The sequence below is a fragment of the Phaenicophaeus curvirostris genome, chromosome 1 (assembly GCF_032191515.1).
Source record: "Phaenicophaeus curvirostris isolate KB17595 chromosome 1, BPBGC_Pcur_1.0, whole genome shotgun sequence".
Lineage (NCBI taxonomy): Eukaryota > Metazoa > Chordata > Aves > Cuculiformes > Cuculidae > Phaenicophaeus > Phaenicophaeus curvirostris.
The window spans coordinates 140658308-140786164 of NC_091392.1; the positions used below are offsets into that span (position 1 = coordinate 140658308).

General features: G+C 39.3%; 1 protein-coding gene across 1 annotated transcript; it reads left to right on the top strand.

The window, feature by feature from the left end:
- The first annotated feature begins 18241 nt into the window (after nt 1-18241).
- TMEM131 (transmembrane protein 131) lies at nt 18242-120154 on the top strand. Its single transcript, XM_069876364.1, has 41 exons — nt 18242-18564; nt 39225-39286; nt 51179-51219; nt 58589-58657; nt 68470-68593; nt 69568-69684; nt 70524-70646; nt 71363-71443; nt 74533-74683; nt 74794-74850; nt 75739-75800; nt 81015-81123; nt 83031-83139; nt 84489-84642; nt 84744-84914; nt 85238-85348; nt 85435-85569; nt 86034-86138; nt 87481-87567; nt 89922-90074; nt 90231-90306; nt 90403-90520; nt 92488-92626; nt 92735-92844; nt 93179-93245; nt 94194-94345; nt 95003-95145; nt 96181-96367; nt 97882-98067; nt 102398-102556; nt 102886-103478; nt 107540-107715; nt 108883-109010; nt 110213-110337; nt 110489-110647; nt 111390-111564; nt 111901-112022; nt 112124-112220; nt 114103-114200; nt 115567-115730; nt 119117-120154. Exons 1-41 carry the CDS (start codon nt 18330-18332, stop codon nt 119411-119413), a joined length of 5727 nt encoding a protein of 1908 aa, XP_069732465.1. The 5' UTR covers nt 18242-18329; the 3' UTR covers nt 119414-120154.
- Nucleotides 120155-127857: the final 7703 nt, after the last annotated feature.

A 127857-nucleotide genomic window follows, 5' to 3' on the forward strand; every position in this document is an offset into this window, starting at 1 on the left:
TGTAGGCAATTTTCTACTGAAGAACGTATTTTCAATTTGATTGCCATGCTGGCCTCCCAGGGCAGATATCATACACCACTTGGTATTTACATTTGGATCTTCACTTTCTCCTTCTGAGATTACTGAAAACTTGACTGTCTACGAAATACTTGATAGTCTTCGAAAATTATTTACAGATGACAGGAAGGGGTCTGGTGGCATCTCATATTTGTCTTGAGTCATTTCCAATTAAAGAATTCAGGAAGTTTGAAAACTTCAGCAGTATCTGCTTAGTCAAAAGAAGCCTATGGCCAAAAGTTGTTCAGCAGTCAAGCATAAAAAGCAGTGGGACAATGGAAATACTGAAAATCATCAGAGGAAGAGAAGCAGAAAGCACAACTTTGCAAACCCCCAGAAAAAGTCAGTCTCCGTATTGTAGCTTGTATCCTTTCCTCAGCTTCAAATAGTTGCATTTAAGTGATTTATTTTAGCATTTTTATAATACAGGTGGTTTTGTTCTTCATTCCTGGCTTCATAGGAATGTAACAGACTGAAGAACTGCAAGACACGTGCACCAGTTCTTCAGCAACAGGAAGCAATCAGCTGTTTATTGGTTTGGTATTGTACTCTGCAGAAATGTCTATTAGATGGAAGAATGAGTAAGAGGGGCAGTCTATGACTTATCCCTTGTTTACCTTGGAAAATAAGTGCTTTTATGGTGGGTCTTGCTTTCCTTCATATAACCTCCTTGTTTCCTCTTTTGTCAGGGACTTCTACTGAAAAGAAAAAGTTCACAGTACACTAGGTAAGCAGAAAGCACTTGGAGTACCAGGTATGACAGGATCAGAGATGGAGGCTGCCAAAGGACCATATCATTTCTCTGCAAAAGTAAAGCACTGGAGTCATGCCGCAGGGACAGGAGACACAGCGTAACAGTCCCAGATGAACAGCAGATGGCTGGTCAGATCTCAGGTATCTTCAGCAACAGGGAAGCAGTAACTCCCATGCCCAGAATGATGGGAAAAAAATAAGAAAATCAGCTGTTGTGGTTTAACCCCAGTTGGCAACTAAGCACCACCCAGCTGCTTGGTCACCCTCTCCCGGTGGGATGGGGGAGAGAATGGGAAGGGTAAAGAAGAGAAAATTTGTGGGTTTAGATAAAGGCAGTTTAAAGGATAAAGCAAAAACTGCGTGCTCCAGCAAAGCAAAACAAGGAATTCACTCCCTACTTCCCATTGGCAGACAGGTGTTCAGCCATCTCCAGGAAAGCATCACTCCAAATGTGTCCCCCTTCCATCTTTTTCCCCCAGCTTTCTACACTGAGCACATTATATGGTATGGCATATTCTTCTGGCCAGCTGAGATCAGCTGTCCCAGCTGTATCCCCTTCCAACTTGTGCAGCCCCCTCACTGGTGGGGTGAGAAGCAGAAAAGACTGTGATGTTGTGTGAGCACTGCTCAGCAGTAATTAAAACATCCCTGTTATCAACACTGATTTCAGCATAAATCCAAAACATAGTCCCATATTAGCTACTATGAAGAAAATTAACTCTGTCCCAGCCAAAACCAGCACATCAGCCTTCCTTTAGAAAGAAGACAGGCACAGATGGAGGGGATCTGGCCATGTGCCCAAGATTTCTGTTCATTAGGCCAGAGGCCCTGCTTACAAAGCAATTTCCCCTCCAGGGAAAGAAAAAAGGCAGAGCCTTCTGCATAGAGACTCTTGGAGCATACTCAGTGTTTAGAGTTATCTGATACCCTGGGAGAAGCAGAAAGAAACCATCAGAGGACTATACAAGAGAACAACTAAGTTATTAGGTGATGGCACATGCTATAATTGCTAAGTCTTATGGAAACAACATTCAGCAGCTGTTATTTTACCAGCATTACTAACTCTAGTTCCTCCCCAGAAATTAATGAATAAAAAAAGGTGTGTTGCCTGCAAATCTGAGAATACAAGCCATGGGCCTCAGAAAGGACTTTTGCCCTAAACGTCTTCATTTTATTACAGCAGTAGATATACGCCATAAATTAAATGAATTAAAATATTCATTTGTTTTGTAACAAACCAAACCAAAACCAAAACCTACCCATCAATATGTTCCTCAGGGTATGAATAAATGTGGACTGATGTCAAGTGAGTCACAGAAATAATAAAGTAATGCTGTTTATCTTTACACATCAGCTGTTGTGCTCTCTGAAAGTCATTCTACATTACAGAGCTTAGAAAGTTAAATGAGATTGTACTGCTACAGTAAGAAATTATTCTAGGCCTTTCTTCTCTGTGAAGAGGTGAAAAAAAAGAGAATGAAAACCCAATATATACTTGTTAAACTTCATAAGAACATCTATTTTAGTTGAAACGAAGTCTTAAACAAATGTTTTATTGTGAAGGTATGTAACCCACCTGTATGACTGCCTTATATTACCTTACTAATCTTTGACCACACAGCAACCATAAACCAAATTGACAGAGGTATGAGTCAATGTTCTTTCACACTGACAATGAGGACAAGATGGTTTGGCAAACTGCCTTAGTTGCCGCTCATTTATTGAGGAAAGCATTTTAGCAGCAAGCCTGGTCATCTATAGGCAGGACTGTGCAGGTCTAGGTCTCAGTTCAAGGGCATAATTCAGGCTCGGAAGAGTCTTGTGAGTCTCTCATCATTGCCTTGACTTGACTCAAGCCTCCATCCATACAAAAACTGTGCATGGCTTTAACTCAACCATTAATTCTCTGGCAGCTTAGTTGCCTATACATTGCAGCCCCCAGTACCTGCTCACTCCTAGATAGATGAGGGAATAAGCAGTTTAAAATTATTAGGCCAGACAATACCTCTTCCAAAAGGCAGTGCAGTACTTTATTAGTAACATGCTGTGCAGCTTTATACTGTAATTGCTGTCTCTGAGCCACAGGGAGGAAAGGAAGGCAATGCTGCTCTCCGTGCTGGGCATGTTACTGCCTTTCCCTGGTAGCCTTTGCTTCCTTGGCAACTGTGGCAGTGGGCTCAAAACAGGATAAACATTTCTTCTAAGAAAAAAATTGTTAGCCTTGAGTAGGAGGGCTTTCCATATCTGTGGGTAAAGGGAAAGCAGGACAGCATCTTCTTGCATCTGGATAGCAAGGCCAAAACTTTTTGCCACAATTTTTAATACGTAGGCTATGCATCTTGCAAACTAGAGTCTTAAAAAAACTTTTCTTGAAATGCAGGAAGGAAAAAAGCAGAAACGTGGCTCCTTGGAAATGTTGAATAAACAGCAAACCAAGAAGTAACAATAGGCCAACCTCTACAGAGATAGGTTTTTTGCATCAAGGAAGATTTTGCTGGGGGTTTCCCTCTACTTCTGATCAGAAGATGGTTTAAATCAGGCAGAACTTTGTTTATTGAATTCAGAATGAGTAATACACAGAGACTGTGTGCCGGGGGAGGCCTTAAGAAATACTTGAATTAAGACATACTTTGAAAAGAGTTTGCACAAAAGCAACTCATAGTTTGTTAGCTGAGAAAGATAATACCACAGTTAGTGCCACGGACAGGCTACTGACAGAATAATATAATAAAATCACAGAGACAGAAATGTAGGGTGTTTTTTAAAGGTATCAGCTGTGAATTCCCTGCCTCAGGGTGAGTCATTTAGACCAGATGCTGCATTTCAAGGAATCATTTCTAGTGAAGTGAGTAAAGAGTTGGAGGAGGCCCAAGTGCAATGCATTCACAGGCATCCCATGGGTCATATGAAAGAAGCTGTTTCTAAGGGGCCCCCGACCAGATGGTACTTGCAGATGATGTAGAGTCAAAGGCCAAAGGAGGTGGAGTTGCCCAAATGGAAGGAAGCCTCATCCAGGAAAGCAGGAGCTGCAGAGGTGTTGACACACAACGACTGGAGCAACATGTGTGAAGAGTTGTCCAGGCACCTGCTGCTCTCTGCAGAAATCAACAGATGAAAAGAATTGTGATTTGGTGAAAATATGATCCACAAAAAATACTTAGGAGGTGAAGGGGAAGAAAATGTCCTGACAGAATAATACTAGGAGCTGTTAATTGCCAGCTGATGCAGACACCAAAAGAAATTAATAACCCATCAAATTTGGTGTCTGTGAAAACTAAGTGGATTATGTTGTATGATCAGTATTTCTATTGTTATTTCTCCAAAAGCTGCCTTCATCTAGGGAACCTCAAGAGGTCCTGAAGCAAGTAAACGGGCTCTGAAGCAGAACTGAAGCTCTCCATGAAAGGTGGCAGGCAGAGATATGGCTCCAGGGATATCTCTGGGCTTCATGTACTTCTAGAATGAGTATGAAATGACAAAGATTAATTGCTCCCCATGACAGCTCTAAACTTGGACATTGCGCAATAGTACGCATTAAGTGAACCTGTTGGAGTATTTGAAACTACAGCTGTGCCATCAGGTTTTCTTTTTGTTAGGATGCTGCCTCAAGCAGCTTCAAATTTGAGCTCTAAGCAAGAATAAAAAATATGATTGACATTACAAGACCCTCAGGACAATAGCCAAACATTTCACAACACGACATGGCAAAGAAGTGTGAAATATCTCACTCTATCTAGAAATTAGGGAAACATTTTAAAAGGCAGAGAATAGAAGCTGATGCTCTAGTACCACCAGTTTTCCCTAAATTTGCAAGAATTCGAGCAATGCTACTGGGTGTAGTATCATTTGATGTACCACAATATGCCCTTGCATCTTTTTCGTCTGGTCACAGTGGGTAACTGTGACGGATTACAGTGGGTAGTGGAAAATGGCCTGGCCTCATCTACATCATCTTGAACTTCCCATACTGCAACTATTAAAGAAAAAAAGAAGACCCTCAATGACTTCCCCAATAACCGAGTCAAAGCTTTGCAACTACAAGAAATGTAAATGTTATGGCCTCAAGCTCTGCCAGGGGAGGTTTAGGCTGGACATTAGGAAAAAAATTTTCACAGAAAGGGTCATTGGGCACTGGAACAGGCTGCCCAGGGAGGTGGTTGAGTCACCTTCCCTGGAGGTGTTTAAGGCACGGGTGGACGAGGTGCTGAGGGGCATGGTTTAGTGTTTGATAGGAATGGTTGGACTCGATGATCCGGTGGGTCTCTTCCAACCTGGTGATTCTATGATTCTATGATTCTAAATCAAAATAGTAGCACAACACCCTCCAGTCAAGAGCAGAACAACTTATTAGTTTTGACTAGGAGTCTGGGTCATCCAATTACATTGACATTGACAAATACAGACAGAACACAAACCACTGTAAGTTCTGCAAAGCACTTTTCATATTCATGCACACGCCAGAGATATTTCAGAGGATGATTAATTATCTAACTCAAGATATGAAGACATCCAAGAACACCCTCAGTAGGGAGATGCAGCCAGGCCAGAAGACCTCTGAAGCTTTTTTAGAAGATTAGTTAAGAGTTTTGAACTCGCTGGGGACATCACTGGCTTCTGCACTGAAGCCTTCAAGAGGCAAATTACATGCAATGGATGGGCCTGGTTGGCAGATCAAGCATTTTTGTCTTATTGATAATCTAGAATGAAGAATAAGGGCTAGTCCCCAGGCTTGAGCAGGCAGTCTCACACTGGAGCCTGCCAGGTCTGACTGGTTTCCTGCAACCAGAGATCACAGCAGTGGTCAAACTGCTAACGCTTTCAAAATAAAAAAAAAATTTTTCTTGCTAAACAAAATAGGGAAAGATTGTACCAGAGAGCACCTGGTGGTGATGCTGTATGGTTGTCTTAGTGGGAAATTGCTGTGTTTATATTATATTACATGTTTTGTGATATAATATGGCAAATGGAAGTTTGGCCAGAGCTTTTACTAAGAGTGCTCCTCTACATCTTGGACTTCCACGTGTGAATGATAAAACAACCTGGCAGAAGACCGTATAGATGGTCATAATGGTCACTATGCCTGTCATAAAGTCTTCAAGGCTAAAAGTATTCCTAAGATATTTGCTTTGTTCCACATCTGGTCCTACCTGACTGAGAAGAGTAATAACAGAAGTTTCACAGTACCCCACACACACTTTTTGAGAAGAACAGTTCTCAAACTATAGGATCTGTGTGTGCAGGGATTATACTTTATGATCTTATCACTATACAAACTTTTTTTTTAAAAAAAGTTCAGACTACAAATTGACACTGTCATATAAATAAAAACCAGCCACCTGAAATAAGGCCTTATCCATCACCACTTGGTCCATGGGGGAAAGCAGCGCATCTGGTCTCCAGTCCTCTAACTGCCTGGCTGAACAGGGCTCAGGAGCACTGAGGAACTACCACTGCCTAGGAGGAAGGGAGTGCCTGGTGTTAGTCACCAGAAACCCGGTCTGAATCAGTTCATGGAGTACTGATTCAGCAAGTTAAATATTGGTGTGAAACAGGACATGCGTCCTCAGCATGATGTACCGAAGCAAGAAAACTGCTAGAAAACACAAGAGGATGCCAGCAACATGGTTCTGGAGCCCACGTGCAATATAGATCCAGTGGGAACCAGGTCTGGGACAGACAATCCAGTTCTCCCTGGGCTTGGATCCAGGCACGTAACACTGGTGTGCTGGGGAGAGGATATCCTATCAGTGGGATAAAAGTTGTATGAGGTGGCCCTGGGAGACCATGGCCACATTCAGCATTTCCTTTTCCCCACCTGTTTTTGGTCAACCTGAGCAGAAGGTACTTAGGCCTCCTGCACCCGAGAACCACTGCCCACAATTACACAAAGCAAATGCGCGTTTGGGGAATGCCACATCAGCAGTCCTCCTAGGGTGCACAGAGGATTAGTGCCAGCCCCCTGTGATGTTTACATAAGAGGATTTGATCTGTGCTTCCTAGTGTGATTCACAGGGCTCTGCCCTGCTGGAGTAGCTAAAAGTTAATTTCTGTGCTTCTGCACTTGGTCTGGATACTCTGTTTTCTACAGCAATAGCATCAGTAACAGTAACATTGCAGCAGGCAATATGGTCCAGTTTTAACACAGATATTTTTAATTGGCATTTTTGCTTTTCCACGTGTTTTTTCTCACTATATTTTCTGAGCTTAAAAACTTAATTTTCAACTGCAAATTCTGCTTTCTTTATTTAGATGAAAACCAGAACAGTAGCATTTAGAAATACAAAGTTGCCAGCACTGTTTAAACACTCTCCTTTAAATACGTAGGTTTGCAAAAACGAAAGCGGTACCCCTGTATTTTGAAGAGCTAAAAATTACTCTGGTTGCAAAGATATGATGCATGAAAAGAAATGAAATGTTAAACTACAAATAGCTCAGTTTTCACTTGTGCTCCAGAAACTTGCACAGCTTTCTAGACAGGTCGTCATGAGGGTACTGACTTATTTATCAATGACCAAATGTAGTAATGAGTTTGAGGATTTCACAGAATATCACTGTAGCGCTAGTTGGTTTTGGGTTTTTTTCAGTTTGTTTTTTTTTTAATCAGGAACAGTAGTTTCAAAAATACACTTTCTCTTTTCTTATAAGTTTATAAGTTTTCTATTGAAAGCCTCGGTGTTCCCTGTTTCTGCTTTTCAGTCAGTGTACTCACTTTGTATCTCAGTTTTCTGACTTCAAAGAGATGACAAGTCTTACAAACCACACAAGGATCTAACAAAGCTTCATTTAACAGTATTTTTAAGTGTTCTATCTTCCCTACAATTTAGGAGGGGCATGCACATAAACCAGACAGGATGGTAAATTACCAAGTCTCGAGTAGGATTGAAAGAGGTCAGTACCTGCAAGTTCTGGGCATGAGCAGCCCTCATTGGACTCAGACTCTTGATTATGATACAGAATGATCTTTGCTTTCTATCTGGCATGATTGGTGCTATGCAACATTTTCACACAGCTTGATTGTTAAAATGCAGGTTATCATGGCAAGTATGTACCTTGGCCGCTAATTTATCTTGGTTTGTTCTTCTTGCAGATTTGTTTGTTTCATTTTTAAGTGTAGTGTGTCTTTCTAGATACTTCCAACATCAGCAGATGTTGCTTAAGGGAGAAGCGTCAGTCCCCAGATCCATCTGTCGTCGTTGTTTGCCCAAACAGTCCTCTGGGGATGTTTCTGTTATTAGTGTTTCCATGAGAGCAGGCTAATGGCTGGCTGCACAATTCCCAGCCAGGAAGTCCCCTTGGCTGCTTTTCATCTAGTCCCTTTCTTCTGACACGCCCAGCTTTGGTGGCCTACAAGGATTCAGGCCTCCTCTTGAAAGAGCTATTGAGTTTAGTTAAGACACTCACACAGTTGCGCTGTGTCAAAGTACAATGAGAAGGAGAGGAATGTTGGCAAGAGAAAATTCTGTATAAGCTACAATCGAGACATTAACAAGACTGTTTATTACCGAATTTTCTATCATAGCAACCAAGATCAGAGGTTTTGTCTTTTATTCCCCTGTGAAAACCTGATCTGGATCAAGTTGAGTCGTAACCAGTTCACAGATTTTATGCAGGACTCCCTTCTATGTGGGTTTTTCAAGCACTTGCGAAAGTACTTCAATCAGCTCAGCCCTTTATGACCGTCTCCTCTTCCATTCACCACCTAAATCATTTCTGCACAAGTAAGTCTGGATTTTGTTGCTTACTGTTTGGAGCCACAAGAAACCCATTCATCTTTGAAAGCCTCATTTCATTTCAAAGTGATTTTAAATATGTCATAGTTTAGAGCTGTTCTGTTTTTAACTTTTTTTTTTTAGTTCAATATATTGTCATTTTTACATTTTACTTGAGCAATCCAAAAGGGATTATATACCATGAAATATGAAATTATATACTAAGAGTGCTGTTGTCACGTAAGCAGTTTGCTTCCACTGTGCAATGACTGCCAATCGGTCATGCATCCGTGTGCTACAGAAGCCACTGTGAGAGCTGACTCCTGCAACTAACCAAAAGGGTCCAAGCAGAGTGGCGCACGTAGTGGCTTGTGGTTTGAGCTAGTTGGATGTAAGCCACTCCGGTCTGGATATTAGGTAGCTGCGTTAACCAAAAGCTCAGAGTTGTGTTGATAAGTCCTGCAAAGAGTGTGGTTATGGTAAATGTGAGCAGTGTTACATCGCTATGGTTTCAGTTTTCATAGCAGAGCTAGCCTGCATCCTGGTAAGCTCGAAGTGTAGGCATGCAAGCCTCCACACCCACCCATGTAAACACAACCCCTGAGGTATGTATAAGGCTCTTTAATATTCCAAAGAGTGCATCAGTACCGAAGTGCTCTGTCTTCTCAGTGGTCTCAATTCTCCTGCCTGTTCTTTCTGTTAGATGAAATTCCACCTCCATCCAGATGAGCACCCAGATGCCTCTGTGTCAGTTTGGATAGGCAAGGATGAACGCTCCTGTGTTGCTGATGGGAGAGCAGCACCTGGAAGAAGAGCAGCTGGTTCTTATTAACACCAAACTTCTTCAAGAAAATTGACTACTTATTCAGGAGCCTCAGCTCAGGCCCTCCAGCCTATCGCAGCTCTTCATTCAAGGCAGTGCTTCATCTTTTGAATCTGGTGTATAACAAAAGACTGGGATGTCTCACACGCATGCCTCACTCAATTTTGCAAGACGGTAAGACATGTTAGCCCAGATGGGATAAGCCAGCATTGGGAACTGCAGATAATTCCAGAACCACTGACTATATCTCATTTTCAGGACTGCTCAGCCCCATGCTGTCACTGAAACCTCTTGCGGGAGCTGCATTACTCCTCTCCCTCTCAGCTGGTGCCACTTCTCTTTTTTCTGCCCTGACAGATCTGATATCTCATGTGAAGAGTGAAAGACAACACTCATGAGCTCCATTCCTCAGCTCTGCGGAGACCCCACTCCTTTCCCCAGAGTCTAGAGCATAAAAAGGACAGTAGAGAACATTTTAAAAGAAGGTAGAGAGGTAACAAATAAGCATGGAAGCTGAGAAAAGAGTCTTGAATGATCATACTAGTACAGTCTATAGACCCTGAGGCTAACCCTTACCCATAAATATCAGTGTATTGCTTTGTGGTAGCCTTTATTTCCCAGTGTGAGACAAGAGATAATAAGCACCTAGAGACGTGTTAAAGTGATATCAATCAGCCTGCAGCAATAAAATAGTAGGGAAGGTCTTCCCAAACCTACAACACTGCACCATGTGAGTCTACCCTAACTTTTAGTCTTGTCTTTTTTTTTTTATTTTAACATGCAGAACTGAAAGGGATGCTTACCCACAGCAGCAAAAGAGAAGTCAGGCAACAGTGAAGAACCACCATTTTATACAATCCAACCCAAAAACAGAAATGAAAGAGACATTAGAAGACCAGAAAAGAAGAAGTGCACACCCAAGAGCGTATACCCAGAATGCCAGTACTAATGATAACATAGGTTACCTGAAAGGACAGGAAAATCCAGACATCCACCTACTCACTCTTCATATCATGTAGCATATGACTCAGTTAAGAAGGATAAAATATCTAGAGCTGTCTGAAGGGCAAAGAGAAGAAGCTAATCATCAAACCGTTCAAGCTCCTCCAGAAGACAGATTGTAAAGACATGGGGAACAAGACACACTGCAAGTACATAACACAGAAAGAAGTGGATGGAGCTGCTTTCAAAGTTCAAGGGATTTAATCAAATTCTACCATCAGAATTTCATCCTGCAAGTTCATCTCCATGTGTAATTCTCTGTGACTTCGGTCGCCTTCTTTGAGGATCAGCAGCCCAGGCAGCAATCACAATCCACAGCACCTGATGTGTGTCCTCTTTGCATGCTTTATCTATTGCTCTGCTCAGCTTGCAAACTGAAATCAACAGCACCTCACAGAAATGCCCTCCTGTACCATTGGAATGTCTGGGTTCCATACACATTCACAGATAATCAGGACTGAATAAACTCCGGACAAGAATTTCAGACGGATGTGCCTGTGGCTGAGCTTCTGAATGTGCATGGAGACAACTGGATAAATGATAAAGCGCGCTGATCATTTTCAAACTCTTTTCACCCAGGCATGAATACTCTTTGGCACTGGCACATCATTGCAATGTTGATGGATGTGCTCGTGGGAAAAGATACACACAGCTGAGTATACCACTGTTTTGGTAGAATCCCATTTAACTGAAAGAATAGATTTACAATGAAGATTCAGTGCTCAGAAAAGCTGTAGGAACTTAAGAATATAGTCTGTGTTTCTTTGGGCTGAAAAGGATGCTTGGTTTGTCAGCAGTCTGTTCAGGCCTATTTGTTTCTCTTTCTTCCTCTCTTCTCTGTCTTTCTAATGCACCAATTAAGGGTGGTTTTGCACTAAATTCTTCCTCTTCCTGCAGGAATATCAACATACAGAATATACAACACAAAGAGCAGGTATCTAAGATGATTCTGTGGGTACCACACCACTGTACCATGACAGCAGTCTTGGTTTTCTACCAGACTATGATGCAGTGTAGTTGAATCAGTGTGGAGAATGGGGGAAATAAATATCACACACCTAGCTGTCATATCAAAATACTTATCAGCTACATCAGAAACTGAGGCAGTGCTACTATGCTGGCAGTAAAAGGGGGCTTGGGGAATGGGGGGCTTGGGGCCTTGTGCCTTTGAGGAATGAACCTGGGAAGTCTGGAGCATTTAAGCAAGGCATCTAACAAACACATGGTCAAGTGGGAGCAGTTCCCTTCTCCGACAGTACTCATGCACAGAGCTAACCTGGTGTTGAAGCCTTCTGCTCTGTTGGACTTTGCAGCAGGATTTAGCCCTTTGTGCTGTATCTCCCAAGTTCACTATGTCCCAGTGCATGGTACCACATGGGATAGGGCATGAGGACACTGATAGTGCATTAGGTTAAGTAGCAGCAGTCTGTGACTCAGCACTGAGTGTTCGTGTCTCTGTACTACAGTCTCACAACACCCATTTCTAGCCAACCTCCTCTGAGTTCCTTCACCTTTTATATATCAAACCTACATGCCAGGTACAACTAATCAGGTCACTCCAGATCAGACCAAACCACTTTGTCTGGTGCCAGGATCACCGTAGGAAAAAGTGGCACTGATGTAGCAGTAGGGAAGCATGAAGTGGTGGTCAAATGATTGAGGCTAATGCTTATTGAGTGCAACTTTCCAGTATGTATCCACAGCAAAAGCTCACATCATAGTTCACAATACTGATACTACGGCTAGCATTATTGCCAGCAAAATAGTGCATCATTTTTTTTTATTAGAGGAAATTGGTAAACCAAAATCACACACAGTATCATGGCTTTTATCATGGCAAAGCTGAAAGCAGGCTCTCATTGGGCAAGTACGTGCATATCATAGAATCATAGAATCATAGAATAACCAAGTTGGAAGAGACCCACTGGATCATCGAGTCCAACCATGCCTATCAAACACTAAACCATGCCCCTTAGCACCTCGTCCATCCGTGCCTTAAACACCTCCAGGGAAGGTGACTCAACCACCTCCCTGGGTAGCCTGTTCCAGTGCCCAATGACCCTTTCTGTGAAGAATTTTTTCCTAATGTCCAGCCTAAATTTCCCCTGGCGAAGCTTGAGGCCATTCCCTCTTGTCCTGTCCCCTGTCACTTGAGAGAAGAGGCCAGCACCCTCTTCTCTACAACCTCCTTTCAGGTAGTTATAGAGAGCAATAAGGTCTCCCCTCAGCCTCCTCTTCTCCAGGCTAAACAATACCATAAATGATGAGTCTGATCAGAAGGTGATTATCCATTTCTCTGAGAAAATAACTTTTGGTCCAGTACATTTAGTGCATAAAATGTAAAATTCTCAGAGAAATTAAGGATATTTTTTTCTCAATGGGTTACCAAAAATTATATCACATATCTTGGATTTTAGTTTAGATATATGATCATGTGAGTGATTAAGTGACCAGAAAACAAGTAAATAACAATAAGAAAATAAGTAAAACAAATAACAAACATGTAAAATTACCAGTGTTTATCTAGAAATAAAGTCATTAAGTAAAAACTATTCTTCAAAAGAGCGTTCACCAAACATAAACATTGTAGACAATCTTGAATATTAAACGCCCAATATATCGTACCTTCTCTGTTTTCTTCATGCACAAGTTTTGAAATGCCACAAATAAAATGTTGGAAACAAAGCCCTTCAATGGCTTGAAGCTGGCATGCACAATGAAGCGGAGTGGGTGAGGGGAGGGGGGATGGAGAGGAGCCCTGAGCCACTTACCGTCACTACAGGGCTGTTGCCAGCACACAGGTCCAGCTGAGTACCAGAGCTGCAATGTATTGGCAGGTAAAAGACACGCCACCGATCCACAGGGTGGTAAACCCAGTTTTAGGGTGCTCAAAAATGTAGCTAAGTGATGCAAAGCACTCAAGTGATGCAAACTCATTTTGGCAGCTCAAGCTTATTGAAACGTTTCTGAAAGGACAACTTTGCCCTAACAGACTCAATGCCGGTACATGCATCGTTTCTGTGCAATCCATCATAATGTCGAGGCAAATGAGGCAATTTAAGGAACGGCAGCAAGAATTATCTGGAAGAGCAGTTTTATAGAGGAAGGTTAAAAGAGCTTAATACATCTAGTTTTGTTAAAGCCGAGGTAGATGGAGGCATGTCTCCAGCCAGCAAATGCTTAAGTAATGAAAATCTTACGGATGGGGAGGAAATGCTCGGGCTTATCCATATGGGAACAAGTAGGAATAAACGAAAAGAGGGTGAGGAAAGACTGAGTATCAGAAAATCTTGCTGGCAGTGAAGAGCAGAGCTTGTGCAATTTTTTCAGAGGAAGTAGTTGGAAATTTTTCAGTTATGTAAAAAAGAATTTGAAAAATACTAACAAGCAAGCTACCAGGAGTTAGCCCGTACTAGCAGAAAAGTTGATTGGATGATCCAACAGCCTCCCCTCTCCTCATTCCTTTTTTTCCTTCATTTATTTTCAACCAATTGACCACATACAACATTTCGTAAAATCAAAGAGAAAGGAACCTGGGGCACATTCATGACAGAAATCTCAATGTCAGTTTTAGAGACTATACTTCCCACTGTGAGTTCCTATCCTTCCAGCAGAACCTGAGAAAGGGACCCCACAAACATCTCTCATTTGTTCAAGTGCAACATCACCTGGATTTGATCCATGTCCCACAGAAGAGGTAAGTCCCTGCAGGAGTGACAGGGTGGTTCAAACATTTGATTATTGCTTTCGGAGTCCATTAGACAGATAACCTCTAATGAGAACCAGCAGTTGAAGGGGTCATGGCTTCTAACTAACCACTTTGCTACTCTCCCAGAAGTTTCTGCCTCCATAGTAAAGATGGCAGGGCAGGAGCCACACATTTGTATTTTTGCATTTCTGGTTCCTCGCTCAGAAAAAGAATATAAACTATCAACAAAGGTAACTTTCATGACAGTTGGATGCTGACACTTGAGTGTGCTTAGGGTGACTAAGCTACCGTTGCTTACTAAATGCTGTGGTCTTCCACTGAAGGTAGGCAAGAGAGAAGGCAGAGCGACCATTTATTCTGCTTTGGCAACTATGCTAACAAAGCTGACAATGGCTGCAGAATTCAGAGCAAGGCTCCCCGTTTCAAAGTCTCCCTGATATGTCCTCCAGCAGAACAGGGCATTTCTTCATCTGATGAATCACTTGTTGAACTGTAGTGCCCAGGTGCTCATGCAATTTCTGCTTATCAACAGAAGTACATTTCTATAAGAACTGTATTATATGTCTCATCATAGTTAATTATAAGAAAGTTTGGTTGTTTCAATAGGTTCAAGCAATACTGCAGTATCCAAATATTAATATTTATATGCACTGCATGCATTAGCCAAGGACCTTGAAGAGCCTCAAATATTATAACCCAGAGTAATTCAGAAATAAATTAACAGAATCCTTTTTGCTTTATCATTTACAGACACTGAACCATATTGTTTTGGTTTTTTCCTGCACAGAAAACAGCGGGAGTTCTGGACAAAGATGAAAGGGAGAATATATACTGCAAGCCATTTGTTTTCTACACATCTAATAATATCTTTTGAAAGAGACATTCTGTATATAGAACAATTAAAAAATGCTCATATTTTAATGCTCCAAGTTTTAAGATTCATACATACCATAATGGTAGGACTCACAGTTGTTCTCTCATTGATATCATGTCCCCCCTCCTTTTTTTTTTAATAGCACAGTTGGCATTTCCATTTTTACTCCAAGGCAGATTTTGCCATCCTTACATCTTAGTTTCATTAGAGTTCCCATTCATTTAAGTGGGTAGGATGCTCTGCCACATGAATTAGAATGAGAAAGTCTGGCTGCTCAGTTGTGCAACACTGGATTTGAAATATGAGAAATAGGGAATAGCTGGCTTTTCCCAGAAAAGTAATGCGTGTACAGCAGAAGCCTAGTCAAGAAGCTAAAATCAAGATCATACAGGGTTTGCTGTCATAAAGAAGCATCACTAACTGCTGTTTGTCTTTCTAAGATCTTTACTTGGATATGATTGTGCTCTTTGATGTACATACCTATCCCCCACAGAAGTCAACATGTGGGCTTCTGCTCACAGCGGTGATCGGGCTTTATATTTACCGTGGTTCGGGGTTGTTCTGAGAACTGTGAATAGAGCCTCATGCTCCTAAGTCACTGATTCATGTATGTCCCTTTTCAATGCAGTGACAAAAGATTATGAAAGTTCGAAAGATTAGTAATTTTGCAGAAGAGTTAAACTTGATTCCTCAAGCATTTTCTGGAAATGATCACTGCTGCTGGGGAAGGCTTCCGCCTAATGTTTCCAATTTTCCATTTCTCCCTTGAAAATAAAACTAGTTGATGCTGCGGCCATAGTTCAACAAAACAATAGTACCCAGAATTTCAAGGTGTATTATGACTCTTCTGACAATAAAGAACACTGCATGTTACAATTGTGTAAGAGCCTTAATAAATGTTACTATTTTTAGCTAGGCTGTATGTTAGTCAGTCTCTTTGAGACTCTCAGTCTATGACACTATCCCCATCTATAATGCTCTTCTGACAGCTGAAATACAACCATGCGTCCAAGAATTTCAAGCTCAATGCAACATATCGATCATGCAGGGAAATGAATGATTAAGGAACAGAGCATGGGTACATGCAACTTTTTACTCTAAAAAGCTAAACCGGTTCATCAATGAACAGAGACTGTTTGTACTGCAGACTTTTCCCTCTAACACTTTATCCAAGACGGCTTTGGCACTAACAGTCCTGATCTTGGACAGCTGATGTTCAGAACCAGCTGGCTGCAGTTCAAAGAATCACAGAATCATTTAGGTTTGAAAAGACCTCTAAATCATTGAGTCAACCATAAACCTGACACTGCCAAGCTCACCACTAAACCATGTCCCTAAGTGCCACGTCTGCATATCTTTTAAATACCTCCAGGGATGGTGACTCAACCACTTCCCTGGGCAGCCTGTTCCAATGCTTGACAACCCTCTCAGTGAAGTGATATTTCCTAATACCCAGTCTATGCCTCCCCTGGTGCAACTTGAGACCATTTCCTTTTGTCTTATCACTTATTACTTGGGAGAAGAGAGTAACACTCGCTTCAGCCTCCTTTCAGGGAGCTGTAAAGAGCGATAAGGTCTCCCCTCAGCCTCCTCTTCTCCAGGCTAAACCATTTCCTTCAGCTGCTCGTATCTCTTATCAGCAGCCTCACCATGCCACAGACCTAGTAGCACAGATCCTTTTGGCATCAGTGAAACATACTCATTCATCACTCAACGCTGCATCCAGTTGGCAGATACCAACCTCAGACTTATAACAATGGTCTTTCTCCCCCACCGCAAATTTGCTTCATGCATTTGACAAAGGACCTATGCCCACTCATGTTGCTGAAAGGGATGTGTTTCCTCAAGTTTCCTCAACAGCAGCAGAGGCACAGCATCATGCTCTTGCTCTGGCACACGGCCTCGCACTTTGCCTCAGGAGCTCAATGCCTCCCTGTCCTCAGATTTTATTGTTTTGTAGGAACAAGATGCCCAGCGAAGTTGTGGCTGCCCCAACCCTGGAGGTGTTCAAGGCAGGGTTGGATGGGGCCATGGGCAGCCTGATCTAGTGGGACGTCCCTGCCCATGGCTGAGGGGTGGAACTAGATGATCTTTGAAGTCCTTTCCAACCCAGACTATTCTATGATTCTAAACTGGTGAGCGTGCTGGGCAAATAGCACTGGATTGGCCAGACAGCAGGGTGGAAGGGTGGCTTCCCTCGACGAGAGGGCTATGGACATCTCTGCCCCACAGCATCCCAAGGCTCCAGCAGTGGGGGAAGGGACAATTCCCTCACAGAGGACTATAGATATCCATGTCCCACAGCATCCCAGACCCACTGCAGAGGGGGTGGGAGATGGATTCCCTCACCGAGAGGGCTGTGGACAGCCCTGCCCTACAGCATCCCTGGCCTCCAGCACTGGGAAGCATGGGAGAAGGACACAGAGAGCGGAGAGAGCCGTCCCCGCAGGGCTACGCGTCCCCGCAGCATCCCAGAACGGTTCGGGTTGGAAGGGACCTTAAAGACCATCCAGTTCCACGTCCCGCCACGGGCAGGGAGCCCTCCCACCATCCTCAAGGCGGGGAAACCACCGCCGCCGCACGAAGGCACATTGATTTAGACAAAATACACCTGAAACAAAGCGTTCCCCGAACTCTTGAGGAGGGCTAGGCTGGACGCTAGAAGGTTGTTCTCCCAGAGGGCGGTGGAGCGCTGGCACAGGCTCCCCGGGAAGCAGTCACGGCGCCGAGCCTGGCAATATTCAAGAAGCATCGGGACGTCCCATTGCGATGGGTTGGAACTGCATGAGCTTTAAGGTCCCTTCCAACCCAAACCGTTCTACGATCGCCCTCAGACTCATGGGGTGAATGTTGAGCCGCCACGTACAGGGACAGGAGCTGGACTCAATGTCCCTCAGGGTTCCCTCCCAACTCGGGTTATTCTGTGAACTCCCTCCTCCGCCCGGGGGTGGAGGGGTGTGTGTGGAAGACGGAAAGGGCTGCTTGCCCTCACTTAAAATGGCGCCCACGCCCGCCGTCGCCGGGTAACCCCACCCCCCGGGAAGGGGCGGGGCGCCCTGAAGTACGCACCTCTGCGTGCGCGCGGGCGGGCGCGCCCGTACTTAACATGGCGCTCGCGCCTTCCCTCGCCGGGTTAAACCCCTCCCCTCCGGGCAAGAAGGAGAAGGGGCGGGGCGGGCTCGGGGCCGCGCGCCTGCAGGCTGTCCGCGCGCACGGACGCGCCCCCCCCGCCTCCTTCCTTCCCACACCCGCCTCGAGGTCCGTCTCCCGGCCCCTGTGTGACGTGCGCGCGCGCGCGCTCCGGGAGGCGCCTCGGCCCCGCCCCTCCCCGAGCTCCCCAGCGCGCGCGCCGCGGCCCGAGCGGAGAAACGCGGCGCGACCCGCGGCGGCTGCGGCAGCGCGATGGCGGCGCGGCGGGAGGCGGCGGGGGACGGCGGCGCCTGCTCTTGCTCCTGCTCCGCCGCCACCGCTACCAGCACCACCACCGGCAGCAGCGCCGCCGCCGCCACCACCGGCTCCCCCTTCCCTTGCGGCGCCGGCAGCTGGGCGGCGGTGGCGGCTGCCCGGCGGGGCGCGGCGCTGCGCTTCGCGCTGCTGGTGCTGCTCTCTTTCTACACGGCCCGGGCCGAGAAGGAAGGTAAGACACAGATTTCCCTTCCCGCACCAACCCCCCCGCTTCCCTTTTCTTCTTCTTTTTGCTCCTGGGCGGCGTTGTCCGGCGGCGATTGGGGGGGGTGGGGGGTGGGCCCTTCCTCCTTGGGGAGACGCAGGGTCCCGCCGTGCGGCCGCCACGCGCCACTTCCCCCCCCATACACACAGGACACCCCGCAATAGGCACTCACAGGACGCCCCCCCTCCCCCCCAACAGGCACTCACAGGACGCCCCCCCTCCCCCCCAATAGGCACTCACAGGACGCCCCCCCCCAATAGGCACTCACAGGACGGCCCCCCCCCCCCCCAATAGGCACTCACAGGACGGCCCCCCCCCCCCCAATAGGCACTCACAGGACGGCCCCCCCCAATAGACACTCACAGGACGGCCCCCCCTCCCCCCCCAAATAGACACACACGGGACCTTCTCCCCCTCAATAGACACATAGGACCGCCCCCTCACCAATAGACACACGCAGGACTGCACCCCCCCAGTAGACATTCATAGGACCGCCCCCTCCCAATATACACACAGGACCGGCCCCTCCCCAATAGACCCTCACAGGACTGCCCCCCCCAAATAGACACACATAGGACCTTCCCCCCCGCAATAGACACACACAGGACCTTCCCCCCGCAATAGACACACACAGGACCTTCCCCCCGCAATAGACACACACAGGACCTTCCCCCCGCAATAGACACACACAGGACCTTCCCCCCGCAATAGACACACACAGGACCTTCCCCCCGCAATAGACACACACAGGACCTTCCCCCCGCAATAGACACACACAGGACCTTCCCCCCCGCAATAGACACACACAGGACCTTCCCCCCCGCAATAGACACACACAGGACCTTCCCCCCGCAATAGACACACACAGGACCTTCCCCCCGCAATAGACACACACAGGACCTTCCCCCCCCAATAGACACACACAGGACCTTCCCCCCCACAATAGACACATAGGACCTTCCCCCCCAATAGACACACACAGGACCTTCCCCCCCCCCAGTAGACACATAGGACCGCCCCCTCACCAATAGACACACACAGGACACCCCCCCAATAGACACACGGGACCGCCTTCCCACCCCCTCCACACACACAGGATCGCCTTCCCCCTTCCCCAATATATACACAGCATGCCCCCCCCCCCCCCATACACACAGGACCGCCCCCCCTCTCCTCTCGCGTGTGGTTGTGGGGGAGGGGGAATCGCTGGCATCGTGGGGAGCTTGGTGGGGCTTCTCCTTACTGATAGCAGTGCGGTTGGAGCTGCTTCTTTGAAGCAGTGGCTCAGATCCAAGAGGAAAATGAAAGCGAGGAATAAATTGTTTCGTTTGATTTTTTACTTGAAATGAGAAACCGATTAATTTGATAAAATACCTTTTTAGGTCATGCAACTGCATCTTCTCTTTGCTTTCCTTCCTTCCACTCGGCAATTTGAGCTTTCTCTGTATAAATTACAGTTCATTTAAAAAAGAACAAAGATGCATGTTGTGTTGTGCGCGGTTTCCTCCAAGTAAAAATGTAAAAACTAAAATGTAACAAATTTGTAAAAAAAAATAGAAGAAGTAACAATGTAAAGTGATTTTTGTATCAAAATGCTGTGTTTGGTTCAAGGCCCCAGGTGACATTCTGCTTGGTCTGTCTCCTTTAAAAACAAGATACATACACGTGACTACCCCCCCCACTCCCCCTTCAAAAAGGAGAGAGGAAGGGAGAAGGTGGGAAAGAAAAAACAACCAAGCTCAGGCTTTCTCACGTTGAGCTGGTTTCCCTGCAGCAGGGCTTCCAGCAGGAAACAGAGCCAAGCCAAAGAGACGGGCAAAACCTGCCTGGGAAAGGGCAGAAATGCAGGCTCGGAAGTAACAGCGAGACCCTCCTTTGCCTCCTCGCATTTTTAACAGGTGTCTGACAGCTTTGTAGGGTCCGTGATGCGTTCTCCAAACTTCAGTGAAAGTCAGGCAGGGACGTTTTTAACTTCCAGCATATTTGATTTTGGCACGTTGTCTTTCCATTGTGATTTAACAAGGTAAAAAAAAAAAGCCCCAAGCGAAACACCTAAGCATATTTTGTAGCATTGCCGAGAACTGCTTTCAAGCATTTCCAAGGTGCAGACTCACTGTCTGCTTTAAAGTGTGGCTGTGCGGCAGCGTTAAAAGGCAGCAGAGAAATGTAATGTGTTACAGAAGTAGGTGAAACAGATTTACTTCGGCTCTCATGAGAAATTACTTGCAGGTTTCTTGCAAGAATTTACTTACAATTTGAGGTCTGAAAGGATAATATGGAATAAGAACAACAACGAATAAGAAGGGTGTGGAATAGGAGCTTAGTGAGGAGGCTTTAGTTGTGTGTCTAGACCAGACTTGAGGGAAGAAACACATCCTAATAATGCATATATCAAAGTAAATGTAAATATGCCTTTAAATGCATCGTAGTAATGTATGCATCAGAATAAATGTTGATATGCCTTTCACTTTCTAACCAAGAGCTCAATTTGGGTAATTTCCCTAGTAACTTTATGATGATGTTGATATTAAGGTGATAATAAGTAACAATAAATTTTGAGTTACAGCCTCTTGTTCACACGACTCTTTTTCCAGATAATTTAACATTTAGAAAACAATGTGGAGAAGATATAGTATCCTTAGAGTGATGAGAATTTTTAAGTCTTTCAGTTCTGTCTGTTGTGTCTTGAGGCACTAGAAGAGTTCAAATGCTTCAGAAATGCCTATTTTTAACCCTGATTTGAATTGCGTTCCTTTACAGGCGATAGCTTGTATGAGTTTATAAGCTTTATGAGATGATGTATACGGGTATGATGGACTTGAATCATACCCTTGAAATTGTGACATCTGGGGCCATGATCTGGTTTTGCTCATTTGTGGAGGACATACTGTTTTCTTTCTCTACGGAATTCCTTGGCATTCCTAGATAAACAAAGGCAGGTTTAGATTCACAGCATTTGAGCGGATATGATTGAAGTCCTTCAAGAAAATAGAATAGTTCATACTGATACCATTTCCTTCTATTGATACAGTCCGTTACTTTAAATTTATTCCAGCAATACTTCTGTCATTTTCAAAAAGCGAGTTTGATTCTCATACAGAACACGGATTTTTTTTTTTTTTCAGGCTTTTGCGGATCATACATTGAAAAAGTTGTCTTGGAGTCTTCCTTTTGCTGAGTGCAATGCCTCCTTATAGCCCTGAATATAAGAACCCTGGAGTTTTAAAGCAAGACAAATCCAAATAGTGACTTGTAAGATCCAGTCCCACTGATCTTAAACTGCAATCTAAGTACCAGTCTGCAAGGGGCAGGAACTGAGCACAGATGAGGAAGGACCAGCTTGGATGGTGGGCCTTTAAGCCAAGGCAGGAGCTCAAAATAAAATGTTACTTCAGAACAAAGGAGGGGAAGGTGTTGCAGGCTCTATCCTTCAGTGCCTTTGCTCTTACCAGGTTGTGTCAAGTTAAACATAGTAAGATGGACTTCAGAAGAAAATAATAATCCAGAAGTAGGGAAGTAGCTAGGAATGTCATTTCCAACCCCCAGATGTGGACTTACGTGTTTCACTACAGCTGCAGGAAGGAAGCTGTGTGAGGTTGTGCATTCTGGCTCCTGTACTTTTTCTACACTGCTGAGTTGAAGGTGACTGTAGTAAGATACAGTGCAGCGTAAATTCCAAAGAAGTTGCTACAGAAAAAAGTTGATAGAAGCAGGTGCACGGATGAATGATGGGAGTGAGAGAAGCAGAGATCAGAATTTCACAAGTTAAAGTGAAAAAAATGAAGGTAAAAGACACTGTTTTCCTCTTACCTTGCATGTACAAGAGGAGAAACTGGAGGAAAGATGGAGCTGGTGCACGGAAGAGTAATGCTGGCTTTGAGCTTGTGTGGAGATAAAGCAGCAAGCAGATCTTTATGGAGCTGTCATGAGTAGGAAGAAGATGGATGCTGGAGCATTCCAGATTGACATGACAGCATCTAGTCCTCACTCTTAAGCAGTGTGAGGGTAAAAATGTAACATAAACAGCTTTGCCATTTGTCTAACAGCAAAGAAAAACCAAAATCCGTTGTGTATACAAGCTGTAAATCAAACTCATGGGGAACAGTGACGTTGCTGTATACTCTCCCTGTGCTAGCAAAATAGAACTTGTGGAACATATATGAAAGCAGAGAAAGCTGCATGTGGAGCAGCCAAAAAAACTTAAACATCAATTTCAGACTAAACAATGATGTTTGACTTTTTTTTTTTTTTTTTTTTTGTCTAGCTGGGTTGTCAGTGCTCATGCACTGTAGAGGAATGAGTAAGACTGAGAAGGCTGTAAAATTTTTTGTTTGTTTTTTTTTGTTTGTTTTTTTCCTGTTTGGTTTGGTTTTTTTTCACTTTGGAAATTGTCTTGGCTGTGTTAGAGTTAATTTTCTTCCCAGCAGTTGTTGTGTTTTAGATTTAGTATGAGCACAATGTTGGTAATACACTGATGGTTTTAGTTGTTGTTAAGAAATCAAGGACTTTTTCAGTTTTCTGGGCTCTGCTAGCGAGCAGCTGCACAAGAAGCTCAGATATGGCATAGCCAGGCAGCTGACCCAAGCTGGCCGAAGAGATTTTCTATACATACGAGTGGGAAGTTGGTCAGGGACCAGGGTTCACTGCGTATTGGTCTCTGTGGGTGGTGAACAGTTGGGTCGTGCCTCACTTGTTTTGTGTATATTATTGTTATTATTGTTATTCTCTCTTCCTTTGCTGTTCTATTAAACTGTCTTTATCTCAACCCACAAGTTTTCTTTTTTCCAACTCTCCTCCCCATCCCATCGAGGGAAAGGTGGAGGGTTGAGAAACTGGCTACATGGTCCTCCTAGTTGCTGACGAGGGTTAAACCATGACAAAAATCTGTGAACCCATAGCAAAAGAATGACATGGCAGGAAAAAATTCTGCATTCAATCTCAAAGAACCTCTTGCATTTGGGAGAAGCAAAAATAACATAACAGCCTTTTTTTTGCAAATGCGTATGATTTTTAGCCTTTGTGTAGGCTTATCCTTCCCTAGTGTAATTATAGTGGTCTGTATTGTCACATGGACTGAGGACAAGTTTTTGTTTGGGGTTTTGTTTGTTTGTGGGTTTGTTTTTATTTTTGTAGTAGTTGTTTGGGGCAGGGGGGCAGGGATGTCACACAACGTCCTTTTGGATTTCAGGCTGAAGGTAGCCATAGCAGTGCCATAAATTCATGGTCAGTAAAATGTTGTGAAGGCAAATGTCTTAACATCAGCATACCTTTTTTACCTGTAAACTATTTTGTGTTTGTTCTCTCTATATAAGTTTATATTTATTTATGCTTTTAAAAAATTTTTTGGTTTCATACAAAAACCTTTTAAATTTTTTTTTAAATCAGTGTTTATTTGTCCAACTGACTGAAAGCCTGTTGAGACTATTTTGATAGCTCCCTTACCTACTCACTAGCTTACAAGGTTGGTGCAAACAGAGCAAGGTTGATATTTAGGCTAGGTTCAGTCCCTAACGCTAACTTTTGATGTTACATCTTATTGCTGGATCTGGGAAAAATTTCTTTGTTTTTTTTCTGAAGCTTGACATGTTCTTTGCTAAAATCCTAGAAACTAAGGTAGTTACTGAGGGTAAAGGATAAGTAAAAAGACCACAGAAAAGTTGAAGGGAGATGATATTAGAACAGTGCATTGAGATGCTGGAGTTCTGGTTCCGTATCTGTTCTTCAGTCTAATCTCAGACAAGTAGCTTTTCCTTTTCACTTTTTACAAGTATGTAAAATGGCAATTCAGAGTACTTCATATGAATATTGGAAGTAGATTAATGCTGGAAGGTGATGTGGGGAAAAAACTTTTATGATTAAAATAACATAATAAACTTTTCACGTATACTGCTTGTTTGTCATATCCTGCTGTCGGAACTAATATGAAGCATGCTTTCATTTATTTTCATGCTAATGTGTTGACCCCGACTTAAATCAAATGTGATCCAGAAAGAATGACCTCAATCAAACTGAAAACACTCAAGTAGCACATCAAATTCATGAACAGTGTGAGGACAACACAGTGAATAAAAATTGACCATGCTGTCTCACTGTGCCACTGTGTTTTTGAAACTTGAATATGGGAGAGTTGATTAGGTTTGCACTACGTCTTTGCTCTTGTGAATGATAAATTTTAACCATGGGCTTGGATTGAAAGGTCTCATACTTGTCTGCAGAGTCTTTGGACCACTTTAAATGTAAGGAAAGATTATTGTAAGGCAGTGGACAGGAGGAAGTTGGGACCCCGTGTTCTCCATGACTTTCTATGTAATCTCAAAATGGTTGCTATTCTCTCCTTTGCATCTATTTCTCCCTCTTCAGCATCTGGGTTATATTGCACATATGAGGCAGACTGAGGTACCCTTGTCCACTGAAGGACAGCTTGCTGCAATTCAGGCCTTCCACTGTAAACTCTTGAAGGAACTTGTTATGTATTTGCATACTGCCTAAAATGATGAGGCCTCTCCAATATTTACAGAAGTCTATAGGCATTTCTTGATTTAAGGCTTTCAGTTGTGATTTTTGTTATTCATTGCCAGTATTGCAATATGGGTTACTTTGAGTCATTTGGATACATTTGTGCATGTTAAAATTTCAGCTCTTTACAGTAAAACTTGACCACTGGCTGCATGTCATTTTGTTTCAAAACCTACCTAGTTTTGCTCTGCTTGAAGCAATGCATGTTATGATTCCATTGTGTAATTTACTGAGTTAGTAAGTATAAAGAATCCTTGGATTTGTAAATGTGATAAATCACCTGGGAGTTTGACGTGGATGTTGTGGTTCATGCATAACCAGGAGTAAAAGTTGGGCTACAAAAGCACAGGCTAGAACCAGTTCAGTTTGTTCCTGTGTTTGTGGGTTCAACAAGAATAGAAGCTATAATAAAGGTCCGTTTTATTTTTCTTGATAGTAACTGATATCCATTTGAAGAAAATCTGCACTCTTCATGGTAATAAATGTGGGTACTCAGAACTGGACTGCGTTGTACCTTGAGCGACCTGCTCTGACGCGGCAGTTGGGCTGGAGGCCTTTGGGGTCATTTCCAGCCTGTGCTACCCTATAGTTCCAAACAGTGAACGTACCAGGTGCTTATTTATGGAAACAACTGATTTGATCCACTCACCTGTGGTAGTTGCCAAATTTGAGTTTAAACTAGTTATTTTAAAAATACTTACTGGTTTGGTTTTTTTTTTTCTAAAAATGTATGTTAGTATTCCAGCATTTTTAATTATTAATACGAACATAGAGGGTACAGAATTCCTACATAAGGAATATATCAGTGCATTGCTGGAATGGCCTTTATTTAGTGATTGACTTGTTTGGCATTACTAATCTAGCTTGTTAATATGGAAATAGGAACATAGCTTAACTTGGTTTGCTCACTGTCATGCACCTTTCTTATATGGAGGAATAGTTAACAGTCTAGGTACAGCGACAGTATTTCTTGCTGCCAGCTTTCTTTTTTTTATTTTTTTGTAAAGTTTGTAAACTGAAAATGTAGATGCCTGATTTAGGAAACCAAAGGGGCTGGTGACATGAGAGTTAAAGGGGGAGGGTATTTGTCTTTCTAGGCATAAATACAGGCAAATAACAATCCTTTGTCAGATATGGGTTTATTAGAGGCAACTGGTAAAATTTTAATGTGTGATGCAGGAATGTTGGGTATTTCTGTCTGCATGGAATAATTAGTGATTTACTGTACCAAGGTTGTGGTGCAGCATCTGCATTTAACACTTCTAAAATCTGTTTTTATCACTTTAGTAAGAATGTTATTCTACTCTCTGGAGAAAATTGAGGCTTACACTAATTTGTGATTTTTTCCTACTACACTTAGCAGATTTTTCTTCTCACTAAGACTATCATAGAGGCAATTTTGATACCTCTCCTCCTACTGTCCAGCATGCATAGCAGAAGTGAACCATCTGAGAACAACTGGTGTTGTACTCCAGTTATTGAACTTGTTTTAAGGATTCCTGAACAAAATTTAATAGGAGGAGGTGTACAGGAAATGAAACTGTGTATCTAGCAGCTTCTTCTGTCTGTGCACTGTATGAAGTTACATGTTATTTAATAGAACTGTTTAGCTTACTCTAATACAACATGCTTAGGTTTTTGAAGTTATTTGATCAATGTATCCCTGAACTATTCTCCGTAAAGCAATCTGCCTCAACAATGACATCTTAAGGCTTATCTGAGGAATTTTTTATGTTGAACACCTAGATCTATGTTGGACTGCATGGATTTGGTGTAATAGAACATGCACAATCTTTTAAGAGTTACTTAAAATCTCAAGCAAACCTTGGTTATAGTTTTGGGTTTTTAAAAAAAGTTATTTAAGTCAGGAAGTACAGTTAATGGTAGTGTTAAACACATTAAATCACCATTTCAAAGAGTAATGGTAGAATAGGAGGCAAAGTTGTAGACAGGCACAGTATTGATTTAAATAATTTGGACCACTTGTTTCCACTAAACCTTGTATATATACCCATTGTTCATCAGTTTGACTTTTTAGATCCATATATCTGAAGAAGAGTGGGGTCCTTGTAGAGGACGGTTATAGTGAAGAAAAAAACAGCTGGGAAGTTCTCAAAGAGGAAGTTTTGAAAGAGGGAATTTCAGCTTCTTAATCAGAAAGCTTTCTCTGTTCCTTAGAGGCATACTCTTTTGGAAACATCTCAAGGTAGTTTCCTCGGTGTGAAATTGGATAGCTTCAGCATAGTTTGATGTGACTGACTTATGAAGTTTCTTTATTTTTGTAATAGATAAGCTTCAGACTGAAAATGTCTGGCTCAAATTGAAGATGATAGAAGGTACTGGCATTGAAATAGAGTAAAGAAGTTGGCTGTCAGCTATTTTGCCTGACATCTGTTTCCAGTAGGGGATTTTTGAGTCACTCATTTGAGATGTTGATGTATGTTAAGTGAATTTAAAAACTGGTTACCTGAAGCATGTAAATAAATATGAAATCATCTTGCAATACAGAAAAAATCTTAATGAATTAGTGATTCACACCAAAATACTGTACAAGTATTTGCAGATGGAATTTGTAGATAATGACAAAAACTACCCAGGTAACTAGATAAACTACAGGGGGTTTTGTTTTGGTTTATTCCTAGCAGTGGTTCATGCTCTACCTTGGAGGCTAGTTACAAGGAGGTTCTCCTGGCTCTATTCTGGGGCCTGTCCTGCTGAGTATCTTTGTCACTGATCTGCAGTGTACCAAATCTGGGGAGCAGTCAGTACGCTCAAGGGCAGGGCTGCATTCCAGAGACATCTAAACAGGACAGAGCAGTGAGCTGACAGGACCTTCATGAAATCCAGAAAGGACATATGAGAGTCCTTCATGTGGAACAGAATAACCACCTGCAGGGGATACAAGCTGGAAATGCTGTACATGAATCAGCACTGTACCCTGGCAGCGTACAGGAGTGTAGCCACTAGACTGAACAAGGTGATTATTCCTGTTTACTCAGCACTTAACAGACCACACCTAAACTGCTGCATCTAGTTTTGCTCTCTACCATCCCAATGGAAGGCTGCAAAGGTGGTTGATGGGTGGATGGTGTATGAAGAGAGGCTGAGGGACCACTGGCAAGGCCACCCAGGTGGCATAATTGCCATACCAAGTGGAAGCTGCCTACAGGCTCCTCTGTTACAGTGAGCTAACTAAGCTCATCCAGCAGCCAGGGCGTATGCAGCACAGCAGGGCCTGAGAGAGAGCCCATACGCACAGCACAGCCCAGGCATGGGCCGACTCAGGTTGGGTCTTGCATGGATCACTGACTCTTAAATGTACTGTGTCCAGCCAGGATCACTGCTTGACATAGTAAGATCATGTTTCACCATAAGGATGGTCACGTCTTAACAGGCCATAAAACAGATTCCGTAGAGAGGTTGTGGAATCTCTGATCTTGGAGGTTTTCAAGGCCCTGCTAAACAAAAGCCTAAGCTACATTGTCCAAATTCATCATTCACCATGCTTCAGCAGAAGGTTGAGCCAGATGACATGTTAAGGTCCCTTTCACCCTGAATTGCTCTCTGTGTTTTGGGTCTCCCTCATAATATTAAAATCTTGGTTGGAAATGGTGATAACTTTTTGCAGCTGTTGGGAATATTGGTAAGATAGGAGAATTCTGGGTTTCCACGTTAACTCCACAGTGAAATAAGTGCTATGGTAGTAGTGATTTAGATAGAAGAGGAGTTGTAATTTGATCCAGGAAGTTTCACGTGTTGCTGCGTCACTAAAGAACTGTCATCACAGAAGAAAAAGACCCCATTGGCCATTCTTTGTTTCTATAGTCATGCATCACATAGGCTTTATTTTCCCCTGTTTTTCATTCTTTCTCTTGAAAAATCTGTTTCAACAGGAGTATTTGTATTCCATCTTTCATGCAAAGCCTTTCATGTAGCCTTTAGTTTCCCTCTTTGCTAGCTGCTGGTAATAGGACAATAAATTGGACTGTGGCTGACATATTAGCATACAAGATGTATTAAAATAATACTTAACTGTCTGTGCAGCTCATATATCTGAGGAAATACTGAGAGATCTGGATATTGGATGTTGCCAAGTTTGGCTGTTCCTTTGTTGCAGCAGAGGACAGAGAGTACTTGGTCCTCCCTGGAAGGCATTTCTGTCTCTGGATCTGTGTGTAGCTTCAATCTGTGGAGCCAGCAATGAGACATTTAGAGGTACCAGAAGTGACCATTATCTAGTGAGACCCTTGTTCCCAGCCATCCTGCTGCTTAATTCAGTGACAGAAAACATTGAGACTGCTCTTAGTCTCTAAGTAGTTGCTCCTAAAAATAGGATGGTCAGGAAGGTATGTGTGTGGGACTTTCATATTATGGTATAGTGGCTTCTATATTATCGTATACCTCATCAGTTCCTGTAGCTTAGCTAGGTCATGGTGTGCCCAAATAGCTTTGCCTAAACTGTATCTTCTAAAACAGTGAAAAAAAATAATAAATTCCTTGGTTTTGTGGAAGTCTGATTATATCTGATGTTAAAGGAGTGATAATTTTCATTGGCAGAGACTGACTTCACATGTGAAGTTACTCTGCCAATTAGTAATACTGAATATCATTACTTGATTCAGAAAGGACCAAGACAAACTTCTAGTTCATCAGGGAAAATTTGATCAGAGTTCCAGTAGTTGATGAGTCCCATGATTTCTTCCTTTGATTAAATTGAATTTGTCTAGGGAAAAATACATTAGAGTGAGGAACTCAGGAATTCAATTAAAAAAACTATTTAGCATTACTTAGTTGTGCCTTAGAAGTACCTATATTGTGGGGGGGAAGTAGTGTAATGCTGAACAGTCATTTAATCTAGCAAAGGTTTGCATATTTGGGTAGAGACTTGGCGCTGGGCCTGTCAAAGTAGAAACAAGAAATATTTTTGAGTGAAGGTAATTGACTGTTATCTTAGGTAAGTGGCAACTTAGAGGTGTAGGATTGTTGTAATCTTTAAAGTAGATTTAGGTATCTTTCCAAAACATATTCTGTAACTAAGCCTAAGGGTGAAACAGTGATCTGTGTTGTTCAGGGCCTCAACTCGGGTCATGATAGCAATTTCTGAAAGAACCTGATCAGAAGAGATTATATATTTACTTCTGAGGGGTAGCTGCTTCTAAGGTGTTTTGGGTAGCTGAATAGGATTTATGCAGTTAAACATACCTAAACATTTAATTTCCATATGCATACTTGCACCTTTAATTTCTTATTAATGTTTTTGGTATTTTTTACCCCAAACTGAAATTCCCCTGTTTTGTTTGATTTTTTTTTTTTTTTCCTTGCCCTGTATTTTATCTTCTTGCAAAACTTACTGCAGTTGTTGTTCTTCACCTATTTATTTTCTGTCTTTGTCAGACGCGTGTCCAGCTTGTGCCTGCTGGTCTGTGTTTCCATATAGCAATTCAACAGACTACTTTGCTCAACAATTACTAAGTAGCATTGCTGCCACATCATTAGCACCAGGGCTATAACATTAGGCTTATTAGGCTTTTCCTACCTTTTCTTGACCTTCGATCGTTTTATTTATAGTCTTTGTGTGGTAGCTGAGTAAGCATTACCTTTCTGCTGTTTTACTTGTCCTCTAGGCTTAATAGCTGTTTCCATTGGATGCTTAGCGGGTGCCACGTGAGCATAGAGAGGATGGAGATACTGTGCTCCTCTGTCCCAGTGATTATTCTCTCCATTTGTAATTTAGTCTTAAACAAGTTGCAAGTGTTATGCAGCAAAATCTAAGTTAACGTATTTGCCAAGTTTCCTTGTTGTTCTATAAATTCATACTGTTTCACCTTGATAAGTGACTTCAAAAAGGAGGAGGGAGTAGAATTGGGGTGGGGAGGAGAGCAGAACTCTGTCACTCAGTACATCACTGTTTCTGTGCCTAACATTGGTTAAGATACCTGATATAAAGCATCCTCTGTAGCAGGTAGCAAGGTAGGAGTAAGGACTGAAAACTGAGGAGTGTCCAGCATAAGCTGTAGCTCCTATCTGCATTTCACATTGCCAGCAAGATATTTAGATGTTGGGAGGTATTGGTCTGGCACTGTCATCTTCCTGTTCTGTGGGGTTTTTTTTGAAACTCCAAAAATGCCATCCTCCTGCCTCTTTTCTACAGCGTAGAGAATAATTCGTGCTCTTTGTGAAGGTTTATTAAGGTTGTTAGTCAGCCTGGATGTAACTTTTAAGTAGGTCTTTGCACTGTGTCAGCAAAGTCTGTTTTTTGAGTGAGCAGGTTTGTAGGTCCTTTCAGTGGCCAGTTTCAGAAGAGCGCAAGTTTGGAAAGCTTATGTTAATGGTAATAGTTACATTTATTGTCAGTTAATGCGTTGTTCTCCTGGGGCTGCAGGACCTATGCATTGCCTATCACTTCTTGTAAACTGCATATTAAATGTTTTAATATTCTGAAAAGGTTAGATGTCCAGTAAGTCCGTGTTGTCTGTGCACGCATCAATTTGCATTGCTATCTGAGTAGTAAAACTTACTGCCATAATTAGAAATTTTTAATCTAAAATTTGGGAACTGAAGCATGATAGAGATTTAAGAACAATTAGGAGGGGCTGCAGCTTCCCCCTCATTGCAGGACAGGTTATCTTGGTTTTGAGGGCAGTTCCAATTAATTTTATGTCTGTACAAGCTCAATAACAGCAAATTTATAGAGGTTTAACCTAATATACCATGTTGAAATTTAAAAATATTTAAGATCTGCCATTACTATAAAGAATAAAAAGCCATAAATTATATGGCTTAAAGCCAGAAAAAAGGGTGCTGTTATGCTATTTGCAGATGTTGTGTTTCTCTAGCTTTCTTTTTTTTTTCCTCCCTCTCTTTCCATGATTTATGAGAAGTTTCCATTAGTGTCAGAAGTATTGTTCTCTTTGGCTTAAAAATAATGTGTGCTAAAGTCTTTCTCCAGAGAAGTATTTCTCCTTTTTAATAAATAAATAAATAAAAATAATTGTTTTCAGTTCTCATTCATACATGACTCTGAATTCTTCATGGAAAAAAGCCAGAATTGGGTATTATTTTCCAGGAAGTATTTTGGAGCAGCAATTAAATGCCTTTGGAGGAATGAAATTACTGAAATAGTTAAAAGTAAAGCATCATCTTAAAGCAAAAGATTTTAATAGGTATTTTAAATGATCTAGCAACTTCTAAAGTAGTATTTAATTTTTTTTAGGTGAAGTTTTATATTTATTGCTGCCATCTGAGGCAGACCATTTTTGATCAATGGTAGATAACTTTTAAACTCTTACCACAAAAATATCAGATTAAAACAAAAATTGCTCTAGCTGAAGTGGCTGAAAATGCAAATTTCTGTAAGGTGGATATACAGGCTGACTACAGAATAAGCATCTCAGAATAAGGTATTTGAATAATATGGTTCTTTTTCTGTCCATCTAAAAATTATCTTAGAAAAATAACTAAATAAAAGTAGACTGCTAGGTGTAATATGTGTACTTGCAGTGAGCTTTTTTGTTTCTGGGTATGTTTCTATAGTTTTATTGTAAGGCTAGATCTTTTACACAACACATCTAATCAATGCAAACTCTGTAAAAGAAACCTTCAAGCAGTTGCACCATCTTCTGAAGCGTGAAAAAAAACGTTGTGAGCCAGATGTGTTAACTGTGTCTTCAGGACTCAGACCCACTTTCTTCCCCTCTCATAATGAGCGGTTGCTTCATTGTCTGTCTGGGGCCTGCGTTCTGAATTAGAATTGTGCTGCCACTTTCTATTTTGTGACTGCCTTTAAAAACTGAATTGATCACTGAATTCCTAAAAATCTGCATCAGCCTTAACTTAAGGGGAAAAGGGGTGAGTGGATGATTGCGGTGACAGCTCTCCTTACTAGGAAAGTGCTTTGCTGTGTAGAGAAGCTTGTTTTGTATTTTTAGGTCAGAAATGACATATGAGTAAGTTAGCCGAAGGTTATGTGCAGACTTAGTTGATTAACAGTGTATACAATCAAATTTGTGCTGCTTTGTGCAGTAAAATACAAATTATTTGACCTTTTTTTCCCCAAACTGTGGAACAGTGAGTTGTACGCTCAGGTATTGCAGTGCAAGTGATTTACTATCTCTGTTTTTCTTCTATTAACTTGGACAAAGGTTGATGCATGTGAACTTATTTGAGTATGTGTCATATAAAGTCATGAAAATCTTTTTTCATAATCAGTAATACAAAAATCAGTTTTTTAATGAAAATTCTATCTTTCTCATTTAGCCTAGTATATTGCCTTTTTTTGTTTCACATGATGACTAAAGTGCACCATCTAGAAACTCTCTAATATGAAAATAAAAAGGTGGCAAGGTGGCTTTTTGAAGGGTAGTAATTAGTAAGTTTATAAAAAGAAAAAAGATTGAGTATGTTTCTATGCAAAAAGACTTCCAAGTGAGTTATTTTTGCTGTGATCTTTACTGCTTAGTATTTATATACTGTCTCAACTGTGATGGCTATTCCTGAGGACTGCTGGTAAAATTATTAATTTCTTTTTGTTATGGACTACTCAAAGAGGCAAGTGAATTGGTTATGTAAGTGCAGGGGGATTTAGCTGAAACAGACGCCTGCTGGCTGTCGATTCTCTCTTGGAGCCTCTTGCCTGTGGTTCACTGGCTTATAAGAGAATGATCTTTTATGCTTCAAGTGAATAAGTCACCTGTTGGACATAGGCAGAAATTCAGACTGAGACCTATGACCCTCCTGTCTTGGAGAATAGGCCTGTCTTTAGAACAGCCTTTATTGTGTTAAACGCTAAACCGGGACATGTTTCTTGAGGCTCACCAAACTTTTGTATTGTTGCAGCCAATAAAAGTGGTTGCTTGCATTACAGCATAATACTGTTTATCTGTGTGGTATTTAATTTTTTACAATGTAATTTTTATTTCATAATGATAGTAACTTATCACTCTATATCCGCTTGCCTGTATTCCACATGCTGCTCAGTTTTCCACTGTTCACGATCACTGAGGTTGTGTGACTGAGCATAAGCAGTTAATTCATAGTCAAAGTTTTAGAACAAACTTTTCTGGTTTTAGCTGTGTTGTTTAACCAATAGTGATAGAAATGCTTTAATTACAATTACATAGACAGAAGCGAGTGACTTATAGCACATTGCAGTTGGATCATGTGGGTATTGTTACCTTGAAGTGAGCTTAGTGATTAAGGCAAAGGGTTAGAAACTGGACTTTTAAAAAAAGTTACTGTAATTAGGAGAGGTTTATAATAAATAATCTATTTGGGACTGTGTTTAGGAAGTTGGGACACTATTTCCAGAATTTGGAGAAAATTCATAGACTAGACGATGCTGAATTGTATAAATACAGCTCATAAGAAAATTAGAAAATCAGTTAAGGGAGAAAACAGTTCTTACAAGCATGTGAGAGGATAGATATACTGATGATTGGCATAAAAATAAATGAAAGCACTGTGTTATGTAGTAGCAGTTTCAGAATTAAGTAGTATTTCAGAACAGTAGAACAGTGTTTTTGTAAACCTGTATGCCAGAATATACATTCCTTTTGAAATGAAGAACTTGACAGTGGCTAAAGGAAAGGAAAATTCACAAAGCCACCTTAAAAATTCGATCTCAGTCAGAGTAGGCCTCATAACCTGTGAACCGTGGAGAATTTTTTTATCATTGTGCAGGAAGAGTCTTGGCATATTCAGTGGTCTCACATTACATGCAAATTTATTCTGTTCTATGTAATTCAGGCACGTCTAAAGACTGGTGTTGGCTGAAGTGGTTTTGATGTTAAGTTCCAGTTTACTTTGGAAAAGTGTATGATTTTAAAATTTCCTTCTTGTTACTTGATGCTATATAGGTCTGTACGTACTTTAAGCTAGAATATAGAAGGCTTGGACCAGAGACAATTAAAATAGGAATGTGTTTGAGTAAAATTTGGCTGCTAGCTGTATAAATGTGAGAAGAAGCTGCTTAAGCTTTGAGGAATTTAAGTGTATTCAGTATCTCTTTAGGCCACTGTTGTTTCCATTTTATTACTTGAGGTGTTTACCATCAAGCACTCTGATAATGTGGAAAAGGAGGGGGGAAACATATAGAAATCTACTGACAATAATGACCAGATAGTGTTTTTACTGTTCCAGAAGGCCATGGTGGTGTTTTTCCTTTTGCCATTTTTTAAACAGTTTGGAAAAGCTTAGGAAATGCTCTCTGTAGAAAAGGTGGTTTGGAGCAAGTGGAAAGACCTACATTCATAGGTTTGGTTGGTTTTTGTTTTTTGTTTTGGTTTTTTTTTTTTTTTGATTCCTGTTACAGGCTTTTCATAGGAAAACTGGCTTAAGTTGTCTTTCAAAGGCTGTAAATGGAAAACAAGCAGAAAATGAAACTTGCAGTATTTTTAGCATTTGCTGTTGCTTATCTCACTTCTGTTAATAGTGACCTCCTGTCTGAAAAGAGGAAACCAGGGTACAGAAGCTAGAAGCTGAAAATATTTGACCCTGAAATCACTTAATATCCTAATAGCGAGAGTGGCTGAAATTGTGACGGATTCTCATGAGTCTGATAAATTTGCTTCTTGCAGGTGCTTGAAAGGATGAAGGCTTTCTATTGAGAGGGATCCGTGTATACCTCTCAGAAGAAAATATTCTGGCATAGGTGAGGAGGAAAGGAGACTGGTTCTTCTGGACTTCAAATCAATCTGTAGATGTAGATCGTTATCCTTTTCCTTCTTTGGGCTGTGAACATGCTAATAACATTTAAAGTTTGACTAATAATTATTTCAATCAGCCTTCAGGGCTTCAGTTGCCTGTAGGGTCAGGAAGAGATTATTTTCCTAATGTGTGATTTGGCTTCTTGGCTGCTGATTTATGCAGTGGCAGATCACGCTGTGACAGTTGAAATGCTTCCTACCCCAAATGTTACGTTATGCCCCTTGTAGCAGTTGCTAGTCATGTGACAGAGGTGACTGAAATGGCACATTCAGCAGTTCTTAATTTGCTCACTTTACTGTTCCAAAGTATTAGACTGATAATGGAGCGTGATGGCATCAGCATGGACTTTCAGAAGTTTTTCCAGGAGAAATAGTTAGGGACTTAGCAGAAACAGTCATCTTCCTCTATAGCATGGGTAATGGTTCAACTAATAAAGCATGCCCAAGTGATCTCACACTTAATTGCTTGCAGAGTCTTTTGGCATTGTTAATAACCTGTTCTCCATTGGTGACATACATTTTGTATAAAAGAACAGAAAAGACTATGTTTGGACTTGCAGAAGTTCGCGAGCTTACTTGGCTCAGGTAGTACAAGTGCATATGGTGAGGAAGTGCTTCTAATTCTGGACTGGACAAATACCCAGAATGCTTCCTTGTACTCTTGGGACACTGTCTGTCTTTCGCTTCGAAGAAGCCTTTGTCATATCTGTGGTCCATATTGGATAGTTTGAGCTCTTACAGGGATTTGGGTGATTCTTTATGACTCGTCAGTGTAGCTTTTTTAAAATGTAATTGGCTTTGCCTCATTTGAATGAGGTGACTCATTGCCTCATCCTGAATTGAGTCTGAGAAGTCAGTTGCAAAAACAACCTTTCAGGTCGCAAAGCTGAGGTATTTACTTGTCATTTCTTTGCTTTGATGAAATAATGGATAAAGTAGAAACAAAGGCTTAAGAGTTAGTCTAAAACAAAGTAAAAACCACAGAAACTTCATCACAGTCTCAGCTGAGATGTGACTGCTGCGAAATGGCCAGCAGCCAAGTTTTGCAGTACGTCTGACTTCACCTGGCACTGTCATCTGCTCTCTGAAAATATTTCTTAAATGATATAATGATGAATGGCACTTCTATTTAACTGTGTCATCAACTCAAAATGTTCTGTAACATCTGTTGCAGCAAAGATGAAATAACTGAAGAGTAGCTGAGAAAGTGCTAGGGGTTTAAAGATGAGCTGCTTGCATTCAAGCTGCTTGGGTGGAAAGCTTTGGCTAGTTTCTGTGAGCTTCTGTGTGTGTTATCCTTATGGAAGAATTGTTGCTATTTTCAGTTCTTTGTACCTAGAATGTAACATATTTAAAATAAAGGAGAAGAAACTTGGGACAAAACTAAGAATTTGTGATTTGGTGAAATACCCTTCTATGTTTTACTGTTTGTTGATAGATTATGAGTATAGAAACCTTTTTTTCTGATGTTTTTTTGTTTGTACCTGATGTCACAGTCAAGTTCTATGTATTCTTTGTTTCCAAAGCAGAAAGCTAGAAAATGAAATAATGCCAAAAAGCCCAACCTCAGCGGTATGATTCCTTTTGACTGTTATGAAGATGGGCTTGTATTGATCAATTCTTCTATTAAGTTGTGATCGTTAAACTTGCAATAAATCCAATACACAGGAAAACATAATTTCATTCTGGATTTCTTCCTAAGTTAAAAATTGAGATTTTCCCCTCTGTATCAGCTGATCTGTAATTTGAGGTTTTTTTGCACCAAGGATAGGCATGACTTTTCTATGAAATTGTTATTAGCTGTCATACTTTGCTTTTTAAGCTAGTCTGTCAAAGCTTTGTTTTATATATTGTGCTGCGATTCACTTAGAGATTTTGAGTGGTTTTAAAGACAAAAATAAACAGTGACTTGGAAGTCTTACATATGTATCGCCAGATAAATTGACAAGAATACAGTTATTCGTTGTTTCTAGGGTTAAACTTAAAACTGATAGACCTACTCCAGTAATTTTTTAAAAGCCAAAATCTTCATAAGCCATAGAACTTGATCTTGTAATAGCTGTTTGAACACACTTTTTTGCTTTTGCTTTTGTTTTTAAATCTCTTGCCCTATGTTCTGCATAGTTCTTCAGTATAAATGACTGATAAAGCCCTGAATTCTTGGATTAAGGATGACTTGGTTTTTTTGGAAATCATTAAGGTAATAACAAACACACACACAATTTCTAAGATATTCCTGACATGACAGACTAGTACCACTCCTGCCACTGTTTAGTTCAACAGGACATGCAGATAATCTAAGCTCCCTCTTTCCCCTCCGTGGTGATTTTTTTCACGCTTCCCCACTGAGCTGGACTGCTTTCCCCTCTTAACTTCTCCTGTTGACGTTGTTCCTCTTTGTGGAAAGAGGGGTGTGTTAGTATTCTCTCAGGTTCATCTAGCTGAATGGTAAAGGCAGTCATGGATAAAAGGTTATAGGGTAGGGGAGGAATTGTTTATAGAGATTTATTTTTCAGTAGGTTTTTCTGTTTTGAAGTTGTTACTGTACTTTATAATAAAGACCTGCTTGTGTGTGTGAATAGTCTTTTGGAAAGTAAAATTTAGACCTCTTTGAACTTTTCTTTTTAGCTTATTTTCATTCTTGTACACTGTACAGATTATTATATTTTACAGGAAGGTCAATGCCCTCGTTTCTTTGTCCTTAAAAGAAAGTAGTATTCCCTACTTTTTGAGAGGAACTGAAGAAGGATTGTCTGAGCAAACATTTAGAGGAAATAAGCGGAGGAGGAGTGCTTAATTTGAGAATCTTATATGTGACTGAGGCATGAACTTTTCATCAAGTTCAACTGTATGGTGTAAACACTTCTGACTGCTTCAAATTTTGTTATGTTACTGTCAAGATGGAGAGTTGTTGCCACGTTAAGGGTTAGGGCACAGTGTGAACAAGGCTTTCCAGATGTACAGTTAAGATTTTAGTTGTATAAATAAGACTGAAATTCTATTTGCAAGTGTCTGAATCCTTTGTAGGCTTAGATGCTTTAAACTCAATTGTTTAGGCACCCAGTCAGTCCTGTTGGTTGAAGTACTGAGTTAGCTTGGTACAGCCAGTCTTTTTAGGAAACTAAGTAGTCGTTAACTTTGAAGTTAAGTGTTTTTATGCCAAATAAACTAATTGACAAAATATGGTACCTATAAATACAAACACCTTGGAACTGGAGCTCTCTGAGGAAAATTATATCGCAGATTTGTGCTTGGTATTTTATTAGATTCTGCATTTTTATTTTGGTTTGTCATAGATCTATCTACAAAACAAGGTACAGCAAATTTTAGATGTTTAAGTTGCTCTTTTTGATTTAATAACAAAATGTTTTTCTGTGAAGTAACTTAGATTTTTGTTTTTCTTCACAGCTTTCATCCAGTCAGATGGAATAATAGAAATGCTACGCTTTGATGAAGGAGACCTGTTGCAGGTATGTAGTCAGAGGAAATCGCCTAAACTAGCGATGTTTCATCTTTTTTGGTAGCTGCTTTTTGAAACTCATAGGTGAGTTGATTTTTGAAAATAAGCAAGCATCAAACTTAAGTAAAAAAAACTTTTGGACCTTCCAGAGCTATTTTCAACAGCATGCTGTCGTGGGTCCTCAGATTCTGATTCCCTGATCTTTTGCATTGATAAACTTGATGGAGTTTGCCCCAAGTTCTGTCTGGCCTGTTTGTCCAGGGTTTTTGTTTCTCTCAGAAAAACTGGGGGATGCATCAAGACTCATCTTGATGTAGAGCTGAAATTCAGTTGAATAGCACAACTAGAGGAACTGAGAAGTGTTGCAAGGTTCCTAAATGTAAAAGCAGCCCTTGTGACCAAGTCACGACTGAATTTAAGGAATGTTGAAATTACTGCAGTGAGGTAATTGCTGCTGCACATACAGATTTTTCAGGTATAATGTTGCCATTCATGTCAGCTTTCTTTTGACCGAATCAAAGCAGATGAAAAGTAAAGTTTAAAGAATATGCACTGATATTTTGAGATCATGGTAGTAGTTGGGATGAAAAACATATCAACAGGGCTTGCTTCTTTAAAGCTACATAGTTCTGAAGTTCTATTGACTGGAGTTTCATACGCATGCATTTTGTGGATTGTATTTATGTTGAGAATATCTTTTTTTAGAATTCTTTGATATTAGTTCTGGTAGTTGAGAGGGAGGAGAGAAGAAAGAAGAAAACAATTAATTAAGTCATTTTAACGTGTGGCCTTTGACTGTGTTTAACTTCATTAGTTACCAGTGCAGTGCTTGATTTACAATTTCTATCTCGTGTCTAGTCTAAAAGAGCCAGCAAATGTAAAAGCTGCATACTTCTCAGCTCCTGATAATATTATTTGTTTCAGGTAGGTGTTTTGTCAAAAAGTTGACAGCTTTCAAGTGTTTTTTCCTTCCCCCATTATCTAAGCTGATTTTTTTTTGTTTGTTTGGTGTTTTTTTCCTTGTTCATTGCTGAGTCCTTAATGTAAATCGAGAAAAACATTGCAAGTTTTAAGATTGTAACATGCAAGGATAAAATCATTCAAAATTGTCTAAACAGGTGGTAGAAAAGATTGAAGTTAAAAATAAACAAACTAAAAACTTGAAAACCCTCTCCCCACACACAAAACAACCCAAGCAAACAGAAAAGTCCCAGGTTCCTCATTAAATACTAGTTTAGATGTCATGTATTAAATACACTCTCATAAGAGATATCTGTGTAGACTTATTTTTCTACAAATGGAATGGTGGAGGTTTTTGCATATAGTGGTTACAGTCTCAATTATTGCATGCTTTGACTCAGAGTATTTCTTTAACTTGCATGGAGATATCATGTGTCAGTATAAATACTACAGGAAAAAATCATTAGGCTTAATGGTTTAATAAAAATGATGGACATTGGCTTACTTTAAGATAAAAATGATGTAGTTGAATTAACTTATCTGTATTTTAGGTGGCTTTTTCCCAGGATTCTTTTTTTTTCCCTTTTACTAATTAATTTCAAACTTTTAAGATTAATTTTATCTTATTTATTTTAGCAGTCTATCAATCACTATAGTACTCAGGATTAGAAAGTAATGGTGCTGCTGTGAACCACCTCAATAATTCATGTAAAAATGGGCAAGTAAAATGGATTGTTAATCATTCCAACTATTGCAAGATGCAACGGCGACAGCAGAACCAGTTTAAATATTACGGTGGGATAAAGTCAGGCAGTTCTGTGTTGCACTGTAAACCTTGTAGTGCTTTGTATTGTATTTGGCTGCCACTTATCCTAATACAGTACTGGATATTTGTTTAAAACTAAGCAAGAGATAAAATTTCTAATAAGTGGTTTATGTTTTCTGTTATGGTTGTGGCTCTAAAGCTGAAAATACCTGAGTTTGTGAAACAAGTTCCTTTTAGTTGGAATGATACAGCATATTTTCTTAAGCTTACAATTTATTTGTTTTGGTTTGTTGGTTTTTTTTTCCCCTGTGGATTTTAATATGGTGACCTCTTGTGACTACTTACTGCAATTAAGAAATGAAACCAAAGCAAATACATAGTTGTGAAAACAGATTGCATCTTGTGAACAGCAGTTACAAAGTTTTAAACCTACTGTAGTGTCATTGAATGTTTCTCCTTCAGACTTTCTGTAAGTTTTACAAATGTTCATTGATTGTAGATCATCTGTCATTACAGAACAAATATGATGACGTAGTAGTAACTCTATTTTCTAATTTTATGTCACCTTCAGGGGATTTTTCTTCTTAAATATAAAAATTAATCAAATTAGTGCATAAGGTGATTATTAATAATAATTAATAAGCATTGTCTAAGCCATCTCCAGTCTTGGTTTTATCCTCCTCACCCCTCAAGAGCTTGATAGCTTTACAGTGGAAGCAAGCCCTTTTCTTGTTTTGAAGGAGTTACTTTCCAAGTAAGGCTAATCAAATACTAGGTCTTACATAATGTAAGAATTAAGGATTCCTGCCACCTCCTTCCAGTTAGAGTATATCCTCTTGATGCTGTTTCTTGTACTTACCTGGAATATGTACTAACTACATACTACCAGTGAAACTCCTAATGTGTACAGTGAAACCACTGCACGCAATCATGTTTTAGGACTTTTGATAAAAAAAAAAAAAGAAATATGTTGGAAAATTGGGTTTGACCTGACTCACTTAAACCGTTATTTATTGAAAGAGCATAAATGTTTATATATTTAAGTAAAAAAACCCCTTGCATTTAGTAAAAATAAATTGGCAACGGAGATTTTGTGTTAGTGGATAAGAGTAGTGAAGACTGTGCTTTTTGGGTGTGGACTTTAAATATGTGCATTTGAAAGTGCTACAACATGTACCTTTGCCCTCTGTGTTAACATTGCAAAAGTGAGAATTTTATTCTTTAATATAAATGTTTAGATTAAAAGTTTATATCTGAATACATTTATGCTACTTCTGCCCGTGGACTAAATTACAATAATGAGAGAATTCCCTAATTCTGTCTGTTTTCCACATGAATGTCTCCTTAAGAACTCAACAGCTTTTTGAACTTTCAAAATAAATTATTTAGATCCTGAACATAACATAAGGTGAGAATTATATTTAATATTAATGTCCACTGCTCAGTGCAATGTGGGGTTTGTTTTTTTTCTTCAGTAGCTGGCAATTTGCAGATGTCTATTTAATTGGTTGACACTTCGGAGTGACAGATATTTCTGGTTGGAATGGACCTCAGGAGATCACCTAGTACTTTTTTCAGGTAGTATTGTGAGTAGATGGCTACCCTTGGCAGGTGCTTGACTCTTCTGTTTTTAAAACCTCTAGGGAAGTAACTTTTCACAAGTTTCCTTAAATGCATACCTGTTCCTCACCTAAGCTGCTTTTGTAGCTTCTTTTACCTCCAATATATATACTGGGGTTTTTTGTTAGGTTTTTTGTACTCTTCATAAAGATAATTTTCTACCAAAAGGCACCCATAGGTGCTTCAATTTTTTAAAATGCCCTATAACTTTCTTTACTGGATTTTTATTTGTCTACATACTATTTAAAAGGTAACATGTAATTGGCACATTAGTACTCTGAAGCTTTGAGAAAAAACAGAGTAGTTGCTTCCCTGTGTAATAATACTTGGTCTTGTAATTCCGAAATGAGTTGGAAATTTTTGACAGCATTTTGTTTGCTCGTGTAGTTTGACTTTAGCTGTGCTCTCCAGACTTATTTTCTTTAATGTATTGAGTCATTAGTCAATTATTCCCATTTATAGATTTGAATTGTCCTTCTGCTTTACTTTGCCTTGTCAGTGTCAGGCCATCTCCTTCACATGTCCTATTTATTTGAACCCTTGTCCAGACCTGACAGATGCTTCAACCCCTGACAGTGATGTCATCTGCAAATATTAGGAGTGTTGAAATAAACTACAACTGTTACTTCAAATAAGTTATCTTTTTCATTTTGAAAAGTAAAACTTATTTTTTGGAGTAAAGTTTTCTTTTGCTTCTAGTTTGTAAAGAACTTTTTGTTTATTATGAGACCTCTTGCCTTAGGTATCTAATGTGTTCCTGCTCAGTGTTGTTGGAGCCACTGTTTTCCAGAATGATCTTCTATTTAGATTAAGTGTTTGGAAAATACTTCTGCTTGTATAGTAGTGTTTTTCAAGTAGTGTATTCCTACCATGAAAAAGGGAAATGGTAAGACTCTTCAGTCAAATTCTCTTAACGTGAATCACTGCACTTCCCCTTTCCGCAATAATCTTAAGTGTAGGAAATGCTTCTTTATGGATGAACTCCTAGAAATTATTTTACTGATACTTGGTGGCTTGCAGAATAGCTAAAATAGGGGGAAAAGGAAACCTGTGTGATTTTATATATACACATATACGCTCTTAGTATGTATTTCTTGTCTTTGTGCATAAACCACTGTAAACTGCTGGTCACAAAAGCTTATAATGAGAATTACAATGGTCCCAAATGTCAAATAGACAGAACCTTAGCATGATTTGCAGTGGCTTTGCAACAAGAGGTCTGTAGGACTTGAGTTACAGGCATGGAAATGGGCAGTGCTCATCTCTTATCGCAGGAATTTTAGTGTTTTGTGTGATTCCATATACCACAGTAAAGAAAGTATCTTAACAAGTGGCAACCTTTCAGTTCTGATATCAGAGTAGTGCTTTCAGGGTGTAAAGTTTAAATGTGTTTTCTTATTACGTCAGCTTTTCATCTTGTCCTTTAGAAGGGTTCTGATCTCCATTGATATACATATAGTGAAACTGCTAAGATACAGACCACATGAGCAGGCAATAAAGTGGCTGGACTATTAACCACAGTGGGCGTACTCTACAGTACAAAGTTCAGCTGGCAGTCGGTTACTCATGCTGAAGCTTGATACTGAGGACAATTCTGCCTAAGGTCTTCATTAGCAGCCTGAATTGTGGTATAGAGAGTACTCTTGGTGAGTTTGGGGATGCTACCAAGTCGGGCAAAGTAGTTCATAGAGTCGCAGGCAGACAGGAACCTCATAACATTCACAGAAGGCAAATGCAAGTCCTGCACCTGGAAGAGAACAACCCTGTGTAACAGGACAGGCTGGGCAGTGACTGGCTAGACAGCAGCGCTGCAGAAAATATCTTGGGAGGTACTAGTAGACAAGTTGAACTTAAGTTAGCCATGTTCCCTTGTAGCCAGCCTACTGAGCTGTACGAAGAAATGTGTAGCCATAAAACAAGGGGTGTGATTTACCTCCCACTTAGGCATTTCTGGGGCCGCAGCTGGAGATCTGTGTCGAGTCTGGGCTACCCTGTACAGGGAAGGCACTGACATACTGGAGCAAGCATAGCAGAGGGATACCAAGGTGATCAGGAGGAATGGAATGCTTCTCATGTTAAGATGTGTTTTTTCAGCCTTCGGAAGAGAAGACCAAGGGGAAAACTAATAGCTGTGGGCAGTGTGGAATTGACAAGAGCTAGGTTTTCATAGGGCGCAGTGAAAAGATGAGAGGCTTTGGACATTAATTTCAGTATGGGATATTCCAAACCCATGTAAGCAAAAAGCTTTTAAACTTGAGGATGACCAAACACTGAATCAAGTTTCTCGAAGTAGTAGTAGGATTTCTGTCTTTGGAGGTACCTGGAACTCAGTGGCCCAAAGCTGTGAGCAATCCACGCTAACTAGACCTCCCCTGAGCAACAGTTGACTAGCTTGTCTCTGGAGCTTCCTTCCAATGTGTATGATTTTTATAGAAGAATAAAAGCCAGCTCAGTTCACTGCCTCTGCTGAAGTCCTGCCGCTGCTCAGGAGAGAAACTGCAGTTTCATCTTGTACAGAAGAATTGCCATCCTCAGGCTTTAGTTTAAAAATAATAAGCCAAGAGTAAGTGAGGGTTGCAAAGCCAGTGTCAGTAGCATGTGTTGCATCAGCTGAAGTCAACTAATGTTTTTGTTTACTTGTGTGTTTGGGTCCTGAAATAGCATGGCAAGAATGACTTGGTTCAGTCCACTTCTAGCTACCTTCCAGGTTGCAGTGTTCATTTTTTTCATTACCTTAAGCAATATACTCATCATTAATCGTGTTTCTCTTAATGGTCTTTCTTAATAGCATAGAGCTTATGAATGTAGCAGTGAAGATTTAAGCTGCCATCTATGTATTGATTTTGTAGCTGTTCCTCAACTTCTAGTTGCAAGCAGCAGTCATTTCTACAAGAAGGAACCAGATCTTCATTACTATAAAATAACATGTTAAATGTTCTGGAAGAGTCTTTCACATTAAAAGTCTTTTAAATTAGTGTGAATACTCATGTATAGGAGTACTGAGAGCTTTGGGTTTTAAGAATTTTTGTAACATTAAAGAAATGCATTTGGAGTCCAGAAACCTCGTGTCCTGACTAAGAGGACCTCCCTGTATTGCTGCCCTGGCAGACAACCTTAAGACTTCAGGGCTTTAATTCAGTTGCTTAAACATAAGTAATCAGTGCTCTTTCAGATGCCCTCAGCTGTCCGAGACATCTGCATGGACCTGGCAGGTATGGCACAGGAAAAACTGTGTGCCCTTCTGGATATTAGTCCTGGACCTGGCAGGTTACCCTGGGACAGTAATCTCAAGTGGCAACAGATGCCTATGTTTAGATGACTGAATGTAGTGCCAGGTAATATGACCTCTTACCAAGAAGCGAAGAATAGCTATTATAACCAACTGGTGAGACATTAAAATTAACCTTTTCGTGGTGGTAGTTGGTTGAGTTTTGGGTGGAATTCTTTGTTTTGTTTTCTGGCTAAAGTTAAGAACCATGGGTATGTCTTTAGAGACAGCCTTCAGACTGTAATGTGTGGATTTTGATTTTCCATATGTGCAAGATTGTTGTCTGGTATCTTTCCAACAACTATACTGCAGATTCATTTGTAAGATCTGCTTTCAGGTATGGATTCTCTGTGAAATCTTTCACAAGGATATCAGCCTCTGGAGAGAAATTGTTCTAACTCTTGGAACTGGTGCTGGCTGCCTGCCTTCAAGTTTTCTAACTCACTGTGTGCAAGTTGTCTCAAGATCTTTATTCCGAAATCCCCGTGGTTTTTAGTTTAATCTGGCTAGGGTTATATGAGATAAATTAAGACTTGTAACTGTTAGTAGCAACAGTCTAAATGCACATGCTATCTTTATGCTTAAAGAAAAAAATAAATTAAAACAAATCATCTATGTCCACAGCTTGGAGCACTGCCTTTTGGGTGAAAGGATTATAAAATCCCAGTACTAGTAAAAGGAGTGATTTTTTTTTTTTCCCCCCTCCTCTTCCAGTTCTTTTTCTCCCTCAGTTATATATTTCTACTGGTTTTTCGGGGGCTGACCTTAGGTTTTGTTGCTAGGCAGTCATTTGGGTCAGGAAATTAATCTAATTTTTTTGCCTGTAACTTATCTTATTATATCTCTTGAAATATTAATAGTGTGCACATCCAGCCTTCTTCTCGATCTGTACATTGCAAGTTAGTATTTTGTTATTTATAATGCTTCTCCTGTATAGATAAGATTTAATAAAATTTTCCTACAAGTCATATTTTGCTAATGCTGCTGTATTACAGATATATCCTTTGCAGGAGAAAAGAATAAACTGTATTTATTGAAGAGCATAATTTTATCTCTTTTTACCTGAAAAAGAGGCAGTTATTCAATAAAACCTATACTTCAAAGAGTGGATTGATCTGGGGCATGGTTTTGGTTCTTGGCATTTGTGTTTGACAGTTTTGTGCAGTCACATAGGAAAAATAGCATGCCAGATTGGAGCACGCTAGGCCCACAATTTTACTTGAAAATCAAATTTAAAAAAAGGTATTTAAAGCATGTAACTGAACACATTTGTATGTTTTTGTTTACTGCACAACTCTAAAGACTGACATGTAATAAAAATGAGTGATAATTATAGAAACTGCCACATGAGATTTATTTTTGGTTTAGTTCCATGATGCTGTGGTTGGTGAGCTGCTGAAGTTGGTATGCAGTTTCTTTGCTCTTGATTGACCCGGATTAAAAAAAAACAAAAACAACACAAACAAAAAAACACAAGCAAAAAACTCCAAAACTGCTCCCCCCAAACTAAAACCCCTACAACAAAATACCCACAAAAAATGCAAACAAATGAAAAAGCAAACAACCTCCTGCTCAGAACACAAAAGTTGTCATTGATGAATTTGTCATTTTGCTTGTATTTAACTGACAGCTGAAAGCAAAAACCAGGCTTTTCCTTATCAAGCTGAGTCTTTGAGTGGTTTTTGCTCCGAAATATATCAGGAGTATGATGTCCTACCAAAGTGATTTAGTGATCTTAAGCTCTACGTACAGACTTTAGACTAATGTTTTCATAAGAAATCTGTACTTTCAGAATATATAAGGGGAATATGAGTATGTGATCGGTCAGAGAATTTAACTCCCCATGGTTAACTACAGCCATGGCTATATAGTAGTTCAGCTATCAACGATGTCTATTTCAATTTGTTTCTACTGGAGTTAAACTTGACCTCCACTGCCCTCTGTCTAAAAATTAGACTGGGCGGCATCTTCAACTAAGACTAATATAAGGGGCATTGACTTCCTGTTACAGTACTTAAGAGCATAGATAACAATCAATTTCCTTTACCAAATAATTTTAAAACTTAATGGAACATGCTATTGTTTAAAGCCAAACCTAGTTGTCAGGGATGGGACAGCATTGGTAATGACTGGTTTGGTTGCCCTGTAATAGGATCTGAGCCTATTGGCTTCATCATCTGACTGTCAGGTAACTGCTGGTAATTGAATTACATGCTTTAGTTGTGTTTCTAAAGAAAAATCAGTTACTGAAAGGAAATTTGTATTTAATTATAGTGAATAATGCACTTTCAAGGACATTAATAAGGAATACAGGGTGTTTATACATCTGTTAACTTTATAGGGTAAGTTTGGTTGTTGTTGTGGTCTAACCCTAGCAGGTAACTAAGTTGGCTGACCCAGCCTCTAACTCACTCTGCATTCCAGTATCATTCCAGATGGAAAACTGTCATTTTCTTCCATCATTACAGAAGAAAACTAACTCTATCCCAGCCCAAACCGGTACAGTTGTATAACAGCATTTTATGGGAACACTGTCTGAGCAATTTTTGGTTGTCTCCCTTCAGCAGGCAATAAAGTCAGTGGTGCGAGTGCACAGCATGGAAGAAGGGAGCTGGTGAAATTGGGAGAAGAATGACTTTAAATGATTTCAGTTAGTAGAAAAACCACTCAAAATGGATTTGGGTCATTTTCAGGTACATCTGCATTGACTGAATGTGTTGCATACATCTTCAGATTCATAACTGCTTCCTCATCAATACTGGGAGCATACCATTTGCTACATGCATCAGAGAAAACTCATAAGTACTGGACTTACTGAACAATTTGTTAGCCTAGATCAGTGGTAGCTGGCTGTGGTGAAGATAAACACGCCTTAGCTGCAGTCAAGGAACTCAGCCTGTTTAGTCTTTGTAAGCAAGCACTAGACTGTTTCTGCAGAATAGGTTGTGCAGCAGCTTTTGCAGAGCCCTTGGAGCCAGGTGTAGTCTGATGTGCTGTAGAGAGAATGGGTATATCTGCAAGCTGTAGGCAATAGTTACATAGTTTAAAGTAAGAAATTAAAAGAAGAAAAATAAAATTGGAAAGACAGTGACTCATGTTGGGTTTATGATACAAAAGTGGATAGCAAGAATACGTAAGTGTAATTGTAAGTAGCTGTTTGAAGCTTATTAAAACAGTTCTTAGAATAAGCAGTATTTTTTGCAAAGCTTATAAAACTATGCTGCTGTTAACTAGAGGAAATAATAGACTTAATATTTTGAACAGGTGCTTGTATGAAGTATTAAACCAGCATTTGACAGCGCAAGTCCTATTTGGATGGAGAGAAAATATTTTCAGCAGATTCACTTTGATTCAGTTTCCTATCTATTTTTAAAGTTCAGAAGTCAATGCGTGGCAGTTTAAAACTTGAAGGGTTACTCTCACCTTTCCAGTCTGGGAAAGAAATAAGGTATAGAAGGTAGAGAACTTCTTTTTTTCTAATTAAATTCTTTAGCCTTTGGAGCTAATCGACTTGTTAGGCAGTACTTTCTAGGAAATTTTATGATACAAAATATTTTGTATCTTGAGTATTCATTGGTTAACTAAAACTAATACAAAATTTCTTATTTCTTTATTTTAATTGCATTTCTGATATTATTCTGAAAAGATTCACTACAGGTTGTAAGTATTTGCTTGTATCTTACTGGAAATAGAAAATGGAGGATGACATAAGAAATTAAGAAGCTGAACTAAAAGCTTATCAGTATGCGAGTAGGATGTCTTAGTAGAATTTGATGGAAAGATTTGCGAGCCAGTGTATTTTAATGAAAATTAAGAACTGCCATGTTTTCCTAATTACAGTGCAAGTGTAGTACTAATTTTAAATGAAAGCTTGCTGAATTTAAACTTGCTGATTTTCAAATTATGATGAAGTTGGCAATATAAAACAACTTAGCTTTTTTCTTTAACATTCTGCTCAGTGCAGAAAAACTACACTGGTCATAACGTACTGCAAAGCATAATTTCATGTGAACCCCTTCCACCTGCAACATCCCTTTAGCAGGGCAGTATACCCCTCTATTTAAAGAAGTTTTAAGCTAAAAAAGTTGAATGGCGCTCTGCCTAGACATTCAAAATAGCAAATAAATCCGCAAGTTGCAAACAGGTCAGCTTCACTTTACAGTGGTAAATAATACACTTCCAGCTTTCTTTCATTTGATAGAAATTGCAAATAATTTGTTTAAATCTGAAATACTGCTTACTTTTATGCAATTTCAAATAAATGCCTCCAAAGGGCAAAATTAGATATAGATTCTTTTATTGGAGGAATTTTTGAGTAAAGGTAATTTTTTAAAATATACTTTAAGAAAAAATACTTTTTAAGAAAAAAGTCAGATTTGTAGTTGAAATAGAAATCAGTGAAGTGCCCAACCAAGCAACTTGATTTTAGTTCTGTAATGAGATATGAAAAACTCACATTCCCCTTGCAAACAAACAATATCCTCACACTAAGGATGACAGTGTCAGATGAGACAAGGTGCACCACAGACTTTATCAGACCTGTAAGCTTTCTTCCCATTCGCAGAAGAGGAATGTTCATCTTGGCCATGAAATGCCTTTTGAGAGAAAGACTAAAGTCCTCAGTTTGATGGCCAAATCTTTGGGAAGACAGAGCTTTTCAAAGCTGGGTATGTTTTGTCATTAGATGTATCAGGACATTCCATATGCAGCCTTCTAAACCAGCTGGGATTTCTCAGATAACCTAACCTCCTTGGTTTTAGGTAATTAACTGTAATGTCTAGCAGAGGGATAGTAATGGTATGAATGGTAGAGGCTAGAAGATCATTAGCAGGGAAGGAGATGAAGCTTCCTAAGCAAATGGAGGTGATAGCATTCTTTGTTTTCTAGTTTAAATTACACGAGTGAGATAATTGCTTGCCTGTTATTGTTTTATATTTTTTTCTTTACAATTTATTTCTTGTATCTATACTATGTTTTCCTTTTGCTTTCTACAGTGTGATAATTTTCTGAACTGTTTTCCTTCTCTTAGTTTTCAAGTTAGGTTGCAGCTTGCTTATGGTTTGTGGGAATTCCTGTTTCGGTTGAAACAGTCTTTTGATAGAGGCTTAATTTCTTTAAAAGATTAATTGGAAAAAGCCAATCTGTGTTTTCTGCTCCAGATTAGAACTTCACCTTTTGTCTTTCAAGATCTGATCTACTAACTTATTACAGTTGCTGGGTTTTTTTCCCCCTCAGGAAGTATAATGCTGTTAGTGTATTAAATTTAAAATTACTTTTTTCTTTTACAGACAGAGACAACTATAGGCCTCAGTTCATATCAGCAGAAAAGGTAAGCCTGGCTTTCTAAAAGTTTAGTACAGCCATCCTATTGTGAGATCTGTGATATTTTTCATAAGGATAATAGTTTTATTGTAAACAAGATCAACTATAAATCACAAAATTTTTCACTTATTTATCTCATATAGAGGAAATTTAAATTAAAATGTAAAATTATTTTTAATATTGGGCAGCTAAATCACTTCACATATGGAATAAGAAATGGAAGGATTCTTTATTCACTTAGTAATGTATACCATGGAGTAGTTTTGTGTAAATCAAGAGGGGGTAAACACGCTGCTTGTAGGTTTGTTTTGTTTGGTTGTTTCTTTTATTATTTTACTGAAGTTTTATTGAGAAGGGAGCAGGTTTATTTACCTGCTTGTAAAGGTCCTTTTGAAGGAAAAACTTCTATACATGTTACTTCTGATAGATTCTTCCCAGCCCCCCATCCATGTGGTCTGCCTCCCACTGCCCCTGTTTCCCCCCAAGATCAAAGAACTTTGCATGTATAGTATCTGAGAAGAAGTGACCTCTTGTTTTCCCTAGCCCCTGCTTTTCTCTGGAGACTCCTCAAATATTCATATATTTAATGAGGATATTGAACAGTAATAATGAAGCTTGTTTCTTGTACAATAGCATTCAATAAACTGTCATGTAAAGCATAATGTATTTCAGTAAATGTAGGTAGATTTTTTTTTTTTACAAGCTGTTTTCATTTCCTTCCTGAGAAATCTAGTAAAAGGACTATTCTTTTTTAATTTCAGATGAGTATATGAAAAGGTTTTATTAGACTATGTATGCTTAAACATGGGTTTGAGAGCATTCTCTGTGCAACACGTTTTGAGAAATCTCTGGGAATAAAAGTCATGTTTTTCATTTACATTTAAAGCTTTGGTCTTTTGTATCACTTGAAACTAGTCTCTGCTGCCTTCAGATTGGATATGGATCTAAATCTTGCAGTTTAAATCTCCTGAATTCTATGAAAATACTATAGGTTTTGGCTTACCTCGTACTAGGTTCCTAAGTATACTTGGAATTGGTTTTGAGGGGAAAGAGTGAATATAAAGATGCTGAAGAATCTTATGAGGACATGGCAGATCTTTCACGCCAGGTGAAATTTAAATTCACATTGTCTTTATTGTGGTAATGTGAAAGAGGAGAGTTAAGATATTATGTATTGAAATAAGGGAGTTACTTCATGTTTTGATCTGAAGCTTGAGATAATTTGTGTATTATAGTAATGTGAGATTTGTATTATATGAACTTCTCATTTGCTTTTTAATTAAAGTTTAGCTTAGTCATTCTGCATAAAACTTGAAATTTTATGGTACTGTACTTTTCCTTAATCAGTTGCCTTTCACTGTCCCCAGCAACAGGGGCTCCTCTTTGCCCTTCAGGACTTCTGCCTATTTATTTCTCATCTATGAAGTCTCTCAAGTTAAACTTTCCACCTGATGCTTTTACTAAACAATTTGTTCTCTGCTTGCCTGTTGGATTAAGCAAGCAGAATATGCATTTCACTAACCTGCACCCATAAATAATCACCTTCAAAGCTATGTTCAGTACTGATTTCTCTGTTAATCACTTACGCATGCTATATATACACCTCCATGTGTGTAACTGCTGTGATAGAAGAAAGAATTGCCACATATAATGTTAACATGCATTTAGAGTTAATTGAATTTCATTTTCCTGCTTGCTGTAATCGTACAACTCCTAACATTTTGGTCAAGATAAAATAAAAATAGTTTGTTAAAGATCAAACTAAAATTGTGCACTTCAAATAATTTGTTTAATGAGGATTTTCCCCATTCTGCTGTCTTACAATGCTTGTGTGAAGCCCTGCACTCGTTACCCTGTTGCAGCCTCAGACTTTGCACAGCAGTAAAAGGATCTCTTAAATTTCATTATTGAACTTGTCTTCTGTTGAAAGCTAAATAAGATGAACCTTAATGCTTCCGGAACGGAGCAACATAATCAAAGTAAATGCATTATAGAGCGGTATAACTACTACTAACTTCCAGAGCTTCCATTTCCATAAGCCAAGTAGCTTAAGCTAAGTGATCATTGTATTCTTCCCTGTCAAGTTTTGTAATATTAAATCAACTGGACTTCTGGTCATTCATAATTCAGAAACAACATGAGTGGTTTAAGATGCTAGTATCTCAGCTGCTGTCTACCTGTCCTTCCTGTCAAGGATTCTCTCTCCTGTGACAGAGAAAGCGAGTGTTTGTGCGTGTGGCTCAGCTGCTGCAGTTCATGGTCCAATGACTTATTTTACCGTGCCAGCAATGATGGGTTTGTACATGAATTGTGGACTGGAGCTCTTGTGCTCTGGGTATTTGTTGCATTCTTCCACAGTTGTAGCGATGCACTGCAGTGTGTCCAGCAGATTGCAAGGATGAAAATATCAATTTAGGAATGACAGTTGAAACTCTGACAACCACGGTTAATGTATTTTGTCTTAGGCAGTCAGACGTGGTGCACGTAGTTTAAATGGAATAGTAGCTTGTTTAAGTCATTGAGTCTCAATGGCAGAAAGAAGGCGCCTTGATTGGGACCTAGGGACTATGTGCAGTCTTTTTGTCTACTAGAATGAAACTGAATTTATGGTCATTGAGAATGAGGCCATGGATTAGAGATGTGTCCAGGACTTTTTATTGTAATTTCTCATTTGAGAAGATTGCTTTTTATGTTTGAAATTTCAGTCTTCTAGAGCATGTTGTAATAAAACACTGGTTTACAGATTTGAGAAATCTCCAGGCTTGCCCAGGAGAAGTCATCCATTCCACTTCAGGGCACTGGCCTGTTTGGGGTTCAGTCACAATGCAATGAAGATCTGCATTGCAAACTCTTTGATGCGATTTTGTGAAGTAAATACCCAATTTACCGTCTGTTTGTTTCTCTCTTTCTCGTTATTGCATTTACATGGATCTCTTGTCAAGTGTTTTTCTAAGTGTGTTTTTTTTACAATAATATTGCTAAAAATTGTAGGTTTCTAGTCCACATGCTTTTAACTTCTCTAGGTGACTGGTCTTTTATTGCCCTTATTAGTGATTGCTTGCAGATATTTCTTCCCTATCTTGACAGTTTATTCAGGTCTTTGATCTGCTTTTTAACACTAATTGGTAGGAGAGAAATTAACTAGCCATTTAATTTGTTTTGTTCTTGCCCATGGTCAGGTTACAGTGCACCTATTCAAGCTTCTCCCTGTTCTTTCACCATCCTTTTCCCACACAACTCCCTCAGGAAATGTTAGCTTTGAAGATTAATGTTTGATATCGTGAATGCGCTTTCCTGATACAGGGTTGGCATAACTGAGCCAACCACTAGCTGGGTGTAGTTCATGAAAAACTTCTGTTGCTAGTCTTTTTATTCTGCAGCAGCTGCTGCCAGGTACAGACACAGTCAAATGTTTTGTGGGAGTTCAGTTTCTCACTAAGGCTCTGTTTAATACTCATAATTCTAAAGTAATTTTAACTGTAAAAAGTTTAAATTTTCTGAAATTTCCAGCTCAGCCTGGAGTATTAACAAGTCATGGAGGCACTCTGGGAAATATGATCAGTTACTTAGAGTTTTTTTAGCCCAAATGATTCTGTATTTGAGGTGGTTCTTTCAAGGACGTTCTGGCACAAAAAAGTACCTACTGTGAAGTATTTGCCTAGTTATCAGTTTAAAAATTCACAGGATTATTTTTGAACTCACATTTTATTTTGTGCTCATAGAAATAACAAAGTAGAGGCTTTCTGCAAGTTTTCGTTGCTAAGTAAAATCATGAGATCTCTTGCTATTTGATGGCTTAATGCTATTGTCTTTATTTCTTGATGATTTATGGCACAGGGGAGGAAATAAGACCTTTTAAACAACTGGTGAAGTAATGTGGGGAAAATACACAGAGTAATGCTTAGATTTAAATTTTCAACAGTAGCAATTAAAGATGGAACAGATAATTTTCCACAGATCGCAGACCTCTTCCAGAAATCCCAGAACAGCTAGAAAGGTAATGTAAGGAGACAGAGAAACAGTTACTGCTCTGATTTGCAGAAATCTTTAAATGCTATATTTAACAAGCATTTGGAGATGAAGAAAATGTATGGATTATTTAAAATTATGAGTGCCTAGTACTCTGTGATAAAGCAAAATGTTATAGAACTGCTGCAGAATGTCCTTAGGCCGATGAAAATTGTGTCTCAGTACAGATGGACATCTCTATCACTTGCAGTCTCTTCAGGCATAGATGTGTTTGCCATCTTTATAACTCTGTGACTAATGTTATTCAGACATGAAGTTGCGCTTCAGCAAATTACATCTGGTAGTAAGTTGCTTCCAGGTATTAGCAGTACAGTAGTTTGTAGCTGAGGTGAATGCCCTCTCACTTGCATGACAGAGTAGATGGGTACAGTGAGGGTAATGGTTGTTAGGGACTGTGTGTGGTTCAGTCTCAAGTCTCATTTTTAAAATTAGAGTTCTTGCAGAACAGAAAGCATGTTGGGACTGTCTTAAATTGTTGCCAGGAACAAGTCATTCTTGGAACTTCATAGTTTCAGATGACTCCTGGCCAATTCTTGGTCTGCTGGAACTTCTTGGCAGATCTAAGTAGCCCTCTTTCAGATGCATCTTTTCCTTTTCATGTTGTTCTTCTTGACTTTGAAACTTAGAAAATTTGGAGGGGTAGGGAAGGAAAAATGTCTAAATTCTGATATAAGACTGGGAACTATAGCTCTACATGCATACTGTAGTAATTAAATGTCATTATGCTGTAAAGTTGCCCTACCCATGGGTGTATCCAGCCTTCTGTGCCCAGCAGAGGAGACATTATCATCATTTTCTGTGTCTGCTGCAAGTTGACTCATGTTGGGCCTCTAAGTAGGCAAAGTTTGGGAATTCCAATATTGCTCGTTCCCATTTGAATCTCATTACAGTTGTTACTTTTATGATAATAGCTGGCATTTGGTATGATGTATCTGTCTCTACCAGACTTTAGCCATCTAAAAATTCTGTGTTTGTCTAAACAACTATCCAGGATAATATAGCTATGTTGTCTGAGAAATTGTTGCTTAGGTTTTTTTTTGTATGGGGAGAATCTATGTCCTGATTGTTCAAGTTAGGTCAACTTATTCTTGACTGTTATTTTCAATGCATTTGAAATAAAAATCTTCATTATCGCTTTTATAAATGCTGTAAATATTTCTGGTATCAATTCCTTTTATTGCAAAGTTATGTTCTTTTATGAATAATTACCAATAAAACATATGCCAGCTGACTATTCAGAGTTTTGAAACTGGAAGAAATTGACAGAACTGTTTTAAAAATCATTACTGAAGAATAGTAGTTCCTATTCAGTGTGACTTTGGCAATGGAGGCACATGAGCTTTTTGTCCATTTCAGTTTAAGATTGGGTCATAAACTTTTAGAAGTGAGATGATCACTTTGAAGACTTACCACATAGTTTTAGCCTTTCAAGATATTGCTGCCAATATGACCTTGCGACTTTATTCTCTTATGTCTGGTGTCTGTGTAAACTTCATTTTGTTGAGCACTTGTTCCACGAGGCTTGCTTTTAGCCTGAGAAGGTATACCCAAGCTCTCTCTTATTTGGCAGCTGTAATGAGTCACAGCACTACTTATCGATAGCAAGAAGTGTAACTTTCTGTAGGTCTGAATACAACTTTTCCTATTCGTGTCTTACACATTCACTTCTATTGTTTTGGGGTCTATATATACACACATATACACATGCATGTGTGTGCAGATGCACAAGCATGTATAATTATACATTAATGCTGACTGTGCTATGCCTACTCTTGCCTCAATAGTGTTTTACTTTTATTATGTAAATAAACCTGTTTTTAACTGCTTGGCTTTAAATAGTATCGGATATGCTTTGACATCCAAACTGAGAGAGATGTAAATTGATCAGCATGAGTAGATCACCCTGTTACACGTGTATTGTACTTGAATGGTGAAGATTCAATTGTGGAGTACTAGGGCGAGTCATAGAGACACTATTTTCATTAAAAAAGCTTGTTACACTGTTGTCATTGTGCTATTGGAGAACGCAGCTAAGATTTCATACCCTATTCTTAAATTTTTACTCCTGTAAATAGCTTCCTTGTTGATGTGGTTCTGGAGTATGGGAAGACACTTGAATTTGAACAATAATTATTTTTGCTGGAAGAATGCTGGATGGGATTAATTGATTGAGTTCAAGGCCTCAGCTTTCATAAGGCGAACCACACGTTCTTCTCTGAGGGTATCCTCCATCTCCTGGCCTCTGTTGAAGCAGAATGGGGTGGTTCTGCTGTCCTTGCTGGGTTTGTGTAGCAGCTTTGCTGACTCCAGGACACATGGCTGCAGCTCTGTCTTTGAGTGTCTGGGACCGATAGAAGGTCAGAAAGCAAAGATCTAAAGCGAATGCTATTTTTAATATCAATAACAGAAGCATTTAAAGAAAAAAATAAATCCATTAGTCTTGAGCCATTCTTTAGCCTTCCCTTTTTTTCTTTTATGTTACTGTGTCCCCGTTTTATGTTTTATTATATTAATACAGTATTTACTCGGCTCAAAATGAAGAATTACTGAATTCCAGAGATACTTAGGTGTGGTCACGATCACATCATTCCAAATAATAAAATGCTTCAGTCAGTGAAAGTGTTTTGTATTTTTGCTTGTAACTTATGTTGTGGATTATTGATTGTGCTCTATATAACTGTACTACTAAAATAAGCAGTAGTAGAGAATGTTTTCAGATACTTTGTTGTTTTCAGTGCTGGATTGTTTGAGTGATACTTTAAGTCTTCATCTACTGACATTCTCCTAGAGAATTCTCAGTAGCTTAGTATAGGCAAAGCTAAGGTGTGGTTTTAGAGCGGAGTCCCTGTCTTCTGAAGAATGAGGTTTTTAACAGCATAGACATGGGCTGTTTTCTCCCATGCAGCCTCAGTACCATCAAATGGGTCCAAGATTGTTTGCATAGTAGTATAGATGTAGCTAGAGAAACTCAATATATGTATGTAAATTACTATTATACATCAAGGAAGATGTTTAGATATTACTATGAAAGATGATATTAGCCTATTTAGCTCACTGTTTCACTTAGTCATCACTACATAGAGGAAAACTAACACTCAATTATGCCCATTTCCAAGATATGTACTCTTGCATAATTGTTCTTGGAGACACCGCATAACCATGTAAGTGGCTGGTAAAATTAGGGTATTCTGACTGGACAAGTTTGTCAGGCTCTTTCTTCTTCTCAATTAGTTGCTCTGTTATTAATATTAATGAATGCTTTGCTAAGAAAGGGCAATTTGAGGTGGGAAGGGAGCAAAATTTTATCATTATTTGTATATTTTACAGCATTTTATTTTTTCTTGCAGTGTATCCCTTTATCGGGGAAATTGCCGACCTCTCCGGTTTGAGCCACCAATGCTGGATTTCCATGAACAGTGAGTTGAAAAGTCTTTTGATCTGTTTAGTGACTAAGATTTAAAAAAAAAAAATCAAACATTTAAAACTGGAGGAGGAGGAGGTTGTGTACATAAATTGCATTGAGAGATTGCCTGTAAGTATAGTTGACTGACTTGTTGCTGGTGCACTTTGTCTTAAACACCACGTTGCAGCCTATCAGCTGCCACAGTTTTGGCAGTGTAGGTATTTGCACTTACTTTTTAGGCACTGATACAGCTGCTGTGTAGAGTGGAAACAGTTTTAAGTCTAGAACTTAATGTGAGATTACCTTTCTGCTTGTACATAACCCATATCAGAGAGCATCTTCTCTCATGTGTCCATTTTACTATTGCTTTGATGACAAAAAAGTTTCGTCAGTGGATCTGCAGTTGTTAGAACAGCAATGTAGACTTGTGAAAACATATGTGTTGAAAATATCTTCTGAAGGAGAACAAACAGCCTCCAGGAACCTAGCTTTGTGCTTCATCTTGCAGCTGGTTGCTGTTTCAGTTCTCAGTAGCTGAATGTAATGGTTTACAGTAAACTTATTTATGACTTCTCTGAAAGGTAAAAGAAAGAGAGGAGGAAGGAGGTTTTAACAATTTCAACTATGTAGTCAGTTTTCTTAGCAGTGAATGGTTCCTGTGTGACTGTCTAGGTAGCTACAATCTTTCTTCTTGTTAACAGTCAAAATCAGTTCTGGAGTTGGTGTACATGGTAGCAGCCTCTGTGCACGATGGATACTTTGACACAATGTAAACTGCGGTGTGGACATTTCAAAGGTTTTGTTAACAGTTCAATCTGGAAGAAAGAAAATAACCCCTGTGTGCCCTAGCACAGTATTGCTTCCCCTGTCATCTGCCAGCAATGCTGCTGGATGGAGGGCTGCTTTATTGGGCATGGATTATTATTAAAAGTATAGTCCCTCTTTCCTGTAGGAAATACCATTGTACAGTGTGGCAACTACAGAGATGTACAAGGGAGCTCCTGCGTATTGACATGGTGTATACTGCTGTGTTTCTGAAAGAAGAGAGGCTGTAACTGCTTATTGTTCATACAGAGTAGTTTCCCAGAAACAGCCTTTATCCAAAACAAACATAACGCCACTAAATAGCAAAGCTATGTGAAAATGCCTCATTTTACATAATTTATTTGTGCTCAGTCTAACAGAATTGTAGTTTTACAATTTTAAGTGAAGTCATGATGAATCACTATATCCTTCTTCCTTCAAAATTTTGGAATCTCTAACTTTTGATATTGTGTGGTTTTGTAATGTCAGTAACTGGTCCTAGGTAAGAAGGTATTGAGATTCTAAATTGAATAGTAAAATACCTAGTGGTGAGCCCTGCTCTACTACGTCTCTATTGTACCAAAATTACATAACAAATTATACTGGTGAGTGTAGTACAAACTTGAAATTGTAGAGCAGTTTGCCCTTTGTTAGAGTTACTGTAAACTTACCTATTGATTTGGTTTTAAGTAAAAGTTCTCGGTTTATAGTCATTGCAAATTTTGACATTTGAAAATTTTTATATGTGTTTTTCTAATACGGATGAAGTGTTTTCTTGATGTGCTCTTGAAATATTTTGCTTCTAAATTTATCTATAGTTTGTATGCATTTCTGAAGAAAGCTGCGTGCTTTTTTTTCTTTGTGGATTTCCAAACGTGGGTTTGGGTTGGGTTTTTTTTTTCCCCGTGCTAAAAATAGATCCCAGACAGTATCATAACTAACTTCAAGCTGTTCTTCATTATGTTTTGACTTCTATGTAAGCTATTCTTATCAGACCTGAAAGCATTGAAGAAATAGTGTAGATCTCATACACTGTAAAAGTAGTGCAAATCTCTTACTTAGGAAGGGCTCTTTATAGTAAATGTAGACTTGTACTGGGGGATTGCTGCATTCTATCAGTTAAAATAGGGAAACTGTGCTTGATCTTGGTTCATTGTCTTCTGTTTACTTTTTTATTTTATTTTATGATAATTAATCCATCTGTTGTGCCTGAGATCATGACCTAAACTACTAATTGTCTTCTGATTTGTTAAGACTTCAGTAAGATGTCCAAAACAGTTTTAGAAAAAGATTTAGATATGGAACCCCAAAGTTCAGTTTAAAATTTGGCATGAGGCATTTAAATAAACGTGAACCAACTCTGAGAAGTGCTGAGTAACTCAGCCTTGTGGTGGGAACAAACTGCAGGTGGCAAGCATCTTGGGAGTCAAATAATGCAGATTTAAGCTTTGGGGTATTTTGCCTTTTAAAATAGATATCATTTTCACATTCAAATTCTGGCTTTTCTTTATCTGTTAATAATGGCTTTTAGGAAAGGCACAAGATGTATATTTAGTTTCTGAATAAGTATTGTACCTAAATGGTTTTTGTTAATAGGTAGAGTGTAGCATTTACTAGAGCAAACTTGTTCAAAGTTCATGTTTATGCTGAGCTATCGACATGTATCATTCCTAGGCTAAAGAAAGTTGCAATATTGAATTTCAGGTTTAAGTTAACCCATTCTGCCTGTGACATTTTTGGTCTGCTAACAGTGTGTGGAGTTCATCAGATGTTTCAAAACCAAACCAACCTCAGCAGGAATAACGTTAAAATTTGTTTTCTTTGGAGAACCTGGAAAATCAAAATCAGTATTAAGTTGATAAATAAGGTGCTGTAGGCCCACTTCCCATGTTCCACCTGGAGAGGAGATTACACTGGCGTTATACTTCTGATTTATAACAGTTGGGGTTTTTTTTAATTGTTGTTTTAATATAAAATAAACGCTACTATATTTCACCACTTTGAAGGTAGTCCAGGTAATCTCACATTTATTAAAGGAAATGTATGCTTTATGTTAGGATGTGCAAATATTTAGCTCACTTGAAGAGATCCCAGATGTTCTCTGCTTGCATTAAGCCTCTGGGAATGGGGTGGAACTGAGGCAGGTACTCCCACATCACTGCTCCAGGGGACTGCTTGGACTAAGTTAAATACTTATTTGGTTATTTAATGTGAAAGCCTCATTCCTGTGTTTCTGAAGCAACACTAGTCTTCTGCTGGAACGATTTCTCCAACATGTTGGAAATTGGAGATTTGAAGCTTTAAAGAAAACAAACAAAAAAAGAACCCTCCACCCAAACCCAACTCCACAACTAGCTGCCTTTATTCTTAGCTGTATTCTGTTCCTTATACTCTCTCTTTCAATCTGCTGCCTTCCCCTGTGGTTAAATGGGAATGGAATAATTGAGGTGCTTTAACATACAAGCAGTAGTCATCTTCCATAGCTTTGGCAGTTGGTTGCTCAGAGGCTATTTTGACAGAGCAGTCACCTGTATGGCTTTCTGTATTTGAGACGCCTTTAGATTAGAGCTCTTGCAGGTGGCCCACCTGGGTAAAGACTGAAGAATACAGTTACAGGGCAGTTTATGTTCATTTCTTGCACTGGCTTTGTGGAACAACTTGAATCTTAATAGATCTTGGTACTTTGCCTTCATCTGTGTTAATTCAACTCTGACTATATTAAAAGTAAAGTTTGTAAGTTCTTCAGAATTAAATTTTTGGTAGAATTAACTTTTGGTAAAGGAACACTTGGAGGTTGATTGTTATAGAGTACTAACAGTATAAAATAGAACTGCTTATCATCAAAAATTTAAAATGTGGAATTATTTCAAAGAAAGTTGACACCTTACTTTCATAGAAATGATTGGTAATGTATGAAATGATACTTCTAGCAGAAGTAATATTTTAATCCTTGATCAACCTGTGTTTCTGTGGTGAATGGAGTTTCTTACTTCTCTCAATTTGAGCAAGATCCCATTCTGCAGACGAAGTTTTCTCATTGGTATGACAGTATACTGAAAATCTGTGTTTCTGTTTTCTGTTGATAAATAGTCTCACTCTGCATTTCCTTTGAAATGTTTTCCTTTAGGGGATTTCTACAACGTTTTCATGTTTCTAGGTTCTAGTATTTGGCATGATATTATATGAAATCTTGAGCTGGCCTTGAAAGCAATTGCCTGGTAATGTTCGAATAGTTCAGACCTTTTTTGCAGATCTTGATACCTTATGTTACTTGGAATAACATAAGGGGATGGAAAGCTTAGCAAATTGGTCTATTTTCTTCAAAACCTTTAATCTCTTAATAGTAAATAGCGGAGAATTTCAGCAGCTAGGGAGTTTATCCAAATCACTGTTTTCCCACATTTTAAACAAGTATATTTACAGATGGTGAAAGGACCCATAAGGTACCTGCATGTAGTCAAATGTTTACATAGTATGTTTGATACGTTAATGTGTGAGTTTGAGATTGTTGGAATTCTTAAAATATGTTGCAAAATGAAATTTTCATTTCCCTTGGAATTTGTCAAATGTAGGAAGCTATTGACAGTAAATACATTCAGTCCAGATCTGCCTCTGGTTTTGTTCACATATCATACTAGAACACAAAATGCTGCCAAAGCAAATAAGTTTACTACACCTTTAGATTCATTCACATCACAGTTGGTGACATGACTGGATAGGGCTCTGCTACTGGTGTTTTATATATAGGGTTTTGCTAACCATTTGGAAGAGATATAATTTTTTTATATGGGATCTATGTTAAATTCCTGACATAAAACGTGGTATTTGTTCCATTTCATATGTTATGTGATTGCTAATGTTTTCACAATGGTAATATAAACGAAATTCCTTGATTTGTTAAGAGGCAACAAAATCTGGAAGCTGCAAAACAATTGGTCTTTAGGCTACAACGTATACAAACCCAAAAGCTTTCTGTTTTCTTTTGCTTTACCAAGTTAGATGCATTTGCATTCTCAAACTTTTGTACTTCAGTTACTCTAACTTCAGTTAAAGAAGCAACTTGCCTGCGTCACTCCACGCATGCAGTTTAGTGTGAAATGGGAAGAATGCTTTGGTCACTAACTCTTCAGTCTTGTATATAATGAAGGCTTCATTCATGTAAGGAACTATACCTTTTTGTTCAGAGTAAAGTGCAAAAGATTCCCTTTCAGTCTTTAGAGCTAACCTTGTAAGACTGGCTCTTTTAATTTCATTAAAAGTAGCTAGATACATTGCAAGTCAACACCCAAGTTCTTACTGTTGGAGCTCACTCTCTCTCATCCTCTGACTGGAAAACCATCTGCCTTGGTTCTTAAGCTTGCATGTGTTTAGAGGGTAGAAGAGTTTTCTGGGCACCTGACTTGGTATACTTTCCCCATTATTACACTTTTGTCTCCTAGGAATCTGCTATTTACTCGTCTCTGACACAGGGGACTGATTTAACCCACATGAAACCGTTGATATGCTGTGTGACCACTGGTTTTGGAATTGTTTCAGCAACTGCCAAAGATGCTAAAAAAAAAAATTTAAAAAAATGTAGGGGAAAATATATTTGTTAAATTCTCAAATACACGAGGAATTTACCTCTATTGAATCTCGAGTATATTTATCTATATTCCCAGCATTCCAAAATTTGAGTGGGAAGCTTTTGATTTACTTCAGTTCTCTTTCCAGTCTCATTTGGAAGAATAGGAAATGGAAGAGGAAAAATATATCTGCTGAATTTATATCCTTTGCTTTTTGGTAATAGATCTGCATCAGCTTTCATGAATCAAGCAATCCTTTTACAGAGATGCCTAAACTACATGCAGTAAGGCAAAATGTAACTACTCTATCAAAAGGGCATTTTCTCAATCCTTATTTCCTTCACACTGAGTAGCTACATATTTTTGCAAGTGAAGTTTGGGCCAATAATTCAATCAGTCATGTCCCCAACTTATTGCAGCACCTGTTTTCCTTTCTTATAAGAATCTACCTCTTGACCTCTAGAGCAGCAGTGAATTCCATTACAAGGATGTGCTTACAATACACTGCAGATAATAGCTCAGACTTTGGAAAGAGTTCAGTTGCAGCAGTGAAGAATGTGAACACAGGGTTCTTTACCCATTTAAACAGGCATTACCCATTTAAACAGGCATTAATTACCATCTTCTCATCTAGGTTGCCATATCTGTTTTTTATCAGCGTAGGTGGACCTAGTATTATGCAGGGACAAAAGATTAAGAGCAAAAACTTACATGCTTTGACAGGTCATGTTTGCCTGAAGCTGTGTATCTGTAGCAGCTTCATGCAATGAAAAATGCTGGCTTTGACTGCCCCAGGAAATTTTGCTGTAAAATTTGGCACTAGTCAACACTATACTCATGCAAGATCATTGTGGCCCGATCATCTGCAGCCTGGAGAGCATCCATTATGTTATTGTTGCTTGGATAATAGGTTCATTAAACATACCTGGTGCACACTGCTTTAACTGGATTTTAGGTGACAGAAAAAACAAGTGATGTCTGTCCTATTTCTGTGGATTTTGCTAACATCAAGCTTAAAGAGTATAAGGAAAGGTGTATCTGACCAAAACATAATATCGGACCCATTGGCCATTCTGGTTTTGAAGCAATAAAATAGTAAAATAAAACATAATAAATATAAAATATTTAATATAAATATAAAATAAAATAGTAAAATAAAACATTTGCCAGCAGCAAAATTCCTTTTTAGTGGCTTCATCCTTTATTACCCATAACTATACTGTGATGCATTAGTCTGGCATCTGAAGTTAGTGAACTGTGATGTCTGCCATGGCTGCTTCCCTCCTAGTTGTTTTTATAGGCTCTAGTCTCTCAAATATACTGTCTTATACTACCTCCTTTTCAGAGCTGGAAAAGCATGAAGGCCTTAAAAGACTTAATATTTGAAACATGAGTTTTATTTCCAAGGTACCTTTCTGATACAATCAGGCTGCTTTTGAATATTGCCCTGTTCATCCAACATAGTTTTACTAGCTTTGTGGAGTTTAATACATTATGCATCATAAAAAGTGTCACTGAAGTCAACTCTGATCTCAGGTTTTCAGCACACACCTGGTTCTCTGTAGAGACCACAAGTGATATGCTAGTCATGTCATTTGCTCACATGTAATACCGTGCTTAAAATCTACCTCATTTTCTCTCATTTCCTGCTGTTGTGGTTGGCAGGATCTGTTCTGCTTGGTCTTAGGTTTGGCTTTTAAGCTCCCCCTATAAAGACTGTTGGAGTGCATTGTAATAGAGGAAGAGGATGGTCTCTGCTTCTGAACAATGTTCTGGGGAAGAGAAGTATCCAGAAAATGCACTATGGCAAGCAAAAGAATTGCAACAATATGCTGGGAGCATGTCTTCCATTGAGGAGAATGGGAAATTGCAGAGAGAACTAGGGAACAAACAGCTGATGATCAGGAGAGAATGAAGACACTTCCTTCAGTGATGGAGGAGTTGGACTACTTTTTAATTTATTTAAGGCACAACTGCTTTCTCTAAACAATGAATTCACTGTGAAATTGCTGACTGTTCTAAAGCTTACTTATGCCTTTCAGTTACCAAGCAGGAAAAATCCTCAAGCCCATCTGCACTGATGTCAGTGAAGATGTGTTTGAAGCAGTGGGTTGAGAATTCAGGGGATGCTGGGTAACTCTTTATCAACAGCCACTTTTCTCAGTTGTGCCTTTGTGGGTGGTTTGGGTGTTTTCGTTTGGTTTTTGTTTTGGTTTTTTTTTTCTGGGGTTAGGGTAGGGATGGTGATTGTTGGAGGTCTGGCTCTCATTCAGGTTCTTCTGGTCTGATAAACTTTATCCTTAGTGAATGAAGAACAGGTGTAGAGGCTCACTGTTTGATTCCATTGATCAACAACGTAGCAGTTACAGCAGTTAATGCAAACCATCACAGCTGATAAACCATTTCCCTTTCTAATATCCCCATGTATACTGGCAACTGATACAAATAATTTTTTGTTATGGCTTAGCCTGGATGGTAGGTTTTGCACAAGTTTTAAAAGGTGGGGAGAGAAATTGTTGTCTTGATTGCTAGTTAAGTTAGAGAAGTTAAAATGAAATTTTTTGACAGTGAAAAAAGGATCAAGAACAAATGTTGGCTGATGGAGACATGAAATGAGGAGGACCCAGCAAGCAAAACAAAGAGATTTGCAGTAGCAGAGTGCAGATATATTCTGCTGTTAGTGATGATGCAGTTTGTTGAAAGTTAACAATAATGTCTTTGAATTAACAGCACTGTATTTAGTGTCTATCTGTTTAGGCCCCATTTCATATGTAGTAGGTTATATCTGTTACCACAACATTGTGGTTTAGCTCCAGCAGCAAGTAAGTACCAAAGAGCCACCTACTCACCACTCCTCACCAGCCAATGGGGTGGCAGGGAGAATCGGGGAAAAAAGGTTGAACTTGTGATTGGGATAAAGATAGTTTAATAGGACAGCAAAAGAAAGGGAGAAAAATGGTAATAATAGATTATAGAAAAGAAGTGATGCACAATACAGTTGCTCACCACCCAGTGATCCATGCCCAGACAGTCCCCGAGGAGTGAACCCGGGTCCCCGGCCAACTTCCCGTTAGTATACTGAGTATGACATTATAACATAGAGAACATCTCTGGCCAGCTTGGCTCAGCTGCCTGGCTATGACCCCTTCCAGCTTCTTGTACACCTGCTCACTAGCAGAGCATAGGGAACTGGAAAATCCCTTGATATAATTAGCAACAACTAAAACCATCAGTGTTTTATTAACATTCCGCTCACAATAAGTGTAAAATACAGCAGCTCCTGGGAAGAAAATCAATCTGCCCCAGCCAAAACCAGGACATGCAGTCACTTTGTAAATTGCGGTGTTCTCTGTTCAATGCAACCTTTAATTTACAGCAAACTTGAGAGACACACTCTCAGTTGAAAAAACTGCAACTACAATAGCTCTTACTTATTTAGCTTGTTAAAGTTAAATGAGGAAGACGGAACAACTGTCTGTTATTGGTGACCATCACTTTAAACAGTAATTCTTATCAATAGTTTTGTGGTCCTTGCAATGTTTGGAGCAGCTGACATGGGAGAGTATGCTACATTGAATATGTATATCCTGAAAGTTGAGAGTTAACTGTTTTGAATTCCAAAATTTAAATTGGAGTAAACTGTGATCTGCATGGTTTTTTTGTGCTTTGGTGCTGATGCTTAACACGTGTGTGTTAAAAGGCATGAAAAAAATTCTGACAGGATGTCAAAGTCTGAAAAATAACTGATGAAACTGCAGCATTTATTGTCACATCAGCTGTTGTATGCAAAATGGAACAAGCCTAAAGCTTGTGTGGAATAAATCTTTAGCGTGGTTTGTTACTGAAAAAGTGTGCTGTTGTCTAAGTGTTTGACTTCTGTGTTTTATATGTATTAAATTCTAGAACTTCTCTTAAGCATTTTTTTTTTTAACTTAAGGTATGAGTTCATATGGAGTATATGAATAAAATGTTGCTGCATATGTGTACTTAATTCTATAAAGCATATAATAAAACATAATACCAAAAAAATGTGGGTAAGACTACTTAGGATCTATCAGGATAAAAAATGTGTTTAGACTTAGGTCTAGGATATGTTCTGTTTAAGTTGCTCTGTGCAACCTTTAAGGAAGTTATTTTGAGGTTCTAGCACAGGAACCTCTTCTGATTCTGAATTAAAACCCTGAAAAATAGGATTTCATTTTGGATAGGTGTCATTTTGAAGGATGATACAATGTTAGATAAACCTTTAGGAAAAGTAATCAATAAAATAATGGAAAATATGTTAGCTAAATAATCTTTCAAGGGAGAATTTGCATATGTTACTTGAAAACATTTAATGGAAAATTCTATTGTCAGAGTTCATCACTGTTATGTCCCTGTCTGGTTTAATGGGGCAAAGCCCAATGCTTTATTTTCTAGAATTCAAGCACTTTAAAAATATTCTCTCTTTCAACAGGCCAGTTGGAATGCCAAAAATGGAAAAAGTTTACCTACATAACCCTAGCTCAGAAGAAACAATTACATTAGTATCAATATCTGCTACAACTTCACATTTTCATGCATCATTTTTTCAAAATAGGGTAAGTTTATTTTGCTTTCTCAAAATGAGCTTTTCCTTCCCCCTCCCTAGCCTGAATGGGAGCTTCATCCCTCCTCCCCCCCAACACCCTCTTCCACTCCTTAAATGAGCTATTTCGTGCAATAATTACCTGCCTAAACGTATCAAGATGCTGCAGTTCTTGATCTCATATTGGTTGCCCGGCAAATCTAAACTGGATAGGGAAACACACACAAACTCAACTAGAAGAGAAGGAATGAAATACTGCATGGGTGTTCTGTCTGTTGGAAGTATATACTATAACTGATGGTTTAATGTCATATCTCCGTTGTTGCCGAATTGACTATTAAGTGTATATTGCCTTAGATAACATACATGGACAATCTGTTGGTATAATTTTTCTGAAAATTCGAAGTCTAGTGTGAAGCAGTTACTCCAGTGCACTTATAACTACTGCAGTCACGCTACAGGAACTTGCAAGTTAAAAAGCGTGGTGTCAGCAGGGTTAGCTCAACCAGATTACTATGAGATGTAGTCCTCTAGTTTCAGTTTTGTCTGCAGCACTTGTGGCTTAGCAGTGGCCATGTCAACACTAAAACCCTCAGAAAACCTGTCTATGAGCAGCCTTTGTCACTTATGGAAGCCTTGTAGTAATGCTTCTGTCCAGTGTTCTGTAAACTGTCTGTCCAGAATAATTCTGTGATAAACTGAACTCTTAAGTTCAGAATTCAACATAAAAATTAAATTAAATGTGATCCTACACTAGATAATACTTGTTGAGTATTGGCATTTTTATTATTTTGTTACCCATTTGATCTGCCTAGAACTTATACTCTTTTTTGTCTAAATCTGCAGTAGAATTTCTAACTTCAGTTCCCCATAAAAGACACATGAAAATCATCTGTAGCACGTCAACTGTTTTTTGTCTGCAGCAAGGAACATTTTGAATAAACAGTTTTGCTTATTCCTGTGCTTGCTTGCTTTTATTTTTTTCAGAAAATTCTTCCAGGAGGGAATACATCCTTTGATGTAGTTTTCCTTGCAAGAGTAGTGGGAAATGTAGAGAACACTTTATTTATTAACACTTCTAATCATGGGGTATTTACTTATCAGGTAAGAGAATTACACTCTGTCAGAAAAAGTTGTGAAGTACAAATCAACCAGAGCAGTATCTACCGTGACATACTTACCTAAACCAGAATATTTGCCCAGTAGTTTGTTGGGGTTTTTTTAATCAGCCCTGTTGAAGAATTTTCCGCTTGGGCTGCTTGTAAGACAGAGGTATACCCTTGTAATGTTCTGTAGGACAGTACTGTGGAATTATATAGGGTTTAAAATCTTAACTATTTTCTTGTGTGTGTGTGATTTTAGTCACTCAGTGCAGTGATCTAGCTCATTGTTTAGTTCTGTATTTATCTGATCCAGTGACAAAATAATGTTATTTATTAAGCTGGCAACAAATTACTCGCCTGAGATCCAGAAATACAAAACCATACAAATGAGAGAGTCTGAGAGGTCTGAAAAGTGAGAGAAATCCTCTTGTTAAAAGAATTACTCTTATCATGGCAGTGTTTTGAGAACACCACCACAAATTATTCCCATATGCATAATCTGTTCCATAATAGTATGGTTAAAGGATATTTCACATCTTTTGAACCTTTAGCTGGTATCTAGTATTTCAGAGTATCGGGAAAGAAATACAGTATTTTGACTTCCTGTGTTCTAAATATGTCAATGTAAGTAAGTAGTAACTATGAGAAATACCCTTTAGCTGCAAACTAACCTAGTTTCTTTATTTCAGTGCTTTAGCGTGATACTGATTTTGAATGTTTGATTAGAAGTAATAAAAATTAATAGAATACTTGGTAGATTACTGACATTGGTGCCCAGATGTTAGGCTTTGCAACAATTGCATACAGCTACTGAAACTTGTTGTTCTTTTTCTGAACCAGGTGTTTGGCATTGGAATACCGAACCCCTATCGGCTGCGCCCATTTATTGGGGCACGAGTTCCTGTAAATAGCAGTTTTTCTCCTATAATAAATATACATAACCCTCACAGTGAACCTTTGCAGGTGAGCCTAAGATAAAACTATTAAAAAGTCATTTGTTTGTGATATTAAACTAAATTTTTTGTTCATTTTGATACTTCTTAAAATTCTGTTTGAAGTTTAAATTTATTTGAGGCCATGTCTTTCACATTTATATAATGTTTTTCTGTTTAAGTGAAAACCAGTTGTTGTAGAAATGTTAGATTATGCTCACACATCTCTTAATTTGCTAAATTGAGGTGATATTTCCATTTTTAAAATGGTCATAAATACTGCAAAATAAAGAATTAAGCTTCACTGGTAATTAGGAAAAATACTGAAGCAAACAAAGTAAAATAGGTCTAATACTTTTGATCAAGGTGTGCATCTTATTTTCCTCCTGCGTGTCTTAAACAACATAAGGTGATGTTACAGTGTACCCTAGTGTGTAATGTTGTCAAATATTCTTGTGTTAAGGCATGATTGATGTCTGTAACCTAACCAAACAAGTAAATGAATAGTCCACTGGTAAACTAGTAGTTTACTGACTAATTGTCACTGGTAAACATGATCTGATTCTGTTAAGTGGTCCACAACTGAAATGCTACGGAAAGTGTAGCACTAGCAAATGGCTATGTTGTCATTAAAAGTGAATGTGTAAGATACTCCAGTGGTCAAGTAGTTGCGCAGTTTAATACCTGATAACTAAACAAGGATTCCTTTGGAGTTGAGTGCTAACATTTTCCTGTTATCTGCCTTAGGTGGTAGAAATGTATTCCAGTGGAGGTGATCTCCACTTAGAGCTTCCAACAGGTCAGCAAGGAGGTACAAGGAAGCTGTGGGTGAGTAGTCATAGTATCATAGAATGGTTTGGGTTGAAGGGACCATAAAGATCACCCAGTTCCAACCTCACTGCTGTGGGCAGGGACACCTCCCACTAGACCAGGCTGCTCAAGGCCCCATCCAACCTGGCTTTGACCACTCCAGGGATGGGGCAGCCACAGCTTCCCTGGGCAACCTGTGCCCGTGTCTCACCACCCTCATGGTGAAGAGTTACTTTGTAATGTCTAATCTGAATCTTCCTCCTTGCAATTTAAAACATTGCAGCATTCACTGTGCTTGGTTGGGGAGGTTTCGTTTTTATATTATTTTACATTTCAGAGTGTTTTTACTAACTTTGTTTTTTGTCATGTAATTATTAAAATTATTCCATTAAAAAATCAAATAACAGGGTCTGTTAATTTTATAGTAATATGAATTGAAGGAAAGATTTAATTAAAACATGCCATCAGGATTGAACTGTGTGTTTTGAAATAAAAGGAACAAGGTGATTCCCAGTAGAATGAATTACACCTGCCTGAGCATTCAGGACACTGCAGTCCTTCTGATTGGCCTGTGACCTGGATCTAATACATGGGATTTTTTTTTGTTGTTGTTGTAATGGAAAGAGTCCTTCCTGCAAATCGCTATGAATGGTTTGAAAAAGCAGCTGAATGTACTTTGGGAAGAGGAATCTGTTGAAGACTACTAAATAAAACAGTGATGTGTCAAGCTACACTAAATACCTAGATCATGAGTTCAGAGAGCTGGAAACTCTTCTGGAAAATATTCATATATGCATGCCCTGCAGCTGCTCTTTACTCTTTGTGTCTGCTGTTGGAGATGGTGTAGTGGTTTGGGTGGACTAGTGGCCTGGCCCACTAGATTTGTTATGTTTTTTGCTTAATATAGTTTTGAAGTAACCTGTACTGATACCTTTAAGTGAAATAAATTTTGGAAGCATCCTGAAGGGATTTGCTCCATGTTGTATATCCTACTGTTGGCATTGTCCAACTACAGACAAAACATATTTTCTTCTTTAAATACGGTTATTCCTTTTTTAATTTTTTTTTTTCATCCTGGTGAGACTTTAAAGTTGTTGGGCTCCGAAACTTGTCTCTTGCTCAAGAGTATTCTTGCAGTCACTAATGGTTACACCTATTGTAATGAGTAAAGCCAGGATATTTCCAAGTGAGTTAAGAAGGGCCAATCACAAAACTTTAATTCCTTGCTTTTCTGGAGAAAGTCAAGGAGAATGACAATATCTTAGTTTTAGATACAAAAGTTGCAAACAAGCGAGTATAAATACAGATCACAGGCATTTTAAAAAATGCAGTGGAAAAAGTAAACATGTTGAGAGTAGAGGTAAACGTTAAGATGGATTTTAAAAAATGAAGGTCCTAATGTCTTGAAGCCATTTTAGTCCAATGATGTTGCTTCTAAAAATAGCCCCTTGTTGACAAAAAGTAACTGAAGAGGTATATTGAATTCTGTAGCCACTAGTAGGTATGTAACAAACACGCTACAGCCAGAAATAAAAGAATAGAAAATTTTCAAAAGTCTTGTTTATTTCTAATACTGTTTCTTGATTCTGTAGCTTTCCAGCTTCTCTAGGTAAGGTTGCCAGTTAAAGCAGTGACGATGTGCATGCAAAAGCTTCCAGTGTATTGCATGGAACAGCACTTAGGTTAATACTAGTCAGCACAAATCCTCTGTTTTTTCATATCAACCACTGGTATTTCAAAACAATAAGGCAACTAGAAGAAATTAAACCAGCAGGAGAAAACATCCAGATGCGTTATTATAGTGGCTATGTCAAGAGCCGTACTGCAGTAAGAAAAAGCTGCAAAGCAGAAGAAATTATTTGAAATAAGGTGATCATATTTTGACATATAGATACGCATCATTGTCTAAAATTGGTTTGATGTCAAACATTTGGATGATTGGATGAAGCAGTGTGCATATGCAGAAGTATTTTTGTGACCGCTGTTCACAGTTACTTCAGAGATCTGACAAGCCTTGGATCCCTGGTTACACATACTGAAGAATCAAATCACATCTTTTGAAACAAAATCGAGTGGCTGCATTACATTGTGCCTAAATAAGTAGGAAAACAGAACTTGCTAGTTTAGGGACATTATGCCTTCAAAAGTATGGCTTGACCTCCACAAGGAATGGATATGAGTTTGTAGTACAGAAAGCGCTGAAGAGATGTATAGGACAATCAGCACCTATAATGGATAGCATCCAGTTTTGCTTATCAAAAACATAAAAGAAAGAAGCTGTCAACTGAAATGATATCAACTGATGCAAGGACTACTCATCAAAAATACCTACTTTCTGCCTATTTACTTGCATACTTATTTAAAGTGGAAGAAGCTCCAAATTTTGAATCAAGGTTGAAAAAAGAAGAAATAAATCTACTTCCTCAACCCTTCTGTAATGTCATGGGGAAGAATATGCAGTGTTAGCATTTCAGCTTATCTTCTGCTTCATTTGTGTCCAGCAAGATACAAAAAGTTGTCTTTCAGACCCTGAATGCAGATTGGGACTGCTGAAACAGGCTTGGTGCAAAAACTAAAATACACTTCGACTTTTTGCTGTAAACCATTTGGTGACTAATAAACCTGCAGCTCCACAAGCTTCTGGCTACTTGCAGTTCTACACATTTTAACTTGTCTTTAATTACATGGTTTTGACATCTGTTTCTGTAGTAATGAAACTGTGTTTTTACTCCAAAGCAGACACAAGCCACAATGTTTGATGTTACTGCACTCAGTAATATTTTTATGAATAGATTTTGTTTATTACTAGATTCTGTCAGTTTAGTCTACTGTCTTTCTTACCAGAATTTTAGTACTTAAGACATAATCAAATGGGATGTGAAAGTCTTCTTGCATATACCTATTTTTATTCAGTGTTATATTAGATGATTACAACTATCCTTACTAAATTTAATGGCAATTTTAATAACATGCACCCTATCTCTTACTGCTATTGCAGATTTTCTCTTAATACAATTATACTTACTGTTTCCTTTATAATATTTTGATGTGGCAGGTTTTTTTGTAATTACTGCACTCTCATGGATATGCTTTGATTTGTTTATCAGGAAATACCGCCCTATGAAACAAAAGGAGTGATGAGAGCCAGCTTTTCTTCAAGAGAAGCAGATAATCATACAGCCTTCATTAGAATAAAAACAAATGCCTCAGACAGCACAGAATTTATCATTCTCCCTGTTGAAGTAGAAGTTACAACAGGTTTGTATAAAAGTGGTTGGATTTTTGGTTTTCCCTTGCTTGTTTTTGAAGTTATTTAACTTAATTAAATTTAGTAGAATAAGAAAATAACTTTTTCGTTTTCCTTAAAGCACCAGGAATATATTCATCGACAGAAATGCTAGATTTTGGTACACTACGGACACAAGGTAAACTATAATTCAGGTCTTGAAGTATTTATAAGGAGTAGGATGGGGAGGGGAAAGCCCAATTATTTTTGTGCTATTCAGGATTACTTGTGGAATGATGCTTTTAAAAAGCTAGAGTTTCAAAAGCAGGATCACTATGTGTTACAACAATGCACAGATGTATTCACCTGCAAGTACAGCTGAATCGTAGAATCATAGAGTGGTTTGGGTTGGAAGAGATCTTAAAGATCATCCAATTCCACCCTCCCCACCCCAGGCTGGGGCACTTTCTGCTAGATCCAGTTGCTCAGAACAAGTTAACAGCTGTTTGCACATCCAGGTAGAAGTCTAGTAATAATATTATTCTCACAGTTGCTCATGGCTTAGTCTGAAAGCCATTGTCAGTTGACTTAATTTGTGGTCTTATTTTATCTCTGCATAAGTATTAATAGTTTTCAGACACAGGAAACAATAGAAGTATGCAAACTTAATCAGATTTGTTACTTATGGCAAGTTTTTAAGTTCTGCTTACACACTTGTGCCTACCATTTTACGTTTTGAATTATAGTGGTTATAGCAGAAAGTAGTAAAACTGAAAGTATCTTTTGAAATTGTATAAGGGACTCATTACTGAAGAAAAACAGTAAATACCTGTTTGTTTCTTAAGGTATTAGAAATAGGATGCTTAGCTGAAGCATGTAATACTAATTGGTACGCAAAAATGCAGTTTTTAAGTGTGTCATATTCTTGAGACTAGCTTTTTTGACTGGCTGTAACATCATGTTAGTCTAATTTTTTAACACTAAAAAACAGTGGATTTATGAGACAACAGCTAGTGCAGATGACTATGTGTAAGGTTGTTATGTTAAAATAGCCTAATAATCAGGTGTGTTTTTTGTTCTTTAACAGATCTGCCAAAAATTTTAAATCTGCATTTATTAAATTCAGGAACAAAAGATGTGCCAATTACAGTAAGTTTTATTTCTTTTCAATTTGAAACTTTCTATTTGGATTTGCTTTCTCCCATAAAAATGGGTCACTCACAGGTTCACCATATAGTATTCACAATTAGAAGCTAGATGGTGCATGACTGAATATGTAACAATAGCAAGACAAGTAATCTATATGCATGGTAAAATTCATTTGCTTCATAGCCACCTTTGAATGGCTGTTGCAGCGTTTACAGGTTGTGCCTGCAATATCTGAGCCTCTGCAAGCTTTTCTACTTGAGAACAGTAATTCCTGCTCAATGAATGAGAGATTAATGCAGAGTCTGTGGGATTCTTTGTCCTCATCAACACACTCCACCAGAGTGTATAAAATGGGTGCCTAGCGTAATCTTTTAAGATAAGCAAAGAGTAGCTTTCAAGAGCAGACTGTAAAATGACCTCGGTTTCTTGAGGTTTTCTGCTTTGTAGAAATAAAAAAAAAGGCCTGCAAGCGCTCCAGAGCTCTTTCCAGTGAGATCACTGCAGCTGCATGCGAAGTGCAACCAGTTTCAGAATTCTAGGGTTTGGATTTTTCTACTTTCTATTTTTATTACAGAATTTTGGCTCTAGTCTGGTAGCACACCTTTGTTCATTCATACCTTTTCCCTCTGTAATGTTTTTTCATTGCCCGCTATTTCTCTTACTTCTTCCTTCTCCCATTCTGGTCTTTCCTGTTTTCCAGAGTTAGTTGTATAGCTAGCAATACCTTGTCCCAGTGCACTTCAAAAAGTGTTGAAAAGAAACCAGAGGAGCCAGAATAATGACTGGAGGATCAGCAAAATTTCTTACCGAGCTCTTGGAAAGCATTTGTGGGTTTCTAAAGCTTGTAGCTGTAACTGCAGGGAATAGTATTTTAATAGTATAATTCTAACAAAAAGTTAAGATACTGGATTCTGAGACTAGATGAATTTAAACTAGAAACAGGGCACATTTTTAGTAGTGAGGATAACTTTCGTCTGTGATAGCAGTCCGTTGTAATGCTTGCTAAGATGTTGTTCACTAAAAAGCTTTCAAGTTGAGAGAAACTCTATGTAATGCAAACAATTTAATTCATCGGAGTCCTAATGCTTATTGTATTAATGAGGTGAGATGATCCTTTAAGGTCTCTTGTGGCCTTGTAAGCTATGAACCAGCTTCCATGGAGGGTTTTGAAAAGAAGACCTGTATAAGATTTTTACAATCTGAGGGTGGGTAAATATATTAAATCCTTTTTCCAGCTATGTCTGCCACCTTATATCATGTCCATCTTCTGAGATTTGCCTTTTTTTTTTTTGGCATAGGGACAGTTTTTTATGGTGAGTTTTTTAGTGTGTAATATACTTCCTGAGTACAATGCAAATAACAGTAGATTCAAACCATCAGTATCACTTCTAATATCTGATAATTCCATTAAAAAAAACCTACTGATTTTTTCAAGTTATGGTCTTTGGGCTGTAGACTGTAGACCATAAACTGTGGTCTAATGAAAGACTGTTATTTGATAACCGTTATACATGTCACAACAGAACTTTTCCACATGAACTGTTCTTTTACAGTGTATCAGAGTGGTAAATATGGTGGTCTTAAGGCTTTTAGGACTCACTTTTGCAATGATAAAGTTGTCACATAGGTCCAGGTAAAATGTATTTTTCAGTATGTCATGTACGACACATCAAATAAAATATTCTCCACATTAAGGCACAGCTTTGTTGTGAAATCTTTCTAGCATTTCAAGTGTGAATTTCTACTGCAGTGCCAATTAAGGAGTGGTAAGCAAGAATAAAGAATTTTTGGAAGGAATTTGATGAATAGCTTACCTCTAGGAAAGCTTGAGAAATGGATTTCTGACCCATTAGAGCTAGGGTTTAAAAGCAGTGAGACAGAGAGCTCTGTGCCAATTTCATCTTAATGTCAGAAGAAAAGGCCAAGGCTATATTTAGCATATATTTAAGCTTGGTGCTGGAGGAGCAAAATATCTTCAGGTCATCTATGTGTGAGAGGCTGCTAATACTGTTGCCTGAGTTGATGTTCTGGCTTGAAGTACTTGGTCATGCTGTGGTCCAACAAATTGGTTCAGAAAAATAAAATTAAGTGGCTTGACTTTCTTTTTCTGAGTTCTAAAACTCTTTATAAAAACTTCCTTAAGTACATTTTGTAGAGCTATCTCCGTTATTGGGAAGAATCATGTTTAGTTCGTGACTGGATGAACTGTTGTCATGCTGCAACAATTAAGCCGTGTGCTGTCAAAAAACTAGTAAATGTAGATTGCTGAACACTTTTATCCCTTCTCTAGAATGGAAGTTTTGTGTTTTCTTAAGGCAGTTTAAGCCCATTCAATTGCTAGAATAAGCCCATTTGACTTTTAAAGGCAAAGACACCATTTAAAATTTAAGCTCCTGATCAAGTTTGCATAAAGAACCAGGAACTTCAGGACAACCATAAATTAAAGCTGAATTCTATGGATTTGGAAGTAAAAGCATTTGTAAAAGAAAGGATTTACTTCCTTCTGTTGCAATTCATATATTTCAGAGATTTTTGCTTTTATCAACTTGCAAGTAGCAGTTTACTTCTGAGTTATGTTTTCAGTCTACCTGTCTGAGTGCATGCATTTCGAAGTTGTCAAGGAAAAGTTACCTCAAAGGATTAAAACATAGAAGTAGTTTATTCCGTGGCTGTTCAGGATCATGCTTTGTGGTGAAAGGGAACTTTAGTTGATTGTGTCCCTATTTAAACTGAAGGACAAGTTGTTGCTGACGAAATAATTGCGTCTGTAAAAGTGAATAACACAGGATAAATGTGGTTCTGACGTGCATTGAACCAGCCTTAGCCTGCTGCCTGTAGGAAGGGCTTTTTTTCTCTTGCAGCAGGGTCGCTGCCTCTTGGCTATATGTAAGCGGAAGTCTACAGCCTGCCCAGTCTTTAGAGCAGTATCATTGCCTCTAGTGAACAAGGCAAACTTGTGCTTGCAGATTGCTGACTGGTAAACAGTATGGATGTGTATTTGCCAGTGTTTCAACCACTACTCTTCTCCTCTTTATTAGAATAGGTATAGTCTGAGAGTCCTTAGACCTTTTGAAGTCTTTCCAAATAACTACTGCAATAGGACAAAGCTTTCTTCCCCCTCTGTATTCTTTAGAACATTTGAAGTCTTCATTTTATGCTCTTATGCTAAATATTGAATGTATTTTAATATAGCAGGGTCAGAAATTGTGACTGGGCCACTCCACGGGAGAGCCATGTGCTAATGAAGCACGTCTGTTTTAAATTCTTCTTCCCCAAAGAAGTTGCTATCAGGATGTTTTCTGAGAAAATTGGTGGTATTAGATTCGTGATGGAACTTGTTTTACATGTTTTCTCATGACATCATTCTCTCATGCCTTAATTTTTAAGGCACATCTCAGGACAAGGTTTGCTTGGGCTTTATTTTAAATAGGTTAAGCTTCGATGAAAGAGAAGTTGAAAGGGCTCTTAAAGATGTTGGGGTTTAGTTGTCTTAGTTCTATATTTCCTTTTATAGCATGTAATCAAGCAGTGAATGAAAAATGTCCATGATGGAGTTAAGAAATTTTCAACAAAACAGTGCTAAATTCCTTCCTTAACTAGGATCACTAGTTGTAGGCAATTTTAGTAAATGTATGAATGGGTTTGTTGCACTTGTGGTTTAAGAGACGCGTCTCTGAAACTTACCATTTTTCTGGCAACAAGCTGGCTTTTTGAATATTTCCAACTTCATTTTCCAAATGAAATTAGCATAATTTCAAACTTCAATAATTAAAAAACCAGCTTTTGCATGAAAAGAAGTACTAGAAGTGGTTATCCTTTCTGCTATATAGAAGCTATGAACTTGATTACAGCCTTGGTTTTGTCTGTTTTGGGAGTTTTTTTTAAAGACATCTCAAGATCTCAGTCTTGCAGTGTGGATTCATTAGAAGAAAATTGTGATAATTATGAGCTGACTTGTGTAGAGAAATAGCAAATACTTGCACGTGTTTTTGCAGGTGGTTGACATAGGTCAGTGCCATGATCTAAAGTACAAAACTAATTTTAAATCCAACATCCAAACCTTATAGTTAAGGTAATGAAGATTATTCATTAGCTGCAGGAGCAGTGCTGCTTGTTCCCTCTGAGGATCGAGTGGCCTGCAGAACTTAGTTATATATGCATGATTTCATGGCTTTAATTTACAATCAAGGATAGCTTAGCTTGGAAGAACTGTGATTGGTTTGTACCACTAGCTGCCTGCCTTGCTCCTCTCTGATCAAGAAAGCTGCTTATGAAGGAGATGCTAAACCTCTGCAGCCCAGTGTAAGGTAAACCAACACTCCTTTCAGTTTTCTTTATACAACACCCTGTAATTTGGAGGAGTTTAACAGCTTCTGCATGAGTAGCTGAGTTGTTCTTGGAGGAGTAAAGACAGCTGGGAAGGAGGAATCATGGCAACCATCATAATTTTAAGCAAAACAAGAATAAGAGCATTTAAATGTTCCATGCCCAGTTTCTCTCCATGAAATTAGGTAAAGAATTTGCTAGCAACATTTATAGTCTTCCAGTATAGACATGGAATCCATAATCCTGCTGCATAGCAATGAATATCTATATAAATCAGCTCTGACTAATAACTGACACAATTTCTATTTCAATATTGCCCGATTCACCTTTTCCATTTAGTGTAAAACAATAATCCCCAGATACAAAAGGTGATCTTATAAAAAGTTCATATAGATACCTCACATTTACAAAACCATTCTCTGTGCAGTTAAGGATTTTATTTTTCCTGTAGCAGCTCTGCAGACTTAGCATGGGATCAGAAATGAGGTAGATGTCTGTATAATCACCAGTACTTACACAAGTCCCTTAATAGCTGTGTTAGTCAGAAATAAATAGTGTAGCTACTGTAACCCTGCAGAAATAAAAATAAAAGAAGAAAACTTTATTTACTGTTTTCTATTTTATTAATGTGTTTCGGTCCATACTGTCACTTCATCCAGCGTTCCCAAGAATGCTTTCTTTCCCGGTTTGCTACATATTGAGTCATTTGGGAGACCTGAAAAAAATTTCTAAAGCCTCTTATAATGCTGCTTTGGTATAAGAAAGACAGACCTGTCAGAACTCAGCCCAAACTAGTTGCTGTTTTGTCACTTTGAAGGATACGTGAACTCTGTACAGTGTGTTAACAGTGATAAATTTACAGGTGCTTCATATTTTGATTGCTTGCAGAGTGTTAGACCTACACCACAGAATGAAGCTATAACAGTACATTTCAAGCCAGTTACGTTAAAAGCATCTGAAAGTAAATATACCAAAGTTGCAAGTATTAGCTTTGATGGTAAGTACTGCTTCTCTCTTCTTACAACTTAAGTGCTTCTTAAAACTTGAGAAACTTCATGATTTTTTTTCCACTCTCTTAACAAAGTGCTGTTTGTAATTTTGAGAAGGAAATGGCATTTTCCTACCTGGAAAAGACTTTCAGTTCTTTTAACAAGTTTTTTCTGATCACAATCTGCAAGTAACTAAGACTAGTATATACTGATGAGAAGAGAGGGAATTCTTAAGCAGTCTTCTTTGTGTGCATATAAAAATTGAACATTGGTTTTCAGTTAAACATAAGCAGTGTTCATATGCTAAGACATTGATTATTTAAAAAGTACTGTTAGTCTAAATATGTACATGTTTTTGAGAAATTGTAAGAATCCAGGATGTGTTCCTCCTGGAAATATATGTTAGAGGAGAGCATATCCTTTGGATTGTCCTTTGATCCTTCCAAGGTTTAAAAAAAATCCAAAATTTTATTTCTAGAAAAATAACACCTTACATTGAAATGCCTGTGGAAACGGGGCTCTTGAGAGCCCTGTCATGCTCTTGAGAACCATGAAAGCTGGCGTATTTTGGTTTGCTGTGTTGAATTCATATTAAAGAAAAGTGGAAGTAAAGATGGAAAAAGCTTTTACTTCTACCTTTCCTACTAAGATGTTATGTATGCTGACAATGACTTTTATGTATATCTTTACAAAAGAAGTGCTGGGTCATTTCCCTCCTATGTAGTGTGACTGTAAATATTATGCTGACATTTTGTAGAAAGACACCTCCATTTTTATGGAGATTTTAATCAACTGTCAGAATGTTGCTGACCTACTCAGATGTTACTGCTTTGAGTTACTAGTTGGTGCTCTAAGTCTCTCTGCTGGGATTGCTTAGAAATGGAAGTTTATAGATGCAATGTTTTTCATTTCAGGTAGACATAATTTTGAAGTTGTATGGATAGAGAGGAGAGGGTTGATTCTTATTGTTATTTATTGATTAGCACTTTAGGTTTTTAATAGCTTCCAGTTTGTAAGATCACTGAAGTATGGTTTAGCTTATAAATAAATTCTGAAATAGCTGAACTCTGTCAACCTGAAGTGATAATGTGTTCAGATTTTGAAGCTGGAGGGAATTGTTATATGAGGACCTACTAACTGAAACGTACAATAGATCTGATGGTAGCTGAGGGAAAACCAGCCAGCCAAGATGTTTAATGTGTTTAAGGGGCTGACTTGGTTTGAATTGTTTTCAGTGAAGCAACCGCCCCTAAATGTTTGCATTTCCAGCTGTCCTAGTATATGCACAGGCTTTAAGCGCTGGTGGTTTCTCTGAAATAGTATTTAAATCCCTTGACTTTTTTGGCAGCATTGTATACCAGGATACTTGTTCTGTGAGCTTAATTCATAGGGCTTATGTATTTTGGGTTCTTACATGGATTCTGACTCTATTTCTATGAAGTTTAGCATGTCTTTGATTTCTTAATTATTAAAATGTTGCTGTGTTTCTGGCCTGAAGTCCTGCTTGACTGATAGTTCGAAGGGAAGAACCCAGCAATCTTTAGTTTCCCTCCTGTGGAGGGGTAGGTGTATTCCACTACCTTAGTGGAGAACTCGGCTCACCTGGGATCTGAATTATCCTCTAGACATGTCCAAGTTATTTATTTGACCGGAACAGTCTTCCCTATTACAGATAAGCTTAGTGACTCAGGCAGGACAACTAACTAGTGTTAAAGGGGAGGCAGTCAGAAGTCACCTCTCTTACTTCCTAGATTTATTCCATGTCAATTTCTTATTGAAATTTCCTTAAAATCCACTTTTCTCTTCTGTGATACTTCTTCTCAGGGCTGGTTCTATGCTTTTATTCTTCCAGTCATGTTAGTCAAACCTTTTTTTTGTTAGCTTTAACAAATTTCTCATATTCTTGCGTGCACAGCATCAAAAGCAAAAAAACCATCACAGTCTTCTGGGAAAATAACCGTTAAAGCGAAGGAGAAGAGCTACTCCAAACTTGAAATACCATATCAAGCGGAAGTGTTGGATGGGTAAGCTTACAGTAATTGAACATAGTTCAAAAACTTAGTGCTGTATATTAGCTAATGTAGCAGGGAATTTAGCCTTTTTAGGGGGAGAAGGGATATAAAGAGGTGATACCCACATTTTCTGAACCTGGTTCCTCAATTGAAACCACGATTACTTGTTTGAATTTTTCTGGTTTTGCACTAGTAGATGAGTAGTCTTAGTGATGCATAAGCTGTTTTCAAGGCTTATGTTCAAAGTGACCTTAGTGAGTCATTTTTCAGAGCAGTTGAAGTCTGCAGGTGACACATTTTATAAAAGCAATATTGGAATTTTTTTTCAGTTTTGCACTTACTGTTCTATCACTATATAAAGTCAGGTTAGAGAAAATATTTTTTGTTTTAAGCAAAATTTTGGAAGAACTGTCAGTACTTCCATAGTTTTTGCTATTTATTTACAAAGCATGGCTAAGTTGACTTCGAAATTATTGTTGAAATGGGGTGCTACTTTATCAACAGAAGTGACATAGTAGTTTAAAGGCGAACAATCCGAACTTTTGTGCTGCAGATGCCTGATTTGATTAACAACAAACATATGCAATTTGCAGACTATCTTTAATACTCCAACACTTTTAGTCCTCCTAGTATGCTGATCACATGTTTTCTTATCTCATTTGAATTACTTAATTATCAACGTGCATGTAATGCTAATTATATAATCATAGAATAGAATAACCAGGTTGGAAGAGACCCACCGGATCATCGAGTCCAACCGTTCCCATCAAACACTAAACCATGCCCCTTAGCACCTCGTCCACCCATGCCTTAAACACCTCCAGGGAAGGTGACTCAACCACCTCCCTGGGCAGCCTGTTCCAGTGCCCAATGACCCTTTCTGTGAAGAATTTTTTCCTAATGTCCAGCCTAAACCTCTCCATGCGGAGCTTGAGGCCATTCCCTCTTGTCCTGTCCCCCGTCACTTGGGAGAAGAGGCCAGCACCCTCCTCTCTACAACCTCCTTTCAGGTAGTTGGAGAAAGCAATGAGGTCTCCCCTCAGCCTCCTCTTCTCCAGGCTAAGCAACCCCAGCTCTGTCAGCCGCTCCTCATAAGACCTGCTCTCCAGCCCTCTCACCAGCTTTGTTGCTCTTCTCTGGGCTAGTTCCAGAGCCTCAACATCCTTCTTGTGGTGAGGGGCCCAGAACTGAACACAGTATTCGAGGAGCGGTCTCACCAGTGCCGAAAATAATAATGTAAGCATGCAGTGGATTGTGTACCTTTTTGGCTGTTGGATCAAATGGATTCTACTCTTTTGTGTAAGAAAAACGCGTTGTTTGATGGAAGTGTTCATTTTTCTCATACTGTTTTCTTTTAATAGATATTTAGGATTTGATCATGCTGCCACACTTTTTCACATCCGTGACAATGCTGCTGATTCTGTGGAAAGACAAATCTATCTAACAAACACATTCAGTTTTGCAGTCCTCATACATGATGTTGTGTTACCAGAAGAAGCAAAACCAATGTTTAAAGTAAGCTCCGTTTCAGTGAATGTTTTTACCTAATAATAAATGTTTAAATGTGCTGCGCTTTGTTAAATCGTAACATGGATCTTCATTGTTCACTGATCTAGGTCCAGAACTTCAGTAAACCAGTCTTAATTCCGCCCAATGAATCCAGATATATTTTTACACTTCATTTTATGCCTTCCACATCATCTGTTCATATAGATAACAATATTTTACTTATCACCAATGCTTCTAAATTTCATCTACCTGTCCGAGCATACACAGGATTTCTAGATGTAAGTATTTTCCTTTTTTTAGCTACTTTAGACTAATTAGAGGCAGACTTCATAGGGTTGGTTTTAAATCTTTATTCTGCTTCTACAGGAGGATGGCTTTTTCAATTTCAAAACGATTTTACCAGTTCTTCCCGTAAAAACAGCTTCAGTTACTGCTGAAAAAATCATTTTTGTTCCCTTTAGTTTTACATAGAAAATTTGTAGAATTTGGAGATTGTCATGATACTGCTGTATTGGACTTAATAATGCATTTTTAATGAGGTTAGAGTTTGAGCACATATTACATTTAACTTATGCTAAAATACCTTTATCTGTCTTTCCAGTATTTTGTACTGCCTCCAAAAACTGAGGAACGATTTATAGATTTTGGCATATTGAGTGCAACGGAAGCTGCCAGCATTTTATTTGTGGTCATCAACAGCAATCCAATAGAGGTAAGGGTGGATTTATTTTTAGGTTGCATTTAAAAAAAATTACATCAGTTTTGTTGCTGAAAACAGTATCTTTTGTTCTTTTTAAGCTGGCTGTAAAAAGTTGGCATATTATAGGGGATGGTTTGGCCGTAGAACTTCTAACAACCGAAAAGGGAAACAGAACAACGATAATTGCAAACCACCATGAACTACAAAATACTAGTGCATCTGATCAGTCTTCTGTAAGTAATAATTTGAATTGTTGCTTAAAGCTAAATCTAGGAGGGGAAAAGGAGATGAATCTGTGTAATTCTTGCAGGTACATTTTAACAGGGGGAGAGAGGATAAGAGTTCTTAATTTTTGTCCGAATTTAAAGATGATAAATCACATAGAATTTTTTCAATATATTTTAAGAAGTAGTATTGTGTTCAGATTGGCTAGATTTTGAAAGGGGAAACTTCGGAAACAGTAACCCCCATGCTCATCATTTATCTGGGAAGAGTGGAATTTATCACCTCAAGGAATAGACAAACTTTAAGTTAATAACTTATGTTTAGATTTTTTTTTTTTTTAATCACAGAGAGTTGTTTCAAATTGATTTCATTTCAGTTTAAAGAAATAAGAGGGTGTTGGGTATATTTTTTTAGTAAAATTTCTTTCTGTTTAATGGAATACAATGGATGACTTGCTCTCTACGTTTTACAGGTGATACTAGCATCAGGTTATTATGCTGTGTTTAGAGTAAAACTAATAGCAAAAGAACTTGAAGGAATTCACGATGGAGCTGTACAAATCACAACAGATTATGAGGTACATTTGTTGCATATTCATGGGTGCTGCCCAAATGATGTGTTCCATTTTTAATTCTCATATTTTAAGAGTCGTATTGGTGGGCAGATTGCAATTGCAATATCAGGGAGAAGCTGATCTTCAAGAGACCTCTGGAGGTCAAGTTATCTCTGCAAATTAACCCTCCCTCAAATGACAGTAATGCTACTTGTACTGTGTCTTCTCTGAAGGAACAAAGAATTACTTTCATTATGATTTTCATCTGGCTTTCAGAAATGTCTATTTAAAGCTGACCTAATGCTTTGAAGTATGGATTCTTCAATGACTTGAAACAACCTCAAATCATCAATGCATGGATCTTTTGGCATAACACTTGCTGACAATGCACTGTTTGGTGCATTATCAGTTACTGAAATTGAGCTGTAATTCCACAGTTTTTCTGTCAAAACCCAATGTGAAGTTGTTTTGGAGAAACTGCAGTTGGCCGGCAGTTGATGAAACGGAGTTCTTACTAAGATTAGTAAGGAGAGAAGAACAACCAATTAACTTGCAACTTCATATGCCTTTCCTGTTAAGAATTTATTTTGCAGAAAAGAGAAATTCTAATACATAATGGAATCTTTATTTTAAATCTTTGGATGATAGATGTCGAGCAAAGAAAGTGTGACACACCATTCTAATGAGGTCAGATGATATATGTTGTGCTCTGGTTCTGATGAAGCTACTGAAAATGTGAAATTACTAATTTCTGCCAATTATCTGAGATTTTAGGCTTATTTTTAATATGTCCATACGTGTATGTGACCCTTCAGTTACAGAATCTGAAGCATTTTATTTTCGTTTGTTCTTACAAGTTATTCATAAGTAAGTATTAGTAGCTTTAGTGATACACAGGAAGGATCTTATTGGCATCTCTTCCTTTTTCTAATTCTACATCTGTCTCAAGATCTTACCTTGATTTCTAATGTTGTTTGAGAAGTTTAGTCTATCCTCTTCTCTCACGCTCATTTACTCTGAAGATGTTATCCTGCTGTTTTCCAACAAAGTAAGCCCCACTCGAGTGAGACCTGTAAAATGCTCAGTTGGAGAACTTATATTTTACCTGTGCTTTTGTGTTCCATGTAGAGTGGTGCTAAATATTACTGAGAAAGGATGTGCTTCCCCACAGTGTGGAGTCACTGTTCTGAATAGGATGATGTGTTGAAATCTTAATTCATGTCTCGGTGTTTTAAACACATGTATAAACCTAAACTACATTAATTGTAGAAATTTAGAGTTTTGATATTCTATTCAATTTTTAAGGGCTGAAATTTTAAGTTTTTTTTTTCTAGACTTTCCTTGTTCTTTTTTTTTTCCCCCACAGATTTTAACTATACCGGTGAAGGCAGTGATTGCTGTAGGTTCGCTCACTTGCTCCCCAAAACATGTTTTTCTTCCACCCTCTTTTCCGGTAAGAGACTTGGGTAGTAGCATTGAATGTTTTCTTGCGATATTTTTTATTTGTCTGTCCTTTTCAAGAGAAACTATTGCCTTCAATTGCTGAATGTCAAATTACTGGAGAGATTGTGCTACTGAACTGTTATGATTCAATTTGTTGCTGTTTTTCATTCCACCCCTCCCCCCCATTTCCTTGACTGCCTGTTTGAATAGGATCTTGCAATACTGATATGATCCCAAACCCGATTCTTTGCACCTTCACTCTAATGTCTCTGCAGTCACTTGTTTGTTACCTATTCAAGTCTGTTAGCACCAAGAGTAAGAGAGAGATGAAATTGTACAAATGCGTTTTTCAAGTTTCTGAAGTATAATACCAAAGACAAAGTCAGCTAATAAACTGATGTTTCAGTATGGTTCCTTGATCTCTGTGGAAGCATTATTGTATTGTTTTCATGCTGAAAGTAAATTTTCTTGAGGGTACGTGATGGAGTACATAAATAGCAAAGCAAGAAAGCTGTGTGCGTCTACAGTGCTCTGCAAAAGTTTTAATGGCTATTTTCATCCCTGCTTATTCAGCGAGGGCTGAGAGCAGCTCAGGGCACAGATTCAAGCAGCAAGCTATTAACCAGATAATACTTCCTTCTCACTTGGCATTCAGCATAACCATAGAAGCATGGGCAATCAAGGAATATTGACTTGCAATTGGCATCTCATTGAAGCTGAACTTTATGTGAATTTCTGATGAACAGGGAGTGTAATATGATGGAAAGTTATAGGGGGGGCTATAGAAAGGTGAAGGGGGGGAAGTAGCAAAAGGAGGTAGAGATGGCAATTGTTTGAAAGGATAAAACTGACTCCTTGCATGTTGGTGGAAATGGGTTTTGTGTCCTTGTCTGTCCTGCGTAGTCTTGTAAAGCACCTGTTATAAAGCCTGTTCTCATCTCCTCTTCCAATTAGCTCCATAGTATCTCCTGCTAATTTTAAAATTTGTGAACTCTTAAATAGTAGTTTTTCACTGGCGCTTTATCAAATACTTTACCTCAGTGTGATAGATAAATGGCAATTTTTTTTGAAAAAGTAGTGCAGTAGGGCCTCATCGGAGGAAGGAGATAGGTCAATCGCTTCAACAAATCATTGCTGCATTTGCCCCTTTATCCATTCCATCTCCCTTCTGATCTCCCACTTCCCAATTTGTTTTGAAGTCATGCTACTCTGGAGGTCAGTCATGCCTGCCTTGCACAGATCACTTGTTATTTTTTTGTCTTTAGCATCTATGGTTCCTATTTGACTGTACTGCCTCACCATTATATGGTTATTTATTACACTGCCTACCATATCTGTACCTTCATCTATGAACTGCTCCATAAACTTTTGATAGACTGAAATAACTTAAAGGTCTGTCTCCCTCTGTTTCATCAAAGATAAAGCAATTTCTGTATTCTGTATCCTAATTTATATATCCTAATTTCTGGCAAGGTCTTTATCCCTCTTGAATGCCTCCATAAAATATTTTGTTCCGTTTTGGGCCATAAAAAAGTATTTATTTTTTTAATCTCCCTTTATTTTTTTCTAATTGGAATGACTAAACTGCTTCTTGATGTATCTCAGTATATGGTCACGGTCTTGGTCAGCTTGAAGTGTTTTGTTTTCTTTTGTTTTGTTTTGGCAGGTACTGCTTCTTTTAACACCTGTGTTTCTCAGCCTCTACGGCATAGCTTCCTTGCTGTCATGATTCTTTCCCATCCCCAGACTGCTGTGTTTTTTATTGGTTTCATGCTCTTTTCTAGTAATGTTTTTACCTAATTATTCTTCAGGGGACCTTTGGGCTTCTGCATTTTGTTTGGGAGTAGAGATTTAGATATAATTATCCTCTTTGACAAGGTTCTAGACTGTTTTCTGTGTTCAAGACCTGAGCTTTTCAGAGTAGTCAACTTTACTTATTACTTCTGTTCCTTACAGGGTATTTCTAATTACTAGCAGCTATGTACTGGGTCTCTTGCGAGAAACTTGTTTCCCTGTTGTAACAGGAGACTCAGAAGACTGAAGCTTCCTATCACCTTTCTTCCTCTGGTACTTCAGCATGATTTCATTAAGCAGAACTGCTGTCCTAGCTCTTCAAGACACTTAAGTTGTATTTAAATTTTAAAGGAGGGCTGAACTGTGTTTGGAAGAAGATGAAGGAAAAAATACAACTTCATAGAAACTTACCTTGACGTGTTACAAGTGACGTTTTTTAAGATAGCATAGTTAAAAATACCAACTTAACATTTTAACTCTACACTGGTCTTTGCCAGCCTGCATAAATAAATAAATATGCTAGGGAAAATGCATATGCTGCAGACCTTCTTCACCCTTTCTTCTCTTTAGGGGAAAGTAGTTCACCAGAGCCTGAATATCATGAACTCCTTTTCTCAGAAAGTGAAACTACAACACATACGTTCCCTGTCAGAAGATGTGAGGTTTTATTATAGGAGGCTAAGAAGTAATAAAGACGATCTGGAGCCAGGGAAAAAATCAAAGGTTTGTTTATGCCTTATTTCGACATGTTTACAATCTCTTTCTTATATATAACATATGTTAAATTTCTGTGGTCATCAGAAATCTTCTTTCTTTTCACTTTGGTCATTAGATTTACTGTGCAGTTTCTTGATTGATATGCTCTTACCTGTTTTGCAGATTGCAAATATTTATTTTGATCCTGGTTTGCAATGTGGAGATCATTGTTATGTAGGATTGCCTTTTCTATCTAAATGTAAGTAAGATTTAACTTCTTAATGAAACTGTTCATAGAAAGTTTTCTAGAGCAATGTTTTACATAAAGAGTTCTAAAAACCATTATTTCTTAAAGCGGAATCTAAAGTTCAGCACAGCATAGCAATGCAAGAAGATACATGGGATTCAGACTGGGATTTGCATGAGAGCTTATTCAAAGAATGGACAGATATAAAAGAAGACTCAAGCCATAGGTAAGAATTTTATGCCTGTTGCTTTCTTAGGCGTTAAATCACTAGAAAACTCTGTTGTCTACTCCTGTAAAAATGCAGGGGGTTTAATATCACAGTGCTCTTTGAGAGGGGACCAAGAAGGAATGAGGTCACCTCTGCACACCTTTAAAGTGAACTCTTTAAAAGTTGAAAAACAGTAATCTCCTTAAGTCAAACGCAACACAAAGTTAGTATTTGCTGGAGTGTGCTGCAGTTCTTGAAAAGATGGCAACAGTAAGGCAGTCTCTACTGTGCAAAAATTTCCTCAACCGTATTACTGTGTTTGTGCAGCATTCCTGTGTAATTTGTTTAAAAGTAGTAACCTCAATATCCCTTAGATTTCACAAGGTTTTCTACTGCTGCTTTTCTGAGATTATTGCATTTCAGTGAATTATCAGTACATTCAGTGTCTGGTATTTCTCAGTTTCTCATCTCCTTCAGATTTGCTAAATAGGTGACTAACGGTGGCTATTTAATTTTTATAAACATCATACTCTGTAGGCTGTTGTATATACCTTTTAGATATCTACCTTCTCATACATAAAATTAATTAATCCCCAAGAGCTAATTCAGCATTGACAGCAAGTGCATGTGTCTTTTGTGATGACAGCATCCAGACTACCATTTCAAAGTTATAGATATTTGCAGAAAACCAAAACAACTGTATGTAGCTAAACAGTAACAAAAGCATACCTCCTTTACCACTTTTTTTTTCTAATGCTGATGTGTTAATAACTCCTGAACAAATGTGATCTAAATAGAATCCTCTATTTAGCCACACCAGTAACTTCCAAGAGTGTCCTATCACCTACAGAAAGAGTACAGTAAAGGAAAATTCTCTTTAAAACTACTTCTGAGTAAATAACAGTTTTAGCTAGAATAGACATCCTTTGATATTATTTAATATAATTTATAATCTAGAATATGTAATGCTTTTAAAGAGAGTTAGGATTAACCATCTGTCCAAGGTAGCATTCAGCAGAGGAGAGTCTGCTCCTTCAGACCACAGAGGGTTTCTGACTTAGGCACGTGGATTCTCTCCAGAATACTTCTCAAGGTGTGAAATCTAGTGTATCATCTATTTTGCTGACTGGAGAAGACTAAGTACTCTTAGTCTTGTTTCAGCTCATGGTGGAGAACTTTTAGGAGAAAAGACATCAAGTCTTTTTTAAAGGTTGCTTGATAACAGACAACTTCATCCATTAATGGATCCAGTAGCTGGCACCAAATGTGCTGGCTGACATTTGGTTTAGACAGGACTACGGGCACATACTCTGTGTATCCATTGCAGTTAAGAGTACATGTACAGGTTTACTCTACTTTACATGTGTATAGGCACAAAACTTTTTCTTGCTAGTGGAGGGCTGGATGTAGTGCTGGAAACACTGTAGCAGAACTGATATTTTTCCTTTCTACTGCTTATACCTTTGCAAATTTTCAAATGTATTTTGGATTATTTTTCTTACTGATCTGAATCTCAGTTCTTCTCACATTTTGTTTCTGCAGTAGTAAGAGCTAGGCATTTCCTAATGAAAGGTAAAATTTGTCTCACTGTCCACAGAGCAGTGATGTAAGAGAAATGCAAATGCTCAAGGGTTTGTGGTGCAGTGCTTAAGTCCTACCACAATTCTGCACGCCTTTACCCATAAATGGGCCATAACAGAAATTGGAATGGATATATGTTGGCAACAGTACCTAAATAGAGAACATATTTAGAATCTTAGGGTTGTTCTCACATAGCATGTTTTGGTAGTCTCTGTTGCACTTTTTAATAGCAGTACATATAGGCAGAGCTCAGTGAAGGGGCAGGGGTTAATTGTATATAAATACAATGTACTGTGCCATTTCTCAAACTAATGTAGTTTTCAGGGTGCTTTTAAGCATTCTGCTTTTTCCAGGCTTTTCCTATTTTACTCCTGTAAAGTAAATTTTATAACTTATTTCTCCAGACTGAATGCTGTATTTGAAGTAGACACAGATCTTCAGAAGGATGTCTGGTTGAAAGTTACAGCAGAAATGGCCTGGCCTTCCATCGTGAGTTCACCACGCCACCTGAGCTTCCCTCTTACCAATACAAACAGTTCATCAGTAAGTTATTTTTTGATAGTATCATTTTGTAGGGCCTGCATTTTTAATAGCTATTTCCAATTACTTTTACCCCAACGTAAATTTTAACAAAATTTTGTTTTTGAATAGGAAGAAGAAATTTTTCTAGAAAATCCTGCTGATGTTCCTGTGTATGTTCAGTTCCTTCCTGTAGCCCTGTATTCTAACCCATCTACATTTGTTGATAAACTGTTAGAACGGTAAGCATTGCTTTAGATTAGTTAGGCCATTCTCACTTTACAGTTTACAGAAAATGTTAGTACTTACAGTTTTAAGCACTACAAGAAATTGAATCATCAGCCCAGTTGAGAATTTAATGTGGGCTGATACCATTGAACGCAAACCTTTTTGTTTCTTCCCTAACTTGAAGTATTGGGGGGGAGGCGGGTAGTGAAACAAATCAAATTACCATTTCAGCTGCATATTGTTTGGGTCCTACCATGTGATCTTGATTTGTGCTAAAATCCTTAATTATGTCATTATTTTCCCTGATCAGGACGGGGGGAAAGAAAAATAATCATATGTCTGTTTCAGGTTTAATTTGAGTAAGCCAGCTAATTTCAATCTGAGGACTCTAGAGTTCCAGGTCTTCAGAAATTGCGTAAGTATTTAAATACATTCTTTAGATTTTTAAATTTGGATATTTTAATAGGAGTTTAGTCATACGTGTCTTCACGTTTATGTGTTAGTATGTGTGAAAAATGTGATGCTTCTGTTGGATATTTTCAGGGAATTAGGAAAAATAGTATTTCTTCAAAAGTAACAGTGAAAATGCCACTTGTTCTGTATGCCTAGCTTTGAATAGGATTGCAGAAGTTACTGGAAAATGCATTTATTCATTCTGTTACTTGATACAGGATTATTTTCTTTGTTGTAGTGGTTGGTAGTTCCAAAATTAGCGAAGTATTGAGTTTTCCATTCCTTTGTTCTTTATTTTAAATGATTTGAGTTTTGCAGACAAGTTTAAGCATGTCCTTTTTCAAATAGAGCATGCCACTTCCTTGAGCACTTCTTTTTTCATCCAAAATATCTGCCTTTTACCTTCCATTTGTAGTTAGTTTTAGATTAGCAATTTGATGCTTGCACACTCTCCAAAGGCAAAATTATCAAACTACGCTTCTCTCAATAGTTCTATTTTAAGTTTGCTTTTTCCCCTTTTTTCCTTTACTTAGGAAAAACAGTGTTCTAAAAATGTTATAACAATAGAACAATTTGAGGGTAGAAAATGTTACACAATGGCTTAATGCTAATTTGGTGTTTAAAAACCTTCTGAACTCTTTCTTCTACTAGAGCTTTTTTTGTATAGTTTAGCTCAATTCTGGTACTTACTGTGTCCTTCTGCTTCTTAATAAACAGAGAGCTTACTGATAACTAGGAAAATTCTTGTGCAGGCAGAATTTCTTGTTAAAATAAAGCAGTGTATGTCACTGAGTAGTACACTTCTTTATGATAATACCGATTTTCGAGGTAAAATAATATGATTTCTGTCAAATACCTGTATAATTTTCCTATTCTTAGAAGCGTTGCTTGTGTTCCCCACTTTCTTAAGGTCCAGCCGCTACAAAGCACTACGGGATTTACAAAGGGCCTGGCTCGTCATTCGGTTTTAAGCCTAATATTAAAACCTGGTGAGAGAAAGTCTGTCAAAGTAAAGTTCACTCCAATTCTTAATAAAACTGTCTCTTCATTAATTGTTATCAGGTATGATATATATTTCTGAAATAAGTGTGAGTTTTTCTGATTTTTTTTTGTAAGATCATAGTTGTGATCAGCTACCAATAAGAAACTATCGCTTTTATGAGAATGACTGTAGAATCATGTGTCTGGAGAAAGGTTGAATTTAAATGTAATCATGACATATTTTGCACTAGTTAAACCATTCGTTCAGTACATACTTTCTAGTATAAATATATAATCCACTGTTACACTAGGAGACTTGAATGCTTAAGTACATGCTACACTATCTTGAAAGTAGGGACTGTAGTTAAATGCCATTTGCAAGATCAAGATGCAATGCAAGCAATCTTTCTGGTAAAGAGCTCTGTTTGAATAACTATTTCACTACTGTATTGGGTGTGATACATTAATGTGATGATGAAATTATAAACTTTAACTAGTACTTCATTAGGTATTTTATTCGTACTATGGTGTGATTCCCTAGGTTTTTGTCTTGCACACGCTGTTTGAGAACCCCTGCTTTACTATTTACTTCCATATTGTGGGGAATTATCTGCAGAAAAGCTTGTATTTCTGCCCTCCACATTTGGGATATAACTTTTCTAGTCTGTAGAAAGGCTTGCAGGAGTAATAGACTGCATAATCCTTTTATGAACGTTTCACCTTTTTCTTTGTACACAGAAATAATTTGACTGTAATAGATGCCATAATGGTACAAGGACAGGGAACAACTGAGAGTCTGAAGGTTGCAGGCAAACCTCCTGGTCCAGGAAGTTCTTTACGCTTTAAAATCACAGAAGCATTATTAAAAGACTGCTCAGAAAGTGAGTACTTCGTGAGCTACTGTGCAATGTGGGCTACATGTACAACTTTAAATGTGTGAAAGCATTTTTTCCCCCGATTCTAGTGCATCAGAAATTTAATTCCTTTAAATATATTAAAATAGTTTCTTCACTCAGACAGAAAAATAAATATTTTAGTATTCATTTTAATGTGAAAATTACAAAAGGTGAAACAAAAGCCCTTCATCCACTAAAATTCAAGATAGAGGAGGTGAAGTTCCTAGTGCATTTACCAAGATAATCTCCAGTTCCTGAGTTTAAGTCAAACTGGATGCAACTTCCTGTATGGTTTTTGTCTCTTCAGAAGCAGTATGCGCATACCGAGCATGGAAAAAAGTAGAGTACATTATTTAGTGAAAATTAAATCCCATCTAGATTCCACTCTGGAGTCAGAGGTTTTCTGCTCTGTGGGCCAGGCTTGCTTCCAAAAGGAAGAGCTAAAATTACCTGTATTGCCAAAGGAACAGGTAAAAGAGGTTTAGTTTTATCTGGAATTAAAATCTGCTTGATTACTTTGTAGATTTCCAGACATATTTGTAAGGTGTCATGTTAATTAGTATCTGAGATTGTTCTACTTTTTTGAGGAACAAGTGAGAAAACAGCAGGTAAAACATAGTTGTTACCTCTTACATGTTGGAATTTAGGGAATATTTTGCTAGTAATTTATCCATAGCTTAGCCATGGATATTATATTAAGACATAAAAACCTAAGTCTTAAGTCTCCTCATCAAAGAACTTTACAACTTAGATGACTTTTTGTGAGGCGGAGGTTTGGGGCTTTGGTTTTTTTCCCCTGATGAGTTAGAGTGCTTTGGAATTGTACAAGTGCACTACCTTGATGGTGATGAGAATCTAGCTGCAGAGATCTGTTCCTGCAGGTTATGTTAAGATTTCCATGGGCCTGGCTAGTCCCCTTTCCTGTTGTGATACTGACAGAACTCTCTTTTGTAGAATATTAATATAGTGGAGGATATATGTTTAGCACAACACTAACCACTTTCTGCCATCTGTTTCTAGAGATAAAATACAGAGAACCAAATTTTACACTGAGAAGAACGTTTAAAGTGGAAAATACAGGACAGCTGCAGATCAATGTGAAAACCATGGAAATCAGTGGCTATACGTGTGAAGGATATGGATTCAAAGTAGTTAACTGTCATGAGTTTGCACTAAGTGCCAATGCCTCTAAAGACATTGTCATATTGTAAGTGTTTTTTTCCCTACATTTAAATAGTCTCACATTAGGAATTCTGTATACCTAATTCTATTTCAAAGGAAGATTCTGTTGGCTAAATTCTGAGGTATTTTTTCTTTACTTAAGATTGGGGTTTTTTTATACACCTTAAACGTTAAATTTTTCTCTTTTCTTGCAAACGCTATTTGATTTTCAAATAACTTGCAGTTTTCATGACAAACTACAGTATCGTTTCTGTTACTATCTAGTAAGTATAAGCTACTGAGTTGTATAAAAATCTACAGTAACACTATTCCATTTCCTTCATTTGAGTTCTGAATGCACAAGATCTGGATTTCCATGTTTTTGGTGCATTGCAGTATGTAGGAAAGAGCCTTTGGTCTAAAGGTTATTATCATAATACACAGCATTTTAGTCTGAATATTTTGTCTGTTCCTGTAATGATAATGATTGTTTAATTCTATCAGATTTTAATGTAAAAGGTCTCTGCACCAAACTGCTTGGATGTAAAGTTAACTATTCAGAATACAGTATCTAATAAGCTCAGAAGATGCTTCTGTTCTGCAAGGGGACATACGAGATACTGCAGGCAGTGAAACTTCACTTGTGTTTCTGCAGTAATCTTAGTTTGTGATGAGATGGGAGCACAGTAGTGGTGTTTTTGAAAAGGCATCCTGTTCTGTCTTAAAGGTGAATTTTTTTAAAAATGTGTTCTGGTTTTGGCTGGGGACGAGTAACTTTCTCCCTAGTAGCTGGTACAGTGCTGCATTTTGAATTTAGGATGAGAATAATGTTGATAGCACACTGATGTTTTTAGTTGTTGCTAAGTAATGCTTATACTAAGTCAAGGATTTTCCAGCTTCCTATACTTTACTGGCCTGCAGATGCACAAGAAACTGTGAGGGAACACTGGCAGGAGAGCTGATCCAAACTGACCAAAGTTCCATACCATATGATGTCATATAATGAGGGGCCTGGGGGCAGTTGTCCAGGGGTAGGATCGTTGCTCGGTAACGGGCTGAGCATCGGTTAGTTGGCAGGTGGGGAGCAATTGCATTGTGCATCACATCTTATATACTTTTTTTAAAAGTTATTATTATTATTTCATCTTCTTTTGCTGTCATATGAAACTTTTTATCTCAACCTGTGAATTCTACTTCCCCTCCACCCTTGCTTCTCTCCCCCATCCCACTGTGAGGGGCAGAGTGAGCGAGCAGCTTTGTGATGTTTCGCTGCCTGCTGGGTTAAACATGACAAAGGGCAATCCTAGTACCAGATGTGTTAATCATAGGTGTTGATTGACTTAGTCAAACACATCTTGAGGTATTTGAAAGATGCTGGTAATTATTTGTAGGCTAATTGCATTTGTTGTGGTGCTAGTTCTGATTGTTATAAATATTTGGTTGGCATGACAATGATGATAGTAATTGGAGGGTGCTTTTTAATTTGTGAATAATATAAAGTATCTCAAACTTTTGTGCTCTTCATATGACAAGGTCTAATGCACTTGACTTTATTTTCAGGTTTACACCTGATTTCACTGCTTCCAGGGTCATACGTGAGTTAAAATTCATCACCATAGGAGGCTCTGAATTCATGTTTGTCTTGAATGCATCCCTTCCATATCACATGTTAGCAACATGTGCAGAAGCGCTACCCAGGCCCAACTGGGAACTGGCGCTGTACGTAATCATCTCAGGAATAATGAGGTACTGTGTATGTTTGTTCTTATCAGTGTTTGTGCATGAACTACTACTGCTTGTATACAAGTATATTCAAGTGTACACAAGAGAAGTGTGTATGTATTCAGTGCATGTTGTAATTCATAGAATCATAGAATAACCAGGTTGGAAGAGACCCACCAGATCATCGAGTCCAACCATTCCTATCAAACACTAAACCATGCCCCTCAGCACCTCGTCCACCTGTGCCTTAAACACCTCCAGGGAAGGTGACTCAACCACCTCCCTGAGCAGCCTGTTCAAGTGCCCAATGACCCTTTCTGTGAAATTTTTCTTCCTAATGTCCAGCCTAAACCTCCCCTGGCAGAGCTTGAGGCCATTTCCTCTTGTCCTGTCCCCTGTGTAAAACAGAGTGAGATGAAACAGAATGACAAATTAATAAACGCTTGGTGGATTGAATGTGAATAGTTTAAGGCTGAGGGTACTGACTTTCTACTGAAACCAAGAACAAAATAAGGTAGTTGTTGCTTGGGCCTATTTCCTTGAGTGAGTCAGCAGCGTGCTCAAGAGGTCAAGAATGCCTGTGGTATCTCGGTCTGTATCAGTAACAGGGTGGCCAGCAGGACCAGGGAAACGTTTGCGCCCCTGTACTTGGCATTGGTGAGGCCACACCTTGAATACCGTGTTCAGTTTTGGGCCCCTCACTACAAGAAGGATATTAAATTCCTGGAGCGTGTCCCGAGAAGAGCGATGAAGCTGGTGAAGAGCCTGGGGAACAAACCTTATGTGAGGCAGCTGAGGGAACTGGGCTTGTTTAGCCTGGAGGAAGCTGAGGGGAGGCCTTCTTACTGTCTACAGCTGTCTGAAAGGAGGTTGTAGCAAGGTGGATGTAGGTCTCTTCTCATAAGTGACAGGTGATAGGACAAGAGGGAATGGCCTCAAGCTGCACCAGGGGAGGTTCAGGTTAGACATCAAGAAAAATGTCTTCACCAAAAGGGTTATCAGCACTGGCATAGCTGCCCAGGGAAGAGGTTGAGTCACCATCCATGGAGGTGTTTAAAAGACGAGTAGATGAGGTGCTCAGTCATATGGTTTAGCAGTAGACAGAGATGGTTGGAGTTGATGATCTCAAAGGTCTTTTTCAACCAAGCGATTCTATGATAACATGCTCTTGATAACCCTGAGAATGTTTTCTGATAAATAACTAAGCCAGAGTTGAATCAAATTAGCTGTTATTAAAGCACTGCTAACCATAAATTCCCACAGAAATTTAAGCATTCTTCTGGTATATTGTACTTTAGAGAGATATGAGGGAGTGACTGTAATAAGCTTAGCAGGTGCCTTGGATGAATTTAGCTTTGCTGCCCAGACAGACAACTGGTGATACTAATAATGGGATTTCTGAGAACCTGAAGGGCATTGTTTGCAACACTGCACACTCAGTGGTTACGTAGTAGCATATTAATGCCCCTTTTTTTCAGCAAACAGACACTTAGCTCTGACTGGATGAAATATGAGTTGAAAGTTCCACTGTGTTTTCCTAGTCTAACTTCTACCTATATTTGTTTATTTGAAATCTGAGGTTATGAACAATGTGCATTCTCTTGGATGTGAAACACTTTTTCCCACTGCCTTTATACTAAGAACACTAATCAGTAGAAATTGTTGCTTATCAGTAACAACAAATGCTGTTTTCCTTGTTAATGTGAAGCTTATATCTTTGTGTGAGATGGATTGCTGCCATGGATGCCTGTGATGAAAAAGTGGTCTTTCTGTGTGCTGCAAATCCAAAGCATTATTACAGATATGTTATGTTCCTGCATTTTTTTGTTTATAGTAAGATACTGGCTCTTCCATTTTGCTGCACTGTATTACATAAGTTTGGTTAGACTGCTTTTCCTTCTAGGGTTTGATAAAATAAATAGAGAAGATAAAGTTACAGCTTGCTTTCATGTACTTTTTGACTCTTCAGCACTATCCTAAGTAATGCAGTGTCACTGAGTAAGAGAATTTTTCCTGCTACTAAGAAATTTCGTTTCCTAACCAACACTGCATTACTCAGGAAACTGCTGAGTAAGTACTAAGTGGTTTTCTTCTGTATCTTTGCTAGAGATGTATAAGCTTAGTTTCTCTTTACTTTATTGACAGAGTGAGCAATGCTTGCGAGCTTTTAAGTGTAGGGCTTTTTGTGTGAATAATTTTGTATGTACAGTATTTGTTAACTAAAATTTACAATAGAATGCAGGATACTAATCCTTTCCCTCGCTACATCTTTTCCCTACAAGTACAAAACGTACTTCTTAGCAGCAAACTAGAAAAGAGTCCTAATGTAACCATTTCATAATATTCCAAGGATTCTGAGCACAGCCAGCCTCTGACTTTCAGGATACCATCACATAAAGGTTTGCTAGTTGCCACTAAAACAATACTTCCGTATTGATGCAAAACCGTCCTTAATTTCTAGGAACTAACAACTCTAGGAATTTGTCTAGTTCATGTTTTTAATTTGACAAGGTGGTGTTTATTGTTGCCTTCCCTAAATCACTTGGTTTGGATTCTTGCCATACTTGTGGCTCCAACTTTTGAAATCCAACTTATTCAAGTATGTACAAACATAATGAGAAGCCAGTCCTTTTCATGAAGAATTTATCAACTAGGCATATGTGTGGTCCAGGATAAAACTGTGAGGGGAAAGAGGGATTGTTCTTGGCTGCCTAGACTCTGTTACTCCCCACTGCGTGGTGTATCTCACTGTAATTAGTTGTCTTGTAATTTAAGGGACCTGAACACTTTAGGTTGTTTATATCTTTCTTTTTTTAAAAAAAAACAAAAAAAAACCCAACAAAAACCCCCAAACCACGGCTGCTACCACCACCATACCAAAACCAGAAAGTGCAGTTAAAAAGACCACAAAACAAGATTTCTTCTGTGTTTTTTTTTTTCATTTCAAAACTGGCATTGGTTTATCAAAACACCAAAGTTAGCTGACATGCCCAGATGGTGGCAGAGGAGGAGAAGCCCTCAAGGTGACCTTCTGCTGCAGCCTCCCCTGTACAGCCTCTGCAGAGGCCAGCATTCATGCCACAAGGGGAGCGCTATATGGGGCTGAGGGGGAGGTGTCTCCACCCAGCCCACCAAAACTCGGTGTACTCCATCCCAAGTTTGTGTAGCACCATGGTGGTTGATAGTGATGTGATGCTATTGTTCGTATCAGTCTTGTGAAACTTTGAAATAGCATCCTGGATTACTGTTAATAAGTGAAAGAGATTATGGTTTATTCCTTACATCCCCAAAGTAATTCCTTTTTTTGATGATAAGGCACCCAAGGCAAGTGTTACTCTTTTGAGTAACAGTTTGTGTAAGCTTGTCTGAAAAATTCCCCTATTTCTTTAACTTTTCTGTTGCTCATTAACATCTTAGATTGAAATTATTTCTCCTACCTTCTGCCATCTTGTCATGCATCTAGAATCCTTTTAAATCCATGGGGCAGGGAGAAAAGCACGGATAACCAGCTATCAACAGCTGAGTTGGTCTGCAGAGTTGCTTATATTTTTATAATAGTTAAAACTGAAAAGATGATATCTAGACTAGATTCTTTTAGCTAAAATTAAGAAGGAGGTTTCTCATTCTTCTGAATTAATGCAGTTTTTTCATACATTCGGCTTGGAAAAACTGGCAGTCAGAACAAGAGCGAGAACAAAACCTGAAGTTGCTAAATTGAAGTTCTTTTCTCATAATCTTTCTAGGGTGCTAGGCAAGGCAAGCTTTAGTCACCGTCATTGTCTCCTCCCCCCAAAACTCCCACCTATTAGAAGATGAAATCAATAGCAGTGTGATGAAGGTCTCTGCAGTGGCTTTATTGCTTCATTCAAAAATATAGTTCACTGCAGTGTGTTATGTAAGTGCAGAACTCCTAAACACTGTGTTGCAGCAGATGCAGTTGGGTGTAAAACTCCTTGAAATAATGCTCTTCAGTTTGACTTCTCTAAGCAGCAGTACAATTCTCTACAGAGGGTCTATGCTTTGAAAATGAGATTGCACAAATGAGCTGTGAAAGCTGCTGACCACTTGAGTGCCATCATTTTAATATTTTAATTATCTCTTTCTCTCTTTTGGATTAATATTCTTGGCAGTTTTGTGTCAGGCTTGCATCTACATTCCATTGTTAGTGTTAGTAATGTATATATCATGCTAGACTTGGGTATTTTATGTTTATGTGAGACAAAGTTGTGGTTTGGGTGCAATTTTCAGCTTTTCAAAACAAGATACAAACTTTTTGTCTTGTGTGATCAGATTGATTAATCTTAAAATGCTTTAAACTGAGAAATACTTAGGTGACTGCCTCTCTTTTCTGCAGTGTACTCTTCCTCTTGGTAATTGGAACAGCCTATCTAGAAGCTCAAGGAATATGGGAGCCATTTAGGAGACGCTTGTCCTTTGAGGCCTCAAACCCTACCTTTGATATGGGAAGGCCACTCGATCTCAGGAGAATAGTTGGTATTTCGTCTGACGGAAAGTAAGTAGATGTTTGGGGGGGTTGTGGGATGTCTTCCCCTTTTTTCTTCTTTACTCGTGAGGCCAGTAAGAAAGTAATAGTGCTTTTTAGAACAGATGAATGAGTAAAGATTCTCATACTTACTTATAAAAAGATGACTTTTTGTGATTGTGAGATACATTAATCTATTGGAAAGAAAGAAATTAAAAAAACTCCTCCAACATACATGCTGAGTGTCATTTCACTGTGGTTTTGTTCCATATGACAGTGAGCAAGTGAACAGGAAACTTTTCTCATATGAAAGAATGGAAACGTTGTAGACTATATTTAAATGTTTGTTGTTCTTCCAGCTTGAATGCACTTGGATCAGATTCTAATCACAATTCATCCAGAGGGATCTATGGAGCCAGCAGTTCTTCGCGACCCAGTGCAGGGAATCATAAACAATGCAGTGCAACAGCACACCTTCACAGCAATAGAAATGCACCTGATGTCGAAAACATCAAATCCAAAAGCAGTTCAAGCATACCTAATAGGACTTCAGCACAAGCAGCTTCCGTGCAGTCAGTGAACAGAGCAGGCCCTTTTACCTTGGATTCAGGTGCCACAGCTCAGACTCATGCCGTGAGCAAGAGAGCCAAGGGAACGAGGCAGAACCAGCAGCTGACGCAGCAGCCGGCACCAGCTTTGACAGAGCAGCCCCTCCAGCAGCCCCCAGTGTCCGGGCCTCAGCAGCAAGAGCAACAGACTGAAAGCGCTTTGCCACAGCTACCACTTCCCAGCCCGCCACATGCCGAATGTGGGGGCAGCCGAAGACACAGCTCAGAGGATTCAGATCTCACTGGGCTTATAGAAACTATGGAAAAAGACTTTGACCACCCGGAGTCCCCTTCCCCAGATGTGTTTACAGAGCAGCCCCCATCTCCACTAGCAAAAAATAAAGGTAATGCAGTTCTGCTTTTTTTGACAGGGTGATTTACTATGTAAATCCACAGAACAAGATGCAATCAACAGTAAAGGTCATGTTTTCATAGCATAGAAAGTGATAGCTTCTCAGCTGTTGCCTGCCCTTCTTGATGTGCCCGTGTCTTGAACACTTCTTTTATTCACTTTATGGCAGTGAAGTTCTCTGTGCAATGCTAGATTGGGATTATTCCTGCAGCATTTTTGAATGTTTTGATGAAAGCAACCATGAACATTTAGACCTCTGACTCTGAAGAAGAAAGGCGCTTTTGGTTGCCTTTGGGTTAGCATCCATCCCTCCCACCTTCATCATTTGTACTTGAGGCTGGGGGTTGAAAAAATGAAATTGTCTGAGTGTATAACTGAGAAAGGGATTGGAGGTATCACAGAAGGGTTTGGCTTGGAAGCGACCTTAAAAATCATCCAGTTCCAACCCCCCTGCCATGGGCAGGAAACACCTCTCACTAGAAGGAGAGCAGGGGAGAGAGAGAGAGAGATATGTATGAACTGAGATGTTATTTGGGTTTGGAAATCTTTGTGCAGAGGCTTGCATCTGTTATAGAAAATCTTTGATGTCAGGTGGTCAGCAAATTAATATATAGCACCTTTGTTTAAGTTGCATTCATTGTGTGAGGTTGGTGTTGAGTTTATGCATCTATTTGATTAAAAGCTAAAAATTATTTGTTGGATTTCATATCTTTAGATACCTTCAGACTTAAAATTAATATATTAGTTTCCTTTTTATAAACAATGTTATAGTAGAACATCTGAACATCCTTTTTTCTGTTCGCCTTTTCAGTTGTGTCAGAGTTACTTGGTTATAAGTTTAACCTTAATGTGTTTATTTCTGAGTAATTTTTCCCTTTTTTATTACACTGTTGTGCAGAACAGTACAGATACTGCACTGCCTATTAGAAATAAAGTTAAGGAAATTAATGGTGGGAAGGCATATAAACCCTGAAGTTTCTGTATGGTCATGCACCACCAAAGAGGAAAGCTTCACTCTGTTGATGCATAATGAGCAGGACATTCTTAAATAGTTCGGAATGGATGTGATGATGCAACCGGACATTCAAAGTGAGGACTCTGAAGTGATAAGAGGGTTTGGGATCCTGCTGAAATATGCTACTTTATTTCTGGGCTTTTTTTGCTGTTAGTTTAGACAAGAGGATGTGGTTAGAGGAATTAAGATTAAGAAAATTGACTGATTTGTCAGGCATTCTTTCATAAAGGCTAAATGGTGTTCCAGCAAGTGCATGACTGTAGGTAGGTTCCGTAGACTACATCTGTGTTATTAAATATTACAATATTGGAGTCTTGGAAAGCAAAATGGCTGGTAGTGTGGTTGCAGCACCCTCATGGGAGTGGATTTCCGGTACTGGGTACCTGAAAAGGCTGGCTGTGCTGCTGGAGTGCATCTTCCCTTTTATAACTCAACCTAAAAAGGAACCAGCTCTTGCACTCCAGTCCTACTATGCAAAGCAGCTGCGATACAGTACATGGGGTTCATTTCAAAAGCACATTCCTGTGCTAAACCTGTGCTAACATTTTTATACTTATTGCAGTTTCTCACAGTCTGTGTACTGGGAACTTGTCTTGACAAGCAGCTGCTCCTGTAGACCTTTACTTACACTTTTTTCAACTATAAATGCATTTTCTTGAGATAGGTGCTTGTATTGATTTATCTGTAGATTTCAAAAGCTGTTTAAACAATGAAGAAATACTTAGTTTCTAATCACTTACATGGGTTCCACTTTTTGGCGTTTCCTTCTTGTTTTGTAACTTCCTCCTGATTACAAATTCAATCAGATAAATTCACATTTTTCTCCTGTTACAGAGGCTTTGTGCTCTGCTCTAGTGTGGTGGTATTTTGAATATTTAAACATATTTTGCATTGCAAAATCCATTAAGAATGTTATATTTTGCAGTCCAGGTAGTTTTCTTGAGCTCTTCACAGTCTTAGATAAATAAATCGGATTTATGCACGTAGACCTCTTCTCTGACAAGCCCTACGGTATCTGTAAACCTTAACTTGATTCACAAGCTTAGTGCATTAAATAAATCTTGCCCATTTCTATTTGCCCTCTTTAAAAATGTAAAACCACGGGGGAAGTTCTGCTGTCTCTCTGGATCTACATAGACACACTGGTATTTGTCTTCAGAGAAATAGCTCAAGCCAGTCACAAATGTTTGCAGAAGCAGTAGCCTCTTGACTAAAACCGGCTGGCATAATGTCCTGTGTAGGATTCCTGTCTCTGAAGTCTTCTGTTTCAGCTTCCTAATACTTGGGTCCTGGCAACCTGCTGCAGGGGCTACGTCAAATTTTTGTTAAACACCTGCTTTACTTTTAAGTTTTTGTGTCATGATAACATTTAAAATAGGTTTTCTAATGATGAATGTGAAACTGCTTAGCAATGCTGAATGCAAACTAAATTTAAAGCAAATCATAGAACAAAGCCTTCTGAGGCAAAACCAGAATGCCAACCTTTAGAAAATTTCCAAACAAAGATCCACTTAACATCAAAAAATCATAGAATCATACAATAGTTTGGGGTGCAAGGGATCTTAAAGATCATCCAGTTCCAACCCTCCCTGCACTTTCATTTACATTCACACTAAAAAGACTATTTTATCTCCAATGATTTTTTTTTTTATTCTTCATACTGACAACATTGGTATTAAGTCTGAAAAAAATGGAGTTTGCAGGCAGTGCTCTTTGATATATGTCTGGTATTTGCCAAAATACTGAAGGCAAATTTATGTTTTGGTACAGACTTCCCCTGAGGGACATTTTGCTGAATGAAATATGACAGCTATCATTGTGCTTCCCGACTCAGTTCCAACTTGAGCTGGTACAAATCCCAGCAGGGGCTGAATCCACTTATTCAGCACAGGTTAATTGAGTCTTTTCTTGAGTGAACTATTAAGTCCATCTTGGAAGCTGTACGTAGGCACTGTGGGGCTTATAAAAGAGAAGGCTTAGTCTGAAGGGCAGTAATCAAAGAAAGATCGTATTGGTAGAGGCATATATTACCTCTAATGAAAGATGTTAGAATACTGTGAATGTTCTCATCCTGTAAGAGAACAAGAGGGGGTGGTAAGATAATGATGGCTCCACACATATGTGTGCACAGTTTCTCTGTATTGATCCTTTTTTTGATAACTTCTTTACTTCCTAGGAGGCTAATCCTGCCTGTTTTGCAAGTCAGGACCTTGGGCTTGATTTTGAAGGTTCTTAAGCCTTTACAATCAGAACTTATACTGGGCTGTATTTCAGTTAGCCTGGAGAAATTGCAGGGAAAACATAATCAATTGTTTAAGTAGCATAATTTAGTTATATATGGATTGCTTTGAGAAAATTGATTAAACACATACCCTGGATAGTTTAATGTGTCGTTTTCCCTACTTTGAGATGCAGAAACACTTCAATGTGCCAAGCCAAACTGTTTTACATTCAGCTTAGTCATAGCTCTTAGAAAATATGTTCTGAAAGAATAGAATATGTCAAGGGGAGAAGGAATACTTGGGTGTAGATTTCAGGTGTTTGGGGGTTTTTTTCTGTCTTTTTTAGATAGATACTATTAGTGCTTTTTCTCATCTGCTCTAGCCTTGATGCAAGTTGTTCTGTTTGTTTGTTTTTAACTGACAAGTGTGCTGATTATTTCTATTCATCATTTGTTTGGATTATAAAGCTTGCACCAGCATCTGAAGTTCATGTTTAAACTTAGTTTTACATGGTTAAGTTGTCAAATTGGATTCAAAGGTGTTTAAAAGGAATGCCAGGAACATAGCAGAGAAGAGTTATAGGTAGCCAGGAGCCCACAGTCTACAGAGAGGCAATGGAGACAGGACTCAGGAACATAAAAGCCATGGCGAAGATCACGGGTCTTCAGGTTTGATGCTATTGTGTGCATTTGGTATGAAGTGGCTGTAAATAGTTGATGTATCATAACAGACAAGAGACTTCAGAGGGTTTATCGTGTGGGTTAGCCTATCTTGGATCACTGCCGCTGAGAATCTGAAGCATCGTTATCTCCCTAGGGAAAGGGAAAACACTTCAGCGCAAAGTGAAGCCACAGAAGAAGCGGGAAGAAAAGGACAGAAGAGGGAAAGGAAAGCAGCAGGAGGATGAACTGAAGGATTCCTTGGCAGATGATGACAGTTCTTCAACCACAACAGAAACCTCCAACCCAGATACAGAACCACTTCTCAAAGAGGTACGGCACTGTTCATAAAAGTAGGCTCCTGTGTGGCTGGTGGGTCACCTGTCAGAGCAAGAATACAGTCTCCTCCCCCCACCCCCATCTTTAATATACTATAATGCCTAAAGAAGGAGGAATGTTAATTAAAAAGCTCTTTCCCAATCCTTGCCTTCGCTTCTTTATAAAAAGTTTGCTCCTCTGTGAGTGTGAACATGCTTGAATCATGTTCTCTCAGGGCTAAAAGTGCCCAAGTGACTAACTTGAATAAGCCTATTCTGTTTGCAAATAAAATGCCAAAGCATGGACACCAATTTTGCTTGATAATTGAGGTGTGCGCTCTACCCATACATTTCATCAGTTACAAACGGTCAGTTCACTGCTGGTAACTTGTCAGCAGGTACTTAGCTTAATTACCTATGACAATACCCCTGCCTTTATTTTATTCATTTGGTTTACATGCTTCTTGCTTCTAGGTAATTAATGAAAGTTTTAACAATTTGTGTAGTGGTTACATTGTCTTAAAATATTTTGTCCTAAAGCATGTGCTAGGGAACCAATTTGTTGTAAAAATAATTGCAAAGGGATGAAAAGTAAGACATACCTTAAACTTGAGCTGTGGAAAACATTGGGATTCTAGGAGGGGAGGAAGGCAGAGGGGGGAGTGGGAAGAAATCCATGTAATATATTTGAAAAGTTACCATTTAAGTCAGTTTTTGCAAATCACCTTTTATTTCATGTTATGCCTATACTCAGTAAATCTTAGGAGTGCAGTTCAAAAATAATTAAATGATGAAGTTGCTCATATTCTTTGCTTTGTTGAAGAATCTGTTTTAGACAGCCTGGACTGTAGAAGCATTATAAGTCTCGGTACAGAGGTGGCATGTTTTTAACTAGCCTTAGAGGCCATGGCCTGAGGAGCTGTGTCTTTGCAAACATCTGATCTGCTTGAAGCATATGAATTTGCTAGGTAGTTAAATTTCTGTTTCTTCAAACAGGAAGAAAATTATATCACATTTTATAGGAATACCCACTAAGTAGTAAAAAGATACCTTCTGTGCTGCAAAAACGCACGTTTTCAAATAGCATTCTTTTCTCATCCCTATTTCTGCTATGTAAGTTGTGATGCAAGAAGGGACTTCACATCTCATGGGTATTAATACATTGTTATAATGTCTTTTATAGGAACCTGAAAAACAAAAGGGAAAAGTTATACCAGAAAAACCTGAAAATGAAATAGTTCCAGTAAAACAGAAAACTAAAAAACTGCTAACAAGTATCAAGAAAGAAAACCCTGTAGATGTGAAAACCAGGTAAGCGTAACAACGGCTTTGTAGTAGATAAGGCATCGTGCTTGAAGGGAAGATGGATTGATAAAAATCTGTGTAATTGACTGTGGTTGCTGCCTATCTGAGTAATGCCAGCAGTAGACATCTTTAAGCACCTTCCGTCCTGTTATCCAGGAATACTGGAAACTTGTAAATAATAAATTATTTAAGGGGAATACAATGCTTAAATAAAATGAGAACAAAATCCAGCGAATAAATTCAGGTTAAGCAACGTTAAGCTTTTCATAACAGGTATCACGTACACCAAATAGGGTTAATGCTTCTAGAGGAGCTTCTAGTGGCAGTGCAGCAAGCCAGTGCTAACATGAATGCCTTTATTTGTCCTTGGTGAAATAACAGCCATGCAATTTCCTTTTTGGTATCATAGAGTAAGATCAAAGTCTTGGATATGTTATTAAAGGAGGCTGTGGCTGCTGCCAGTCCCTTTCCCTTACTTGGCAGGTGGTTGATTGCAGATTATAGAAAGGGGAAAAATGAAGAACCTCGGTCTTACTCTTACCTAGTTCATTCTGAAACAGTATTCTGATATCAGATCCTTATCCTACTGAGGCACTGGTGTACTGGCTTGTGTTTTCCCTGTTGCTGTAATTAATACTAGACTGGCTAGGTTTAGTTATTCTCCACACTGAAAACGTTGCCTGGCAAAGTCTCCTCCTCATCTTATTTCATCTTACCGTTAGCTACTTTCCTTTATCATATAAATGAGAAGTTCATTACATGTGGCAGTATTCAGAGGCCACAATTGCGAGTTGGTTTGGAATTTCCAGGATGTCATCCAGAGGGACCTGGACAAGCTGGAGAAATGGGCCTAAGCAGAAAAATGGCAGTTGCTATCTCTTGTTTACTTCTGTCTAATCAAGCAAGTTTTGTAATCCCGGGGCTCCAGGATGAATGGTACTCCTGGAAATGAGTGAACCATAATGAATTTGTGGAGCAGTGTGGATAGAAAATGAGGCAGGGCTAGGAAAGAGTTGGTGTTGCATATAGGAGAAATAAATTCTGCTTGTGAATAGCTTTGAAGATGAGCAAAACTTTTAGATTGAGAAAGCTACAGGAGACTACTCTTTTGTAAGACCATATGGCGTGTGCATACATATAGGTATATAAAGTCTCCTCTTCGGCACTTCAGAGAGCTTACAAATAAATGGATCTCTGTTTTCATTTAGTTCCTTGGAATTGCCTTATACTCCTCCGCTGGAAAGCAAGCAACGCAAAACCTTTCCATCCAAGATATCTACACAGCACCTTCTGACAAATGGGTCTAAATCAAGAAACATCCCCAAAACAAGAGGTAGTGTGAGGTTATTTTTTATAAAAAAAAATATTTTATTTATTTATTTTATTTGTAACACCTCTTGAGTGCTTAATTCGAAGTCTGGTGTGAGAAGAAAGCTGTTGAGTGTAGTATCCATGGACTTGCTTTTCTTCTTTTGTTTTAATAGGTCCAAACAGTAAGTTAACAGAGAGCAGGCCATCAGTATTAGCCAAATTTCTCCCCAGTAGTTCTGGACAGGAGCTAGGAAACACCAGCAGCTCAGAAGGGGAAAAGGATTCTCCACCACCAGAGTGGGACTCTGTGCCTCTTCACAAAGCTGGCAGCTGTAAGTAATCTCTAGAGGATGACAGAATTACTGTTCTGCAATGAATATCCTTAGGTAGGCTCAGCCTGTTTATAGGTCCTCCTATTTTTTTTTTTCCCTGCCTAGCTGTGCCTGTTTTCTGCTGTAGGCCTCACACTGATAGTGTCAGGTACAATCTGGGAGGTTTGAAAACTGCATGGGTAGAACATGGGCCATCCTGCAGTTCTTCAGTGATGCGTGGGATTCGGAAACTGCTAGGGAAATCGGGGGAAATGAGAATTACTGCTCAAAACCAAAATGTATTTTCTATAGTGGATGAGGTTTTGCTTGGTCAAGCCTGCTCCAGACAAAGTTGAAGTTATTGCAATAGTTCCCCTTGAGAGAGAACACTGGAAATACCTCAGTGCAGTGGTTAGCATGGGGCACTGTTATAAGCTTTTTGGTTTTGCTGTTAAGTCCATAGTGTGGGATCAACTTCTTCTTGGTTGCACGTGAATGAAGTCATCCCTCTCCACAGCGCTCACTTAGAAAGGTTCTTTCTTCGTAGAAATAGGTTTGTCTTGGTGATTTTACAGCAATACGGTCTCTCTGAAAGTAGGTAATAAAACTGACTAATGAGAGGTGGAAATAGAGAAGGGAGCTACTTCTTCCATTGCTGCCTTTGTCTTGATTCCTCACTGTGAACAGAAAGGATAACAGAAGTTTGAGAGGCTTTTGTTTTAAAGTAAGCACTACAGGAAACTTTCTGTGTTTCTCTTTATAGCCACGGATAACCTTTATAAACTCTCTCTGCAAACCCTGAATGCAGATGCTTTCCTGAAACAACGACAGCCCTCACCAACACCTGCCTCTCCATCTCCTCCTCCTCCCCCGACATCTTTAGCTTTTGGGCCCCGAGGAGGCACTTACAGCAGCATTGTGAACAGCAGCTGCAGCAAGTGAGTCCAAATCTGTAACTCCTACTGATTTCCCAAGCACAGAACACTTGTGGAACCCATGTGCTTCATCGGGTGCATCTCCCTTTTCTCAGACCCATTCCTTCTTCCTGTGGAAACTGCTGTTTTACATAATGCACCATGCATATCTTGCCGCACTATTTATAGTTTTCTGGGGTTTCTTATGACTTAGAAGATCAGAGAAGTGTGCAATTACATGAACTGTGGAGCTATTGTTAACGTTTCCATGAATGCTAGCTTGCATTACTGTTTTTTTTTATCAAACTGCTGAAGTCCACAGTCTTACTTCTCCTTTTTTACTTTTTTCTCTCCTTTAAGTGAAACGAAAGGCAAGCAACCTAATGGTACCAAACATAAGCTGGCAAAGGCAGCTTCTCTTCCAGGCAGGAATGGAAACCCTACTTTTGCTGCTGTAGCTGCAGGTTATGACAAGAGCCCAGGTACTAGAACCAGTTCGGAATTTTTAGTATTTCCTGAGTATATTGTTTGGGGGTTTTTTTATTTCTATTTTACTTGTTTTACTTATACTACTTTCTTGCAGGTGGCAGTGGTTTACCAAAGGTTTCTCCAAGCAAGACAGAGGTTTCCAGCAATATCAGCGTGTCCCACACAGCTGTTGACAGTGATGGCTCTGACAGGTAATATTTATATTCTCTAGGCAAATACCTGGGACCCTAGAAAAGAAGACTGAAAGGTGATAATGGCATTTTGAATGTGGTGACAGAATTCCTTCAGGTTCCTATTTTTTAAACTATTTTTTTAAAAAGGCTTTTTTAAAGTCTGAGCACAGCATCTCGCTTTGCAAAGAACTTAGGAGTGACTCAAAGTAGAGAGAAGATTGTTCTGGATGTGATGTTTAGGGGATGCTGATTGATGAGAAGCTGGGCATGAGCCAGCAATGTGCGCTCACAGCCCAGAAGTCCAACTAAATTCTGGGCCTTATCAAAAGAAGTGTGGCCAGCAGGTCGAGGGAGGTGATTCCCCCCTTCTAATCCACTCTCGTGAGACACCACCTGGAGTACCGTGTCTCGTTCTGGAATCCGAAATATAAGAAGGATATGGAACTGTTGGAACCGGTCCAGAGGAAGGCTACAAAGGTGATCAGAGACATGGAGCACCTCCTGTATGAGGAGAGGCTGAGAGGGTTGGGGATTTTTCAGTGTGGAAAGGAGAAGACTCTGAGAGACCTTATAGCAGCCTTCGAGTAACTGAAGGGGGCAAACAGGAAAGCTGGGGAGGGACTTCTTACAAGGACATGTAGTGATAGGACTTGGGGGGAATGGCTTTAAATTGCAAGGGGGGAAGATTTAGATTAGATATTAGGAAGAAACTCCTCATGATGAGAGTGGTGAGGCACTGGCACAGGTTGCCCGAGGAATTTGTTGATACCCCATCCCTGAAGGTGTTCGAGGCCAGGTTGGACGGGGCCTTGGGCAGCCTGGTCTGGTGGGAGGTGTCCCTGCCCACGGCAGGGGGTTGAAACTGGATGATCTTTAAAGTTCCTTCCAACCCAAACCATTGTATGATGGGACTTCCCCCACTTCATTCCCAGTAACTCAATAATTTTGTCTTACCCAGGCATTCAAACAATGAGGAATCAGCTTGGCTTTTTTAATATTGAGGCGTGTGAGCCAAGGTCACTTTGAAATAGCTTACAGGCAGAATATCTTGCTGTACAGCAATATCTTTCACTCAGTTTTAACACTGAGACCAGAACCATCACTGGACTTTGCGTTATGAATAAGAGCAGAATAGAGCTGTGCTCAGTCACTTTCTCCAAGGCTCACTGTCTTTCCTGACATATTTTGGCGGTGCATGTCTATCTCAGTAGTAAGAATCACTGAGCCGTCTCATAGTCTTCCTGGAATAGGAGAGAGACTTGAATTCAAATTTCAGTACCAAAGGAATTGCTTTTCTAAGTGAAGTTTGTGCGCTTTCGTTTGGTTTTTGTAAATGTTTATCACTGGTTTCATTTAAATTATCTTTAGTTTAAAGAAGCTTGCCCAGAAGCTGGAGTGTGAGCATTTGTATCTCTTCTAAGTGATTCTGAATTTTATCTGCTTGTCAAAAACCTGTGCTATGGCTTAAGATCCTGTGTTTTCTGAAAAACTGATTAAAAAAAGCTACTTGGGTTTGTGTTGGAGCTCAGTCTACAAATGAACAAGCTTTACGTAGAATCATAGAATTGTAGAATGGTTCAAGTTGGAAAGGACCTTAAAGACCATCCAGTTCCAACCCCTCTGCTGCAGGCAGGGATGTCTCTAGCAGTGTGTTGCTCCAGGGTGGGTATATATGCAGGAAAATAGCATTTCTCTGAAATCTTCTGTTAAAACAAAAATAAACTGATTTCCTAACTCTTAATCACCATTAAATCTATGTATATATATCATTAAATATATAAACCCACATATGCATTTGTACATACGCATTTGTACCTACACATTTGTATATAGGTCAGTAAGTTAATATTGTAAGTCGCACTGTGTTAATAAGTTTTGTGTTGCTTTCCCATTACTCCAGTTCGGGTTTGTGGAGTCCAATCAGCAATCCCAGCAGTCCTGACTTCACACCTCTCAACTCGTTCTCTGCATTTGGACATTCTTTTAATTTAACTGGAGGTGAGTTTTTGGTTTAAGTATTTTCCATGTTCAAATAGAGGTACTGAAATGGTGTCTTCTTTCCACTGGTGTACGTACAGACAGCATTCCCATACATGCTCCCAAAAAAGGATGACTACCTAGGGAAGTGTGTTGAAAGTACAGTGGTGTATTTTATGTTTCAGCCTAGAGAGAGAAAGTGGAAACTAATCCTTGGAGCGTTTGTTGGGCTGGAAATACTCGGGTTTGGAGTTTCTCGGTTTCAGAAAGGATTCTTGATGTTTGTTTTTCCTTTAGTCTCACTCCCCTCCGTCTTTCCCCTTGAAGCTTTACTGTAGGTGTTGAAGGGTGCCCCTGGGCCTTTGCTCTGCTGAGGATTTACCGCCTGCACAAAACCAGTCGGCTAGAAATGACGCAATGGCCCTTTCCTCTTGTGTTTTCCTCTAGTGTTGTATAGCTGCATGATGAACTGGTGTATACTAAAACCAGCCAGTAGTTCCTGTATTGAAATACTTGGGTAAACTTTCCCTAAGTGGCTGTTGAGATGCTCTTTGATGCAGGCAGGGCATGGATGCTCTGCATACATACTGTGCATTTGCACACCGTGCTTGGGATGTGTGGTGGTTTTTAAGGTGCCTGGAAAAGATAAGCAAAGGAAAGTTCACATGTGGTATTCACAAAATGGATTGTATGGCGACTGAAAAATCCTGTCTAATGAAAAATTCATATGTCTACTGAAAAATGCTGGGTGCTCACAGTCCATAGCAGCTGCTGCTGCAGGCTTCTTTCATCTTCATCAGCATCATTTGGCACCAGACTGTAAGGGATAGCAGTAAGACACCTGGGATCAGTCCTGTTTGCAGGGACCAGGCAAACCGTAAGCGCTGGTGCTGCCATCCCCTTCTCTAGCAGAGGTGGGGTCTGGGCTGGGGCTCAGCCAGTGCTGCCTCCCATACCAGAGGTTAACTCGGAAGGGAGTGCCGTGATTATGAAAGACTCCTTTAAGCCAGTCACTTACTCCGCCTGCAGTTAACTTGTTATGAGGAGCTGCCAGGACACTCAGTGTTGCTGTGTTTCTGCCTGGTTCTGCATTGTTTGTTCTTGGGTAAATAATAACAGGAACCAAACAAATCCCATAGGCTGATCCTGAATTAAACACAGTAAGGGTATAACTCTTTTCCCCTCTGTAACTTTGATTTTAACTTTGTAGCCACCGTCTGATGTTGGGCACCTGAGATGAGATCTGTGTCACTGTGTGACTTTCTAATATCAGCTCTTGCATTGCAACAGGACCCACTGGGAAAATATGGGAAATAACTGTGAAAAGCATTAGTCTTGGAAAAAGGAGAAAAGTAATGTACTCAGTTGTATTTAATTTTCTTTTCAGAAGTTTTTAGCAAACTTGGTTTAGCTCGATCGGCTTATGGACAGGATGTTCAGAGAAACTGGAGTGAATTCAACAACGTTCCATCATCCATCTGGGATCCTTCAGCTACAGATTCTGTACCCTCTTGGCCAACAAGCTCAAGTTCCCCAACTCATACAACTGCAGTAAGTATTCAGTCCAAATACAGCATTTGATTACTGTTGCCAACCTGTTCTGTACCTGCCATCTTATTTCATTTAGAGGATTTTTAAATTTGGATTAAAAAATTCAACCGAAGAATACAGGGAAAGGGAAGTTATACTTATTTGTTGTTCTGCGTAGTCAAGTTGATGTGGCTGTTGGACAAAGAGTGATCAGTACACTTACTTATGGATGAGGAATCCACGTAAATTGTGTCACATAAAAATATTTCTCACAAGAGCATCTTGCAGCACTTAGTGTGTTCAGTATCATGTGCTTCAGGCTTGCAGGAAGAGCCATTGTGCTCCTGTGCCATGGCCAGACACTGCCTCTCTTACTTCCAGTTTGATGGACAGTTGCAGAATAGCCAATATAACTTTGAGGGTTTGATTCTGTTTCCTGAGTCCAGTGGTGCAGCTCCTTGTAAATTAACAAAATATCAAAACAAGCTTACCTGAAAGTAAAAAAAACCTCAAATGTATCCTTTTCAGCTTAGAAAAAAACAGCAAGAAAACTGAGCATGAGGTGAAGCCTTTAAACTGACAGCTAGTTTTGGAGATCTTGAGTATAGCCAAAGAAGAAAAAAATCATCTTTTACATAGATCGTAGCACTGCTCTCTTATTCTTGTGCTTCTCTGTCTGTCAGAATAAAACTTACACCGCAATGGCTGTCTTCAGTGCCAGCTGAAATCGTTCTTCATCTTGTCTTGTGAAAATGTTTTCATAGTGAGTAAGAGGCAGTGTTTACTTCACCTGGTAGCAGTTCAGAGGAGAAGGCGGGGGGGTAGGGGAAGCCGAAGAAGGTCACATAGCTTCTTATAGACACATACTCAGTGGTTCTGCCCTTGTCGTGCAGTTATGACTGTGACTGTAACGTTGTAAGGAGGCTGTAAAACTGCGTAAGGAGAGATTTTTGGTCACATGGAGGTCAAATTTCTCAGCATCTGGTAGAAGGAGGGATTGAGGACAACCTAACTCCTAACCTATGTCCTGGCCACTTCTTAGAAATGCTTGCAAGTGTGCTTCAGGAAGCCTCAAGACAGAAGCCAGACAAATGGTATAGAAGAATTGTTAGTCTCTCCCTTCGAATGCTTTGGGTTTTGGATTTTGGAGGAAGAAAAAGGGTACTTTAGGAGCTTACTCAGGCAGAAGGTCACTTAATGAACAAGCAGCAGCAAACACACTTCTAAATTATTGTTATTTTTTCTCAAGTGCTCATGGTGAGCCAGAACAGGGAAACTTGGCTTTTCCTGCCACTGAACCCCCTTGCTCTCTGTGGTAGATAAGAGAGAAGGTACCAGGCCAGGATCCTGTCCTTTTCTCCTTTCTGGCACAAGAGCCAAAGCCATTCTTGCAAACTGCACTTATATTGAGGTGTCTGTGTTACCCTCTTCTCTAGGAAGGTGTCTGTGGAGCTGGTTTTGATCATCTTCCTTGCTTATTCCTCTTGCTTTCCCATTTTATGCATCTCTACCTCTGTACTAAACAGCACTTGACTTCTGGGTCGTGTCTCCACTCAGGTCTTGCTGCATTGCTCTTATTTCACTCCTGGTTTCTTTCTCACTACAGTCCCTTATTATTCTTTCCTCCATTTCCCTGCATATAGTTCTGTCTGACAGCCACTTTGTACCTCCCTCTGCCAGCCTTGAAAGGGAGTAGCAATCCAATCTAAGTAAGGTGCTCTTTTTCTGCCACACCTTTCCTGGTTTCTTCAGCTTTATGAGCAATTGCCTTTCTGTTAGGCTCTCCCAAGCACATTTGGGACATGTAGAAATAGTTCTTGGCTCCTGCTCACAGGAGGAAAATGGAGTGGGCTTTTGCTATGCTAAGGTTGGTGCCTGAGCAGCAGAATGAGTGTTTCCTGCTGTAGGCTTAGTTATAGAACAGTAATAGACTTACCTGGTTTGTCTCAACTTCTCAGTGACATTAGAGAGTCATAATGATGCTGGCCCAGTTAATCCCTGAGAATACTCAAAACTCCTGGCTAACCCTTGGTATCAAATTCTTTGAGGACCCTCTGGTAGTGTGTTAGTGTCCTACCAATTTCAGGTACGATTAGACTAAGCATATCATCTTCATTCCAGGGGAGAAAAAAAAAACTCTGAAATGAAGACATTTTCAGTTCACCTTGTTTGCGTTTCTAAAGGGATTTTTATTTTGATCTTCACATGCAGAATACGTGGATACTGGTTAACCTTTAGTGTGTATTTTGTGAGAGCTGACATCTTGGGAAGCGATGCCGTATTTCCACCCAGTAAATCCAAACATAAGGATGTTTGTACCTTACAGCACTTACTCAACGAGTTCACTTCCTTTCAGTTGTATCAAGTTTACTGTATATTTGCAAATTAAATTTACAGCATATGTGCATTATAAATCTGTTGGCGCTGGTATGTAGTGCGTTAAGCCTACATGTAGCAGGTTCTGTGCTAATATTAGCATGAAAGTTACACTAACGTTTCTCATCTCCATCTCTGGCTGCTTCCAGGTATCGCTTTCCAAAACACCCTGTGGGTTCGAGTCCTCTGCTTGTCACTTGCTACTGTTTGGGCTTTAGTGAAACAGTCGACAGAACCTGGGCCTTGTTCATTTCTGCATGAGTCCTGTAGGCTTTGCTGTACCTGTCCCATGCATCCCAAAGGCACTTGTGATGTGTTGCAGCACACCTGCATCTGCACCATGACCATTTGTCAGACTTCCAGGCGCCCCGAGCCACAACAGGCTTACTGGAACTCTGACAAATGGTCAGTTCTTCAGTGCACTCTCCCTTCATCTGGAGATATTTTGGATGAGGGGAAAAAGTACATATGGGGAATATGGAAGGTACAGCGGGGCTGAACATAGGTTCATTCAAAATGTACGGTTTATATCAAACTTCATATATTTCTGTGTCTGAATACAAGGTGACGAGCTTGCAAAAAACAATTAAGGAGTAGACTTCACTGTTACCATCCTTTACAAGTTGAATTTTGTTGTTCTTGTCAAGATCTTAACCATATTTTTCTACTTCCTTCTAAGCAGTTTAATTAAGCTTGAGCTTTTTGGCCCTTGTGTGTTAAAGCTTGAATGCGAGGAGTGCTTACATTGGAAATGGAATGGGGATGCTCAGATGAAAACAGCTTAAAAGCCTGTAATGGAATTGCACTCTGCAGCCCATTTGGTTACTAGAGGCGTTAGGTGACAGCGATGTGGTTCCTCTAGATAAGCTCTGGTAAAGAGAGTTGAAAACTGCATGTTGCAGTGAAGGCAGAAGGGGTTCCATGGTAGACTTGCTGCTTTGTAGATACTATTCTTTCAGAGGGGGCTGTAAATTAGATGAAAATAGAGGTTATTGAACTGCTATTTTTCTGGCTCTGTTTTTTTACTGCAGTCCATCCTTGGTAACCCAAGTGGCCTGTGGTCCACCACTCCGTTCAGCAGTTCCATTTGGTCAAGTAATCTCAACAGCGGCCTTCCCTTCACCACTCCAACCAACACGTTGTCAGGCATCGATCTAATGGGTTGTGAGAACTCCTCTGCTGCTCCTCCTCCGCCCACTGCTGCCACCATTGCCAATCCTGCTGAAGACATGGGACAGACCTACAATCCTTGGAGAATTTGGAGCCCAACAATTGGAAGAAGAAGTTCAGATCCTTGGTCTAATTCACACTATCCTCATGAAAACTGAAGTTAAGCAAAAGGGAAGAACTCTTACCCAGGTCATGATACAATTCTGAATGCAAATTAAATGCAAATTTTTGAAATATCATTTTCAGGCTGTTGCTGGTCATTGCTTTCCCCCCACCAGTCGTGCTTTCCTCACTCGCTTCTTTTTAAAGTCTGTCCTGCGATACGGTAGTGTGAGATTGCAGATAAGCTTGAAAAAGTCTGGGTGCGGTCACAGCCCAACTACAGCCGGAGCCTGTAAATCTGAACAATTTCACTGGTTTCATCTTTTGCCACCTGCCATCTTTATTTAGGAAACAATTTGAACTCTAAAACGGTCCTGGCATGCAATACTTTTACAAAAAATACCGGTTTGGGTTTTTAAATTTTTTCCAGTATTATCCTCTAAGTTCTAATTTAAAATCAAAAGGGCACTTTGTGCTGAAATGCAGAGTATTTTTTTAAAATAAGGCTGACTTTGTTAACACAGCTTCTAAGAATGTAAAAAAGAAAACATAAAAATTCAACAAAAAACAACAAAACCAACGGGGAAACCTTAAGAGCAAAATGGCTGAATGTACGAGCATTCTGTTGAGACTGTAATACACTTTCTGTGCTGTTTGTACATTTGTAAACCTGAATGCATTTTTAAGTTGAACTGAAATGCACACAGCCAAGACTTGTGGAAGAAACAAGATACCTTGTGCGTTTCTTACGGATACAACTTTGGGTTGTACTTTAAAATAAATACTGCTTTTTTCAAGATCTGCCTGCTGGAATTCTCTTCTCCCGGTATTTTCAGAACTTGTGTGCGCACGAATCCACTTGGCGGTGGGAGCCTCCAGGCCAAAATCTACTGCGCATGGGGCCTCCTTTAACAGAAACTTGACTGCAGATGAAGCCCAGCCTCTCAGCAGCGTGGGTTTGTGTAGCAGCGGAGAAGAAGAAATTGTTCTCAGGGTTACATGGTGCCACCCACTTGAAAGCTTGCTGGGTAGCAAAATGCTGGGAAAATGTCTGCACTGTTTAAGTTTCCACGTAGCTGGCAGAGCAAGAGCTGCTGCTGTTTATGGTGCCCCCACACTGCTGTAACTGCTCTTGTGTAGGTCTGAACAAGAGCTTCAACATTTACGTTTCTGCTCCTTTAAGGCACCTGTTTCCCTTCACTAACAGTAAGGCAAACCTCAGTGACTCTATACATTCACCCAAGCTAAAGCCAAGGAAAAATGAACCCTTTCATTACAAGAAAGCATTAACAATTATGTTCTCCCAAGCGACAGTGGGCAGGACAAGAGGGAATGGCCTCAAGCTCCTCCAGGGGAGGTTTAGGCTGGACATTAGTTAAAAATCTATCACAGAAAGGGTCATTGGGCACTGGAAGAGGCTGCTCAGGGAGGTGGTTGAGTCACCTTCCCTGGAGGTGTTTAAGGCACGGGTGGACGAGGTGCTAAGGGGCATGGTTTAGTGTTTGATAGGAATGGTTGGACTCGATGATCCGGTGGGTCTCTTCCAACCTGGTTATTCTATGTTTCTATGTTAATATTTATGATAGCAACATAAATTTACTTGATGACTCAGTGGCACTGAGTAAAGTTTACAGCAGCAGATTTTTATCAAAATCCATCCTTTAAAAGAGTTAGAACTCTAGATTTGAGTTAAATGCTAAGAAGAATATCATCTGCAACAAAATGAGTGTTAAATAAATGAGACGTAAATGATGACTTTTCCAGCTCACATTATATGAACAAAACCTCTGCAGCTTGCAGATTGCTGTTTTCTTGCAGCCACCACCAGCATCTGAAGATAAAGGTCTCTGAAACAGGAACTTGCTGGAACTACTTTCTCCTTAAAATTTGGGTATTTCTAGAACCTTGCAAGGTCATGAAATGTCCAACTTGCATTTGTATGTGATTTCCTTCTGAGTAACCGGGCAAACGAGTCTGTTACTGCACACACAGTAAAGAAGTAGTAGTTCTGCTACTGACATGCCGGGGCCTGCTCTTCTGTAAATGGAACCTGGGAAGATAACTAACAGTAACTTCAAGGTGAAAGAGGCTGCTTAAGGTAATGTGCCGCATCTTTTTCCCAGCGAATGTTTATATTACAATTAATTCTATGGAGGACAGAAGCAGAAATTAATTCTGAGATACCAACAGTCCTGAGTGGTTTAAGCAGTTGTGAGCACAGGAAAAGATTTGAGCTTTAAAAACATTTGCCTTTGAACAAGACAAAGCAACACACAAGTAATTTAGACTTTTTTTTTCCCCAAAAAATGTGAGCCATTCCCTTGTGTTAATGCAAATAACCTCTGCCACCTTTAGGATATTCCTAGTGCTTGCTATTGAAGAGATTCTTCTTGAGCACTGATTAAATATTACTTCAATTCCAATGGTGAAAAAATCTGAACTGTCCACATCTTTGACACTTGGTTTTCTGTTCCTGAAGAGAGGAAAAAGCATGTCCTTCTCCCTAAATTTACAAGGAAAATGTCCTAGGCCTAAGGACTTCCTACTTCTGATTGTTCTGTCTTCCTGCCTCTACTCAGATGTTATTTCCAACCAAATGATTCTGTGATTCTGTGGAAAAGACCTTTGAGAACAGAGTCCAGCCGTAGCTGTTCACTGCTAAACCCTATCCCTGAGCACCTGGGGTGCAGTGCAGCTTTGGAGGCTACCTTGACTCTATTCTGCATACTTAAAGGAAGCAAAAGAACCACCTTAAAAAGAAGTCCTAATTCTAACTGATGGCATTTAGGTGAGATAAAATCTAGGCAAAGGTTAGGGATTCCTAAAAAAAAACTCTGTGTGGGGTAAGTACATGTACAACACAGGTTTCGCTGCCTTCTCCCCAAGGGGTCTCCTTGCCACCTTTTGTGGCACAATCCCTCTGCACGCGTTGAAAATGCATTCAAAATTGTTGAAAACAGGGGGAGGAAGGTGGGTGAGAAGCATCCACAGACATCCCAGAGCAATCGAGAGGACAGAGCTCTTTTGGTGAGGTCAAAACAAAAGAAAAGGAGTTTTTGGCAAAGCGTGTGTCTAGTCTTACACAAAAATCCAGATGGAGGTGAAAATGTTGCAACCTGCTGGAATGACATATACGGATAAAAGAATGTGGGGAGAAGTCAGAAGCTCGGAAGCAAGAGCAGAGTCTGTTTTCAAAAGCGGAATGAACAAGACCGGCAGTTGGGCCATGAAGGAAGCTCCACCTTGAGTAAAATGACCAGAACTTAAAGCTGGTCTTCAGCTTAAAGCACTGGGAAGACGGGCTGCCCTGGAAACAAGGGAGCTCACAGCCCTTCTGATATTATGAAACACTTCAGAGTAGCATCAGGGCCAAACTATCACGAGTCAGCTCTTCTCTTCCAGACCTGGAAGCTATCGGGAATGCAAAGTTCCCTGCAAGAAGGATAAATAATTACTGTTAATGTTGGTAATTATGTTGGTGCTCCTAAAGGGCAGCTCTATTCTGCCAACTCTGTACAAACAGACTTGTAAAGCCTGAGAAGTTTCTGTAGTAAAACCAGAAAGCCTGAAGTCAGTGAGTGTGACCCTAACATGAGATCAGTTTAATTAGCACAAGCTCTGTTTCAAAAAGAAAGGCATTAGAGATTTTTGTTAAAGACTGTATCGGAACCGGATATAAAATTCCAGCTGAAGGACAGTTAGTGTTAAGCTCATGGATAGAGACACTTGGAATGAACCAGCAAACCGGTGAACACGTCTGCACCCAGCCCTGGCCATGGCTCTGGTGGCAGCGGTACATGCTATGGCTTGGCCACTGCCCTGAGAGAGAAATTCCAACTAGGGGAAAGCTTAAGGATGGCATAAGGCTGCAGAACGTGAGTACAGAGGAGATTCTGAACACTGAAGCATCATTCATGGTCAAATGCTACTAACATTGTCCACAAACTGTCTGCCCAACCCAACGAGAGGTAAAATTGAGAGTGCCCAAGTGTTTACCTTCATGAGCTAAGAAGAAGCCATCTTTCACTTAAACTACTTCACCCAGAGTAGTATTTTACACTAAATACAGCTTTGACTCAGCCTTGTCTGTTTTTCCAACATGTAATTACGAGTGAGTTTTCTTTGGTGTTTCGGCCTCATGAAACAGTGACAACTTCATCTCGCAATGAGTCAGTTTGTTAGAAGACGCGCAGCTGGGATTTGAAACAACCCGGCTTCTACTGCGCGTTTGCTGCAACTGGGAGAGTGTTCAGCCACCTCATTTGAAACCTAATGAAAATGTTGCTGTATTTTCTGGGTTATGAGGACTGTCCTGAACAAAACTTGGGTTTTAGCAGAACTGCGTAAAGGTAGCTGCTCAGCTCCAAATCCACCAGCTGCCCTTGAATGGCAGATCCCATTGCCCCAAGAGAAATGCACAAAATGGAAGTGCCAAGAAAGGTATTATGGCCAATTCCTAAGGAAACTCCCTTGAGGTGTTTATTTTTTCAAGCTAGGATCACCAAATACTGGTCCTTCAGGATGGACCCCATCTCTGCCTACTGTAAAGCAAGTGTCTGAGTCAGTGTCATTAATTCTGGATTATATGGGATTGTCAGGGATTACGCTCAGTCTCTTCTGAAGTTTTACAAGATCATAGAACCATAGAATGGTTTGGGTTGGAAGGGACTCTAAAGATCATCCAGTTCCACCCCCCCTGCCATGGACAGGGACACCTCCCACCAGCCCAGGCTGCCCAAGGCCCCATCCAACCTGGCCTTGGACACCTCCAGGGATGGGGCAGCCACAGCTTCCCTGGGCAACCTGTGCCAGTGCCTCACCACCCTCGATAATACTCAAGTAGTCCTTGAACGGCAGTGGGAAGTGAGTGGGACATTCTAGCACTGTAATAACAAGATCCATGCGGGATACATGCCAGAGAGCACTCGCAGGAGGTGAAGCAAGCAGATTGTCCTTGAGTCCAAGCCAGACTCTCCTGCAAGCTGTAAAAAAAATGGCAGTTAAATTACTTGCCCTAAATAAGACAGAGGATCTGGAGCCTGATGGGCTGCGAGAGACAAAAAGTGTTGGCTGGGGAGGGTGCAGAGCAGAGTGGGTGTGTGTGGAAGATCCCTCTAGGAAGGAGGTACCAGGTCTCCACTTTATAACTCTGGGTCTAATAAAATATTCACAAGAAAAAAAATGAACAAATTGGCTATTCTGAGCCTTTGTTTTGTATGGGTCCATGTCAGGATGAAGTCACTTATGGTGCTTCAGCTCAGTTGCAAGGAGCTTGCTGGAAAGCAATTTCTACCGGGAAAGTAGCACCTGGAGCAGCTTCTGCCTCACCCAGTATCACTCACTGGCCCATTCCGGAGTTATTTTCAGGGAAGACAATACTCACTGGAAAACGGATGTTATCCTGCTTCATGGCAATGCAGAAAACAACAGAAGCTCGGGAGGATGAATCACTGTCTCTCAAGAGGGAAATACAAACAAGCTGGAAGCAAATGAGAGACTGAAATGCTCCTTGGTGTGCTCCTTCCCTGGGTGCTGTTGGCTTTCCAGAAGGGGAAAGGATGTTTATCCCCTTCAGCATTACATCCCTCGTCCTCCTGGCTCAGCCCGTCCTTAGCAGTCAAATTCATTCTGCCAACACTGAGGAGTTTGGTGAATAAGAATGAAGAAAGTCCCTAAAAATAGACAACATTCTGCATTAAATGGTTATGACTCAGCTTACGGCTCGCAGGGACCTTCCTGTTGTGTTGCATAAACTAGGAATCTTTTTGGACAACAGGAATTTCAAGGAATATTCACTGACATCTGGTTCCAATCCAGCAACACAGAAGTTTCTTCCTCTGAGTTTCTGACACAAGTCTGAGTGCCAAACTTCGCTCAGATTTGCTTGCCTGTCAAGTTCTGCTCTGTGGCTGAAGGCTTGGCCTCCAATTCAAGAGAGGGGTGGGGTGTAAAAATCAACAGACCTTAAGAAAACATCAATAATGTCTTAATGCTTCAGTTAAGCTAAGCAAAGGCTGTGTCAGAATGGAATATCTTATATGCTTTAAAATACTGGGAGTGAAGACATAAGGAAAAAAACCGTTCAGCTACATTTAGAAAGATAGCAACATGGATTTTTTGTGTGTGAGGAAGGGAGGGAGGAAAGAAGGGAGAAAAGACGTGCTCCAAAAGGTTAACTCATCACAGCTCAAACAGAAAGCAAATGCTCATGCAGCACAGAATGTCTCCTTGTTTTGCAGAGCTTCATTTCAGGTATGCAAATGAAGGACTTGGGAACTGGCTGCGAGTTTGAGTTGAACCCACGGTTTCAGGTAAATTAAATGAGAATGAGCTGCGTTGTGAGCTGACTTTGTGCCCTTGCATCGATCAAGTGCCTGCAAAAAAAAAAAAAAATCCATGTGATGCAGTTATTAGAACACTAAAACAGGAATATTGCTGCAGTCAGCAGGTTCAGCCCCAGGGAGCATCAGAAAATGGGTAGTGTTTGTGCTGGCTCAGTTTCTAAATGGAGCTTCTGTGTGAAAATTCACTGCTTTGGTCTATAGAGCAATATTAACTCATGGGAAAAAAGATCCCAGTAGGCTTTCAGGAATTCTGATTAAATCAGCAAACTGGAAAACACTTGCCCTAACTCAATAAATTTGAGTAATGACATTTCCTCTCTCTGCTCCGTGAAGAGCGAGTCCTACTCTTTAGACAAACAGCACCCCTCTGTGGCTACAAGCAGCATTCAGGTCACCACCTGGCTTTATAGTTTCCTCTATAATTTTTCCTGAAACCTTGAGAAAAAAAAAATCTCAGCTATAATAGCAGCGTTTTACTTTAATGAATTGTACACTGAGAAAATTAACACCGCTTTCCCTACCACCAGTCTACGCAGCTATTGTTCCTCAACGATAGAGATGTGCCCAAGCACATCAGTGTTTTGCCCAAAACCCTAAACCAAGAGGAACTGGAAAGTTCCTGGAGAAGAGGAGACTGAGGGGAGACCTCATTGCTCTCTACAACTACCTGAAAGGAGGTTGTGGAGAGGAGGAAGCTGGCCTCTTCTCCCAAGTGACGGGGGACAGGACAACACACAGTATTCGAGGAGCGGTCTCACCAGTGCCGAGTACAGAGGGAGAATAACCTCCCTGGACCTGCTGGTCACGCCGTTTCTGATACAAGCCAAGATGCCATTGTCCTTCTTGGCCACCTGGGCACACTGCTGGCTCATATTCAGTCACTGTCAACCAACACCCCCAGGTCCCTCTCCTCCAGGCAGCTTTCTAGACAGACTTCTCCCAGTCTGTAGCACTGCATAGGGTTGTTGTGCCCCAAGTGCAGGACCCGGCATTTGGCCTTGTTAAACCTCATCCCACTGGACTCTGCCCAGCGGTCCAGCCTGTTCAGATCCCTTTGCAGAGCCTCCCTGCCCTCCAGCAGATCAACACTTCCACCCAGCTTAGTGTCGTCCGCAAACTTGCCAAGGGTGCACTTGATGCCTTCATCCAGGTCATTGATAAAGACATTGAACAGGGCTGGACCCAGCACTGAGCCCTGGGGAACCCCACTTGTCACTGGCCTCCAGCTGGATTTCACACCATTTCCCACCACTCTCTGGGCCCGGCCATCCAACCAGTTTTCCACCCAGGAGAGTGTGCGCCTGTCCAGGCCAGAGGTTGACAGTTTCTCAAGCAGAACGCTGTGAGAGACTGTGTCAAAGGCTTTACTGAAGTCCAGGAAACCACATCCACAGCCTTTCCCTCGTCCTTTTCCTAACATCCAACATAACCCTCTCCTGGCACACCTTCCTGCCATTCCCTTGGATCCTGCCATTGGTCACCAGAGAGAAGAGATCAGCTCCTGCTCCTCCTCCTTCCCCTGTGAGAAAGCTGCAGACTGCAATGAGGTCTCCCCTCAGTCTCTTCTTCTCCAGGCTGAACAGACAAAGTGACGTCAGCCGCTCCTCATACGGCTTCCACCCTAAACTCACCGTGTTACGGTCACGTCTGGTGCCAGGGAGGTATAAATGTGTTGAAGCAGCTTCGTCAGCTTGTATGAAGCAGTGAACTGAAACAATGAAGCAGACATCACACTCACCAGAGCCAGGGCTGATCCGCGAGTCCTGTGGATTAGCAACTGCTTCATCGTCCAGTTCCACATTCTTTATTAAAACATTCATTTGAAGTTAGATTGAGAATCTTCCAAAACTGCTCCACTTCCCCCCACACTTTCCAACTGGGACATATATCCATATTCCCTCCCAAAGTTTGTTGTTGTTTTTTTTTTTTTTTTTTATTGCCAGGAATCCCTGCGTAGTCTCAGCAGAAAATGGCCCAATTCGCTTATTTTCCAGATTCTGCCTTTCCCATTGTAACCTCTCTTTAACTCTTCAACTTTACGAATAATTAAAGATTCGGTGAGCCTGATGGGCAGTGACTGACTGCTGGCCAAGTGATTTAGTCTGGACTTCAAGCTGCAGTTACTATTGGAGACCCTGGGAAGGCTCCTCCTCCAC

What these genes read in the sequence shown, in the direction of transcription:
- TMEM131 (XM_069876364.1), top strand. Translation starts at nt 18,330, where the DNA reads ATGGCGGCGCGGCGGGAGGCGGCGGGGGACGGCGGCGCCTGCTCTTGC. An exon ending in ATGGGGTATTTACTTATCAG is followed by an intron (nt 69,685 to 70,523) that starts GTAAGAGAATTA and finishes TTTCTGAACCAG; the next exon opens with GTGTTTGGCATTGGAATACC. An exon ending in AAAGAAGACTCAAGCCATAG is followed by an intron (nt 90,521 to 92,487) that starts GTAAGAATTTTA and finishes TTATTTCTCCAG; the next exon opens with ACTGAATGCTGTATTTGAAG.